Source organism: Styela clava, chromosome 12 (assembly GCF_964204865.1).
Source record: "Styela clava chromosome 12, kaStyClav1.hap1.2, whole genome shotgun sequence".
Taxonomy (NCBI): Eukaryota; Metazoa; Chordata; class Ascidiacea; order Stolidobranchia; family Styelidae; genus Styela; species Styela clava.
Genome location: NC_135261.1, coordinates 11245572 through 11360924, shown reverse-complemented (window position 1 = coordinate 11360924; position 115353 = coordinate 11245572). Strand labels below are relative to the sequence as shown.

Sequence of the window (115353 nt, the reverse complement as noted above, 5' to 3'; positions counted from 1 at the left end):
GTTAATGTTTCCAATAGATTGATTTATTGACGTTGTCATTCTGCGAGAATACTGAATCCCAAAAGATTATTTCAGCTACTTATCCAGCATCTAGCGGACAGTTTCATACTAGGCGCCTTTAAAAATATGGACTTTAAGATATTTTTTTGTAATTCGGAACAAATTTCTATATATCATCAATATTTTCCGGATTCTCCTCATGCCCAAATATATATTTCTATTTCTGGAAAAGTTCAACATGCTAATGTGCAGCTCGACTTTTGAATTGCGTCAAATATTGCTTGACAACGTCAATCAAACAAAACATGTCATTGTTTAGAATCTAAAAGCAAGAAGAGTACTCGCACATAAAAAGTTTGTCAAAGAGATGTTGCATGGCAGAAGTTAAAACACATGACATCTACCCGAAGTAAACACTGTCATAGGAAACAGATGTATTTACGTACGTAGTGTTACTTACACAGTGCAAAAGTGCTTTAAACTTAAAGTATTGCTTGTGGGTCATTCTAGCATTTCCTTTCCATGATCTACGGTATGAACCAGGTAATATGATTGAACCCTGTTTAAATCCTTTGCAGGAAACCAAAAATTCTGACATACAATGTAAAACCACCTTGAGAAACTCACTTCACAATGAGCCAACCAGCCTACCACCATACCCACTGCTTTAGATAACTCAATATTTTGTGAATTGCAGTCAACCTGGAGAGAGTTTTGTCACTCATCACATACTTGGGCAAGTGGGCTAACGTAAAGTTTTAATTCATTGAAGCAAATAAAAACCAATAGTCACCATGGAGTGATATTACAAGTTCTGCAACAATATCAAGATGCAATGATACAATAGAGTAGATTTATTGAAAAATCTTGACAAAGTTCAAAAAATTATGATTATGTTGTAAAATTTAAAAACTACTAATCAATCCAAACCACAATTTTAATATTTTCATCTAAATTCAAAGTAGACTGATCACACATCACTAAATTTTAAAGAATAAGGCAAGAATAACCTATTAAAATAAAATCACTATGAAGTTTATGTGATTGTATAATGCATTGGACACAATGTCATCAAAGCACCGTATTTTAAGGACCATAAATAAGGTGTGCTTCAAAATTCAATTTTATCTAAAATCGATTGTGCGTCTTCTAAGCCGGTGTGCCCAAAATCAGAGAACTTTTTCACCCCGAACTATGAAAAAATAAATTTACGGTACGTGCATATACACAAATGATTTGTTTAAACAAAAAACAGTTAATTTATGAATAGTTGATACTGTTTCATGAAGCTGATAATACGTTTTTAAGGCAGAAGCATTCATTTTACCAGCCAAATTGATGCTGTATTTTAGTCACGTATCTATACTATGAAAAATTATTTAATAACAGTTATACGAATTTCGAGAAACTCATTGCCAAAGCACAAAAATAATATCACTGACAAAAAAGTAAAATCAAAATATTTTGGTATAAAATTCTAGCAAACACAAACAATAGATTCATGAGAAAATCATGTTAAAATCATCTAATGGTGACGTTAGAAAGTAATAATAATATGAATAAATTTCAATTAAATTTTTAGAAAGATTTTTGATAAAATAAGATGTTACGCTTATATTTAGATGAGCAAAAAAGAAAATTCAGGTTGATACGTTTGAACATACACAGCTGAGCATGGTTACGCAATCAAATACCCTAAACTCATGCTTGACAGAAGGAATATAATTGAAAAGCTCATAGTTTTTCATGGTTAAATATCTTCATCTGAATCATGCTTAGTGAAAGTAGGTGCGACAACAGCGGAATGCTCTGACGATTTATCCGAGCTGTCAGAATATTTTCTTGATCTGTAAAAATGAGATAAAATTCAAATTGAAATGAATACACTTGCTATTTTATGCAAAGAGATGTTATTCCTTAAGTCAATTAACTAAACATTAAAAGGGCTGGGTTGTATACTTCTATTACTTGAAATGCGCTTTTGTAAAACAGGGTCCTAAAGCAAAGGTATGAAACACTCAACAAGAATATTTAACAACAATGGACCTCTACTAGGTCCTTGGCATAGCCAACTAAAAGTCAAGAGTTCTATCTAAAGTCTTAACGGTGAAAAAATACTCAATGCGTATCTAGATACTAAAATAAAAAAATAAATTCTATTCACCTTTTGTTAAATAAGAAGTTAGGAGATAGAAGATCATGATAGTAAACTGGAAATTTACATACAAAGGCTGCAGAAAGACAAAGAAAGAAAGAAAGTAATATGTACAACAGATAGAGATTTTGCTAAAAAGAAATGCACATCCATGTAAAGTGCCATCATGTTTTATATAGATATTTGCTGATGATGCTATCAATACTGATGTCACTATCATCAAGAGTTGTAGTGTCAGGTGCCGTGCGCTCTTGCATGCGAGTTCGAGTTCCAGACCTTGACGAACTTCTTGTTCTAACAGCAGCTGATTGTTGTGAGCGAGCATCTACTGACATGCCACGTTGTTGAAATGAAGCAGCTGATGCGGACCGAAAATTATCTCTGCCTGTGCGAGAAACTGAGCGACCTCGTTCGTGAGGGGATCCAACATCTTCATAATCAAATCGTTGACCAGATTTACTGTTTGGTCTGACATTTAGCATGCGTGGCATCATATTCATGCCATGGTTGCTTCTGGTACCAACTATCTTCTGTTGACTAAATGATCGTCTGCTAGTTTGTCGTGTAGGCTGGATATCTGAATGATCAAAATTGTTATCGTCAATACCATATTGTGACAAACTAACATCGTCGTCATCGAAACTATTATTTGAGCGATTGTCGCTTTCCCAAGATCCTGATGAGCGGCTACCTATGACAGACCCAAGGTATTTTGACACATCACGTGGAGAGATTCGTTTCGCAGATTGTGGATTTCTACCAGACATTCTTGAAGAGGTCCGAATCGGAGAACTTTTGCTATAATCTTCGTCTAAATCAGACCATGAATCAAAATCGAAGTTTCCTGTTTTTCGAGACAGCCTTAAATTTGAAATTGATCCAGAGAAATCGTTTTGATCGAATCCATGTGATGCCGAGGTTGTTCTTCGTCGATCAATGCGAGTAGGGATGGTATATTCCCCATCCGTATAGTAAGAATCTTCATCATTATTAAAATTCCTCGACTTCTGTCTTATTTTTGAATTTGCAGATCTCATATCTACTTGACTGCTTGTGCCAAAATTAAAATCTTTCAAAAATCTGCTTCTCCGAGGAACCTGAATTTCAGACAAATCGGCATCAGTTCTTGAGAAGTTTCTAGAGGATGGACGACCTCTTGTAAGTGTGTCAACGCTATTATAATCATCGAGTTGATTATCGCCAGCATAATCCATATATGAATTGCCCATTGAAACTCTGCCCATAGCTGCTTCTGACTGCACACTGAAATTCCGATTTCGGGTTGATAAGGATTCTGCAGAAATTTTAGACGATCCGCTTGAAGTGCTGAATAATGAACAAGCGTCATCTTGCTCGCCGCTGCTTCCAAATGACTCCCTCGATTCACGGCGTTTAGCGAAATCAATGCTTCTTCGGCCAGATATTTTTTCTAATGTGAGATCTTCTTTCATTGTTGAGATGTCACTGTTGACTTTATCAACAATCGCTAATTTCTTTTTCTGTTTTTCTGGAAGATTTTGTCTTGATTTCACCGCCATTATATTTTCATTCAGAGCTCGAAATGATCTTGTTTTTCCAAGGCCCAATTTGCCTGAAATATCTGCGGGGCTTGAATACAATAAGACAGATGGATCTTCATCAGCTAATGTTTTACTCATTCTATCCAACTCTAATTTAATTGCATTCCTGCCTCCGGCTTTACCAACTCTGGACAATATTCTGCTTTTCGTTCCTGATTCATATTTTCCTCCAGTTCCCATTGCAGAACTTGGTCTTGCAGACATATCAGGCATGCTGACAGAATCAAAGTCTATGTCGTCATTAGCTAAATCCCCACAGAGTGACATGGTGTCTTTTACACCAGCAGTGAAGCCGAAACTCATTTTGCTCATGACAGTGGAACGCCCGCTCATATCTGACTCTTTTGCGAAGTCTTCTGCAATACTGACAGCTCCGCCAACTACAGAAGCTGTTCGGTGTGATAAAATGTCTGAAAAATCTTTGGGCGATTCACCATTCGTTTTAACGTATTTCAACTCCTTCAAAAGCTTTTTCCTTGTCTTTCTAGCTCTTTCTTTTCTCTCCTTTTCTGTTTCTTTTTCGAAACTTCGAACGGTGGACGTGCTGCTGTCAGAAAACTTACTTTCATCTGGTGAAGGAGCTCGTTTTCTTCTTCTAGTTGAAGGTGAAATCCAGATGGAGAAAGGAGAGAGTCGAAGAGGTGGAAAAAGAAAGACATGAAAGAGAAGGAAAATGGTTTCAGGAAGATTAGTGCAAAGAAGCAAATATTATACAGATATAAAAAAGAAGAAGATCCCTACTTCAACCAAAGGCAGCTACCTGCATACAGCAATTCTATTTTATTCCACTTAGTATATCGTTATCTTGGAATTAGGGAGACGAGTATCTAAATACTTTGTATGATATCTCATTTTAAATTAAACACCAAGTTGAAGCATAAGTAGATGTTCCATCTTTTCATAAAAAGCTTTTTTCTTTAAGCAGTAATTTACAACAATGCCACTTCTGAACAAGGTCATATACTCTCAAATTAGAGCATATGAGCACTCAGTGCAAATATTTTAAAAATGTCAAAACAGCCATGGATAAAATTGTGCGAATATGAGAAAGAAAGGCATTGCCAAGAAAAAATTCTACCTAACTGTTGTAAATCTTGCTTGCATACCCTTGCAAGAGGCAATAATCCATATAGCTAAGAATATGTTGAAGTTATAGGATATTTACCTGTATGCAAAATCATCCTCTGAAGCGATGCTATGTTTACTGGATAATACGGATGATGTTGACACTGATCCTCCCGCGACTCTGGATCTTGGTACTCTATTTTTTTTCCAGGAAGAGGATATTCTACTTCCCCCACCATCATCTGAATCAGAGTCTGAATTGTCAGATCCCGAGAATCCCTCCATGTCAGAATCTTCTAAGTCTTCGAACGCAATCTGCAAAGTTGTAGAATATGTGTTGTCATGTGTGGCAAGTTACAGGTGTTTACTATGTTTGCAAGTTAAAGGTATCAAGTTCCAAGTTTATCCAAAGTGGTTACCCCACCCACCCAATCAGGTAGAACATATTGAATCAGAAAGATTGCAGTCATTTCAAACATTCGTACTGAGTACTGCCAGTACTAGGATTTACATAATTATCTCGGAAAAGTGAAAAAAGGATAAGAAGGCTCAATCAAATGGCGAACCACTGCCTATTGTCCGGTTACCAGTCCATGTCGGATATAGGATACGTATCTTTGAATTTTTACATTACTGTATTAAAGTAAAATCAATAGTATAACAATACTCTATACTCTTTTCTCACAAATAATGATATCCTGTACCTGTAAATCTGATATCCTCTTGAATGCAAGTTTCAAATCAGCTTGTAAACTTTCATTTTGATTCACGTATTCCATGACTTCAAGTTCCTAAAATTGAAATAAAACTAAAATTATCAACAAAATTTTAAATAAATTTTCTTGATTAAGATGAATCAGATTGATGAATTCAGAATTACAATAATATATTTTAATTAATTAGAGTTTACTTAGGATAGAATTGGATTAACAATTTTATCCCAGTGGAGAGGAAATAGATAAGATGGCTCAATCATATGGCAAACCACGGCCTCGAGTCTATGTCCCACGCAGGGTAACCAGAGGATGTGTTGACATGCGTACTCCTAACTCTTAGCATAATGCGTAAATCTTATGTTGTACAACGATTTTTTTAGCCCGCCAAAAGTGATCAAGTAATCAAGAGAGCGTAAAACGGAGAGATATAGAAAAGTTATGTTTTAACTAGAATCACTGAAAATTTGCCCTAATCGTTTGAGCCTAACTTTTCTAAATCATAATGAAAGTTTTGCATATTACCTACAAAATACAATTGAAATCATAAAGACGCAGTAACATATTTAGCGGTATTGATTGCCAATCTGTTTGTGTCTGTTTTAAATTTTCGTGAATAAAAATTGTCGAAAAATTTAAACAGTTTGTTGCAAGTAAAAGAAAAAAAGAGCAGAGGTTACAGTCTCTGATTCTAAGATTCAAAAATGACAAAAAAACGATTTTGACCCCACTCACCAATTCATGTTGTTTCTGCAAAGCCTCTTGCTCCCGTTTCAGAATATCAGATTGTTCATCTTTAGCATCTCGTAATTGTTTCTGAAGTCTTTTACATTGTTCTTTCTCTCTATGTTCACTTGCAGCCTGTGAATCCCTCTCACTCTGTAGTTTGTCTACTTGATCTTTAGATCTTTCAAGTTGCACCTTAGAGAAGGATAAGAATGATGATAAAAATGCATTAGGCCATTTTTCTGAATAATTAAGAGTTGCTTCCAGTCAACACTAATACGAAATTTGCTGATCATACTTAATCAAAAAAGATTATTATCAAAGTCCGTCAAGAGAAAAAAGGGTAGAATAGGAGTCGCATATTTATTATGGTGAGAGCAAAGCCAATAAGACAGATCAAAAATGTCATATTTTTAGATCTCAAAAACATCCAAATTATAATCTGACAACAAATTTTACACATTTCATTCGATAAATCTTCAAATAATATACACTAAAATATACACTTCATCAAAATCTAACAATAATTACTCCTACATTAAAAGTGTAGAACTGAGAATATTTTGGGAAAAACTTTAACCTACCTCTAATCTTCTTGATGACGTTTTCTCAAAATCTAATTTTGTGTCCAAATCTCGTACTTTAGATTCGAGTCTCATAACATTCGATTTATCTGTCGTATTATCTTGCAAGTATTCCAGCTGACTTTGAAGAGTTAAAATCTAAGAAAAAAAATATAAAAATTTACTTCGTAGAATATGATTTGCTGGAACTGTAAGACCCTTTTAGAAGTGTATTAAAAATATTCATTTCACTCCTGTTAACTAATCGGTATCCAATTTGGCAATCCTTGTAAAATTATCAATATGCTGTGGCAAAATTTTATTTTCTGTTTTTTATTTTGTTTGTATATTTTTTTTAAGTACCGTAATATATCATGTCTAATTTTATTTTGTCTTCGTGATTGATTGAATGTATGTGTGTGTGCATGTTCTAATTAACTTAATACTTTTGGGTGAGCGAACAAGTGCCAATACTTTTAACGTCACCTTTCAATCTAAATGCTGTATGTTTCAAATCTTACTTAAGGTTTTGTTTGCTTTCGTGATTCTGTACTCAGTTTTATTTATTTTGTTTTTATCAATTATTTTAACGTCTTTTATGCTGATTATGAAGTCAAAATAAATTTATTTTTACAGTGATAAATCCTAAAATACCAGAAAAAAAGGTAGACTTCTGTTTTCCATATTTCATTGAAAAAGATTATAATATACCTTTTCATTGAGCATTTCTTTTTCTCTTTTATGATCATCCATTTGTGAATTAAGTTCAACAATTTCTTTCCTATCTTCACATTGTTGGTTGACAAGATTTTTATATTTTCTTGCAAGTTCTTTTGCATCATCGTCATCTTCCTCTATTCGAGAATTAAGTTCGTTCTTTTCTCGTTGCAAAACGCTGATCTTTGCTTCGGCCTGAATAAAATTTGAGAATGAGTAAATATTATTTTATTTGTTTCATCATACTGAAAATATATGATGTACACAAAGAAATATAAAAAATGAAGCAGAAATGGTATTTCAGTTTGTAGTGAGATGCAAAAAAAAAACTCCGCCACATGAAAAATGCAAAACGTTCATACAGAGTTCAGAAATGAACTAAAAAACAGCACCTCAGGAAAAAGGAGATACAAAAATTCCAGTAATGGTTAGGGAGCGATGACACGCAGAATATTCTAACAGAAGTTATTAAATCGATAAAAGAAAAACTTTGAACTATACATCTAAGAAAAAAGATAAATGAAGGCGACCACAGATAATAGAAGAACATTCTTATGAAGGGAGTCAATTGTAAGTGGTACGGTATCTTAGAATTCTAGTTTGCTATTAACATTGATTCCTAATTATATTTAGCTGACTAATGATGTCATATGCCAAGTTTTGGAACTTTTTAGATCTCGGACACACTATTTTCATATTAAATTAAAACTTCTCTTGGACATTTCTAATCACGATACTATCTACAGTGCTTGTGGAACAAACAGGTATTTCATGGATTGTAGCTTGAATTGTAGGTGAATGAAAAGCAAAAGAATCCTATGTTATAAATATAAAAGAGAGTAGTTTTTACCTCTTGTTTTGCTTTTGATATTTCTTCCAATTGTGCCTGCACATCTTCAAGCTCAAGTTCAATTGCTTTTCTTGCTTTGACTGCATTTGAACAAGTATATTGCGACTCTTCCAACTAAACAGAAGGAAAAACAGAAAAATTTCGAATAAATAAAAGTAATAGCCTTTTGGAGAAAAATACGATCTTTAACCACTGAAAATTTCCTAGCAATTGGTACAGTTCTGTGTGCAGTGTAACAAAACGTAAAATCATAATATGGTTTCAGTCTAATTATCCCCAAAATAACTACACAGGGACTATAAAGACTATGTCAGTTTTGTCAAACTACATACCTGAGCTCTCATTTGTTTTAATTGTTGTTTATTGACGGCATCTGTCTTCAAATGATCGATCATTGTTTGTGCATCGTCCAGCAATGCTTTGTATCGTTTCAAATCTTTTCTCAACCTTCAGGAAGAAAAATTTGAAAATGAAACAACAAATTATTACATCGTAACACAGTTAAACACTACTCTTGGATTATTGGGGACAGCTCAGATGAGACATATTATTATGAGGTAATATTTAGGATTGTGAAAATCTTGAGTTGATTAAACCTTTTCTCAGCTTCTGCATCTCGTTTTGCAAAAGGTTGTTTGTTTTTAAACTCAGCGAGTTGTTGTTCCAATTCTCTTCTGCCTTTCATAGCAGCAGATCTTTCTTCTTCTTCCTCTTCTAATTGGTTTTCTAGATGCTTGATCTAGAAAATTAATTAGAACTTAATAATCTCCTTTCTATGCTTCATTGCACACATTTTTCGTTACCGGGTTCCGTGAGGTTCATAAAGGTTAGTCAAATAACTGGTTAACGCAATTGAACCATCAGAACAGCGGCTCCCAAAATCGAGCAGAGATGAAGAAGAAAAGTAGACATTGAGATCACAAAATTTAGTTTTATTTGAAGGCAGCAATTTTTTTTGTGTAGGTGCAGCGTGAGTTTTTCCCTGATGATTCGACACCACATGAACAAAAAGTTTGAGAACCACTGCATTAAAACCATGATCGTTACTCAGAAATTACAGGTTCAAAACCAGTGGTGGATGACAATGTAAAAACTCTTACAGCTGCGGGAGATAGTCAGTTGCGTACACTATGCTGTTGAGGTTCTCGGTCAGAAACCAAAGGAGAATGATTTGTACATACTAGCATTGTCACAGACAGATAGTTTATTACTTCCATCATACTGGTAAGCAAGCTTTTCATTACAAACTAATCAAATTAGGCTTATAAATATGTTTTTATAGTATTTCTCTCTTTACCAGGATGAAGTTTTATTATATTCTTGCTTGTCAAACTAAAAGGCCAAAACAAACAGTTTCAGCACACCCCTAATATGCTCACATCTTTTTTTTTTAAATAGTGCGTTAGCCCCAAAAATCTAAAAAAAAACACCAAAAAATTATTCACCTTTTTCTGGTATGAAACTCTCATTTCTTCTAATTCCTCTTCTTTTCCATCCATTTCTCGAGAATGTTGTTGACGAGTTCGTTCAGTGGTCATTTCCAATCTTTCTTTAGCTTGTTGTAACATTTGTATTTGACCTGCATATCAAACGATCTAAGTAACACAGAGCAGAATCCACAAACAAACTACAAATAAATTGCTTAACCATTGCACTACTACAGAGCAATCTATATGATCACCATCTAATTAGTATTAAGAACACACACCCCCACTTCCTTTGTATAATAGGATGACGTCATTTTGGAATCCACGTCCTTGCTTAAATAAATAATATACAAATAAAAATATTGGCAATTGTCGAAAATATTTCATGCTTGGTAGGGCTGTCTAAAATTGAATAATTTTTTTATTCGAATCGAATATTTTCGCCGAATCGAACCGAATAACTGAATATTATTGTGTAATCCTAAATCTGTCTCTATCATACAATAAACGCCTGTCCTTCGATGTTGTGGTAACGTATGTGCAGTTACATCTGACTTAATGATGGTATTTTGGAATACAATGTTTTCAGATTTATGAAAGGAGATCGCACTCTTATATGAACTGGTCAAAAAAATTGGAGGACTCCAAAATCAGGGTTTTGAAAACTGCTGAGTGTTGAGAGTGAAGATTGCACAATTCAAAAATTGCACTCTAACTCTCTTGCAATTCTAATGGATTCAGTCTTAATAGAGCATAATGTAAAGCCTGTAGATGCTATTTTAATTATTACTACTCTGTTTTTTGTGTAATTTTCAGCAAACTAGATAACAGCCATTAATATAGATAAAACTGTTGCTCAAATTCAAAATTACATTTAACAAATTCGAAGCTATTTTGATGACAATATTATTTGATGACTATAATATTGTTAGTGTACAACAGCCATTAAAATGCAAGAGTGCAATTATACGTCTTGGTAAATAGATGAATAATACAGTATTACCATCATAAGGATCCCACAATACCTGTTTCAGTCTCAATTTGCCTGTACCATGTTCCTATGATAACTAACTCAATAGCTTCAAATCGATTCTATTTATAGAACTATCGTTTTCTAAATTGCCCTTTTCTCCCTGTTCTCTCTTAAAAACGTCATTACCGATTATAACTTTTTAAGTTATGCTGACCATGCATGAAATTAGGGATGACATGTTTATCGCAAAATGAAGGCGAGAGAAATATCGGGAAACCAATTAAGCCAGGAGCAAGAGTGGTCGAAGCTCGAAGCGCCGCCGCTTGTCCATGAAAAACGTCCTGCAAAGGTGGTTTTTAGCCTTCTCTGCTTTATGTACCCAATTTTAGTGATTCGAAAATTAGCCGAAAAACGATTCGAATAATTTGGGATTCGATTCGATTTCAAATATTCGTCTGGACAGCCCTAATGCTTGGGTAATCCAATACAGAGAGACATGGCACTATGCAAAACGGATTGCGAGGGATTAATAATTTACACCTAAAATTAGTGTGGGGGTACAGTGGAGTGAATTTTTCGTTTAAATACAGACCTGCTTGTTCATCTAATTCCTCTTCTTGATCCTTCAATTTTGCTTCTAATTCTCTTCTCTGCTTTTTCAAGCTGTTCAACTGTGAAATAAAATATCACGCATGGTTGAATAGTTGAATTATAAATAAGTCTTGCATGGATAAATAAAATTATAATTTCGATTCTGACCAAATACCCAACTAAATATCTGATTGCCAGTTTTGCACTTAGAAACATTATGAAAAACTAAACCAAGTATTGTACCACAAGAACAACACAATTTTAAATATTCAAATCAAATAAAAATTATTTATTTAATTATGTGATAATTGAATTTTCAAATTCAGGATATAATTTAGAATAGTCCTTTAGTCCACTTTAGGTATGACCAAAATGGCCTATATTAAATTTTTGAAACCAAAGAGATTCCAGTCCTTTGAAAAAGCAGCACCTTACATATGCTTAATATTGACTGCTTATGGAGTGCCTTATTCTGAGCAAAGGCATGAATAACCTTCATATAATGTATTTCGAAAAGTACTTTATTCGCTTTTATCCTTCGCAAATATGACACAATCCAATTACAATTTTGTATGAAAAATGTCCCAAATTGTATTTTACTAAAAGTTGAACGCACCATTTGACCATCTTCTGAATCCTTAGCTGTTGTTTCTTCCAACTCTTGTTCAAGTCTTTCAATTTTGTGTTGCAATACTTCAATATCGCCAGTGTTTTCCTGAAAACAAAGAGGACTGTTCACAACCAAAATACTTTTGAGCTCTAAATTATTGATCTGTAATGAATGAAGACAAGATGAAAGAATTTGAGAATATCGGAAAATTTTGCTACACAAAAAGCGGTCAGCTTCAAAGAAGTGGAACTAATTCAGAATTTGCTCCTAGTATGGTGCATACATGATCATGTACAGGTAGCAATCCTGCTCCATGTATGCCCCATAATTGACTGCATATAAAAATCAAAATGTTTTTCAATAAGAAGTTTCAGAAAAAACTGTCTCGAGTTATCAACATAGAAAGTGATATTTGTAAACAATCTAAAATAAAATGTTATTGACAAAATTTCTTCTTGGAAATAGGTGGTAAAATAATTGAGGAGCATCGTTGGCCCGTATAAGGAAGGATATAAAATTATTACATCTAGCATATTTTTCTTTGTATAAACTTCGACTGAAAGTTGATCTTTTTCCCGTTGCAATCTATCTTTTGCTGTTTTCATTTCTGTTAATTCAGCTTGAACTGCGTATAATTCGCTGTCGAATCTAAAAAACATATAACAAAGTTAAAAAAGCACGTATTTGACTATACAATCTTAACTGATGATTCAAAAAAGCTAGCATAACTCAAAGTTTCTGTGGTCAAAATTTGATTTCCACAGACTTGGGAAGTGTTGTATTATTCAAAATTTCTTCAATCTAAAATTAGGAGCCGAGTCAAAGACAAAATTTCTGGTCAGAGCAGTGTATAGATTTTCACCGACGCATGATTGAATACTAAATTGTCTAGAGAAAAGTGTCACAACGTTTCACATACTTTCGTTGCTTTTTTTCCAATTCGTGATGTTTAGTGTTAGTTTCTTCAAGATGCATCCTTGCATCATTAAGTTCAGCCAATGTTCTCTGTGCTTTACGTTTATGTTGATTTACGAGTCTCTCTTGCTCTTCCAAGTCTTCTTGGATTTGATGAAGCTATAGGAATAATGTAATGGGTTAAGTTTAAGCTATGAGGCGTCTGGCAACTTCAATACAAAGAAGGCTTCATAAGTGTCAGCGTTAGGAATACGCTCGTCATCACACCCTGATTATCCTGCGTGTGTTCGCAGGTCTGAATATCGTAAGATAAAATTATATGGGATAGGATTGCTGGACTCATCACTGCCGCAGGGGTGGTTTACTCAAACGTTGATCGGTTACGGCATCCTCCACCATCAAGTCCATGCATCAGAAATAAATAACTGGCTAACTGATCCCATGCCTAACATGGACTGGTAACAGGACAAAAGGCGGTGGTTCGCCATATGATTGAGCCGTCTTATCTTTTCCTGTCCAAATAAGTCAATGCGAAAAGAATTGTACTAAATGTCACATGAACATGTGCCCATGAATTTTAAAAAACAGAAAAATCTGGGGTGAAATATCAGGAAAAAAGGGAAAAATAAAGTCTTCTAGAGACGTCTTCTACTTCAAAGTACTGGAAATTTCAAATTCATTTGTTCATTAGTTACAGAGAGCGGCAGTTTCTTCTTAACAACAATTAACAAAACGACCCACAAATTCACTTTGTCAATTATCTTTTTTTTAACATAACAAAAAAATTGAGTTGAAGTCAATTCACCTTCTTTTCTGCATGTTTCTTGTCAGCTTCAGCTTGTTCCACTTTTTCTTCATATTCCTGGACTTCTTTTTTATGCTTGAATTCCGCTTCCCTCCGCAATCTATCAAATCTCATCTTGTATTCTGCCACTAAGAAAAAATAAAATAATACACATTGGTTAGTACGACTCTCGAGTTTGAGACAGAGTTGACATTCATTATGATAACGGAGTCTAAGCTGTTTTTGGTTCGGCATTGCCTACTCATTTTATTACACTCTGGGTGAGATGGAGTCATGAACTTTGAAATAGAGATGTGTAAACTGCGACTGTGATTCAGACACATTTGGGTCTAATTTACTTGCTGATTTACTTCTGTACTGTTTGACTTAATCTTCTTCTATAATGGTGTCGCTGACATGATGACTTTTGATAGTCTTTCCGCGATCCCTCGTCTATTGCAGTTCAAATATTGTACGATTTTCTTTCAATGAATATATTTAGTTTTTACTATTTGTTTGAATGTACAATGTTTTTGCCCGTCGAAAAATAAATATCTGGATCTGAATCTTTATAAACAGAATTTATTAACTTACCATCTGCATCATCGTCGCTGTCAGATAATCGGTCATGGTCCGTTGCATGCAGTAGTCTCTGTTCGGCAAGCTCGACTTCAACGGACTCACATCTTTGCCTCAAAGTGTGGTTATGTTGTTGTAGTTCTTGAGAATTAAAAAAATGGATATTGTTATTTTCTTCTGTCTAGTGTAGTTCTGTGTAGTTCCTAGTTACTTTTGCCTGCCATATATGTTATAGATACCGCATCTTACAAAGAAAAGCAGCAATTCATATATTCGAAAATCATTGAACATCATTCATAAGTGAATTTAATATTGATGAAACTAAATACTTGGATTGAAATAAAAAGGACTTTTATAACGAACAATTTCATGATAAATACATTAAACTTTTACAGAATCAAATTTCATTATCATGACGCGATTTAAGCTAAGTCTACATGAAATGTTTTTGTTACTACCAAATTTTACAGACCATAAGATGCACTTTATATCCTTTTTTACTCAAAAATGGATCGATCTATTTATTGACAATGCGCTTATAATTTGTTGAAAATTTGGTAATTAGTTTTACTATACTATAATTTAAGTGAGACTAACTACTTAGTACTTATCCTCCCATTATGTATTTGCGCTGGAGATTCTTTATGCATATAATGCAATGATGTTATTGCAAGAATGAAGATGACTATTCTATGGCTTACAACAGTTTGCAACAGGACTTGAATCACAAAGAATAATCACTTTCACTTCCTATATTTCACTTCCTCATTAATGGGATAGTTCACTGACCTTTGACTTCTCTTTCGAGTTTTATTCTTTCTCTTGTTTCCTGTTCGAGCATTTCAGATGCATGAGTTGCAGTAGCTTGCTCTTCTGATAATTCACCAACAACATCGTTGAACTAAAGTTTGAATAAATGACAGGAAGTTATATTTGTAAGAAATAATGTAATATAATATGATGATTCAGAAATGAATTTTATTATTTAAATTGCTTTCAGAAATCATAAAAACGCAAAAAATCAGATGCTTCTGGCATAGTAAAACATTCCCTAAGGAAGTTGGTCTGTGTAGACATTCGTAACATTGGCTGTGCAAGGTTTTTAAAACCAGGCCCTCGACTTCCATGGGGGGGGGGAGGGGATGCATGGATCGATTCCCTAGGACCATGTACAAAGACATACACTAGGTACCATTCACAATGACTAGATTAATTTAAAATGAATTGTCTTTGTTTTGTTTAAATATTAGATATTATATTTTTTTTTATAGAATACAAGTGCTACAAGTGTCAAGTGTAAAGTAGCCGTGGATCAGGAAAAATTGAGAATCACTGAGCTATACTGTATTGATTCTTATAACTTGTGCATGTTTTACCATCATGAACTATTAAAAGTTGTTTAAATAATCAAATGGTAAGCAAGGTAACAAAAGATATGAATATCATCAAAATTCAGAAGTACAATTTAACAAAATAAATTAAATTTCTATTTTACAATTTACAACAATGAACCCACCTGGGCCTCATATTTTTCATTCTCTTTCTTCAATTCATCTCGTTCCGCAACAACTTTATCATACCTGCCCTTGATCAGTTCAAGTTCGGCCTGTGGAAAATATTTTTTAGTGTTAAAAAATAGCAAAAATAAATAAAAAAAAACTTTAATGTGACAGATATTTTTGTGTAATTTGAATTGATAGGCAACAATGTTTTAATTAAGTTTATTTCAGCTTAATGAAGTTAGCAAAGGCTACAGAAATGCTTACACAGCTGATACTGGGATCAAAATAATAGTAACAAAGTTGGCATCACATCAATGATCATTTTTCGCTTAAATCGAGATTTCGAGTTAAATCATTCAACGGCCATGAACTCCAAGATTGCGTAACACCTCAGCACCACAGACTCGTTCATTCAACTACTAGTTCCATGTTGAGCCATCAGCCTCTACATAATTCAATTAAAATCCATCACAATAGCATTCTAATACAAAATCTCTAAACATTTTTCAAAGACAATCTCTTATATAATTTTGAAAGTCAAATAATGACATAAAAAGGCAGTTCAAATGAATTTTCGCTGCGTTTTCGCATATGGCTATTAAAAAAAAGCTCTAATCTTCTATTCTATTCATTCCACAAATAAAGACATTTCTTTCATAAACTATACCTTCGATGTATCTTCGTTTTGAATAACTTTTGAACCATTACACATATTACATCTCTCACATTTGTTTTGTGTATTTTCCTTAATTACATCACCATTTAATAAGAAATTTTTATTTTGTGAGTTTATTGTAGATCCAATTGTACCGTTTTCAATTGTATGTAATGGAAAAACTCTTTTCGTAAAAGTAACTCCTTGCACGTAGTTTTTCTTACGAAAAGGCGTAGGAGCACCAGTGTATATTGATGACATTTTTGGTTTCTTCATTGTAGTATCTGGTGATTTTGAAGACGGTGATATTGTATCTCCGTTAGATATTGATAAATTAACACCAGATGTCCACATTGTTGGCATTGGATAATTTTTCTCTCCTAACTTTAATGATATTTTATCAAACTCTGAGGAATTACACAATATGCTGTAAGCCTGTAACCCACATTTGAAATCATAATAGCAATAAATTAACAGCTTGGTAAAATGTGAACTTTAACCTCTTCAAATTATATTCTGATGGAAAAGTTACTTAATAAAACTGACAAAACAATGAATAATATACACAATTAAACATAGAATATCAATAACTGATCCACCAAGAAGCTCCTATCTGACGGCCATAGCACAAAAGTATCATAAATTGTATATTTCCTTTACCCTTTTTTGATTCTTCATTAAGGTAGCCTATATATACTGAATCCGATATATTCGTAAACAACTCATTTCTCTTTTAACCATTAGTAAGTGAACTTCTAAACAAAATCTGTGGCTAACAAAGTTTTCCTATTAGATGCTTTTACACTACCAATACTCATTTTATTGTGAATTGACAGAATAGGATTGGACTCAAGATCTTTTAACCAGAAATGGTAGAGTTTCTGAATACCAAAAATCCGCTAAACTAATTGGATCTAAGTTTATATCTCTTACTATCAGGGTAAAAAACACAAACTAAAAAAAAAACTAAAAGTCGTATATATGCAGACATGACAACAACTATTTAAAACACTTCACAAATAAAATCTTATTTTATAACATAGATATCTTTCATTAACAAGTTTATGAAAAAAAATGTCATCAACAATATATATATATATAGATATATCAAATACATTCAATATATAATATACCATACATAGATTTTTTCGCACATTTGTGCTAACTATGACATCATAATCATACATCATATTTCACTATGCTTAGAATGTCAACAGCCTGATTTGAAATGTAATCAAATGATTATTAATATGTATATCATGCATAATAAAGATTATCAAGTGGGCAATTATCTAAAAGGGTAAATACTAAATATTATAGATTTTGAGTAGGCCTATAGAAGAAATACTAACACTAATTATGCAAATAAAAATTTAAAACTTAAATTTGGGTTTTCTGTAAGCCATCCTCAATTTTTTTTAAATAGTAATCACGTACCGGTACTTCGGTATCAATGGCTGCTTAAACAGAGACTTGTTGAGAGTGTAAACACCGATTCTGATTAGGGTTATGAATATATTTAATAAATAAGCGTCGATTTTGCATCGATTCTTCTACTATTTCTGCCTTGCGCTCTTTTCTTCAATACCAAATACCAGTAGAAACTTTCTAAATTTGTCCATATTGATCTCAGACTCTCAGTAACCTAAGATCTGCCATATAGCAATATTTCACACATACCGAGTAACCACCTTTTCCCGCAAATACCGATATCTCATATCCTAACTTAGCCTACAAATTTAACCAAGCAAATACACACAAGTAATGAAATGAAACATGTCATAAATACTTGTAATAAGTTGTAAATCACATCTACATGACACAGAGCAAATATATTCTATTTGTTTGCCCAGAGATGACAAATATGAAACACATAAAAACAAGAACGCTGCTAACACACTGCGGAAAAAGTGACCAAAAATAAGTTGTTTATACATGTATATGTTTAATTTGACGAAATTGGAATCTGTAGAAATAAAAACAAACGACTTGCAACTGGAATTTCAAGAAAGACTGGCTATTGAATAAACAGACAACTTATATGCAAAGTATGTTGACTATAGTAGATAACATGGGCATAGCACAATTCAGTTAGCATTCTAAAATGAACTCGACAAATTTTGAGGGCAGTGGGAAAATATTATCGGTAATAAGCCTATTGTCTATTTTATGACATTGCATAGTGAGAAAAAATACGAAGACACAGAATTTTGATCTTTATAATTATTTGGGGATATATGAACTCTTCTATCACCTTTCATTGTATTGAAATGGGATCACAAAATATATAATTATTTTACAATAGATGTGCTTATTATTAGGTAGCACTATTGTGTACCAGTAGCGTTCTTACTTTATATAACTGAATTTCTGGAAAAAAAAGATCTACAAGCAGGCCAATAAAATCTCATATAAAACATACCTGCAAGTGCAACCACATAAAAGCATCACATAAATAAAAATTAGGATAACAAGAAGATGATAGTAAAATTTTTAAACTTGTTTTCCTATTTGGTAAGCCTTTCCTGTACCAAATAAATACTGACAATATATTTCTTTTTTTGTTGAAAAGCTCATCATGGTTACTAATCTTACATTTTCAATTCTTATATATTCCAATTACGAATTTTTCACCTTATTACCCACTGAACGTTGGTTATTAGCAAGTTTATATTCCGAGCAAATCTTACCATGTTTCGAAATATTTATTGTAAAAACATGTCAATCAGATTTTATACCCTACTTCCATCCTTTCATGTCGGAACCTGAGACATTGACGTGCCACAAACTGACTATTGAACATATCGCTGTTGTGCCGTACCCTCTGTCGTGTGTATTGTACTAAAGGTTTATTTGAATTTAAACAAAATTATAAAGTTTGAAGATATCATATTCCTACTTCAGAATAAACCAGCTTTTCACATAAATAATGTAATATAAGAACTCTATAAATCGAATGGGAAAATAATAGATAAACACCATTAATACTGGAACTCCTTCCTCAATAATATCCCTGGCTCTCCCATTTCAAACTACATCAAAACTACGTATAATATACATACATTCATTTTCAAAATATGCTATTCCATACTAATGACCACAAGCACACAAACACAAATAATTACATTTGCAAACAGTATATATTAAATGATTAGATGTCTTCCTTACTGTGGCTAACAGTAATCTACTTGAGAAACCCCTATAATAAGGAAGATTAAAAGAATTAGAACGTTACTAATCTCCTTTCAAGTGTTGTTTTCAAATTGACCAACAAGATGTGACAACAAGATCAATACTACTAGCTGGTGATTACTGATATTTAGTAATATGGGGATGTGTGTTACAGATATGTAATGTTATTCTTACTTGATTTAATTCTACAGTATCTGTATACTTCAAAATATTGACTTATTGTGTATGAAAATTATGATATATGAAACAAGAGAGCTTATTAAATATATGACACAAAGACCAAAACGAAGAAGTACGGGTATCAATCTTTTACAGTAGACTACCGGAACCACAGTCTTCAGAACTTCCCCTAGCGAGTAACACGAACAAGGAACCGCCACAAGGTGTGCACTTTTTAATTTATTGTTATCACACTCAAAAAACAAATCCCACAGAAATTTTTGAAATGAATAAAAGTAATAGCCTTCTAGTGACAACAACAATCTTTAACCACTGAAAATTTCAAAACAATTGGTCTAGTAGTTGATGAAAAAGCGATTTTTTTCCCACCAAGGAGAAAAAAAATAAAAACACTAATAATACCAACAACACATAATAACAAAACCATCTATAGGTCCACTTTCTGTCGAAAAATTAAAAATGAAATTTAACAAGAGTCACATATTTATTGACTTTTTACAAACTAGTAAGTGCTGAACTAGTGCTCATGGCTCTTGTCCTAAAAAGAAAAGGATGTTGAACAAGACAGAGGCACACATTACTGTTGTCTGATCTCAATTATTTTAGTTAGGGTTAGAAACTGAATTCTTTAAATGTCCTTATGCGATTGAGATCATGTTAAGCAAGTGATAACACGCCTACCAAAGTGGCACAAAAATGTCTACAAAACTGCACTGCATGTCAAATATATCTCTCTCTCAGTTATCTGATGATCTTGTCTATAAACCACTCATTTAATAATAGCAAATTCTTTCATTCAAATCAGACACAGTTGGAGACTTTGGAAATGAAAATAGATCACAGCATGAATCTTTTATCAATTATAAAGATTATTGGCCATTCAAAAAGGACAATGTAACATTGAACAAAAAAAGGTCAGTTCATAAATCATTTTAAACTAAGCTATGATTCATCGTCTCTATTCTCTTCTCCAAAAACTATCTTTAATTAATGATAATTAAAATTAAAAAACCTAACAGCTTAAAAATAAATGGCATATCATGATAATAAAATAATAATCTAGCAATATATTGATGATTTTAAGTATCAGCAAATTGCATGATTAAAAATGATCAAAGTTATCAATACCAAAAGCAGTAATTTCAGTACAATTTTATTACCATATTTTAAGGATCATGATGCGCATCGTCAATAGTGTTTCCCGAAAATAAGACCTCGCTTGAAAATAAGACCAAGTCTGAATTTTAAAATTGATTTTAATATAAGCCCTCCCCTTACAATAAGACCCAGTCGGTAGCAAGGAGTGAATATCTGAATATCGGTTTTCATATTTTGTATATTTGAAAATTTCCTAATATTCTACTTTGTAATTTTGTTTTTGATAAATGAAAATGGAAGACATCCCCCCAAAATAAGCCCTAGTATTATTTTTTGGGAGAAAATTGGAACACGAAACACAAAAATTTTTCAGATAGGGGCATTGTCCATACAAAGGACGCATGGGGCTATAAGTCAAAGCGTTTTTTAAGGAGTATCGAGTTATCGTACGAAGCTCATTAAACAAAAAAACTCAATATTGTATTTTATTCTACAAAAACGTATAACGACAGTTTGTTCAAAAATAGTACTCGTACTGGTTTCGAGTGTAGGCAATGAAGCACTACATTACAAGGCGAAGAATCAATTTTTGAAAAAAAAAGTTTGAAGTGCGCCTCATGGTTAGTATGATACAAAAATTATTAAGGCATATTGGATAGCTTTTTAAGAAAATATCTGACTACAGTTATCCCTCGCTTTGTGGTTGCATAATTGACCTGTCATTTTTCAGTTCTATTTAAACTTCTTCATCAAAAAAACTCTGCTAAGAACTATACTCTGTTTCCATTCTTCTGAAATTCTTAAGTCCTTGTATTCAAGTTCTTGAGCAAGCTTGACAACAAAATTTTATACTTAAGCTATATTGAATGTGTCCTTTATTGAACATCTATCACACTGAAGGGCAATTCAAATGGCCATTGAATATTACAAATACAATTTATATAAGAGTCTTCAGTCATTACTACGAGTCCTCTTAATATTTTATGGCCTTTGTATGAATTATATATAAATAATTCTATTTTATGCTCACAAAGTTGCTTGTATCATTGTACCCGAATGAACAATAATTTTACAAAGAAAAAATTGTTCAATCAAGCATGAAACTGAGGTAATTCAGTGTTGAAAAAAGCTGTATTATTCTCCAACCATGCTTGACCAAGAATAATTTTAGAATGGCAAAATTGATCAAGATGATACGAATCATAACCAGCTGCTGCTTAATCCAAAAACAATCATTGAATATAAAAATCACTCCTAAATTTTCCTTTGCACCGTCCACGCTTCAAAGTACTCATGTTGTCCACTCCAAATACTTGGGATGGTGAGTGGCCAGATATACAATGGTCAATTGCTTTCACAAATATGCCAAACTCGTGAAAAAGGCAGAATTAGAAAAAGGAAAAAAAAGTGGTTGATCTCATTTTATGTTGATTTAATCGGCCTCGTAACTGGACAAGATTAACCGATTGTAATCCGGCATGAATTGTATGTATAAACAATTTAGCTAAATTGTTGTTATTGCTCTTATTGGTGCTGTTGTTGTTGGGGTTGAAAAAATCATTTTTCTTTCAAACAATATAACAATCAAATTCAAATTTTTAGTACTCAAGATGTCTCCTAGTATTTGTATTTCCAAAACAATTATTTTTTCTATTTTACAAGAACCTCATTTATGTCGTTTTGGAAATGATTAACATAAAGATTTATAGTGATTTATGTAATTTTCCACATGCCCATTTAAAATGTATTTGATATTCCATATTTGAAAATATTTTTTCGGAATGTAATTGGAATAGTGAAATATTCGTTTTTGGGCATCCCTAAGTTCATAGGTGCTAAATCCAACATCACTTGTGCGCTAATATTCTCAATCCCCCAAAATTCAACTCTGGACTTGAGCAAAAATAACAGCAATATAACATGAAATTATGAGTAAATTACTCTTCGCTTCAACTACCCAATTTAACTGCAAATAATTCAACCGTAAAATAATGTGATCAGGGTATTGACTAGGAAAATTATATTATACACCATGGAATTTATAATTATTCAAATTGATTCCATTTTCTGGATGCCCTTATGAATTATACAACGATACAGATTGCTACTGGAATACAATATCTTATTATGGTAGCGAAATATTGGATGAATTGTCAACACATAGGTAAACAAATCAATATTTATTATACATAAATAATGTATAGAAACATTGTTCTGGTGATATAACAATATTCATTGAGCTAATTTAACAGAATTGTTGTGTTCATAACTTGGTTATATTGTTATTTCACTTTGATGAAAAAATCTCAAATTTGTTTACTACCTCAAGGGTCATACACATTGGAATTACAATGCGTGGGTTTGCAGATTTGAAATATATATTAATTATGGGCAAGAGGATTGCTGGAGGCTGAACTATCATAGGATGGTAAAGATCGGGTAAAGACTTCCTGAACAATCCAAATTCATTATGCTTAGGGATAGGGAGCAATGTTTGGTTATAACCGTTTCCATACCAAATCTTGGACTAGTTGCATCTAGATAAACCACAATTTCCAACAAATCTTTGGAATAATAAATGCAATTATTCAAGTTAATTTGTCTATTCATCACTTTTCTACGAATTAGTGTTATATCGAAGGGAATAGTGTATAAATTCACTACCAACCACAGTACATAGAGGTTTTGAGACGTTTATAATCTAATTTTTTTTAAAGGATTGTCCTCTACGAGGCTCTTCAAATCAGACTCCCCAGTGTGCCATGATAAAAGAACTTTGAAGAACACTGGTCTAGTACAAAGATTTCTTTATTTTATTGTTATTAATTCTCATGTTTGTGACTAAGTGTATGATATTACTCACAATCTACACTTCAATATGATACTTCCTTCATCCACTGCCACATACTTTCCAAAATCGAAATCTTATTAACAAAGTCTATTTGCGAATGTGGGTTTCATGTTCGTTTATAATCCCTTCGATTCTTTCAAATATTACTACCCAATTTTCATTTTGTATTTGCTTTGCACATTCGTGAATACTTATCAAAAACCTTCCATAAATTACATAAAAACAACCAATTTACCTCTTTCTCTCTTAGGTCTTCTTCTGTTCGATGGACCTCCACCAAAGGTAGTACTTTAGTCAGTAATCTCCACCAAGGCCACTGACGAACAACCAGAAATTTCTTGACATTTCGTTGTATGCAACGGATCGCCACGACTTGAACCTGAGAATGAAAATACATACAATTACAGAAAATGAAAATAGAAATGATTGTACTGATTTTTTTATTAAACTTATTTTCAATTTTTGCTCCAAACAAGGCCCTGTACAAGCAGTCACTGATTACAAGCAAATATGATCGAAACTATTATTTTTGAAGGGACTGGGATATCTCCAGTTTGGCACCAATTCAATACAACTCGAGTATTATTATAATATTCATTTGGTGAAGGCTCAGAGCCAGGATTTTCAAAAGCGGGTGTTTTAGAATTAAAAATTGCCATTCCCTTCTGAAACAGTCGCCGCAACTACATGCTCGTTAGGAGTCAACTTTTTCAGTGGATAATGACTTTTCTGCCAGGTAAAATATTCAATCCATGACAACTACAAGTATCTAAAATGTCATTCTTCATTAAACTAATTACCGGTATGTTCAACGTAACTCATGGTTGCACCTTTTTACAACAAAATAAAAACGTTACTACTCTAAAATACCAAGGCAATCAGCGAAGTTTGGACATGAGGGTATACGATAACTGGCTCTAATTTAACCTGTGGTTGCGTCGATAAAGTAAAAACATCAAATTTTGATGTATTACAATTTCAATTCATTTCATAGCCTACTATTCCTATTATAAATTATTCCTCTCACTAGACAGGCAATCAATCGTAAAGCCACACTATAAAGTACTAATAAAAAATAAATTCAAAGTATTTATGCAAAGAAACTATATACGTTTTTGTGTCGTGATTTCCAATGAAAATAAGCAATATCCCAGTTTCCAGTTACTTTTGTAGTTGAAAACACGTCTCGACTTTTAAAATACCATGTCGGAGTTGCATCAAATATATTTTTTTCACAATAAATAGAACTTTTTTCCAAAACTCGTAAACAAATTTGAGTCGTATGTCTTTGTAAACATTTTTCAACATATACAGTGCTTTTGTAACTTTTACACCTGAATCTCTGAGATGATGATCGTTTGATCACTTTGATTGGGGCGTCAACGTAAAATTTTATCGAAGACGTAAACGTTCTACGCATTGGAGTCGGTGGTGTGAATTTTTCATTTTCTTTGCATATATCACTAAACCTGTTACATCTCATTGTTCCGTTGCATAAAGGATAATATTTCAAGTTCGTATATTCCAAGTTTTCAGTTACTCCATTTTTGGATTTACAACAAGTGCTGGATGAATCGAACTCTAAATCATCGGGAATCGACTCTATAACCTTCATAATATATTTTGTTGATCTGATAGAATTTAATTCAGTTCACTAAAGATCACTCTTGAAACATTATCAAAAACTGTTCTGAAGAAATTTCTAAAATTGACAACATTAAAAATAGCAAATTTTTAACCAGTTTGAGCAAAAATAATCTGAATTTGCTCTATAAGACAATAATAGGGCTGCCTAAAAAGAATCCAATATTCGAATACATTCAAATTTCATCAATTTCGATATAAAAAAGTTTTGAATTAAGAATATTTAGACGAGTAGATCAAGGGTACGCTATCTTAACTGATAACAAACAACATGGAAAAAACAATGACCTTTATATTTTTGTCGTTTTCAAATGTGATCAACATGAAGATATTATAATGGTTTATGTAATTTTCCATGTGAACTTGCCCCCAATTAAGAATGTATACAATATTCCATATTCAAAAATATTTCTCAGATGTATTCGAAATAGTGAAATATTCAGATTTGGCCATCCCTGAATATTCAATATCAGATATATATTCTCAAATAAAGTATGGTAAGAGGGATCACTTAGCCAATTGGATAAATAACTTTTGAAGATATTTGAAAAATCCAATTATATGATAATAAACACTAACGATTTTATCTATATTCTCAAGTTCGCTCGATTATAGTTATAATTGCAGCTAGTGCACTGCTCACAAAATTCGACACTGAATTCAAAAAGTCTATCAGTTTTGACCCTACATTTTGAAACTTTTGCTAAACCCACTTGCTATTGCTAAGGTATCTGATACAGATCGTTACGGTTACCCATACTAAATAAGCAATTTAGGTCCATTCATTTTATAATAACAAAATTCTAGGTACATATTAAACAACAGCAATGAAACGATGTTCCCAATTCGCATTTCAGTTATTCCATTCAGAAAATATTTCACTATTTCATTTTAACAAGTTTTAAAACTAAATTCAGAGCAATTAATGAAATTCCCAGAATTATTTAAATTCAATTCCCAATTCAGAAATAAATTTGAAAAATTACTTTTTATTAAATTATTTCAGTAGTGAACACTAGGAATTTGTAACATGGCTAATACAAATAATAGTATTATGTCCTACATAAATAACATAAGGTCACATTTTATTTCATCTGAAAGGTTAACAACCTCATAACTAGTTTTATTTGCTAACTTTGAGTAAATGCATGGCACACTAAGCATGTTTTCAATATTATAAAAATTGAAACCCAAAACTTTACCATTGTAGAATTTTTAATATTTAAATATCCCAGATGAATTCATTTTGTAGCAATATCAGATGCAAATTCAATTTTATTCATTTGGAGAAATAAGCACAAAATTATAGCGAAAATTTGGTGAAAGTCCTACAATGTATACAAAGGCTTTTTGACAATTCACTGTACCATAACTAGAAAATCCTCCTACAAATCCCATTGTTAATCTGCAATCTGCATACAATTTTTATATGTAAATATATATAAAATAACTTAATGATCCCAAAAAAACGCGTTCAAAGAACACATTCTTTCATTAGCTTATCAGAGCTATCATACACTACACTGATTACAATAAGCGTGTAATGAACATAATATAGCTTAATTATTAAGGCACAGGTGCTAAGGGCAGATTTTCAGTTTAAATATTATAAAAGCAAGGTTAATTTTTATCTGATAATCATTACCTACAATATACTATACTACTATTACTAATATGAAACCTTAAGCTAATATAAAATATTCAAGCATTGTCAAGTATGGATCATGGGTGATATTGAGATAAAAATGATATAACATTGATACATGTTGAAATAATTATCCATGTACCATACATGATTATATGTTTATTTAATGCAATGTTTAATCAATGCAACTACATGAAGTAATATTGGACACGAAGTAGACCCATGGACTGTTTTTATGTTGTTGTTAGTATTTATTCTTTTCTTTTTCTTGTTATGAAAAAACACTTTCATCCTAATTACTAATCCGAATGCTTAGAAATTTCTCGTGGTTAAAGATTGTATTTTTTATTCCGCAATAATTATTTTCCTTCATTTGTTAAATATTTCAGTGGGCTAATCTTGATAGTGTTTTGGACTCTGATGAGTATGAGTATAATGCCAGAGTTCAAACTAGCCAACGATACGATACATCTGTCAAGTGATAAAACGTGCATGTGCTTGCACAACGAAAATTGTTTACTGACAAATAAAAACATGTAGTACTAACTAGCCATAAATATCAGCGATTTATAATGTTGCAGCATTATGTAGAAACGTTTGACCAATGAAATAAGGTGACAATTAACTCAAAAATGTCAGGTTAATAATTATTTTTTTCTCAATTTTCAAATACATATACTGTATTTTATTAATGTTCAAACTAACATCATTTGATCAAGATTTTGACATTTTTCTATAAACCATCCCCTTGATACCATAAATTTTTCTATAAACTATCCCCTTGTTGAATCTGTGAAATGGTTTTCACAACTGTCGAAAGGGGTTGGTCTTAGTTATCTAATTTAACAATGTTTTACCTATTACTTTCTTATGCATTTCACCCTTATATCTACAAAATACAACTCCAACTATAATTATTTAGTTCAATACTATGAGGAATTGTTGCTTTTGGTTCCAATTCAAATGTAAAATTTAAAATATCCCTTGGCTAATAGGGTTTCCTTTTCGATTAAAGTTCTGAAAATCATTTTAATTTCTCGACTACAACCCTTAACTATTAGTTATCAGAGTTCTTCATTAAAACTTCTCTTAAAATTTCATTTGCAACAATCTTCTCTAGTCTGATATTATTTTAAATCGCACTCATTTTGTGCTTCCTCTTTAGTTATCCACAAACAAGCATTGTTTCTCACTATTACATTGCTTTTTATTAACACATACTTGGCCAATTATAATCTGACCGTAAATTCCCTCTCAATGCAGACATGGAACTCATGAAAAATTCAGATGGGATAAGTTTTCATGGTTCCAGACTGTTGTTTTCAGATTCAATTTGACGCTCCATTATCAAAACACTGTCAAGATTCATTAGTTCGCACTTTTATGGGGTAGAGTACCTAGTACAAACGTTAATAATAGAGACAGAGGTTAAGTTATGCGCTCAATCAGAGATATCCGAATTTAGTTAAAACTAAAGATTAAGGCAATTCGACAATTAAATATTCGACCGAATTCCACAACATTTCAAATATTTCTGTTATACACTAGCATAGTGAGATAGATTTCATTTTTTAATCCAATTTCTCTAATTGAAATGATTTCTGTTCGTAGAGATTTGCATTCATCTATTCTAGCGGCGGACACGAGTTAAACATCAACAGTTCAAACCCCATACTCCTCACTCCACCCAAGATGTAATAAACTCGTCAGGCAATGCCGAAATGAAAATAATCTATTCCAAAAACAGTAGCATTTTAAGTATCAGTGGATGCTTGATCACTGCCTTGTACAGAGAAGATCATCACAAAAAATATGTATGTTCAGAAATGTCTACCCCTGGCCTACCCTCTTACCTTTCTTTTTTCATACATTTTTCTTGCCAGATATCCTCTGCATTGTGATTGTATTGCGACAATCACTGACGTCAATTTTTCATTTCTTCTATCTTCCAATTGTGCAAGTACACCAGCACGGAATAGCACCTAGAAAACAGGATTTAAAATGAATTTTTCAGAAATAGGAACCAAATATAATCACTGTTAAACACAAGGCTGTGAAGTTGTTGAAAATATGTACCAGATTACTAAACCAATTTTGTCCTCAAGAAAACGACTTCCGCTTTCAAATCATGTTTGACATCAATTTGACTCTTAGATAGTTCCAAGACAATTTTTGACCACAAAACGAGTATTCAAGTCTTTTTTAATTTTAATTGTCTGTTAGGAATGCTTATTCATCAAATTTCTATACAAACACAAATGCTGAATTACGGCCAAATATTTGAATCTTAGACAGTTGGGACAGTTGCTTTCAATTTTCTTGCTGGAGAAGAACCCCCAATGGAATATTCCGGCGACTCTAGGAACCCCTATAAAAGGAAACCTAATACTAGCAAAACAAATTGAAGTGACGCAAGTTTCATGAAAGTGGCAAAATTATGTATTTTATTACATTCACACAATGTACATATAATATTATAGACTGTCGAACTTGAATGGAACTTGCGGAACCCCTGCACGGAATCCCTGATAAAAATCCCAGGATTATGATATTACCTGACTTATTCCAAGTCTGTATTGTGACCTTTCGATATCACATGTTTTCAGTATATGTTCTGTGGCTGCCTTGTCGTCCAATGATTCGAGAGGTCCATTTCCAGTTGGTAGAGGCAATATTCCACTCTTAGTACCACCAAGTTGTTTGCAAAGCACCTCGTAGCAACGACGAAATTCAGAGAATACAATGTGTTCAGGATAACCTAAAACAAAATAATATTTTTGATGCATACACAGTTGCATTATTGCATGGGGAGCCTATTAAGAAATTACAAAAAAAACGAGTTTTCAAAAACAAATTTACAAGAATAACAACTTAATAATGCTAGAGGGACTATACTACAATGACGAAATATACAGAAATATCGAATTTTGTTTTCAATTTTTAACCAAAATAGGATAGGATCTTTATATTTATCCAGAGGGAAGTCGATAAGGTGGCTTCATATGACTATCATATCATATGGCTAACCAGGACTTTTTGCCCAGTGACTGATCTATGTCGAGTATTGAAATAGTTAACGAGCTATTTTTCCTAGTTGAATGAACTTGACGGCAGTGGAGGTCATAACCAACCAGCGTGAACCACCCGTAGATTGTGAGGAGTTCATCAATCCTCTCGCACATGATTGTTAACCGAAGGATTCGAACCTGCAACCCAGTGTTTAAAATGTAGAAAATAAAAACACACCTTGCTTATGAACCCTGGTAGCAGGTAATAATTGAAATCCTCTGAGTTGATTGGTCAACAATTTGACATCAATAACATTCTCTTGACCTTTGACCGATGTGCGATGAGGCGTTAAGCAGAAGACGAAATGAACATTTGTTCTTTTCAGAGCATCGATCAGGCTATCCACTTGTAATTTTTTCATCATAGAAAGTGATTTTTTCTTAACAACTGCAGCGGCATTCAATGCGCTCGAAGATCCTGTCCAAACTTTCCGCATGCTTGGCCCTCGACGTAGAGTAAGACTACGTCCCATGTTGTCGAGTCCAACGACTGATCCTTGAAATGTTCCTCCACTACTGGACCGTCCCCCAATTGTTAAGCTTATATACTTCCTGAAAAAAAATAAAATGGTAATTTGTCTTTAAAGTTGACAATGGACAGTGAGAAGATGATTCTAAAAATGAGAGATAAACGAAAAAATTTGGCCCAATTGTTTGGGAAGTGTTTTTAGTCAATTAAGAAAACAGCAATTTACAGAAAATATGTAGGGAAATGATATATTCTCAAAATGAGGCCATCACCCTTCATTTTTCTTAACAATAGCAGAAATCACTGATAAAAGAAAAGTGTTGGAAACGAACTTGAGAACTAGCTATAGATATTCCTATAGTAGTAATGAAATCCCCTGAATAACAGTGCTTTGACATATAACATCACAGAAAAGAAATTGGAAATGCCATGATTAAACAGGTCAGGCTTGTAGCAAAAACCCCTCCAAATATATGAATTAGCTTTGACATTTGAGTAAGGAGTGACTCAAACTTTTAGACAGAACTCTGACTCGACTAAGTGACTTGGGTGACACTTTAAGTTGTGGGACTTACATACCAAAAACTGGGTGATTTCAATACGAAAATATTTTAAAAATTAAGCACTTACTTTTTTGAATCTTGCAAAACCTCCGCAGTCATTTTCGTCAGTGAATTTTCTCTACAAAATTTCAACCAGTTGGAAGAATCATACTCGACTGGACAATTCCCCATCATATGATTCAGAATGAAGTGATTTCTTTTGAGACCTTTCTTCATAACAGGTGATCCTGAAAAAATGGTTCAGATTTTAGCAATCATAATATTGAAAGAAAATACTGTAAAAGTCTGTATATTTAACAACAATTTTCAATTTGGATAAATATAAAATATACAAGACAGATTTAGTAATCCAGTAATTAGAGATATTGAAACAAATTTCTTGATGAACAAACTGAACTGAATACAATTCGAAAGATATATAATTAATTCCAGGCAGAAATTGGTTCTATGCAGTAATCAATAGCAGAAGATCCACAAGCAAAGAATCTCTCCAGCATGGCATAATCAAAAATAATTTAATTTTTCAACAAATTTCTCTCCAAACAAGGCTGTAAACAAGCAGTCGGTATCACGTACAAAGATACCACATTGAAAGCATTTTGTAAAGACCAGAATATTTCAGATTTGACATGGCATATATAATTTACTGGGCGTTTGACTTTAGGAAAAGTGGTATGGGGGTCTGGCGTTGTCAACCAGTAGTGAGACCCACCATCACCAAAATAAAGCCAAGACTCGATCTTATGTGTGAGAATATGCAAGCACATCGCCATCGGCCTCATTGAAGGTATAAAGTCAATTTTATTATATTTTTGATGTATTATTAAACTTGACTTCATTTGTATTTTAGTTCATGAGGGTTGCGAAAAAACTAAGCCAGGCCAAGTGGGTCGTGACGAACAAAGTTTAAGGAACACCGACTTAAAGAAAAGCACATGGCTCCGCGTATAAACTACCGTTGACAGTAAAAAGACATAACAAATGTGCAGGAGAAACCAAAATTTATATTATTAATACAAATTACTACAAATAATCATCAATTTCTCAACTTTCTTACCATTTTTAACAGGTTGACCAAAAAACATAGACAATCTTTCGATAAAGCTTTCTTCAGTTGCCCCAGGTATTAAAGCTTCCTCATCAAGCAACCATAGGAGTCCTTTAGAATCTGTGAGTAGATTGGATGCACCCACTCTAGATTGAGAAGGAGGTCGATCTATGGAATCAGCAACAGTGTGTACATCTCCTTCTAATGGTTCAAAATCACAGGTGACGTTTTCCTGTTGTAGTAATAAATAATATTATAAGTGTTTCAACTTTTAACAACTAATTCTAACAAAATACCGGTATGTCTTGCAACCTGATCAAAAACGTTTATTCTCACCTGTTCATAACGTTCTTGCAATCTTGTGAATGAATTATGATGAAAAAGTAGTTGAAGACGTTCTTGTACATAATTATACGCTAAATCTTCAAGAGATGCAAATGTTGTGCGATTGTCATTGTTCGATTCGAAACATTGCATACCGGGTGTATCGACCACAATAAGAGATGATTTTGCATTGAAGTTTGAGACAGACAAACACCTAGAAGAGTGTAAATATGGTAGATAGATATTTAAAATGGATAGATACATGACTAAAAATCATTGTTGTTAATACTACAAGATCAACTTGCTGTGGCAGACCCAAACTAGCATATGGTCACATTTAAACCGTTTGCTCCTCGCCATTTGCACATGAATAACCACGACCATGAATGAGCCACGCAATCATTAGATGTTAGTGTGTTAGTTTTTTTTGTGTGTATGCACATGTTTTATTACCTTTTCACTATTTTACAACAAATAAAAGATAGGAAGCATATGTGTATAATCAGCCTACCTATTCACAACAGATATAACAAGTCTGAACACTTCCGTATAAAGTCCAGTTACAAATGCTTCCAGGTTATCTTGTCCAGAACAACCAGTAGGCTCATCACCCTGATAGAGATAAAAAAAAAATATAAATACAAACTATAAAGTCATCATTATCTTAAAGTACTAGATAGAAGAATAGAAAAATAAAGAAATAGATAAATGTCAGCATTGTAAATTACATACAGAGTTTGCTGTAGTACTGCAAAGCATATCAGAGCGATGATTAAAACCGATTGATTATTCACTATTCTACTATTTCATATTAAATACAATCACTTTTGAATGAGTTATGAGATAAATATAATATTTTTGAACCTTTCTCGACTTGGTACTTTACAGTAATCGAATTACTGTTCATTTGCAGTAGGCAATAGGCTTTTTTCGTGTGAATGAAATAAAAATCAAAATTCATTTTAAGGCAGCATCAAAAAAATATATCGAAGATGTGAAGAAATGAATTGAGCATTTTGTTTACAACAAAAACAAAAATAGAAAACAAATCACAGACTCACAGATGCAGATGAAGAGCTCAAAGTTCTTTGCAAAGAAGCAGGATTCCTTCCAGACACAGACGGAGAAGAAGGTGTACGAGGAGTGGATGATGGCTGGAAGATAGCTCGAGCAAGATTCTCGATGGAAAAACCAAGAAGAGAAGATGCTTTTTGAGCAGCATCAGGCTTCAAGAATTGATATCTGGATCCTCCAACTGGAATGAAGATTTTTAAATCATAGAATTATAAAATAAAATAATGTTGAACCTATGAAGCGACGAAACATTCATAAATCACAATTCTAAAAATATTCCTAATATTTTGGAATATAGAATCGTATTTATACATAATTAATGTGAATTTATCGAAAATAAATGTGACAGTGCGGAAAAGTTGAGATAAAAGTTGTTTGGATTCATTTGATGTTTGAAATCCTCACTTTTTTGTGATCCTGCAGTTCCGAGATGCAAGCACGCTGCAAGAACATTAAAAATAGCCTTTGTTTCATCAGTTGTGAAACCGACAGTGTCCATTGCAGATTTCAATTTTTTAAATCCATTCATCATCTCTTCTTTCCATAATTCTGTTTTCGATGAAGCGTCAGAATCAAACAGAAAACTATTTTCACGTTGCTCATCTTCCACAATAAATAGTTCTCGGCTGAAAAAGTTTTTAGATTTCAGATAGATTTTACGTATTGAAAAATAAGAAATAAGGACTTGAGCAATTCACTGAATCTTCAGCTTTGATAGGATAGACTTTGACACCATTTGTAACTGTAAGTAATGAATACTTTTTTATTCATAAGATAAGTTTTGTTGTGTCTTCACTCTGAAGATGGCTCTGGAAAGGAAGCCAACTAATATATATATATATATATATATAAGGAGCTATAATTTTTGAAAGGACATGACCACCCAATTCATTAAATTTTCAGTAAACTCGATACTGAGCTTACTTACTCAGTAAGCTGCGATACCAATACAGTTCAATTCTGCTCCAATGATTTAAGCTAGTGATGTGAGCATTTAAAACACTATCGATGAAGATGTATTTCAAGCATTTAGATCAGGGTGTGCAACCTTTATTAATACAGGAGGGCCAGATACAAATAACTGGGTGAAACCGCAGGCCGCACCTTCAGTTAACATAGGCTTTCTAGTAGTTGCAAGCACAAAAGAGAATCACACGTTAAGCACCAGATTAAACTAAATTGAAAACTCAATTCGAAAGCCGCACAATATGTCTTTGTGGGCTGCATTTGGTCCCCGGCCGAAGGTTGCCCACCCCTGATTTAGATGATAAAAAATACGTTTTTCCCATATACTTACTATAATTATTTGTTGTGCAATTTTAAGAAACAAAAATGCTTTGCCAAAATAATTCATTCAAATTATTTGAAAATAATATTAATAACAAAACCAGTATTCTAGACTGGCATACTAATCAAAAATGAACATGAGAGCAGGATTCGGGTAAAATAAAATAAACTTAATAAATACCTTAACTGAGCATCAGCCCCTTCCACTAATTGATAAAAAACACTGAAATTTTCTTCATTCTTTTGTCTTCTAACAACTCTTGATACTTCCACAAGCATACACTGAAAATTGGATTGAATAAGAGTCATAAACAAATGCAATCAGAACGAGTCACTATCAGAACGAGTCACTATGCAATACCAATAGGCATAAGCAAATGCAAAGAAAACAGAGGAAGTTAGGCCGGCCTGGGTTGAAATGAACTGATCTTACTGATCATGATTTACAGAGGGCGTACCCGGAAAGGGAAGAAAATTTCTGGATTCGCCTCTGCTGTCACAGTAACATGATTTGCTAGTTTATAATCATACAAGCGTGATCTTGGGTTACATTGCAGGTGCCCCTGATTAGCAAGCTCGATCCTAGATGGAATCGAGTTCAAAATCTACATACCTGGACAGATGCACTTCCTACTTGACCAGACCGGTCAAAGTTCAAAGTATAAAGGTTAACAGCTCGTGAAGCATGATCACACTGAGAAGTTTTAGCACCGGAGAATGATTCGATTAGAGTTGTAACTGCTGATAACTTGTCACCTTAAAAAATTTACATGGACAATGTTAAAAAAAACAGCAAAAAATGGAGCATTTAACAGTAAATCAGATTTTATCTCTTACCTGTAACTTGGTTGTTAACTGTTCCAGCTATTGTTGTCAAATATTTCAGTACATGTCTGATGTTTTGAGATTTTCCGGAACCACTATGTCCTGTCATTAATAAGGATTGATCAGCACCAGTTGATGTCATCTCAGAATATGCTGTTTGTGCAGCTGCAAATATATGCGGAGGCATATCGCTTCGACGACATCCTTTGAACATTTGCATGGCCTGGTATGATACGAATATAAATATGATAATTAGATGATTATATAGATGAGTATCAGTATCAAGAAGTTGAAATTTAATGCTGAACTTTAGAAGAATATGATTGAAATTTTCCAAAATTTTGAAAAAAAAAAATTCTATTTTTAAAAATACCATGCACGGATAGAAGACAAAAAAGCCTAGAAACAAGAGCAATAATCTATGTTGGTATTGTAAGTTAGAGATCTTTACTCCGGTCCCAGAGACTTAATTAAGAAATGGGTCAATGCCAAATGGAACATTTTTCCACACTTTTTTTCTATGAGCCTTTTTGAGATTGTGTACTCAATTTATTACAATGAAGATGCGGTGCTGAAAATGGGATTTTAACCTGAGATCCTTTTTAATAATTAAATACATATAAACATATTTTTTGAACAATAGAGCGATGCCCAAATAAATTGACACTAAGGCCAAACGAAGTAGGCAGACATCTAAGGCAGTATTCACGACCAAAGCAAGAGCGAAACCGCCACAAGTGCAAAGTTTTTATGACGTCATGGCACACAAAAAACGAATCCCTTAGAGCTCACAAAACTGGTCAAAGCAATTGGTCAAGCAGTTGATGGAAAAAAAAAAAATTTTATATTACCACTAATAGGAAAGAAATATACTAACAAAAACAACGACGTAATAACAAAACGATCTATATGTACACTTTGTGGCCAAAAACCTTGTCGGATTTACCTTGTCGGATGTTACAGCGGATTGATTGTATGTAGGACATAACGATATGAGATGAGGTCCTGCATATGTGTGAACTAGATTGCCATTGTAGCGTTGTTGTAATGTATGAAGTACTCCACACTCGTTCAAGTAACGTAACGATGATATGTCCTCCGATCTATCACATTCATCTGAATTAGCCTGGAAGAAATGAACATTTTTGTCTTAGGATTGTAATATTTCAAAGGAATACAATAAATTACCCATTGCTTGAGAACTAAGCTAAAAACCGAATATTTCACTATTCCAGATACATTCTGAGAAAATATTTCCAAGTCAGAAATACTGAATAGTTGAATACATTCCAAATTGGTGGCAAGTTCATGTGGAAGGAACATTACATTACATAATAACTATACTTTCATGTTGATCACATCTAAAACGGTATAAATCTAAACATCATTGTGTTCTCTTAGTTGTTTGTTATCAGTTGAGATATTGTACGTTCAGATTCGATTATCTGGCGGCAAAATCCATAATTTTTTAATACAAATATTCTTAATTATTCCTGAATTCAAAAATTTACTATATAGAATATAATGAATTTAGAACGAGTTTGAATATCTTATTTGGTTTTGACATCCCTGATTAGAGCTCTGATATAACTAGCTAAACTTACAAAATAGTTTTATGAATTTGTGATCAATATACGCTGTATGATTGAAATAAGATTGCATATTTTCTACCTTTTCAACTTTATCTTCATCAACAGTAACTGTTTCACCAGATAAATGTAACCGGATTCTTGTTTTTCCATCTTTCAATCCACTTGCTGCTGGATCGCCGGCTAAATAAAGAATATAATTCAAGGCTTGTTGAAATAAAATTATGTATCGTATAATATATACCGGTACATATTATGTATTTACTCAAATACTGTCAAAAATAAGAATGTGTGCCCTACATTTAAAAACAGTCTATCCTCTTTTTCATCCTGAAAAACTTTTTACTTACTAAATTGTAATTGATGTGCAGCTGAGAAGCCATTGTCTCGCACAAACCATACTTTTTCAGTTTCCTTCCATTCGGTCTCATCAAACACAGGTTCAGGTGACAACGTAGTTTCAAGTTTTGGCGATGAAAAGTCAAGCTCAGTTATCTTTTCTGCTGTTAGTGTCTGAATTAAAAAAGAGAAGTTTATAGTGTGACAAAATACTGTCTTTGTTTTAAAATGTTGAGTGATGAAAAATAACTCAAATAAAACATATGAACAGATAGACTTTTTTTTAAGTAGGCTATTCTTGAAACCACAAAGAGAGATTACCAACTTTATTGCCTTGCTATAGAATTTAACGGGCTCAAATTGCTAGCCTAACTGTAAAAGGTAAATGCTGCAGAAATAGTCTTATGCCAACAAGAGCTTTCATATATTTTGTTTCATTAAATAAAGAATTGTACAGAATTTTTTTTTTTTTTCTGACATTTTCCTTCCAATCACAATCTTATCGAGTGACTTCCAATGCCAAAGTGTCTCTCTCCAAAAGGTTTATATATAAACCGCTTTATGTATGTTTATTCGAAAGAAAATGCTTGTATCTTTATAAATACAACTATACAATACAATTTTTATCAAACAACTCTCTCACCAAGGAGTACAAAAGTAAAAATATCAAATTGGACACTGCTAGAGATTGACATTCACAGACACATGTTCATCAAATTTCTGTGGATGTGTGGCAGTACTGTGAATATAATTCTTCAATCTTATCTCGAAATTAGATAATGATAGTAAAAGATGGATAAAGAAGCGTAAAGTAGAAAGATAGAGAAAAAACAGACCCCTTGAGAAGCAGAAACAGTTTCAGTAGCCGAATCACTAGCAGACAAAACAGCTCTTTTATCATCTGTGGATGACTCGATACAACTTTCTTCTTTCTGATTTGTTGTCAAGATAGAAGTAGATAAAGATTGAGAAGAAGCAGAAGTATCAGAAGTGGCAACACTATTTTTCAATTCAGGTTGTTGAGGATCAGATATTATTTTTGGTGTAGTGACGTCGCTGGGCTTTGAAGCTATATCAGTTGAATGTGAAGTTATCAAAGTGCTTGAAGTTACTTTAGATGTGTCTTTCTCAATAGGTTTTTCAACTTTCTTTTTCACTTTGACTACTTTTTTGACAACCTTCTTTTTTACTTTAGTTGGTGTTTCAATATTTGATGGCTTTTCTTTTTTATCACTTTTCTTTATACTTTTGTCATCTTTAGCGCATTCATTTTCATCCACAGGATTACTTAACTCTGGGCTCAAACTCCCTCCATTTTGAGAATCAGACGGAATTGAGCTTGCATGTAATTCATTTGCAGTAACAGGGCTTACAACAACCAAAGCAGAAACGTCATTTTCATTGCTTTCAATTCCATTTTGTGTTGCTTTTCCCATGACTATTTTCAAACTAGCAGTGGGTGGATCAATTGAAGAAAGTTTGGAATCTTTCTCCTTCTCAGAATTAGTTTCAGTAGAGGTTGAGGAAGATGCACCTTGTTCGCTAGCAGAAGACTTTCTTGAGTTGGTTTTTGATGATGATTTTCCATTCTCCTCATCTTGTTCTTTCTCCTGCTTTAATGGAATGCGAGTATGAGAAGAGTAAGCAAAGATGACATTTGAGAACTCACAGATTTGAGTGAAAAATGAGATAGAAAAAGTAGTGTTAAAAAATGTCTTACTCGTGAACCAACCGGTACTGGAATCTTTGGCTTGCGGTCATCACGTGCCTGTGGAAGTGAGCAAGTGAGTAAGTGCACAAAAGCTTGACAACTGATAAGCAGGCAATTGAAAAATATAACAGACACAAGATGCAAACAAGCAATACAAAGTGTCTAATAAGTAATGGAGACATAGTTTCATCAAAGTGTTTTCAACAGAATGAATCGTTCAGGTAAGGAATATATCAAATGACATTGAAGTATAAATGGTTGCAAGTCATCCTAATCACCTGGATAAAGACTTGAATAAGCAGAGACAGATAGATAAAACAAATGATTCTTAGAAAGTCTATAAATGCGATAAATTCTCAATGAGTAGTTCAAACAAGCAGAATTTGTAGTGATATATTTCACTTCTTATTATATACAGATATTATACGCTTGGCAGTGAACTGTAGTGAATTTTCACCAAAAACATCATTCATGCATTGTCCAAAAGGTGTAATTTTAGCAGAAAAATTATTTTCTCTATGCATGCGTCTGAAGAATATACTGTTGCAGTTCAGAAGCAGGCATCAAGAATACACACATGAGCAATACTTTCCTTTTTCTCCCAGAATGAAAAACGACTCCCAAACATTGTTCAAAAGAGAAAGACAGTAAAGAGAACAGAACCGATAGAATGTAAAATGACAGATTGAAGGTATAAAATCTGTGGAGAGAAAAACATGAGACGAGGTCAGCGAAGCCACTTCCAACAATAAAAGAATTATTCATAGTCTGCAACCATGATGGATACCCAAAGGCTATTCAGTATCAGGCAAGAAAATAGAGTTACGGAAGAATACCAAAAAGCCGAAAGTAACGATATACAGAAATGTATTTAATTTATAAAATATGTTACACGCTAAAACGGTGGTCGGAGACAAACAATTCGCGCGACATACTGAGTTAAATTAGGAGGACCGAATAATTAAAAAGTGCGAAACGGCTGTCGGGCAACGTAATAAATATCCCACCAATGTTAACGGCAAATGTTACAACACGGGGTAAAACTCCCTTTCCCACTAAAATGTATGAGTTGTTTAATTTAAAGAAACAACAATTACCATGCGTAAATTGCGCAAATCTATCGTCATTGGTTACCAATCGCTATACAATGAAAAAACTTGATATATTTAAATACAAAAATGGATTTATTTGGTATTACGGTTCTTTTATTCTCACATTACGATAACTCCAAATTTGTCGTAAACAATAATCGTTTTATCATTTTAAAATATTGCACAACCATTGACGCGCGAATCCCTTTCGGCCAATACCAAGACGACACGATCATTTATTTAAATCAACTAAAGCACACATGAAAGAATTCAGGCCATTACAAAATAAAAACATAACTGTGCTGAAACAGCGCCTATGCGATAAGCCAAAGACGATCGTTTCTAAATCAGAAATAACCCATTTTGATCCAACCACATTGAATGGATTCAGAATTACCTCGAAGCTAAAATGAGTAATCAGCGATCCGTATCCTGTCTTAATACCACATAACACACCTAAATAACGTAATATTATTTTTATCTCGCTACACTTGGAATATTGAGAAATTATAAATAAATGATTTCAATATTTCGGCGTTAGATATCAGAAATTCGTTCTAGAATGATATATTTGAAGCTACGTTAGAAGACAAATATCATAATAAGTTTCTCCGTCCGCTAATCCTCGATTTAAATCTATAACTGATCTGTAACTGACGGCCGCAAAGGAGTGTTTTCTTGTCGTGTGTCTGCGAGTGAGAAACAGCAGGCAGACCACAGAACGAAGCTGTCATTCAACGCACCCTATTTACCGATGACTGCGTTTCCCAATTAAGACCTTGTTATTTTTATTAACGCCTGCAAAAACCAAAAGGAGAAATGTGAACTCGGTAGAATCACCGCCGATAGAGCGAGCAAGGGAAAACATACATGGCATGCATATATGCCCGGGGACTGTGATGCGAGAACATGTCGGTCTAAAATTGCCATCGGCCGGGCATAAAGGCACTGATGTACGGGGACTCGAATACATTTTTCTTAAAGTTGGTCTTATCAAATATATTATATTGGGATCGGCTTGGATCCCTTATCCCCTTTTCATAGAACAAATCAGGTATCCGTTATTTTCTTCAAAAACGCTTAACCAGTCGTTTATATATCAGTATTATATACTAAATTTTAAATTCCAGTACAGGGCAAAAATCTTTGTCGTCTCGTTTATCGTTAAAGATATGAACTTGTCCCCGGAATGTGATTTGGAAAGTTTACAACGCTCTATTAGCTTCCATTTCTCATGGGAGTATGGCATTGAGCGATCTAACTTGATTATTAGCAAGTAAATAGCCTACATATTTAACAAGGTTGATTGGTTAATATGTCCGGATATAGCTTAACGAGAGCGTGTAATTTCATTTTACTACACGATAAGCAGCCACTCAGAAATGACAATATACTACTAGGTTTGGGCACAAATCCGTGAACGCGACTTCATGATGGAAAAGCAAAAAATCATATTTCCGACTATGTTGAAATGATCGCATCCCTCATTTTCTAGACCAGTGTTCAGCAAACTGCGGCCCGCGAACAACCCCACTTTGTATGCATAAAAACCAAAACTACTCATAAATTTATTATCTGCGCATGGATTTATGTCGTAACAATGATGATTGTACGGGATCTACTTTGCAGCAAGTTGGGGGAAAAGACGTGTCAGTTGTAATGTCGTTTACTTACCGAACGAGCGAGCCTGTTGTTAGTTGTAAATACCAGTTTTGCTCATTTTGATTTTCAAAATCTGGCATCAAAACGTCAATGTAACGTAGAAAAGTCGGCCAAATATGCTTCAGTTGTCAACTGTCGATTGTTAGCTTTTATAAAGAATGCATCGAGAAATCCACTAATCTTCATTGCTGTGAGCGGCTTTTTTCCAAAATAAATTATACTAAGAATTTACTTCGTACTCGCATGTCAGGTCGTCATATGAACGACGTAACGCAGATATCATCAAACACGATACGATTTGATTTTAACGCTTTGGCCATCACACAAAAACCACATCCTTCACATTGATAATAGTAAAAAAAAAACTTATATTTGATAATAAAAGAAAGGACGTAATGGAACAGGGCCGCGAGTGCGTCATAATTTGAAGTTTAATGTTGCAGTGGTTTACTGTAAATAGAATTTATTGTGATCCACAAGCTACCGGAAATTTGTATATTTTGCTCAGTACGACAAAGTTTGCTGACCACTGTTTTAGCCCATCGATGACCTACCGGACTGAAGAACTGTTGATAAGGATATCAGGCGATTTTTGTCTTGATTGTGAGCTTGGCTTTTCTATTTCGTGTTGTAAATATAAGATACGAAATGGCTTTTGCCGGGAATGAGCAGTTAGGCCACTAAAGGCTCCATTTCCCGGAGGAACCTAAACATCAGAGACCGAAACTCTCGTTGCCAATTGAAGCAATGTAAAAAACAGTCACTGCCGTGAGGTAAATGAAAACATTTTTCTTCCTTCCTTCAAATATTGACAGAATGTAATCAAAATATTTGGAGTCCTCCAAACACAATAGTGTTTCCGGAATTTCTCAAAAACGAAGTAGTGCACGATTATGATAATGTACTGTACTATTGTCATCCCCGGAGTCCATATTTTTAACATATGAAAACCAGGAGTGATGGTACTGTTTATTCCTGTTAGCATTTCCACATGATCTGTGTGTGCTGCTTTGGTACCATTTAAATTTAAAAACTTGAGTGTTTTGAGATTTTGCTTTTTGGAAGAGGAGCTCAAACGATTGAACGTGTATTAAGCAAATGCAGACCACATTGATGAGAGTTCCAATAGGAGTTTGCAAATTTCCCGTTTCTGTAGGGCAGTGGCAATAGAATGCCATTCCATTGAACAATTTAAATATGGTGCTATATCTTAGTTTGATCTCATAAAAGGCCAACAGCTAAGGCTTACTTAAACTGAAATCATCAAGGCGTAACCCCTATTATACCCAATATGAAAGACACCAAAAAAGAAGCTATTTCAATGAAAATTTTACATGTTCAAATTTGCCTATTAAGTTATTATAAAGTTTATCATCGATTACACCCGAAAACTCGGAAGCCAATATCTCAACCCATCTTGCATATTTGAATCCATACTGCTAATGCCTATTGCCAATAATAGCAACACAATAAGAACCCTGTTTATTTATTGAAGTATGTTGATTAGTACCAAACTAAGTATATTTTGATTACCTTTTCATGGTGGCTTTTTGCATCCGAATATTCCGATGAAGATCTGTTAGATGCATGATGAACTTGATCTGAATGTTCTTGTAATTTCATCGCCCTGTATGTTTCAAAGTCGGGAAATGTTTTTAAAATAGCAGTTTGGCCAAACTGTTTACCAGTTTTCAGTTTAATCTTCTCCATTGCGAGTTGTATGTGATATCAATAATAGATACACTACTAATAAGATAAAGAATTGAATTTAGTTCCCGAAAATGGTCAATACAATGGCATAGTAGGAAACCAGATATCACTGTACCTGATAATACAAACTCCGTCTCAATCAGTTACTAAATAATCTCCTTTTTACACTAAGACTCACATCTGGCTTATAGCTGATCTATTGCTATGCTGCCATTAATGCCATATTCACTAAAGTAAAAGTGAAAAATATATGAGTTAGTCTTGTTATATAGCAGTTGTGTCTTTTCATCCACAATTCAATTTTGCATAAAAATCTATTCATGAAATCATTTCCTTGTTGCTTTAATGAAGCGAGAACGTCAGAGCGCTTTTGCTTCTAATATTTAGAGAATCGATCAGACTCTTAGTCATGAACAGATAACTTCCTGTCATGCCACTGTCATTGTAAAGCAATCCTGAGCAATCTATGACAATACCATAGGAAGTAGTTGGGATAGCAAAAATCCGCGTCAGTGTTTAAAATAAAGCTCAATATCTCTCTATTAAAACTCATGTAACACAATATAACTAGGAAGTATGAAGCCTTGGAGTTATAGAAAATAAGGAGGAAAATAGGGCCTTACCATTTTTAAAAACATTTTCAAATTCCCTAGATAGATATATATTCTAAATATGTACATTTTAGATTCACTTAGAATATTTGAAATGAGTATCTATAATATAAGAATCATCAGCACAAGATATAAACAACATAAAAATGTTTTTACTGTTAATATCTGCCTTTTACTGGTATTTCGTGACATAGAAACGATGAAAATGAATATTTTTTATCTAGCTATTCTCATTTCACACTCTATTCTGAATTGGTTTTCATAACATTGAACATAATTCATAATTTAGAAGATGAAAAACTTGAAGCTGTCCCACTATAAACTTCCCAAAGTCTTAAAAACCACATCATAACAAATGAAACCAACCATTGCTCATTGCCAAAACAAATATTAGATCTCAAACGGCTTCAAAGAACAACAAGTTACCATTTCTACACTGTGTTGTGTGGCTATAACTAACAAAACATTATCTATTTAGAAATACCTGATCTAATTAAAGTATCAGACAACAAGCTGTGCTATTGAGTCCATAATAAAAGGTTTGCACCTGAGTAACATTGTGTAGTCGATGGCAAACAATAGATGTCAAATAGGTATTTTATGTAAATAAACAAATTTAATAGAATTGATTTGAACTAAAATAATATAGAGACAAAATAAACAGGATTAAAGTTCAAATTTTGACATATGACATACCACAACAAAGTGACTTGATGATCTAACAATTGAAAAATCAAAAAGCTTTCCTCAAAGTAAACAACAGGACAAAAATAATAAAATGTATATTAAATAATACTGTTATTTTAAAGGAAAAAAGGTTTTAATAATCAGAAAAACCATAATTATGATGAAGTATTTTCAATTTATGATACAGATATCATTATAGACTTCTACTTCATGGAATTTCTTTTTACTATCTAGTATTGCTGACTCAAACCTATTTCCACCTAAGCCCCCCTTCCAACCTGGTAGTTGCAAACTTAGCTTTTACAATAATGAATCCAGACCGATTTCTTACCATGTCAGCGGTCATTTATACCTTCTGGGTCATTTTTTGGTAAACCAAGATGGCGGACACCGGGACATAGTATGTGTACCAGTTAGGATTAGACCATAATTTCATGTACAAACACTACAGGAGTCACTTGGCTAGTCCCTGAACTCGTAACTCAAGTTTTCAGGTTAGACTATCAAATGTTCTTACCTTGCATCAGGTTCTGCAGCTTCAGGAATAGATTGTACAGTGATTGTGATGTGATCTTTTGCAGATTTAATCATTCCAACAATTTCTTCTCGAGATGCACCTTCAACATTCTGATCTCCAATAGCAATCAATCTATCACCGGGACACACAGGTGCAACTTCACCACTTTTCAACATACTGCTTCCTAAATCATACAAAAACAACATATGGAATGTTTGAAATTTCAGCCCATGTAATGAATCAGATTTATTTTTGTTCTGCAAGCGAGTGGCAGGTCATGTGCGTGTATTGAATAAGTTCAAAAAAAGTATAGTTTCACTACATCGGTAACTTCCCTTCTAGACAGTTTTGTTTAAACTAAGGTCACACCAACTCACTCAGAAAGAGCATATGAGACTATAAAGAATTATAGTGTAGAATTGCACGCTGGCAAATATCGATTAACACAGAACCATAAAGCAGTTCATATCAATACAATCTGAAAACAGCTACAAGGTAGTGAATACCGCACTACTGAAGACTCTAAAAAAAAGGCCTAGGCCTGAAATAATTTCTCTCTGACACACAACAACTGCAAAGGGGTGAGAGTTCACATCCAGCCAAGCACGGTGACTAAAACCTCCGATGGAGGAAAAGTTTTGACACTTCAGAAAAACACAGTACACCACAACATTAAATTCATGTATAACATAAACCTGGCTCAGCGTAATATACTGTTCGTTTTGTGCTGCTTCCAGAAGTAGAATGCTCAATCATAGAAGATCGACGAAGAGATATTCCGAAATCACCAGATTTTCTTTTATGAAGAACAACCTGTGAATTTTGGAAAAATATTTATTTATCTGATTAATTTTATATCAGCTTAAAAACTACACAGATACAAAGTCACCACATACTTGCTTCACTTTGTGGCTACTCGTTGGAGGACTGAACATAGGTGACTTCTTGACTGGTGATGGATAATCATAGGTAACAGTTTTGTTCTCTTCATTGTCAGCAAAATAAGAGTTGCTAGAAGTGGAGCTTGTCAACCAGGGAGATGGAATTTGATAGCCTTCTTCAGGAGCAGGAGGGGGACTCCTTACTGGAGACACCGCAGGTAAATATGACTCAGGATTAACATATGATTTTGAGGGGTGATGTCGACTACTGACTGGTGGGAGTTTATCATACCGAGGAGGAGCATCGTAACCTGGAGGAGGGTGATTTGACGATTTTCCTGATTTTCGGCGTGCAGGTGGAACAGGTTGTTGGAAATAACGATTTGATTGGTCATTTGCAGGTTTGACTCGACGTGCTGGAGCTGGCATTGGTGTGTTAGACTGAGATTGTGAATTTTTTAAAACAAGGTCTCCATACATTGCTGCTTTTTCTAACACACTTTTCTTTGTCTGAAATGAATAAAAAAAATAGTAATTTCAACCTTTCTCTCAAACAGTAACGGGGCAGTCAGTAAATTAAGTGCAAAGATCTGGCTCTAGCTAAATTGGTTATTCTACCATGTCTATTATACCCCAACAGTTGATACTTCAAATAGTTGAGTCTCTAATAATTCAAATTCTAATTTATTGCAGACAAATTATCATTAAGCCATTATTTCGTACATTGGACATAAACTGCGGCCAAAATGTTAAATATGAAATGCAGCTCTGATTATTTGAATTTTTAAGACTCCAATTTTTTCAGTAACACTAAAGCATATTTCTTGTTATGCCTACAAAACCAGACCTAACCTGAAGTGCAATATACCTATTAAGCTACTATTAGGCCAGAAAAATCATTAGAAACCTTTTCTTCATCATGTTTTCCATTTTGTCCATGCCCATCACCGGTACCATGACTTGAAGCACTCTTACTATGCATATGTGGAGAACCTTGACTACTTGCAATACTGGCCTGAGAAACGAGCATTAAGAACCAATAAGCATTACTATGTATACATAGAAAGCAAAAAAGCTGATCAACTGACAACTTTTCAGTACTGTATCATTACTAGGACTAAGCGTACATGCATATACATAGGAATGTATAAAACTATGTTTATTATGTTTGCTTGGAAATAAAATTACTATGCCACGCCCAATTACATGATATAACTGGTTCAACCAATATTTCTTTTTAATAAACCCAATATATAGTCATAATTCTTGTGAAAACATAATTGGGGTATGTATGTGTTAACACCATTTTCAACCACAAATTGACATTCACAAAAGTTATGGATTATTGTTGTGCATCAAAAATAACATCCAAAGACAACTCAGTAAATCGCATACACTGTTTACCAACATTTACAAGAGTCAGAAACATTTTGTTCAGTTTAATTCTTTAGAACAGGGCTCGACACTGGGGTCCAGACCCACAGTTGGTTGTGAAAGGGGTCAATAGGGTCGTGGTAAAATCTATTTCGACACTAACTCATGTTAGGACAAAATATTGATCAAATTTGAAAGATTTTAAACCAGTACTAAGACGAACCATCAGCGAAATAGAGCAAAGATTCGATCTTTTGTGCAAGAATACGAAAGCACATCGGTCTCATTATTAAAATTACCGTCAATTTCATTTTTATCTAATATTTCCTGTAGTATTAAATTTTACTTCATTTTGATTTTGAATTCTTGGGGCTCGCGAAAAAATGTGCTCGTGCAGAGTGGGTGAAAATAGTTTGAAGAACACTGCTTTAGACCAGGGCTACTCAACTGGCGGACCGTGGTCCGAATCCGGACCTTTCGGGTATTCGATTCGGACCGGTCCTAATGCTTTATTTTGGATCATTAGCCCCACTTTTGAAAAAATCACTGTTATAGATTTAAATATATATGAAAAGAACTATAACGCCATAATAAACAATCTTGATTAGCTAATAATCATTAGTGGGCTGAGGAATTGCATGTTTAAGGATGCCGAAATATAATTTCTGGAAAGTCCGGACCCAAATCTTTTTGAAGTTTAGTATGCGGACCTTAGGTAAAAATAGTTGAGTAGCCCTGCTTTAGATCTTACTGCAAGACCAAAAAACAATCCACCTGATCACCATCTTTTGTTGTATTTTTGTGTTTTGAACTAGACCAATCGGATTTTTTTGCATTATCATGCTTCTTCAATCCACTAAAAAATCCACGACGAGCTGCAACTTCATCCAGCTTATGAAGCTCATCCTCTGTCATACCAGCCTTGTGTTGTTTTTTATCTTTCTTTTTCCTTTTGAACATGATGGCTTATAATGGAGGTAGATCCAGCAAATAGAAAAATAATATACTCTGTACTATATATAATATGCTGTACTATACATCTCACTGGTATCCTAAAATGAAAAAAAGGCAAAATGCAAAGTACAGATTCAGATAAGAGATAACTAAAATCAGTCCAGTTCAATGTAATGTCCCACAGAAGTTATAAGATATTATTATTATTAACATAATCACTCAGACAAAAATTATGTGTATCAAGCATTATTGCAACCATTTACACGACTTTAAATTCCATCGCTCTTTCATTCAAGAAGTTATTTGTTATTAATCAAATTAGAATTGAAAAAATCATAAATTAATTATAGTTGGGATTCGCAAATGCATCAGAATCAATTTTTTATCACTTTTAATTCATTCCAAATATCATCTTGAAACAAATTTAATAAGGTTTTGATTTTTCATGGACAATGACTTGTAACACACCTAAGTAAGTTACCAACTTGTAACCTAAGAAGTAATGATATTCAGCCTTTTCTGAGTTCATGGGACCTAATTTTAGGCAAACGCTTGGAATTTTTGTTTTAATTTTTCTAGACTTGTTACAACATGATGAAAAGCCATTCAAGCAAACTTCGGCAGTGACAGTGGAATAGCATAATTTATTGTTGGCCAGTATAGTTCATATAATAAAAATTCAAAACACAGAATATTCAAGCACGCAAATATTGATACTGACAAAATTCTCACCCTCTTAGTCTATATTATATATATTACCAAAATAGATAGGCAGTGTCCGACAATATAGCCTATACACCATCAATAATCCACACTTTATTATACAACATTTCCACTTCAAATATATTCCAAGTACTTTCTAAATACTGACCAGAATTAATAAATGGATATACACTCTGTTTCATTTACACAACAAGCATTTTACTGAACAGAAAGATATGATTTTTCTAATTGACTATTTCACATTCTTCGATCTACTATTACAATTTATTGTGATTATAGTAATTACTTGAATTAATAAGACTTCAAGATTTTCTGCCACTTGAATTTGGGCAATCTTCAAAGTGACTCAGGAATTTTAATGCTTCAAAAACTGCCAAGTAAATTTGAATGGGCAGAGTGAACTGCAGAGTAAGCATATCATATCAGTTACATGCCTCAGGCAGAATAGTAAACAGTAGAAGTCTGATGTAATAATTAACATTAGAGAAAGTTAACTCAATGATAAGATAGCATGTGTATTTGTAATGTAACAAATTAGGGATTTTTCAAAAAACATCAATTCTGATTGTGTAGTTCTGAAATAAAGATACAGAAAAAGCATTACATGATCTACTTTTAGTCAACTACCTTCTTTGTTCGTAAACCGAATTATAATACAGCAAAATGGACAGATTTATTTATGAGTCTCAATTATAAACAACAATATACAGGAAATTTCTCATTATTAAAGACATCAATTTGAAACACTTGCCTCTATTCAAACAGAAAAAATCTATAATGAACTCAAAAAGTCAAGAATTAAACCAAAACGCTGACTGTGTCATTCCTAACCATTCTTAACAAATGAAATTGTACCATGATTGCTAAAACCTCCATTGGAAAAAGCAGCTCATTCAACTCTAACATTAATCTATAGTACTGGTCGAGAGATTGTGGACTCAGACAAAGCCAGGTAAATAAATTATGTCATAAATGATAAATCAGGTGACGAATCATTAAACTATTTGAGTTGAGCAAATAAGAAAACTTCAAACTCAGACTTTATCAAACTGTCAGCTCACATTTCAAATAAACAAAGCTGTTAAATATTACAGCACCAGACACACAATATGATTTAAAAAATGAAAAGGTGGAAATGGGGCAGATACAGACCGTATGAAAAATTTTAAACATCAGCTCCAATTCGAAGAAATAATAAATTCATGTATATCAAATATGGCAATGGGTCCCGGATGAAACACACAGTTAGTAAAAATAAAAACCATACTAAGGATAAAATCCACCAAACACCAAGATATATTTGGTCCCAAACTAAAGCACATTTGCTCTCAAGTCCCAAGAAAATCAAGATAATAAAACAAAGGTTTAACCAAGAAATACTACCCTTCAGTAAAAAAGGTTTCTAAGTTCAAAAATTAACCCCAGGCAGACTCATGGACACTGTGACAAAAATGTAAGAATTTCATATCATGGGATTATAATTCATATAATCAATATGTTATGAGTAATTGACAATTGTGAAAATTAGACATTATTACAGATTAGATCAATTCATCAAATTGAGCATTATTTTTTTTAACTGTTCAAAAAAAACTTAATGAACCACCATATATAGCCTCCACTTTAAGTGATGTATAGGATACATACATGAACCGTTCATAATTTTTTTGTAACAATCCTGACTCATATCTGATATTGTTCAATGCATACATGATCACCTAAACTTTATTTCGATTTTATGGTCCCTTTTTTTTTATTGTTTGTGGTTTTCTTTGACTTTATTTCCAGTTTTTTCTTTTTCGCTGGAGTAACAGATACTACTTTAGAAGATTGATCGTCACTAGAAGAATCATCAGAAGAAGAATCTTCACTACTGCTACTGCTTGACGAAGCTGACTTCTTCCTCTTCGTTCCAGCTGCTATAGGAGTAGATTTTGCAACAGGCGTTCTTTTTAAAATGCTTGTATTAGCGCTAGGTTTTGCAACCAAATTTGCTTTCTTTTTATCATCTTCATCACTAGAAGAATCATCATCAGATGAAGATGATTCTTTTGTTTCAGTTTTATTTATCGTAACCTTTTTTTCATCTTCAGATGTATCATCTTCATCTGAGGAGGAAGATTCTTCTTTCTTAATAACTTGTGGCGTATTTTTTACCTCCGGTTTCTTTGCAGATTTTGCATCCTCCTCTTCACTGGAATCATCACTATCAGTATCCTCTTCTGATGATGAAGAATCTTCCTTCTTTTTGATCTGAGCCTGAACAGGTGCTGCCTTAGGCTTCTCATCTTCTGAATCTGAATCACTGCTTGAATCAGAGGTTCCGGAATCTTTTGTTTTTGTTACTGAAGTATTTGTTTGCTTTGGTTTCTTCTTGTCATCATCTTCAGAAGAATCTTCTGAACTATCTGATGAGGATTCTTTCTTAGTATTTGTGGGTTTTGTTACTTTAGCATCTGCCTTTTTCACATCCTCATCTTCACTGGATGAATCCTCATCCTCACTTGAAGATTCTTTTTTAGAAGTTTTCAAATTGGTTTTCTCACTTATTTTTTTTTCTTCTTCCTCATCACTAGAGGATTCATCTGAACTTGACGATTCTTTTTTATTAGCAACTGGTTTGACAACTGCTTTCAATTTTGTTTCCTTTGGTTTTTCCTCGTCTGATGACTCTTCTGAGCTGCTAGATGAGGATTCTTTTTTCGAGTTAATAGCAGGTGCAGTTTTCTTTATAACAGGCTTGGTTTCTTCTTTTTCATCATCACTAGATGTGTCTTCAGAACTTGAAGAATCTTCCTTTTTAGCTACAGCTGAAACATTTTTAGCATTTTTTGTTTCAACGTCTTTTTCTGATTCAGAAGATGATGAGTCAGAACTTGATGAATCTTTAGCTTTTATTGTCTTTGACACACTCATCGAGTTTTTAGAAACCTTCTCCTCTTCTTCACTGTCGCTGTCTTCTTCCGATGAAGATTCTTCCTTTTTCTGGTTCACTTTTGCTGGAGAAGTTTTTTTCTTTACTAAAAGTTTCTTTTTCGGTTCATCCTCAGAATCAGAAGATTCATCATCAGAGTCTTCACTGGAATCTGATGATTCTTTCTTTTTCACAGGTTGCTTTTTCACTACTGCAACGCTTTTTGAAGTGTTCTCCTCATCTGATGAATCTTCAGATGAGCTGGAAGATGATTCTTGTTCCCTTGTTTTCTCTAATTTACTCTTCTTTGGATCTTTCTTTCCATTCAACTCTGAAACTGTAGTTTTTACTAGATTCCCAGATGCGGATTTCTTATTTTTTTCATCGCTACTTGAATCTTCCTCTGAGCTATCCTCTTCAGAGCTAGATTCTTTTTTCTTATTATTTACAGTCGCTTTTACTTCTTTCTTTTTATCACTGTCTGATTCAGAATCATCAGAGGATGTATCCTCACTGGATTCAGAAGAATCCTCTTTCTTGGGGATAATTTTAGCCTTTTTAGCTGGAACTTTCTTCTCTTCATCGGATGATGACATATCACTTTCAGAGCTAGATGGTGGATCGGCTTTCCTTGGTCTTTTTGTAGTTTTTCCATTTGTTGTACTTGTTCCATTCGGTGTTTTTTGGTCTACTTGAGTTTCCTTCCATAATTGATATGCCTCTTTCAAAGTTGGTTGATCCGACTCTGGTAATTTAGTGTCCGTGATTTTCCGAAACTTTTTTGCCAATTTGGTCATTTTACGATCTATAAAATATTTATAAATCAATCGTTCAACGTCGCATGATTGCGCGGCCATCTTGGCAACAACTGAGCTCTTTTCAGTAGGTATATTTTTCATTGGAAAATTTTATTCTGAATTTTATTAATAAGCTGAAAAAAAAAAACAATATGCTAAGATTGTGAACAAAGCTGAAGCTAACAAAATATGATTGAGATAACTTTTTCAGAAGTGGGCAATGAAAGCATGTCTAAAACAATGTGTACAAAAACCTTATAAAAAGAGTCAATGTAATGGCAGTGAGGCAATCAAAAAGTTTGGCAAAGCACATAATAGGTTGACAACGAGATAAGCAAATGTTATGCAAGTACAGTAGAATTGAATGCTATATAAATATCAATAATGAATGATCTTTTCGAAATTCCAGTCCAACTGATAAACATTCTGAACAAAAATCTAATTTTTATTAATCTTGAGCACCATCTAGCGGAGAGAATGTATAATATGTATATTAAGTCAGCATCTGGCAATATATTTGAAAACCTTATTTTAAAAAGACCACTGAAGAAGATTTGTTGATATTATTTTTTACAGCATTCAATACAAAAATAATAAGGGTTTAAACTTCGAAGTTTAAACTTTTCATTGATCTCGAGCCAGGATATGCATATTTATTTAAAATGGAATTCTTGACAATGTATCACAAATACTACACAAACAAAAATGGATATGCTAAATTGCTAATAACAAATTATATCATTCAATGATTGTTTTGAAAGAAGATAAATGTTCATCCTGGGGTAGAGAGAACAAAAGACACAAGGCCGCTTATTTACATAAAGGCTGTGATTTGAAAAAAATCTAACTTTACGAGGAACAAGGTATGAAAAATAGTACAAAAAGAACAGTCTATTCAATAATGTGTAACAAATGAGTTGAAATGAGATTAAAACTTCAATTACATGAAGTTATAAGCAAGTTCTTTATTCAATAATATACCACTGATTTTAAATCTCATATTTCCTTATGAATGCAGCCCTAAAATGAGCATATATTCAAATTAAATGTGGCATATACCGCAAAGTTATACACAAATTAGGTGCCGAAGAGATAAGAGGTGTAGATTATTTATTCACCTGGGTATCCTGGCTTCCACAGAAATATTTTTGGAGTCCATAAGGTGGGAAAAAAATAGCAAAATAGCCGTTATTACAAAATAGGAACAAGTCTACTAACCAACAAGGTTACAAGGTAACACAAGACATTGTTCCCATAAATGAACATGTTCACTCGCTCTGTTATCTAATCAGACTCAATAAAAGTATTGATATTGATTATTCTTGAGTATCTTATGCATACACAAAAATGTTTTTGATATTGATTATTTTCTAGAAGATCATTTTCCTCGTTTGAATTCCTTTTTCACTTTCTTTGCAGGTGTATTCTTGCCCTTGGGATCAGATTTTCTTTTCACAGCTGGTGATGCTGATACTTTGACTTTGAAAAAGTCATCCAGACGGCCTTGTGTACTTTGCTTCTTACTATTCATTAACTTCTTGATTCCATTTCGAATTCTATCTTCACTGAAACCTTTTTCTTTGCACATAAACTCGATGAGTTTTTCTTCATCTGGTTCTTTCCATTTAAGTTCAATGTCATCACATGGAGAAACATCAGGTTCAATAAACAATGATCTTGCTTGAGCAAATGCCCAATCTTCTGGTACTGTGTACTTTTTCTTGTCAATATTCCCCAAAATATCTTCAATTGTTTTATGTTGTTTGATGAGGTCATAGGCACGTTTAGGTCCAATACCTCTAATGGACCCGCAATAGTCGCAACCAAGTAAAATACACAAATCAATGAATTGTTCCTGTGTAATTTCCATTTCTTGAAGCACTTTTTCTAGAGTGAATTCCTGTATTGGCATTTTTCTTGCTTCGCTGAATGTCATATGTCGTAGAAGTCTATTGGATGCAAATGTAAGAGCATCCATATCTTCTGTGGCCGTTGCATAAACTTTTCCAGCTTTTACCAAAGTAGCACATTGTGCTTCTGCTTCAGTTGGTGCAGAGACGACAGGGACTCCCATAAAAGTAAGTAACTTTTTACAATCATCCATATGCTGTTTAGTGACTTTCACGAGTCGTCTTTGAAATTTGTCAACTTCTTCTTGCTCTCCTGCCTCTGTTGCTTCCGCAAGTTTCTTCTCAGCTTCCTCTCGTCTTTCCTTTCGCTTTTCGAGCTCACCAGACTTCATCTGAGGAGGTTTACCATCGAAGACGTAAACAGGCTTTATACCATTGTCTAACATTCGAATTGTACGATAAAACAATCCTGCAAGATGGCTAGTTACTTCTCCTTCATCATTTGTTAATTGATTTCCATCTTGTCTAATTGCAATCAGAAATTGATAAATGGCCATTGAGGCGTCAATCGCAACTTTTCGACCGAAGTAATTTTTAATGCTATTTTCTCTGACAGCAGATGGGGCTTTGTCGAATATCAACTTTGAGAGACCGAGAATTCCCATTATTCTGTTGTTATAAGACAACTGGGTAAGCTAAAATCTATAAAAAAAGACATTGAAAATGCTTTAAAATGGAAGCAGATTTTTTTCAGTAATTAAAATTGCAAGAGGTCCAAATGAAATGAGGTTCATGGAAAAGTCAGAAGTTTGATTTGACCATGCTGAGAGTTGAAAGCAGTGAATAACCATCGTCAGATAGTCTGCCCCCATTGCCCCAAATTTTTTAGATTAATTGAAAACAAGATTTGCACTAAAAAGTATGTTAGTTTTTCTCTAGTCAAATAGGCATTCAAACCAGAGGTTTAAACTAATCTTTTTTGAACCTGGCTAGTAAGCCCCAGTTCTGCAGTTGCTTATCTTTGTTAAATGTCACCCATGGCAAAGAAAATGCACTAGAAATGATTGAGTTTTAATTGTATTCAATTTTAAAATTATACTATTGAAACATGTTACAATTTAATTCCCCCCTCTCCCTGTCCAAACGAGGGTAGTTATGAAGATGCTAGGTCCCATATGTCGAATAAGCCATATACCTACCCTCCAAACGATGTCCATGGCACGAGCTAAAGCTGCCGTACCAAAAATCGACAACAAAATGGTCAATGTTATGGCTACTGTCACAAGCTAAGACAGTAAGATGTCGTTTAGTAGATTATATCATATTTATTTGTTGCATAAAACAGCTCCGCATGAAGCCTGATCACTCACATAGTGCAGGAGTTATTTTTTACCTAATTTACCCAATGTTGATGAAATCTATCTTGCAAGTACAGAAGTAGCAAGTAGGTATGTTTTTAAGTCATATGCCAGGTTACATTACATGGTGAAATTGCCTTGGCTGGTAGATATCTTTATTTGACATGTCTGCATGTTCAGATGTCAAAATGTTTATTTAAACCTCAATTTTTTAGCAACTTCTTGGAAGTTACTTCCCCAAATTTCGAGCAAATTTCAGTAAGTGTGTTGTCATTTTCAACCCACCATACTGCCATAAAATGCTGAAATGACAGAATGTGAAAATTGTCAAAAAAAATAATAATTTTGATGTATTTTGCTGTGATTGATAATATCACGACTGGCATATTAATAAATGTTACGACGCCGAATTTCTAAAATAAATGGGCAAATCGAATTTTGCCGTTTACTGGTCTACTAAGCTACAGGAGTGGCAGAGTGGTGACTCCACTACGGTCCATGGGCCGGCCCCATCAGGAAAAATTCAATTATCTTACCAAAATTTTCAATTTTCACAAAATTGTCAATATTCGAACCAAAAAAATATACTCCTGTAGTATGTGTACCAGGTTAGGGTTAGGACAAAAAAAATCCGATTTTTTACATTATAGCCTAGTTCTATCATGAGTTCGGGGACTGTCTGTGTTAGCCAAGTGAGTCGCGGCCCATAGCCTGATGGGCCGAGACCCAATTCTATGGGCCATGGCCCTGGCCCATGGGCCGCAGAGGAGTCACCACTTCCACTCCTACCAAGAGTCTGAAAGTCAGTGGTTCCATATCGGTACCGGTAACGTCTAACGATATCGGCACCTATCCATCCGAAGTGAATTGTAATTACTTATTAATCCACCAAGAGTCTGGAGGTCAGTGGTTACAGAACGTCTTCTGATATCGGCACCTATCTATTGGACGTGAATTCTACTCAATAAATCTGTGCAGGACAGGTCGTTTCAAACGTCTGCGAAATTGGAATAACCTCGTGCTTGAAGCTCATTTTCTGCATTTGGTAGAACTTGCACGTAACTATGAAAAACGCAGAGCGGCATCATGTGGAAAAGCTTTTGCGACCGTGGAACATTCGCGCGAACATGAGTACGTTGGCAAGAACGTAGAGACTGTAGAACGTGGCTGGTAGAATGAAGCAAGACGCAGTCAAATCGGAGCAGTGTCGACTGTAAAAACCTCGTTTCGATTCTGAGGTAAAACTTCTACAATACCATTTCGAGTAGATACGGTACCGGACATCAAAATTAGCTGTGAAACTTAGAAAAGTAGGATAGGATTTACATATTTATTCCGGGTGATAGAAATATAGTAAATTTTTTCGGGGTTATTTAGCCTTGTCGTGGGCTGTCAAGCGTGGAGTCGGTAACTAAGTAAGATTCTGATCCACTCGATCTTCATCAGAAGCGGTGGCGCAGGGGAAGCGTAGCAACATAGTCAAACATTGAGGACAAGTCTTCGAACCAGACCGGGTAGATTGAGTCACAGGCGGTCGAGGGAAGAAAAGGCACAACGACCAATCGAGAGCGGCAGCCAAGGAGAGCAAAAGGGGGAGGTAAATGGGAACTAGTGGCAGGCAGCCATACGAGACGCAAGCCGTGAAAGAAATGTAGCAAGTTGACGATGCCAGCAGCAGACCACTAAACCGAATTAAGTATAGAGTGAGTGAAAATCGCTCCAAAGATCGAGTGGGTAAAAATATACTCAGCGATATGCAAGTGGGAGTAAAAATACAAAATAATGGAAATCAGGGAAGATCGCTGTGACGCAGCAATCGAAATCAATCAATGACGATGAGCATTACATACAAATCAATACCTAACAACACCCTGTTCAAGGAAACGGGGCAAGGCGCTCGATCAGTCGGGTAAAAACGGAGCGATAACAGCAAGATTGGAAGAGTAAATTACAACATACATATATGAGCCCGCGCAATCACAAAACTAACTAAAAAAGAAAGTTATGAGAGAAATTAGATGAATAAAAAACAAAGGCTCGGCGGTGTGGCGCATCGTGCTAAGCGTTAGGAATACGCTCGCCACCGCATCTCTGATTACCCTTCGTGGGTTCGCAGATGATCATCTGCGAGAGGATTGCTGGACTCCTCGCCGCCGTATGGTGGTTCACGTAACCGCTGGTCGGTTATGGCTTCCTCCACCATCAAGTCCATGCTTCCGAAAACAGATAACTGGCTAACTAATCCCCATACCCGACCTGGACTGGAAACCGGACGAGAGACCGTGGTTCGTCATATAATTAAGCCGCCTCGTCGGCTTTCCTTTCCCCCGGGATAAATATGTAACTCCTATACTATCCTAAAGTTCCAAAAAAGAAACCTGGATATCAAAATTAGAAAAAAATTAAAAAAGCAGCCATCCGTCAGCAGACAATAAATAAATAAAGGCTGAGAGTGAAAATGGAAATCAGGGAGGCCCAAAGAAAAAAACTTGAGATGGGAAATGAAAGAAACTAGACTGGCTGAAGCAGCAAAGATTTAAAATATAGCTGCCGAGACAAAGGAGATTAAAAATAATTGAATCACCAAAAGCAGTGAAGGAAAAATATAATCAAGCAAGCAAGTTGTGAATTGAATGAAGCAGCGGTATACCTAACCGAAAGCAGTCCAGTGAGTGGAAAATAAATAAACAGCTAAACAGAGATAATAAAAGTCAGTAAGTACCAAGCAGTCTAGCTAGGGGAAATAAATAAGGAAAACAGCAACCAATCCGCAGTCAGTCAAATAAATAAAATGGAGACAAAGTGAAAATATAAATCAGCGAGAAAATTAGGCTTGGAATCAGCGAAAATGAAATTAGGAACAAGTGAAATTTAATAAAAATCAGCGAGACCCTCAAAGCAGTCGAGGAAAAAAAGATATTTAAGATAGCAAAGGTAAAGTGAAATCAGTAGCGGGAGAAGCAAATTAGGATGGAAATGGGAGATCAGCGATAGACCCCAGGCAAAAGGAGATAAAATAAAACAGCAAATTCATTCAGGCTGGCGACCCGCTCGCGCCCGCAAGCAGTTAAAGAAAAAAAATTTGAAGTATTATCATTCATTTATGATTTTCATAACAATTCCTTGTCCAACTGCTTCGACGACATAATAACTAAAATTACTTCCAATCGAAGAAGTAGTTCCAATTTGTTCATACCTTTTATCAGTACATCTGTGAGCCAGCATGCCCTATGGCCTATGTTATACTGGGCCCAAGCTGTGGAATTCTTTCCCCTTAAATTTCCCCGCTTCATAGGACTGTCTGACAGGTTTATCGTATTAGGCGCAGTCTTTTTTATAGCTAGACGGATTTCAACATCAGGACGGTTTATAAATTTTGTTTTTGTGGTAATAAAGATTGGCTTTTGCTCCGACAGAAACCCGAACTTAGTCAATGTGCGTCCCTGTCAAATCTAACTCGCTTGCAGTTGGCAGCAAAGAAACCGATGCCAACGTCTTTCACCGGGAGTAATTTTTGTCGCGGTATTTTGGAGTTCAGATGGACGTAATGATTTATTGCTCATTACATGCGAGCAATGCCAGCATTAATCACATTCTCTGGCATCTTAATTTACTTTGGTAAAATCAACGGAACTGTTGTTGTTAGTACATCTTTCTGTGCTTGAAGGCCCAGGAACGCAGCTATTCATGTGTTCATCTAAAACGGATCTGCAGTTCCATTTTCGTAATTGCGTCTTTAACACGCTAGCGAAGGTTATCTCGCAGTCGAGTGGAACTGCCATTCTGTAGGTTAGACCAGACGGCCTACCGGCGAACTATTTTCATTGGTAGACTTCAAATTCCATTATGATCAAACATTCACAATCCTATTCAGGTAATGAAACTGCCGTGGAAAGTATGCAAACGAAGTCGCTATATAATAAATTATTAGTCTTGTGTCGTGGCCCCCTTCGAACTGCTTCGTGGCCCCTATAGGGAACCCCCGGATGAGAACCACTGCACTAGTACAATCAAGTGATTTTACATTTAAAAATGACGCTACAGCGCTGGACGCCCTGCAGTGGTTTGCAAATATCGTTTATGTGAATCAACACCTTATTTATTCATGAGTCTCAAGTTTTACCTCACTGTTGCCGTTTATTTCACAAGCTGCGAATAACGAAGTCAAAACCTAAGTTGATAAAGTTTTATTTGAGATCGACTATGAGAGAAAGCAGACTGTTTGTGCCAGCAATACTGCCCATTGAAAGTGATTTAGTCGAGACATTATCTTTTGACGATATAATTTCTGAATTTGCTTCAATGAAAACTAGACATTGAATTTGGAACTTTCGACAAAATTTACTATTCACTGCTCTAAATCTTCTGTTGTGTGGAATTTTATTCAGCGTTTACCAAGGTGTTGAGGGGGCGTCATTTCGTGCAAAGATACAGGGGCGCGACATTGCGTTGTTACGCCACTGGGCCTTCTTGCTTGTCTACTCGCAGACTTGACGACTTATGTAAGAAATCATTTGTATTATTTCCCTAGTTAGCAGGTAATAGTCTACATTAATAAGTGTGAAAAGTTGAATAGATAACTAAAGTTTAACGCCAGTGCTCATGCAAAGAATAATCAATAATTCGCCATCCAGGAATACGCTCGCCACCGCATCTCTGATCACCGTAGGATTTATCTGGGGGAGGATTGCAGGTGCAACATCGTACGATTACCATTCTATGTCGGGATTAGATAGCCAGTTATTTGTTTTCAGAAGCACGGACTTGATGGTGGGGGATGTCGTAACCGGCCCGCGGTTGTGTGAACCACCCTCGGTGGGAGGAGAGCTGCAATCCTCTTGCACATAACTATCTCCGCATGGGATTGGAACCTGTGAAACTACCAGGCTATCCTAAAAACTACCGTTATTTGTAGGCATATTTGCGTTTTAAATTGAAAGAAATCTTCATCGATGGTCAGAAGGTGTTGTCTGATTGTTTCTTGTTCCTTTTCGTATCTGAGCACGGTGGATTCATGTGAAACACGTAATATGCATTTATAAGCAAAATGTCCCATCCTGAGCAGTACCGATCCACAACCTCCTGCCTATGGAATCAAAACATTAGACAAATTGGTGTACTGTGCGCATTCACAAATCTTTGCGAATCAAGTGTGCCTTTTGACTAAGGAAAATTTAGCATTGGAATGGTCAACCTAATATAAACCTGGTATCTGCAGATAAAACCAATTGTTTTCTTAAAAATACATTTTTGATGTGCTTTATTTTTCTAATATAATTTATAATTACTGTAAAGTGTGGTACGTTTGGTACTATGAATACTATTTGCAAATTAGCTTGGGTAACACGAACACTCCTCTCAAATAAAATTTTAGACCCTCAAGTCATATCTTATAATATTCTTTGAACAAATGGTTGCGACTAGCCGGCTACCCATCAGAATTTTCTTTCAGATCACAAAGTCGCAATATTACGGCACGCTAATTTTCATTTGCAACTGTAATTTGTTGTAGTATCGGTGTCCAACTTTAGACTGAAACCTTTACAACCAGACCCACCGAAACAAAAAAAATTTCTTGATAGGTCCGTATTGAAGTGGCTTTCGAAGCACAATGGTTAATTTATCTCCACCAATCCACAGTAATCACAAGTTACTTTGTCATTACGATAAGCATCAATAAATGGATACTGAGGATGTATTATCAAGTCACGCAAGCTGAGATCTTGTACCACTGTGGTCTTGTTGCAACTTATACTTTGCCATCCATCTATTCCATGGTCGCATCCATACCTGTAAGATAATGGATACAGATTCATTCGATATCATGATCCTGCATTAGATTTGTAATAATTGTAGTTTTCATTAAATCTAATTTCATTAAGATATGTTTTTTGTTTGCCAGAACTCCTTGATGATCAATTTGAAAGCTAGCTAATTCAACATACAACGTGTATACATCAACAAAACTTGCAGACTGATGAATCATCAGTGATGAATTTGAACTGACCGCATTGATCAACAACCTCAATAAAATTTGCTTGAGAATTTGCTTATGGTTGATATAACTATGCTATAACAATATAGCCGTTCTCTCTCTCTCTCTCTTAACTAGTGAAATGTGAGTCACAAATCAGTAGTAAATCGGCTGCCATCGTTCAAAATAATTATTGTATCCATGTTGGATAAAAAAAATCATTTAACTGTATGCCATACCAGCATATTGCAAGGCCGGAACATTCGGGTCTAACGGACTGGCTTTGAAAAATCAGGACTGTTCCGGCCAAAGCGTGTATATAACCGGGACGTACGGTATGTACCTATACCACATATAAATACGCAAAGTGACTACCCAGAGTTTATAGTCACTTTGTAAATACCCGACCTCGCGTGGCCATGTTTAAATTTTGGAGTCGAAATTGTCGCGAAGCATAAGTGCCGAATTGCTTCCACAGTGTTAGTACTTTCAGACTGTAGTGCCTTCATTATTTTTCTATGCAAATGTTTATTTCTGGGAATGGGATCAGATCAAATTTGGATGGGAACTAATCAACTATTAATTCAATCAATTGGCAAAAAAAAGACTGTAGTACCGTAGTTAGTTTACCTTTGTTTCGAATTGAATGCACTGTCCTGCTGACTTTCAAACTTTTTGTAGAAAACACAACAAATCAACAGTAGTACAAAAGAAGTTGACAGATATGTACCGGTACCGTACCCGTACAAATCGAGTCACGCCGGTACCGTAACTGTCAGGATTTAGTGATTGTTTTAATTTGACCTTAACCTATTTTCAGCTCTTGCGAAGTAAATGGGGTACCGGTATCCCTAAAAGCTGAAAAGGCTAAAACCAGGCACTCGCGATTTCAGGCGTTTCGATTTTTTTTAGTTTCGATAGTCGTTTATTGAGGTTTCCAGGTTTCTGTCTGTATCTTGAATGAACTTTTGCATTTCTATGCATGGCTGCCTGCATGGAACAATACCTAATATAGGTACTGAGGTACCGTATGTTTGCATAAGTAAATCAAACTATACAATTTTAAAGGGTAAGTATAATTAATCTTTCATTGGTAGAATACGGGTATGGTGAGCAGAAAATCAGGCACTGATAAAATTTCAGGCACTTCGTAAAAATCTGTTTCCCCTTGTTTCTTTGTTTCTGCTTTTTTTTTTTAATCATAAACATTAAGAAATAGTTTTTACATAGGCCTAGTGCCTGAAAATTTGCAAGTGCTATTGAGTACCGGTAGACTACCGGTATCTTATTGAATTAGAAAAAATATTGCGATATCGAAATGCACAATTTTCTTAACTTATTTTTCAAGTCTGTCTCATGCGGAGCACTATATTTTATTTGGCATGTGACATAGTCACTCTTCTTAGTTGAAAATTGATTAGTGAAGTAGGTCTGATTACATGTCTTTCAAAAATTTCGTTGCATGCGGGACTCGAAGACTTTTTTTGAAAACTCAATTGAATATTGGGTATAGAAGCAGGTTTGATATTACAGTATTACCTAAAGGGTATGCCAAGAATTTCATTTTTTGCCAGAAATTTTTTTTCAAAAAAAACAACTTCACATCAGATTTTTGTTTGCCGTTTTTTTACGCAGTGTTAGCATTTGCTAGACCCCTATTTTACCATCATCAAATTGCAGCCTCAAACAATTTTATTGCAAGCCCCTTCTTCATGGGACCATCTGGCTTTTCGCACCTCCATATTGCACAAACCAGTTTTGCGCAATAAACTAAAACCAAGTGCAATCTAAAACATTACTGTTACAGTATTAAATTTCTCAGAGAAAAAGAATGTGGTGTACGTACCGATAGAAAAAAAGTTATTGTATTGTACCATTCAGCTACTGTACCATTGTACCATTCAGTTACTGTACCAACTCTGACATAAATTAGTGAAGCTTCGTATCCGGAGCTGGATCCACAGTTTGAATATAGCCCCCGTGGTTTTTATCAAGTCCTGCAGCCTGGTCAAAAGTATCATTATGTGTGCTCAGTAATTACAGAATTATTAATTAACCAAAAGCAAAGATTTTCAACATTAAATCCATATGCTTGACTGTAGAGTGCCCAATAAAATGGTATTTAAACTAACCATATTTTTATTTGTATCGTAGATTAAATATTGTAAAAAGTAATCAAGGTTTTTTATTTATTTGTGTAAGAGAATTACGGATAAATATGATCAGTTCAGATACTGACCTAAACTCCCCGGAACCAAAACTTCCTCGCACCGAGAGTGAATCTGAGATGGATTCAGAGCAAGAGTTGGAATTATGTATGGATGAAATGTATGTTCGACAGCATTTTGGAACAACGTCTGATGAACTTGTCGACATTATTTTCAACTTGAGTTTGAAACACGTAACAAGTTTGATTCCGACATTAAAAAAGCCTTTAATGCAACTCGCAATGGCAGGAAAATCTGAAGATGAAAAATCAGAAATGAATACAAAGATAGAGAAAGGACTGAGGCACTTTTTGGAGACTTTTTATTCCCGATTGGAGCATAATTCCGACGGCTTGCTGATTTACCTACGTGATTATATTGTGAGTGTACCGGATGGTTTCGTTCTCCCATCAGACAAGGCCCAACTGCAATATAAAGATCTAGTGAAATCATTACAAGAAAAAGAGATCGCTTCGGGAGAGTCAGAAATATGTATTTATACTGAGCAGAACACGGCGGACGTTATGAAAGAAAAAGTAATTGAGTTACGAGAGAAATTACATCAAAAGAAACTTGAAAAATTGGATCTAGAAAATCGAATAAAACAAGCAGATTCCGTTATTCGTAGGGCTAATGAATTTGAAGAAAAAGTGAACTCTGTATTAAACAGTTTTCAAGGATCTCTCTCTGATTTTGTTCAAAAAAACATTGCTGCTGCTATGAATTTACCTGTTGATTATATTGGTACTAATAGGTCTGCGAGTACATAAAATCAGCAGGATGGGCAATATAGCGCTTAATTTACCATTCTAGAATAGTCAAATCGAATCCAGAATACCGAATCCTATTATATTTTCATTGTTATTCGAATGTGGGATTTCTCCCAACATATTGATGGATTACAATTTGGAAAAAAACAGAATTGTGAATGTATAACTAACTACCTTTGTATTTAATTGAAAATTCCCTGCGCATTGGATTTTATGTTGTTGCAAACAGGACAATAGAATTATTGGAATATAAGAATTTTTTATTAAAATAATAAGAAAGAATTGTTACAAACTCCTCACTACTGGTGGCATGTGGTATTACAGAATCAGAGATGGTAGCATTTCGATAAATATGTAACTTTACCATGATAGGTAATTTTTTTTTTTTTTAAGAATTAGTTTGGGATTACTATTCGAACAGTCCCGGAACATTGTTGATTTAGTTCAATTTTTTTTTCTTATGTAAAAATATCCATGTATCTTACTTTTTAGGCAATGGACATGACCTTAATACAGTGTTTTTCAACCGTGGTCCGTGGCACCCTAGGGTTTCCCATGCAATGTCCAGTGGGTTGTGTGAGTCCCATTCTAATGCGAGATTCTATATTATTAATGTATTTATATTGTTTAAATATAATGAAATACATTTGAGTTTGCCAATGTTATTAAACCCGATACACTTGTTCAACCCGATCTTTTGTTTGGCCGGATTAGTTTTCCTTCTATATATAACTTTAGTTTATACAATTCAGACAATGAAAGACAATTGAACTATTGTGCACAGGTTCCTGTTTCAGTGGGGGTTCAGCTTCACAGAAGAGGTTGAATGGCACTCCTTTAATAATTGCTCATCTTATAGTCTGTCTAGTCCTAGTTTTGTACAATTTTGTTTGTTTACCATAATATTGTTTTTTGTTTATATGTTGTGTCATTTATTGGTAAATTCATGTTTGAGTATGGCATTTTGATTTAGTCATATTCGATAGGCATAGTATGTACATATAATATATCTGTATCAGGTCAGGTCTAAGCCCTGATTTTTTGTAAACTTTTTTGTTTTATTTTCATGCTCTGAACTTAAAAACTTCCATGCAGCGAAATGATATCGAAATTTTAAATCAATACTCTGAAAATCTTATACAGCATTTTGAGTCCTAATACCAGATATATTGCTGCCTTCCCAAAGATTAACACTGATGTAGTTTATTCTCAATCATTTCTACACAATACTGCCATGTTAAATATGAAATTTGTTTATCAATAAACATAAATAAAACAATATGTCTTATTATTGTTCTCATCTTTGATTGTTAACAAGTGTGAGCCATTGATGGGCCATATTTTTAAGATAGGGCCCAATTATTGCAAGCATACTTGTCAAGATAGTTTTTTCTGATCTAAAGAGGGCCTAATAGTATTTTTGTTGATTACTTATTTTCGTTACTTTTTTTTTAGTTGAAATAAAACAGTATTGTTGTATAATAATGCTCGTATCTATGTTCTAAGTAGCCAATGAAGTTATAAAGCAGCGATGGGCAATATAGCTTGTGATATTTATAATATGGATCTTAAAATTGGAACAATCTGATTTGGAAATTGTATAATGAGACAAAAGATTTTATGGATTTGGGATCGTGGAGGTGGGAAACCAAAACCAGGTGACTTATATTTTTAATATCTGATGAATATGAAGCATTATTGATTACCTATGTATAATTGTATGTCATCATTTTCATAAAAATCTAGAAAAAGAGGATTTAAGAAAAACTCCCAAGTTCTAAATAGCCTATTCAATTAGTATAAAATATAAAATTCCTAAAAAATGAAAATTAGTTTTAGACAGATTTGTAAAATTTTACAACATGCTAATATCTATAAATCATTGCTGTTAAACATTTTTCAATAAAAAAATTAAACCATGTCTGATTTTGAAATCAAAATTGGCATCTGGCAAGATTATTTTAGATGAATGAATGTCTAGCAAGGAATTTAAATAGATAGTATTTCGGGAAAATTTAGGTGTCAAACGATTTGTGATTAAAACTTACCATTGATACTTAATTGACACCAATTTTCCTCATCGATGAGGGATAGAAAAAATTTTAAATTGGGATGAAGTCAAAAAGTAAAATAAAAAACTGATTACAATATCACAGACACGGAACAGTATTTTAATTACCGTGCAGGAAAATAAAATCCTTTAAATATAAAACTCAATAAATATTATTTATATCTTTAAGATGAAAATTCTGCTGGAGTTTCTCGGACTTCTGTACTTCAACTCGAAGAACTAGCTGTCCAGCAATTTGCTATTGGAAAAAGCTGTGGTGTAATTATATCTGAAGATGAAAAATGCTACCAAGTTGGGCGACCAGGCTCGGCGAAGTTGACCTTGCAAGGGTAAAATGATATTAATTTTGTTTTTGAAGAAATCTTCTTATAGTAAGGTCGCGTGTGCTCACTCAGAAATTATTGAGACTGAGCGGTGGTACTTTGGTATGTAAACGCATACCTAAGTGTCACCACAATTGGGACCACTCCGGTATGAGATTGAGAATATGTCAAGCCAAGTGAGAGCAGATACCAAAGTGACAATGCAACGACTGATCTCTAGGTGTAGCATTGGTAATCACTAAACTGCCAATAGCTACAAGACTGTAATGAATTATAGTGTAGAATTGAATGTTAGTAAATACCAGTTAACGTGAGATTTAATAAAGCAGCTCATGTCAATATAATCAGGAAAACATCTATGAGCATCTGAATTCCACATTTCTGGGTAAAAAACTTACAATATCACCCAATATCAAACTCATTTTCAATTGTACATTTACAAGTACTGATGTATTTAAAGTCATTTGGTGGCTCATAATACAAAGTAATCCACAACAAATTAAAATTCCTTTTCATTCAATTCAGGGATGGGAACCCTTTCACAAATCTACTCAATTACACGTGACTGCATTAATTAAGTACCTGTATGAATTCGCAACTCCAAACACCTGTTATATGTCATTGTTATGTTTTTTAGTAGAAACTGCCTTTTTATCAATTTAGGGCTGGGCATTTTCGAATACCTGATGATTTCAGAATCGAATCGAATATTTTTTTCGAGTCGAATCGAATATAGATTACTTGGGAGATATATAATTGTATGTAACTTTCTTCTTGTATTGGGTTTTCCAGACATATAAATTACTGGAAACGTTAAATACATCACTCTGACAGATTGCTGAGTGTTCACGCATAATAAAAAACTTGTTTTCATCAAAACTAACTACAGAAAAAAGTCATATGTCAGAATTGCGTTGAAAAAAATATGGCCTCAATAAAAGGAATAGAGAAATTTAGCTCGACAATTGGCAGAAAGGACAAAAAACAAGATGGCTGCGATTCGAAATTTCGCTCTGAACCGATTCGAATAATTTACTATTCGATTCGAATATTCGATTCGAAATGCCCAGCCCTATTTATCATGTGATATCTGTCACTGAGTTTCCATGCAGTAAACGTAGAAATTGAATGATCTAACGGTTAGAAGAGTGTGTTGGGATCGCATATTACACATCTCTGGTTCAAATCTCATTCCCCTTACCTCACCCTAGTAAACTAAATTTCTTACACAATTCTGAACCTGAAAACTTCATGTCGCTCCAAATAATGGTACGGTAGTTCCCCACATATTGTCAGTTATCACTGGCTGCTTTCATGGAGCATTGTTCGGAGCAGAGCATGTGAATAAGCGCCGTATAAAAAACTAAACACTCTTCTATTTTTGTATAGTATGATTTAGAATTATTATTCTTAATTACCAGTTGCCATTATCTTTTCTGCCTCTGGAGCCATTTACAAAAGTATCGTTACACTAACATTCTAATGCATGTAATAACATATAATATTTTAGAATCGAATCTACGTTACATGAAATAACCATTCTTAAAACTCATCAAATAACTAAAGTTGCTTGTGGTTACCATCATGTTGCTGCAGTGGATAGATCTGGTTCTACTTTTTGTTGGGGAGCTTCACAGTATGGACAATGTGGAACTGTCAAAGGTATTTTTTAGGAGTAATACCTATAACAAGGGATGGCCAAAAACGAATAATTTACCATATTTCCTCGCATATAATCCAAGTTTAAAACTCGAAAAAAAGTTGCCAAACTAAGGGGTCAGCTTTTGGCTATGCCATTTTTTTTTTATGTAAATTTACCATTTTATGTTGTCGGCTTATATGCGAGGATGTGTGGTAGTATTCTGAATACATTCTAAAATCATTTTTCGAATCTGAAATATCAAATATATTCTAAAAATGGGTCTGTTCCACAAGAGAAATTTACCAAGACAATTGTAAATTCGTAGAAATTAAATTTGTATTATGCAGAATAATTGAGATAAAGGTTGTTCTAATTAGTGTTTTTTATTATATTCTCCCAGAAGTTAACTAATTTTTTGTCAGTCATAAAATAATTAATGGTTGAACAGACGTTTTCAAATTTGAATATTCTAAATTCTTCCTAGAATCAGGAATTTACAAAAGCGAATATAACCAATTTTAGATTTATACAAATGGAGTATTTTTTGAATTGTTTGAGGATTGTTCTGATACACATTGGTTTTCAAATTTCTGAAACGTTTGGGTTTAATCATTCACTTTCAAAAGTTCAAGCGCAAACATAATTGAATAAATGTTTTATGTTTTCGTACAAGTAATAAAAAAAATTTATTAGTTTTGTTTTTTTGGGTCACCCTGTATATTTGATTTTCCATATGTAAAAATATTATTTCATATTTATTCCGACTAGTAATTTTTTCGATTTTCGTTATCCCTGATTGACACATTCGACACCTCGTATGAAACTGGAATCAATTATTTTGCAGACTTAGTTGCAGAACCCAATCGCATTGCATTGAATGGTATTGGCAAACAACTATGCATCATTGATGTTGCTTGTGGTAAAAAGCATACAATGGCTATTACTGAAGATCATGAACTGTGGGGATGGGGTGCAAGTAACATGATCGGAGGTGTGAACGCCACAAGAAGAAATGTTGCTTGCTCAAAACCTCAAATTGTGGAACATTTATCTGGAAGAAGAGTATTTCAGGTCAGAATTCTTCAGAATCCATTTAGTGAAATAATGGACGATTGATCAATTAGTGATATCGAAAATGATTTAAAACTTTCGATTCTAAGAATACCTCAGAATATATTCTTTTAAATAGATGTGATTCTGCACAATTGACATCTGATGTTAAACCCCCTTTTGGCTTACTTCTGGTAAATGTAAAAAATTCAACTTTTGTGCCTTCAGTCTCAAACTATTTGTGAAACTGTTTCTGTTAAATTTTACCCAAACAGAATAGCTTTGATGATTCTTATTTAAAAATTTTTGTAAGATCTCATTTGGTTTTGCCCACCCATATAATAACAATCTTTTACAACTTCAATTATCTAAATTTATTCATACATATCACAAAACAACCAGTCAAGTATGGATATGACCAAAGTGCCAATTTACCAATCAAACAAAATTTATTGGAATCCAGTAAAATGTCAAAATTTGATTTTCATGCAGTTGAATTAGTCCACAGTAAACACATGGCATAGGTACCGGTATTCGAATTTGCTCACAACAAGGTCAAACCAACTCACTCTGAGTAAAGCTACGAGTGACCACCGAAATGCGACAGGCTGGAGAATCTATGTAGTTTTAGGGTAGAGGGTTAATCGATAGTTAATGCAGATTTACACAAGGCTTAAATCAAGTCAATGTCACAGGAAAAAGCTACAAGATAGTAAATTTGACATGAATGAGGTTCTTGAAAAAAAACTTTTAGAATGAAAATTTCTTTGTGTTTTTGAGGGTACTCTAACAATAAATGAATGAGAGCTGACAGCAAACCAAGTATGACAGCTGAAAACAGTTTGAAAAAAAATTTAAAGGTGTCTGATATCTCATGATTTTGTCACCACAATTGAATAATTTCTAATTTTTAGGTCAGTTGTGGAAAGTTTCATACTTCTGCACTTACTGAAAAGATAACAAAACAATCAACAATTGCACAACCTGATGCTTCTCCTACTTGTAACTTATGCAACCAAGAATTATACAAGTACGTATTGCTATTTGAACTTGAAATAATATAATTTCAATGCAAGGGTTTATGCAACAAGACCATTGGAAACCGGTAATGTCCAAATGATTTGAATATTTCAATAAATTTTAAATTTACATATATTCAATATTTGAATTTTTCAGTTTTGAAAAAAAAAATTTTTGGAACAATGAATGTGTCACATTATGACTAAATGTTTTTTATGTTTGTTTATATTTGCTCTGCTTTTTCATAAAAAAACTCATAAATATCCCAGTGGATCCCGACTTCCATTGTTAAATTCCTCTCTTCGACTATTTTGGAACTCTTTGTCCTCCCTCAAATGAAAAAAAAATCTTTCAACTTTATCTATAATGAAAATTAACCTAGTGTTATGCACAAGTCGCATCCCGGCTTGACCAATTTAGCATATATTCGATATCCCATATTTGGAATGTATTATATTATAAATATTATATTATTCGATTTTGATTTGAACGCCTGTTTGAAACCGTTTTTACCAAATTGTCCCACTAATTACAGGATGCAAGACAGTGATGATCAAGTGATCATAACAGATGCTCATATTTGTTCTCATAATTCTTTCATATCTGAAATGAGTGATGACTGCACTTCTAGAGCACTTAAGGTATTTTTAGTTTTATATTACAACTACAGGGAGTTGTTTGTTTAAAGAAGTGTTCATCAGTTTAGTGTTATTCCTTCTTTTTCCATCACAAACTTGGCATAGCTAAATTTTTTCGCAACCCTCAGAAATGAAAATAAAAATGAAGTTAAATCTAATAATGCAGAAAATATTGAAAAAAAAAATCTTTTAAAATAGTTGCTTATGTGCACAAAAACTCATATAGGCTATTACATTAATAAATGTTCAGATATTAAAAAACTTTTCATAATTTAAATTTAATAATAAAGGTGACACTTATTACTGATCTCCCTTCTCCCTGAAATATATTTTTACTTTTATTTTTTTTCATTTTGTATGTGCACTCTGTATTTTCGGTATGTGAAAAAAGAAATTACTGACTGAATTTTTCACAGTGCATCATAGTTCCTGTTACCGATTGTAAATGCGATGTGAGCTAAACATCTGGGTAACTTGTGACGGGCAACCCATGCGTGAATAATTCTGCATCCTTACCGGTTATTTATCCATTTCCATTTTATTTTTCAGCTTCCACTGAAGCGACAAACTCATGGTCGATCTGCTTCTCTTCCATTTTTTCAAAAAAATAGTCCATTGTCTGTAAAAAAGGAAAGACTGAGCAAAACTCCACCATCAATCTCATTAATATCACTATCTTCAAAAAATAATTCTTCAATTGAAAATTTATCCAAAGTTAAACCAGAAGACCCAACAAATAATCCAGCTGCAAGTTTTGAAATGGAAAATCTAAATTCAACGTCAAGTACGGAAATCTTGGGTACAAGAAACTATATAAAACTCAATAACCCTTCTGAACGAGAGAAAAGTGAAGTTACAGATGCTGTTAAAAATTTACAGTCAATTTCTAATTTACCAAAAAGTTCATCTGTACCGAGTAATCTCTGTAAGGAAAACGGTGATGAAATACCACATTTCCCTTGTAAGATTTTGTTAGAAGAAACATCCTCAATATCTTCAAACCTTCCAGAAAGTAACTCATCATCAATCAATTCACTAGATGAATGTAAATCTAGGATGAAATTGGAATTGCATTCTTCTACTTCAGGTATAAATATTGATGCGCATCATGCTAGGCGTTAGAATGTGCTCACCACCTCACCTCTGATCACCCCGCAGGTACGAATCCCATTTGGGGTTAGTTACGAAAGAGAGGATAGCTGGACTCCTTGCGGATTGCTGGTCGGTTATGGCCATAAAGTCTATGCTTACGAAACAAAAAAATAACTGGCTAACTAATCCCATACTTGACATGGACTGGTAACTGGACGGGAGGCCGTGGTTCGCCATATGATTAAGTCGTCTTATTGGCTTTCCTCTTCCCCGGGATAAATATGTACATCCTATCCTGTCCTAACAGAAGTGTTAAATAAATTTTTTTGGACCACCTCTTATAATCAAATAGTGATATTGTCTTAATGTTGTAACTTGTAACTGCTAAATTCAGGCTATTCATATGGAAATCTCAAATTTAGAAATATAAAGAGCGTAGTTAACTTCCACTTGAGATTTTAATTTTACTTTTTTTTAGATTTAAAGTTGGATCCTGAAGCTGCTTTATCTTATTTAAAACATTTGTCACCAGAACCAAGCAAAGGGAATTCGGTGTTTTTTCCTGATGCAGGTTACCTTGTTATTTTTTTCATTGCTGTTGTTAGGTTATGGCACCGTCTTCTCTTTAATTCTGTTCTTTAGGTTTTTATTTTTACTTTTTTATGCAGTGTTTTTCATGCATTTCGCACGAAACAAGGCCCAGTTCTCAGTATTAATAGGCTATAAATTCATTTTCATTTATAATATTTTAATAATCTGAATTATTCTACTATGTTGATTCAAAAAGTTGTTCCCAAAGTTTGTTGAATAACCTTGGTATATAGCATTTATTCACCGGAATTCCAAGTTTTTTAAAATTGCATTATTAATAAAACATTATTACCGGTACTTGTTTCGTCAATAAATCATTCTTTGTAATATTGATCTGTAATTTTGTTGACTTGTTGTTCCAGAAATTTTGAATACTGTCGACAATGAAGAATCAGCAACAAAATTTGAACTTGATGATAAAAATATTATTGGGCCAGCAAGACAGACTATTTCTGAAAGAGTAGGTATTATTGTTTGCATTATTAATTAGGCATTGTTTTTCTGAAATACCTCACCATTTAACAGATGTTTTTTTGACTCTTGACTGATCCCAAGGAAAATTCTTTCCAAACGTCAGCATTGCGATGTAAAAGTTTTTTCAGCAGGATGGTGTATGCAAACTGATTCAAATGTTCAAAATCAAGTATTTGACATTAATAAGTGCTGGCAGTTAATTTTAAAAGCTTCGAGGGCCATTTTTGATTATGGCAACTAAACTGACACACTTATGAGGACAGAATGTCTGCATATTTATTAGATTTATGCTTTGTAAAGTAACAAATAACAACGAAAACTATGAAAACGAGTTAGCGTTTACAATCATGATTGAAATACTGTCTGTGAGGCTGCTTAATAAATCGATATGCCACCCTTGGCTTCTTGCTGTGTGGACATTTTTATGTAAATAAATATGGAATTTGATACTTGGATAACATCCATGTCACCTGTAATATTTCACTAAGCTATTTCTTTTTATCTTAGATAACTCAATCGATTACTGATAATCAACTTTTATCACCACTGACATCATATTCAAAAAATATGCTGACTGGAGTTATAGATGGTTTTGAATGGATAAAAACCTCAACTTATGATAAAGGCGTCGCTCCAATTCGTGATTTATTGACGAAGGGTATCATTGTGTTAATAACTTGTTATTGTAGATATTTTCCGAAAGGAATCTTTTCTATCTTTTCCTGTATTTTACAAACTTCTATCTGAGCAAGACTCCTTGAGCAGTAATCTTGGAATACACTATTTATTATATTATAATGGAATGATGAGCAATGGAAAATTATGCCAATGTACCACAATCTTGCTTTGAGCAAATTCTTTTGGGAAAAAATATTTGCTTATTTGTATGCCTAGTCATACGGTAAATATATTTAGGTTGCTAATATTTGGTATGCATGTTTCGTATTTATACTAGCAGGACCTATATTTTGTTTTTATCAAAAATATAATGTTACATAGGCATATCTATCTTTTCTTTTTTTTTCATATATTTTCAAATTTGTGATCATTGGAACACACGACTATGACAAGATATCGCATTAATTCTTTTTCTGTATCCTTTTCCCAGATAAAATACAGCCAACAGAAGATGTCAAAGAAAAAGCTGGTGAGTTTGATAATTAAATAGAAGATTGCTGCTGATCCCCATTGTCATCAACCATCCCATTCCTGAGGTTATTGACTCTCGGGTCAATCAGAATTTACTACGCAACCATAATTTTTCTGTGTTTTACCATGAGATTTTTGAGCAGGGTTGTACAACAGGCGGCCCGCGGGCCACGATCCAGTCCGCCAAGCTTTTATTGTGGCCCTTGTCAACACTCATATTTTCCCCTGTCAATCATAAAATCTTACTCTGTCAGTTTATGTTCAAAAAAGCGCTTACGTGGGTAAAAATATGTGTTTTTTCTCTTATCGCTGTGGTAAATCATTCACGGTTTTGCTTGGTGTTTTTATTACTGTAAGGCTAAGCGATAGCCACATTCTCTCCAAAGCCGATGTTAACAATTTATGCAAGAACTCAAAATTTCAAGTGTCTCACTAAAATGGTAAATAAATAATATTGTATTTCTCGACGAATAAGTCGCTTTTCTAGACCCAAATTTTTGGCCTGATTTTGAGGGGGTCGTCTTATTAGGCGAGTATGGTAATTTTCATTTTTTTGGTGTTGCCTTATTATGTATTAGGTAATGTTCTTTTGGACGCAATCGCGAATTCAACACAATTACATTAAAATTTGAAGACAGTTGTTTGAATTCCCATAGCTATTATGGATTGAATATTACACTACAAGAAAACGTCATTATAGTCTATTTTAACCAATGCGAAAACGCGGCGACCGCTCAAAGGCATTGCATGGTAATTTGCGATTTCGATGTTGATGCGATTTTACTACCCCGACTTATTGGCAGGGGTTATATGCAAAAATCCATTTTTTTTCAGGCTTAAAAACGGGCCTCGTATATTTCGCCGGGAAATACGGAATTGGTTATAGTGAAATTTTTTTATTTCGTCGTGTACATGGAAAAACTAATTTTTTAATGTGGCCCAGCACGATGTCTGATGTTGGTTATATGGCCCACCGACAAAAAATGTTATACATTCTTGGTTTAGAGCTTTTTATTGACTTTATATTGGGAAGTCACATGAGTAGTTACTTTGGAGATTACCCAACTTGTGATTCACCCTGTGAATCACCCTATGAGTCCGTGGATGGAGCTTTTTAATCTAAATATGATTCAGTTCTATTTAGTGACAAGAATATTAATAAACCATTCGAAAATAGCAAGATATTATTATGCACAATTATTAAGATAGTATGCACACTTTAGCATAAAACCAATATTATTAAAGTGTGGCTTCCGAAAGAATCTAATGCTAAGTCTATCGATTAAACCAGGGGTGCGCAATCTTTTCTACAAAAGGGCTGGATACAAATAACTGGGTGAAGCCACGGCCCGCACTTTTTTTAAGATGGCCCTTCTAGTAGTTGCAAGTGCAAAAATTGGTTTCTTTTTTCTATGGATCTTACGGCATTATTAGGGGTTCTTGCAGAAATGATGAGGTAAAACAAAAAATTTCTAAAAAAAACTGCTATTCAAATTTATTGTCACACCGACTTTAGTGAAACAAAATGAGGGGCTCCCGAAGTATCCGAACCAAGATGGCGGACATCGGAATGTAATATGTGTACTAGGTTAGGGTTAGGCCATAATTTTAGCTATAAATACTACGGGAGGCTCTTGGCTGGTCTTCGAACTGATAATAGGACTAAAATAAGGAAAATCATCGCCTAACCCTAACCTGTTACCCATGTTACGTTCCGATGTCCGCCATCTTGGTTCGCATACTTCGGGAGCACCCAAAATTAGTATGAAACATGTATTTTGCTAGCTAGTTTTGCTAATATGACATTGGTACTATGGTACCAGTTTTTGCTTTTTGATGCTAAAGGATTGGAACTGCTTGCGCGTACTAGATCAACTCAACTAAAAACTTGGCACTTAAAATTGGCACTTCTTCGCGTGCCGCACAAATTTTTTTTTGTTGCTGGCCACAGTTTGCACACACCTGGCTTAAATCGTTAGGCCTCCGTGCTGCCCACGTGAATATGCTAACTAATTTACTAATGATGTTCATCACCTAAGTATTAATTTATTTTTACAGAAGAAAAGTTTGCATTCACTAGTGACCATGTATCAGATCCATTGCGCTCTGTGGAAAATAATTTTGTTGGAACTAGAAATGAAAAAAATGAATTTAATACTACTGATCATGAAAATAACCTGACACTTCATACAGAAGTATGGACGTGGGGTGAAAATAGCAATGGAGAATTAGGAATGGCAGATTTGTTGGATAGGTAAGGTAGCTGTATATATTTTGAACCATGCTAGGATTAGGAATTGCCATCGCACCTCTGATTACCCCGCTTGGGTTCGCAGGTTCGAATTCTTTATATGTGAGAGGATTGCTCAACTCCTCACTGCTGTAGGGTGGTTCACGCATCCGGTGGTGGGTCACGATTTCCCTCCATCGTCAAGTCCATGCATCTGAAACGAATAACTTGCCAACTGATCCCTTACCTGACACGGTCTGGTAACCAAATGAGAGGCAGTGGTGTGCCTGTGTTAGGTTGTTTTATCGGGTTTCCTTTCCCCCGGAATTCATACGAAAATCCTATCCTATTCTTTCAAAAAATATTAGTCACATTAATTTCAAATTTGAAATATGTGTTTTTTTATATTAGGGTGTTAAGAATTGCAAAATATCAGGGAAATGTTTTTGATTTTCCTTTAAAATTTTACAGTTTTTATTGGTTTTGTTGCATGATTTTGACTAAGTAATCAAAATAGATATGAATTATAGAGAATACCTCAGCGAGTATCCATCTACTGAAATAGCAGCATACATACAAGAGTAATATTTTTTCTTATATTTTCTTTTTCTTAGATTTCATCCAGTTTGTGTCAAAACTTTGAGTCAGCGAGGTGTTGTGAAAATCAAATGTGGTTCACATCATACCCTTGCATTAACAAGTAATTCAGAAGTATATTCATGGGGGAATAACAAGTATGGTCAACTGGGACACAATAATCCCAATACGAGCAGTCCTATGAAGGTTCGATTATTGAATGTCTAATACTAATCGAATGTATTTGGGATAAATTATGTCTAATATAGTACAGTGGAAACTCTTATTTACGAAATTAATTTGTCAGGAAGTCGTTTCGTAAGCAGAAAATTAGGAAGTAAAGGAACACATTTTACCTCATAAATGCCCTAATCTGTTTTAAGCCCTCACAAAACCCTGACATAATATTTGTATAAATTATAAATATTGGTTAAAACATGAAACAAATACATGTTAGAATTAGATTACTGCATAAGAAATAGAAAAAGTACACATAGAAAGAAGAAAGAACAGAGAAATAACAAATAAAAACTAAGAACGTTTTGTTTGTTTACCTTTGGTGTTGGCGTTGGGATTTGAGTCCGGGATGTAATCTGTGAAGTCTACTGGTTTAACTGCTAGACCAGCGGTGACCAGGAGATTGTTTCAGCTTGTGAGATTTCTCTCAAATTATGATTATTTTTCATTCAATTTATGGTTTTTGCCGGCCGTACAAAAATTCGTTACAGGCCGCATGTGGCCCGTGGGTCTTAGTTTGCCTACATCTGCGACAACCATAATTTAAAATCTAATCATCTGAAAATTTGTCATTTTGAACGTATAACATTTGATGGTCTTATATTTGTTCATAGATTGAATACAAGGACAGAATATGGGATATTAGTGCAGGAAGACATCATACATTATTACTAGTAGACGAAATATCTGATGAACCAAATATAATTGTTTGTGGATTTGATGAGGAATCAAACACGGGTCCTATTCATCCTCTTAAACTTAATGGTATTTAATTGTAAAATTCTAATATTAAAAATTATGTACTGAAGCGTGGACTAGGGTGCCTATATCGAATAGAATATTAAAATTGATTTGATTTAAAATGAAATTACAACTTTATGATCTTAGTTTAAAAATAGTTTTATTCGAAAAATATCATTTAATATACCTCAGAGCAGGGGTGTGCAACATTTTTTGTCGGTGGGCCATATAACTAACTTCAGACATCTAGCCGGGCCACACAAAAAAATTAGTTTTTCCATGTATACAACGAATTGGAAAATTCTCACAATGCAAAATTTTATTGCTTAACATTTTAGCAGGACGGTTGAAATTTAGAGTTATTGAATAGTTTGGTAACATCAGCTTTGACAGAAGTTGTAGCAACCCTTAACTGACTTTACAAATGTTTATCAGGCAGCTGACAAGAGAAGATAATACGGCTATCGCTTAGCCTTACAGTAATAAAGGCATCGGGCAAAATATCAAGAGCAAAAAAGCATTATGTATTTTCATCCATGTGACCGCCTTTTTAAACATACGCCTTTTTAAACATAATTGTCAAATTAGAATTTTATGTTGAGAGTTGACAAGGGCCACACTGAATAACTTGGCAGGACGGTTTGTAGCTTTGGGTCTCCTGTTGCACAATCCTGCTTTAGAGACTTCTATGTGTATGCCTTCGCATCTATTAAACCAGTTGTTTTGAAATTTCAATCCCCAAAAAAGGTGCTAGAAGCTATTACTTTTTTGTTTATTGAAAATTTTCTGATATTTTGCTCCAATTTTTTTTTTGATTTTTTCAATTCACAAGCACACTTTCATCTTTGTGTACAATTTTTTAACATTCAAATCATGCTGAAATTGTGTCTACCATATTTATAAGGGATTTGACCTTCGTCCCTTATATTCGAGCATTGTTTTCTTGTTGTGTTATGGACAGTTACATGAATATCACCACCGCTACATCTTTAATTGTTTACATTCTATTACTTTTTTATTTTAAATTGATTCAGAGAAAAAGAACCCGAACAGATGGAAATTACGTCCAGTTGAATGTTCTCACAAAATGGGATTTCAATGTACTGTTGTTGCTGGATTTTCAACTTTGTCTTCTTGCCTAGCGGAAAAAAATTGTTCGAGTAAGTAATATCAATGATTAACAGGTTTATTACACTGAGTAGGTCTGAGATTTTGTGATCCGGGTATCTTTTCTTTAAGCACAGTCAGCGCTCCAGAAGTGTGTGTACCAATGAGGTAACTAATTTTGTTCGCCTACTTTACATCTGGTTGTGTGCAGGGACGGAAGCCTATAGGCAGGATAACACAAACAGTCCCGAACTTGTAATAGAACTAAAATGAGAAAAATCGGAATAAAAAATATGACCTAACCCTAACCTGGTCCACATACGACGGGAGTACCGTACAGTCTACCAACTTCTTGGTAATGGTGGACTTAGATTAAGCTGCATTACTAATTCCAACTTGTCCCTAATAGATAATTCCTACACCGTGCATCTATACTGCTGTTTAAATAACAAGATCTATTGAAAAAAAATATTTTGCAAACATGTTGGCTATTCGAAATGTTTATCTATGAGTAAGATATATGTAGGCTACCTGTCTTCTAATTGTTACCCATTTTTCTGTTACACAGATAATTCTTTTCTGTTGCTTTAATAACATGTGTATTTTCGACTCAAAGTTGCACATATGTCATTCGTCTATTTGGTTTTCAGGTTTAATTCAAGCACTGCACAGCTTTTCCAAATCTGAGAGAGAATTTTATCAACAGATAATGCTGATAAAAACAGACATATTGCACCCGTTAAAATTTACTGGTAAGTGATGCCATATTCTTTTGACCAGTAATGTCCGAAACGAATCAAATATTAAAATATTCTAATTTTTATAATTGGTTATATTGATATAATAATATATGGTTTCAGGAACAATTATAATATTTTTATTTGAAAATTTTATTATTTTCATAGTAACTAACTTTATTTCGAAATTGTGAGAGATAAAAAATTATATAAAATATGGTCATTTTAACTGTTCTGTACTAACGAATACAATGTCCTTGAATTTATAATTATATCTGGAAATTTCTTTGTGGAACATGACTAAATTTAGAATATCATTGATATTTATTCTATATCTGGAAAAAAAAATTTATAATTCGATTTTGGCAGATTTTTCCAACCTTTTTTTTTCAACATATTTTTAAAAACAAAAAATTCTCAAATTTTTCTATACCCATCTTTTTGTACTTTGCTACCTAAATATTTATTTGACTTGATTTCCAGTCATCACTCATAATAAAATTTTACTTTTCCATTACTGGTGTAAATTTATTTATTTTTCAGAATTATACAAACACCTTGAAAACTCAACATACAGTGATATCATTTCAAAAATTTTCGAATTGTTTGGAACTTTAGCTTACAACTTAGGACTGAATACTGTTCATCTCACTCGAGCTATAACCTCTGGAAATGATTGTCAAAAGAATACCTTTAATTATGTTGGGAATGATTCGATGCAATCATATGAAAAGTGAGTTTCTTTGTAGAGTTATTTCAAAACATTTTTTTACAATGCTTTCAAGCTATCCAAATTATAAAGACTTTTAAAAACTTCAAATATCGTTTCTGAGGATGTGTCTTCGTGTATAAGATAAATTTTGTTCAGAAAGTTTATATATCAAAGTTTATAAGTTAATTCGAAAGTACTACACATTACTACTTACTACTCATTGGTTTAATATTTATATGTTTTCTGCAGTTAAAATTTCACTTCCTATTTCAGATACTTCAATTCTCTCAATGATGCAATTGCATTTGGATTTTTTGAAAAATGTGAACAACTAAATGTAAAGCAAATCAAATCAAAGTTTTTATCTTTGCCGAAAATTGTAAAAATATTTAAGGTGGTTTATATTTGCCATATTTTTAATCTGTCATTTTTATCAAGATTTTTACTTCAAAAATCTGTTTATACATCCATTTTGTTTTAGGAACTTCTTGGTGACAAACGTTTTTCAAAATTGCCTTCAGAAAATTTTCTTCAAATTTTGCAGTTGCCTGCTTTCAGAATACATGAATATGCAAAGTTATTAAATAAAGTGTCTATAGCTTCAGATGAGGTAGGTAAAACATGTGTCCATTTTGAAATACAGTGTTACCTTTGTAGTCGAACATAATTCGTTCAGGAATGGTGTTTGAGTTCCGAAACTTTTTCGCCATTAGAAACAATGGTAATTATTTTAATTTATTCTTACACATCTCAAAATACCTAAAATATTAGCAAAACGTGTACCTAAACAACAATAATCATTTAAATGTGTACATTTTAAGGTTAAACATAAAGAATAAACATCACAATTTGTGCGCTTTGTGGCAGTTCCGCTTTAGCATTAGTCGTATCGGTACGATAATGGTAGTCTGCTGTGACAGATTGCATACCAATACTATTTTGTATTGGCCTTCGTGTCCAAATGTTTGAGCATTGCCTTCTTGTTGAATGATCGAGATTTGCGGTTTGAGTGATGTCATCTCACTCCGCGACACGCTCGGGTGTGCGAGCACCAAATTGAATTTCTGTTTGTGTAGCATTTTTGACTAGAATATTTTGATCAAATACTGAAGGGTTCGAATATCGAGTCGTTCGGCTACCGAGGTATCACAGTAAATCAAATTCTTGTTTAAAATTCTAACAAACTAAGCTTTTTAAGGTTTGAATGAATATCCTAATGTATAAAAACATCTTTTCATCTTATTAATTGGTCTCTTTTATTATTAATCCTTTGTAAAGCACTCAATGAGATCGAAATCTTTTCACGTTAATTGAAGTCACCCTTTATATAGTTTGTGTGGTTAAGGTGTTTGAAGTTTGACAAGAGAAAAATTGGAAAATTTTTAATTGAAAAATTTACTTCGCAATGTCAATGTAATATTGAATAATTTACTATTTTGAAAAGATTTTCTAAAATAATATTTTTTCTAATATAGAGTATCTGCTAAATTGGCTCATGTTCAACAAAAAATCAGCTTAAATGATTGTGAATTTATGAAAATTGAATTTAGTAATGCAGAATTTATATCCTGTGTCCGCTTATATGTCTATATATGTGAATGCAATAGTTGAGATAAACTAACACTTAGTTATACCTACATAAATATTTTTAAAAAACATGAGAACATTACTACAATTCTTCATTTTGTCCAGGATCATGATCTTTCATCATTTCTTCAAAGTCTTTCCAACAGATGGGAAGAATTATGGACAAAAATTAATAATCAACTGCAATCTGCTAATAATACAAGGTAATGTGTCAAAAAATTTTATTTTATTTTGCAGACTTCAATATGTCATACACAAGGATAAAAAATATCAAATATTGGTGTTGTTGTTGTTTTGGAAAGTTTAATTATCTCAGTAGCTATATATATTGTTGTAAATATTGTTTGAACTGAACTCGGCGGTGTGGCGCTTTATGCTAAGCGCTAGGAATATGCACACCACCGCACCTCTGGGTGGATTTGGTTCGCAGGTTTGAATCACATGCTGAAACAGTTATGTGCGAGAGGATAGCTCGCCGCTGTATGCGTGTTCACGTAACTGCTAGTCGGTTACGGCTTCCTCCACCATCGGGTCCATGCATCTGAAAACAAATAACTGGCTAACTAATCCCATACCCGACATGGACTAGTAACCGGACGACAGACATAGGTTATCCATATAATTAAACCGTCTTATCGGCTTTTCTTTCCATCGGGATAAATATGCAAGTAATTTCCTATTCTAACTTCAAAACCATCCTGAATCACTTGGCCAAGTTCGATATATCACTCAAATCCATTAATTTTAAATTATTAACTGATAGCTAATCCCTTACCCAACCCGGATCGGGGGCTTATCGAGAGACTATTCGACTATTCACTATATTAATAAGTTGTCATATTCTATTTTTTCTCCTCAGCTTAAATATGAAAAATTCTATTACCTAACCTCAAATTTTTTATACTTCAATGGTGGCTTTGATAGTCGTGGTTAGTTATGCAATTTAGCCGGAAGGAATTCCGTTTCTCTTGATAAATATGAAAACATGTATTTCTTGCTTTCATGCAATCCTTCCTATTTTTGTTTATTTCTGCTACTGATGTTTATCGTATATCTCGTATAAAAACGACCCTGGAACAGTGAATTCATAAAAATTCGTATATATGAGCCGACCCTACAAATCATAACACGCTGTACATACCTATCACAGCGAATGATTGCAGAAGAGAATTCATAAAAATGAGCCATGTAAGCCAAATTTTCAGTGTGATTTGAGTTATATGCATATAACCTTTTTATAAAAAAAATTTTTTTTTTGAGATTCAAACTCGACTTAGATACAAGGATATACAGTACATCTTATTTCATATTTACTAGTACTGGTAATCAAGTTTTATAATTATGATGTTGTTACGATGCATATTAAATTATATCAAGCGGTACTTTTCTACCTTATAGAGGATTTTGGAAAAACGATTTCAAATTTGGTGCTGGTGGAAAGTTAGCAGAATCTTTGAAGAAAGTTGGTCGATATTTGGTTATTCACAGTAAGAAGATACCTCTCGATATAGCTCATACTGGTAAATGACTAGCTCAAATTTGTACTTTGTATTTGTCAATTTTATTATGTGGAAGCCAGCAAAGGTACACACAGCCACATAAGTTTGTAATCCTGAATGTAATCATTCCATTAAATATCCATCATTTTAAGGCTTGTATTAACTGAAGTATTTGGCAAGTTAGAAATCTCTGGTTCAAGCCCTGGTCAGACCAGGCGTTTAAATTGCCTGTAGGGGTGTGCAACAGGCGGCCTGTGAGCCACAACCTGGTCCTCCGAACCGTGCAGTGTGGCCCTTGACAATACTCGGATTTTTCCCAACTGGCATGAAATCGTAATCCGGCAGTTTACATATTTTTCAAGCGATAGCCGCATTCTCCTCACTTACCTTTCATTTCAGAATATATTCGCTAACCCATATTCAAAAATTTTGGAGTATATTTGAAACAGTAAATTATTCGCTCATACCATCTTTAGTTAAATATTTTGGTTGAAGCCCCGATACAATCCTCTTGTTTTATATCTCAGGTAGATTCAGTATGAATTGGTTCATATTATTCAACGATTGTTTGGTACTTGTGCATTATGGTACACATTTTATACATCCATTAAATCTCTTATGGTGTTCATCGATTACAGACCCAAAGCAAAAAGGGTGAGCATATATTTATATATAAATTTATGTTTGAGTCAAAAACAAGGTATTGGAATATGTACTGCTCTTTGTATAAGCAAGTGGTATTTTGGAGTGAAACTAAACACAAGATATTCAGGAGAATATGAGCGTTTGTCTATTTGCGTCAGCTTACCATTGCGTGCAAGCTGTCTGGAGAGCATTTTTTGTTTATTATGACGTGTTGAAGATTGATCACTTGCTCGTTTAAAATATTTCTCTTATCAAGTAAACACAAATTCTTTGTATATTTTTGGACTTCGACACACTTAGACACATCATTTTAGAATATTCAAAATGCATTGCAACATGTATATGCACACCCATAGTTTGAATCATTTATTGGGTTTTAGGTTGCAGAATTCATTTTTTGGTGCAAGAGGTAATACAACAATAATCTACAACAATCAATATGATATATAATATCCCCTTTTTCAGTCATTTAATCAAAATTGTCACTCCTGAAGAAGAAATTATAGCCATTGCTGGAAACGAAGAAGCCAAATCGACTTGGGTGAATTCGTTCAATCGCACAATAAATCACGCAATTTCAAGAAATGATGGTGATAGAGATGCTTCTCAACATTATTTGTATGTTTACTTTAAATTTCATATTGTCTCCCTACCCTGAGCGGGGTTGCAGCTTGCAGGTTTGAATTATGAAGGGATGGTTAAGTTAGAGTAACCATAGGGCCATTCAGACTTGATTCAAGGATTTCTACCTGGCCAATAGCGTTAAAAATGAAAATATATCTTTATTCTTTGGTTAAAAAAACTTATAAACAAAGCTAGCCAGACATGATTATGATATGTGTTGGGGACATTAGAATCTTCCATCATCGACTGTGATATCAGCTAATGGCCCCCGTATCCATGCCATGCAGTCTTCACTGCTGTGACTTCTATTATGGATGGAATGTTATCACAGGCAACAAATTTGTGTGCCCTACAAAATTCAATTTGCTGCCACCCATGGGAACATATCGATATTGGGGACTGTAGAATTGGGATTATCGACCTCAAATAGTCCCTTGTGTTTGGGTTCTCGATGCGATGCCAAATTTTGGCATTGGTAATAGTGAATTGAAGGCTTCCGATATAAGCCTTTTTTAAACATTGTTTTCGAATTCTCCCTTTCTTGTTGATATAAGAACAAGATCACGAATCGTATCGCGACCGAGGGTCTCAGAATGAGACTGCTTTGCCAGTCTTCCATAAGCAAGCAGCCCACGCTCTACAGTTACCATTCTGAACGGATGTCAGCTTTTGATATTTCATAGTTTGACAAACGCACGTCGGGATCAGTTCAGCCAGATCAACTCGTCTTTTCACGAGAGCCCTTTGCGAACCATTCTTGCGTGTTATTTGCCTCTGAACCGAATGGAATGGTAACCTATGTTCATGAAATAATTGAGACGTATTTTTGAGTTTTCTCTCCTATAAGACACATATGAAAATTCTATATTCTTACGCAATCCTATTTATCCTATTATTGTTGCTTCAGGGCACCATCATCTGCAAGGCATGCCTCCCATACTTTCACTAAAAACAACGAATTAAAAGGTGTAACATTCACTGGTGCTTGGTATAATGGGAAACCTCATGGTAAAGGGGAGATGTGTTGGCCAGATGGTAGAACTTACAAAGGACAATATAAAAATGGCAAAGAAAATGGGTGAGGCTTGTCTTTGTAATTTCAATCCATATCTAAATAGGGGACTTAACAGCCACTACTGATAGCTGATACTTAACTACTAATGCATATAGCTTTACTGTGCTTATAAAATGTTTGCAGTTATCATATTTCCATTCAATTCATTGGGGGTTGTGGGGGGCATGAGATATACCTGCGAATCCATGAGGGGTGATCAGATGTGCGGTGGCAAACGTATTCCTAATGCTTTGCACGGTGTGCCACACCGCCGAACCAAGCTACAATGCCAATTGCCAACACAGTTAAGTCTAACGTTTTAACTTCTTGGACATCGCCCTAATACATCTTTGGCAGTACTATGTGAATGTGCCTTCAGAGTAACTTTACTGTAATATAACTGGGATTGTATTCTTTCTTAGATATGGTGAATGGAGGAACGCTCCTGGTGCTATATCAAAATTAAAATATCAAGGTTATTGGAAGGAAGGGAAGATGGAAGGATATGGAAAATTATGGTATAATAAATACCAGACTTACGAAGGTATGAGGGAAGACTGGGCTTGTGACATAGAATTACCTCTTTGTCATCTGCTAGGCTTTGGAAATTTAGTTGGACTACATTCAATAAATTGATAATGATGGAAAAAGAGTTAGAACTGTTGATAATGGATAAATATAATAGATGTATATGTGAACTCAGTGGCTGATGAGTCAATTTTATTGAAATAACTTGTAATGATTTTTCTTGGTGAATGAAAATCTGCTCATTTTTAATTAGCAGAAGTCAGTTTTAAGAATCTGTATTTTTGTATTTTTCAAATTTTGAATAAATCCTATTTTTTTTGTCTATTTATTAGATTGGAGATTGTTAACTATCAAAATTATTTTGATTTGAATCATTAGAAAGTCATCAAAACTTTTCTAATTTTTATAGTATTGAAAGTTGTATGAATTGAGGGTATATTATTTCACATGGCTAATTGCTTCACGTGTCTTCCTATATTCTCAGTATTACATGATAGGGATTTAACTTATGTTTAGTTCCTTGTCCGACCAGTAATTAACCGAAAAATTATAAGTACACTATACCAAGCTTTTAAGTTACTTTTTATAAGCAGCTGCAACATTTTTGAAGCTGATACACAAAAGTGAGCAAAAGCAAAAGTGTTACTCAATTACAAAAATTTCCTAATCAGGCTCATTTATTGCTGGTATGAGAGATGGGCACGGTGTGTTGCGTACTGGGTCTGTGACTGAAGGTTCTGTCTATGTTGGTGCCTGGAAGAAAGATCATCGTTGTGGATTTGGCGTTGAGGACAATATCACAAAGTATAATTTGGAGATTTTTAAAAATAAAGCTATGATAACTTGAAGTTTTAGTAATCTAGGACGCTTGGCATAAAAGTTCTCTCTAGAATATATTACGAATGACCTGGGTTCCGTTTTATCGTATCCATAATTTTGCATATGTGTGAAAATTGCAAAATTTCGGAGGAAATATGCACCTTATGGCTAGGATTCAAAGGAAATTATAAAAAACACTCTTTTTTTTAGTAGCTTTCTCTTTTATTTTTAGTTAACACATATCTTAGTTTGTGTCACCAATATTTAGGTCTGAAGTAACCAGATAATTCGGTACTTTCGTAGCATGTGTACCAGGTTAGGCCATGATTTCAGGTACAAATACTACAGGAGTCACTTGGATAATCCCCGAACTCGTAATAGAATTAAAATAAGGAAAATGAAATTAAAATTATGGCTTAACCCTAACCTGGTACACATACTACGTTCTGGTATCCGCCATCTTGGTTCACATACTACGGGAGCACGGATAATTCACACCGAATGTGCTCTTAGGTATATGAGATTTTCTGGCAATGCTGCACTAAAAAATTATGTAAAATAGAGATGCATTTTATGATCTTTTTTATTGAAAACCAGCTTAGAACTGTACAGATCTGAAATAATTTTTTCCTGTTCAGAGGTGAAAAATATCTTGGTATGTGGATGAATGATGAAAGACATGGAATTGGTATTCTGGTAACACTGGACGGACTTTACGGACAAAGTAAAAATTGTTAATCGCAAATTATTCGTTACTAATATAATAACTGAAAATCTATAGAGTTGCAACCACATATTGTCGTAATATAGTAAAAGTATAACTGATGTATCTACACTACATAACCTACTGAAATAATTAGTTTATTATATTTTTATGGTGCTCATGTCATTTTTGTGCCAGGAATATTGATGAATATTTTTTAATGCCTATGGCAATATTTGAAAAGAATAAATCCAGTTCTATGAATGATTCTAAATATTCGGGGAGGATTATTTTAGCGACAATGAATTGAAGTGATTGATCATTTGGTTTTCTGAGCGAACAAATTTGAGTATTGTTTGTTTTTATTAAAATTGAGATGGTATTAAAATATTTAGGTCGATTTTCGCATGGTGTTATGGCTGGAGATACTTTACTGATTGAAGGTCGTTATACATTCGAAGGTCATCTTACTGCAGGACTAATTTTGAATGGAAAAGGTACTTGAGTTTTTTGTACTTGAAATTTTGAGTCCTTAGATTTTTTCCTATTCCTCTTTCCTCAAAATCTTTCCATCCTAAGTAGAGATTTATTCTGAATTTCTTTGCGTTTTAGGTCGCCTCACTCTTCCTACTGGAGACAAGTTAGAAGGATCATTTTCTGGTCCATGGGGTGATAATATCAGAGTTTCAGGCAATTTGATTCGTCTTGATTTATCACATAGCAATTCAACCAGGCCAACTAGTCCAGGAACGCCGATTGACATCACGCCAAGTTTCAATAATTTTGCCCATAAAGATCATACGAAGAGTATACTAAGGTCAGTACAATAGTATTTGCATCAGATGCATAAACTCGATGGTGTAGGTAGCCGTCACCGATGTGTGGTTACAGCAATTCTATTAAACGAAGATAGTATCGACGGCCTACGCAACGTGATGAGCATTAGGGACAAGCTTGCAATCGCGCATTACTGATTACCGTGCGAGGGCCTAAGTTCCATGTCAGCCATGTCTGTTACAATACACTTTGTTATACACTTGTGTATAGCAAATATTTTGACAATAAATTTGCATAAAATAATGATGATTATGAACAGATGTTATGGCTAAAGGCTCAACTTGTAGGTGTTAAATTGAATATAATACAATAACATTTTACCTTTTTTTATTAGGCGATACAATCGTCATATCATGAGAAAGCATGTGGAAAACAAACATATCAGATCGTTTCCTCTTTCACTCCATCCTGACCTCAAGTGGACAGAGATATTTTCTCAGTGCCAAACTGCCCTCGGTTGTTTAATAAAGGTGTGTGTATCTTGGTATTGATTTAAGCATGTGATTTTTTAACAATAATCTATATTGTCTCCTCATACAGGTAGGGTTCTAGAAATTTTGAAGTGACAAGAAAACTTATAGCCCAAGAAAAGTGGCTTTTTTTAAAGTCTTGTTTTAGTTTTGGTCATTTATGGAGTTTAAGTCAAATGACTAATATGGTCACTGAGTTGTCTGCAAAATTAGGGCCGAATGGTAAATGAATCATTTATAACTGATTATAACATTTAATTAGAAATTGCACCATAATGTTTGTTGAAGATGTGCCAATGAATTATAAAAACCATCAAAATTTGGGTGAAATATCAGGCCCCGTCGGACTTAGTTTATGTTTAAGTGACTTCTTCCATTTTTAAGTGCTAAATATTGGAACTATATTTTTTCTATCAATTGCAAAGAAACAAAATTTTTTGCAATCCCAAGATCAACAATTTAACAAAATAATACACCAACATTCTTTGTATCCAATAAACTGAAGTCATGATTTAATGAGTAATTTTCCAGATTGGAAATCAGCATTATGTCATAATCATCTGTACCATATATTCATTTCAATTAATTAAAATAAAGTTTATTCGCGAAATGAAATTCTGGAATTTATTGCCCAGTATAACCAAATTATCACATTTCGAGGTTTTCATAAAATCGCATGTTTTAATAGTTTTTTTAATAGTACCACCTAAAATGGGAACTAAGGATAGGTTCTCATCCGATCACCATTCCACGTCGCGGATGGGATTAGTTAGCCAGTTATTTGTTTTCAGATGCATGAACTTGATGGTCGAGGAACCCGTAGACTACCAGCGGTGACGTGAACCACCCTACGGCGGCAAGGAGTCCAGCAATCCTCTTGCACCTAATTTACCCCGCATGGGTTCGAACCTGCGAACACACGCATGGTAATTAGAGGCGCGTTAGCGAGCGTATTTCCAGCGCTTAACATGATGTGTCACACCACTGAAGTACAGCTTTGAAACCCTGACCAAAAGATGTCTCCTGGCCTGAGAGATAAGATCAAAAAGTACATTGGTTTTGCTGTAGTGATATGACTATTTAGACATTCTATTCGCAAAACAGTGAATAACTTGTGTAGATACAAGTTTGAAGTTCTAGGTTCAAGTTTATCGACAGTTTTTCACTAAATAATAAATAAATACTCTTTCATAAGGATGACGAAAAAGTGCCAGAAACAAGAAAAGTATGGGATTCAGTTTCAATAGCTATGGCTAATTCTAAAAGAAAACGAAAGGAATTTAATCAACCACGTCTGTCACCACAAAAGTAAGTTCTTCTGAAATTTTGGAATTATTACTCTGGTTCACAAAAATTCAGTAAAGTTAAATATATTTTGCTGTAATTCAACCTAATCTTCTTGAATTGTTGCTCTTGTTTTGATGTTCATAATTAGAAAAGCAGACGAGACAAAATTACATTGGTTGGAAAAGGTTCCTTCTGTCGTCACTGAAGGAAACTCCAATTTGACCAAAGATGATGTAAATTGTATTCGAGAATACCTAGCACAGGTAACGAAGAATTTTGTTGGTCCTTTTATGAAGATTTTATATGATTTTATATTAACTGCAGTACAATTTTAGCTTATTATTTATAGATGTTGAATATTCAATCCAGATTGCTTTAGGATAAGATTTTCATATTTTCCTTGTGTGAGAGGAAATCTGATGAGACGGCTTAATTGTACCATGACCTCTCGTCTTTGTTTGGTATAAGATTAGTTTGCCGGTCGATGGTTGAGGAAGCCTTATCTGACTAGCTACCCTATGGCGGTGAGGAGTCATCAATTCTCTCACAATTATGGTCGCAGGTAGTCTTTTAGTACCGCTCAGCCTGATGACCCATCCGCCAAGTCTTTCTGAAATATTATCACAAACTAAATTATTTTTGCTACAGTTTTAACGAACAAATTGTCCTTCCTATTCTGACAACGGATAATAATTTTCAAGCTTTTTTGTATTCAGGCATTTAGTACCACATTACATCCATTGGGAGAGTTGGTTGAATCATTGGGGAACGTCTTTCGTGATTCGTACTCTGGCACCGGTGCCCACAAATGGTTGCTCACTCAAGCAGTAGCAGATGTGCGATCATTTGTACGAAGATCATATGATATTCTACAGTAAGAATATTATATTTGCAAATAACTATCAAATTTTTGGGAACCAAATCGGTTTGAAGAAAGAGTCAAATTGTTAATATGGGATTCAATCTGTGCTGAATTCGGTAGCTGAGTCTATTATCAAACTTATGGTGTTGTGTTCTGTAGTCCCTATGTCGAATCTCAAGTCTTCAGGTTTATCAAAAACTTAGTAGACCACTAACTATAATTTCCTAGAGATCAGGGTGAGGTTGTGCAAGTCTGTCAAGTTCATCAACTTTAATATGCATATAATTATTCACACTCAGAGAGCAATGCTCAAATATATGGGCACCGAGACCAAAGAAAGTAGTTCACAGTATCTAGTCTGCAATGTGTTAGCGGTATCAAATAATCTTCCAACTTTCGCATAGCACGAGTTCACAAAATAAACACGGTAGACAGTCGCCATGCTTGGCGGATTAGAAACCATGTCTTCATGATGCGAAATAATACAGAGAAATTTTGAATAAAATGTCAGCTCTCATATGAAATTTGGGAATAAATAAAAATTATTAGTCTTCTAGCGTCATCAACAATCTTTAATCCCAGAAAATTTTGAAGATACTAATTGGTCCAGTAGTAAAGAGAAAAGGGATTTTTTTTCTAACAAGAAGAAGATAAATATTAACAAGAAGTGGAAGAACAACAACAACATAACGAGATAGCGATCAAAGACCACCGACTTATCAATCTAGCGGCGTGTATCCTTCGCTCTGACTCAATAGCTACACCTCATGTCTCATCACTAAATAATCAATAACTCGCTAATTATACGACATAATACATCCAAAATCAATAGGACTTCTGGTCCGAGATATGATGAATGCAGGTACAAAATTTTGAGCAGATTCAACCTCGCTTTCGTGAGATATTGCGTAACGTACGAAAGTGTCTAACAGACAAATACAGAGATCCTATCAAGATCAATGAGCAATAAGAATACGATCCATAGATCCACCCCGTGTCCAACAAGATAATATTTTATAATGTATTCACATTTACTCAAGACAATGTATGAGCTAGTTTTTGTTCACAGAATGAAGGGATGAGATCGTCGTAAATAATCAAAGAAATAACCCAAAAGATATATTTCTATAATAAACAATGTTTTATTAATAAGTTTAATATTGGATTCTTCTTCTTAGATACATGTTCCCAATGCTTGATAAAGATCATGGAATATCACACATGAAAATTGTCGACATTCACGATGGAGAAAGTAATTCCGAGGACTTGACAAATAATATTGATTATGTGAGTGTATTGCATCTATTTATTTACATTTAGTTCAGTTAATACCATATTTCCCATTTACCGTGATAACCTAAAAACAAAAACCTTTATACTATTCAAGTAGATCTTGGATAGGGATGGATTAAATCAAATTGTCCTCACTTTTCTTCCAGTTGGAGGTTTCGGATTTATACAGATCTGAACAGAGCAATATCTGCCAAATTCAATGCCATTAGTCAAATACAATGAAAGATAAAATCAGCAAGAAAAGAATCGAAACGCTTGAGATTGCACATTCTATACTCTCTATGCATCTAAACAAATAACTGGTTAACTATTCCCATAACCGACATGAACCGGTAACAGAACGAGTGGCCATGACTGGTCCTATGATTAAGCTGTTCTATCGACTATTGGAATGAATATGAAAAACCGATCCTATTATATCACAGTTGTCTTCATTCTTGCCCGTATGTTTAGAGAGATTTCCATGTTATAAAAATTTTTTAGGTAACTGCCGGCGATTTACTATTGCCTGTACTTCTACCCAGAGTATATCCAACGTTATTCACTTTGTACGCACTTAAAAATGAAAACGAGGATAAATCATACTGGGAACGAGTTACTAGATTGAACAGACATCCCGATGTCGCATTATTATCATTTCTTGGAGTTAAACCGTGAGTTGTGTATTATCAATCAATCAAGTTTTTTATTTTTTTTTCCAACCAGTAAAAAAAGGGTACTCCTGAAGTATGCGCACCAAGATGTCGCACAATCTGAACCCTAACCTTGTACAAAACCTGCGTTCAGGTTGTAAGCCAACTTGGTGCGCATACTTCAGGAGGTCCAAAAAAAGGGTATCGAATACAGATTTGTAGATTAATACTTGCACATAATTAACATGGCATTGGTTATCATCACATCCAATTCATTCTCAAGTACATCGACTTATTATCCCAACAACTCTTTGTATGCACAGCCAATTAGATAGATAGGCTGTATTATACAGCTAATATCTTTCTGAAGTGCTCGATTATGAGGTTGTCAATTTACAATTTCGAAATAACAAGTTCATTTTTAATAGGTCTGCTATCCAAATTTTCCTTGAGATTTTCCTACTAGCTCATCATTATGTTTCTATAACAATATGCAAAGTATTAGCTGGTTGCAAGACACTAATTCATGATGCATCATTTATCCCAATCGTCGCTCAAAGTGAAATTGATAAAATGTTTACTATCTAATACTTCCTGAATATAAGGAGTTACTGACAGTGCAGTAGCAGGTCTGTTTCATGAACTAGGGTTGTGCATTTAAAATGATCTGAAAATCTCGTTTTTGCAGGAAATTTTGGCTTCTCGATGAGAAGGAAATTCCTCCTCTGGAATTGTCCCCCGAAGATGGTCAGCTATATGATACAGTTGGTAGGTATAACCGTATAAGCACCTTCGAACCACTCTTGACCCCCTAACTGTTAATGAAACCCTTTTACTTTTTACAGAGCAGGCAGAATCAAGTAAATGGAGGCATTTGTTAGTTGCACAAGCGCAAGATTGTAGTTTTTTGAGTGCAGTTGAAACATTACAACTTATCAGTACGACTTTTATACCTGCTGAAAAATTGAATGTCATTTACAGCACTTTCAAGGTATGTAGATATTCATCTTATTCAAAAAAATATTTTACTTCATGATTGACATTAAGCTCAGTTAAGGTTTAATTTAATAAATTCTGCACAATGTAATGCAACTACATATATATGTGCAATTTGAAGTGTGAATACGCAGGTTGTAGCACAGGGCACCAACCTTAGACCAATAATTTTCTAGTTTTATTTGAATTTGATACTATTTTACTAATTCCAGGTGTAAAACGACTTTATCGAATATGTTTTGCAGGCAATCAACGCGACTGTGCTCACTCATCACAAGCAAACCCATACTTGGTCAATGGATGATTTGTTTCCGGTGTTTCAATACGTCGTTATTCGTTCGAGGTTGATAGAAATTTTGAAATTTTAACTTTTTAAAGATAATTATGCGGACTAATATACTTTACTATTTTTAAGAATAAGCCACCTGGGTTGTGAAATTCAGCTGATTGAAGATTTCTTAGAGCCTGATATGTGCAAAGGGGAGAAAGGAATAATGTTTACGACTTTAAAAGCTTGCTACTTTCAAATCAGAGTCGAAAAAGATTTGTAGTAGTATTATTTTGTTCTCTGCAAAACTTTATTTCTTTAGAATTCATTTTTTCGTAGCACTTATAAAGTTAACCTTAGAAAGTTTAAATAGAAACCATACTTTGTAGGATAAATCTTTGTAATTGCGAAACATTAAATTCTTTGTGATCCATTGGATAAGTGATGATCTAGGTGTATTGGAATACACTCTGAATTCGCTATATTTGATCCAGTTCATTTTTGATTTTGAGAATAATTTAGAATGTCTTCATTTCAAGATTTGTCATTTTGAGACTTTGGTATAGGATCGTTAGATAAAAAAGAAACTTAGTTTCACTTCTAGCTCTTGAAAAAAGTAGAAAATCAATCTTATCTAACGAGCCATTGTGCATTACCGTATTTCATTACTTTGAATCAACAAGGTTTTCGTAAATTTATTCGCTGAACATTACTTATTATTTTAGAAAAGATATTTCAAATTCAGTTACTTCCCAGTCGCTCTATATGCATTGGCGATTACTGCAGTGGTTAACAAATAAGGTTATAGATTGGTAATTGTACAATAGGCTTTAACCTCTTTGGTTCTATCCCCTTAAAACTTAGAAATATCAGTTCAGATCAGTTATCTGGAATTCCCATTTCTTTTAAACTAGTTTTCTTACACTGTAGTACTATCTTGGGTTACTGAGAAATTCATTTTGTTTCATAAATTGGTTCTCACTGCTTATTTCTATGTATTTGTACAGAAATAATTATTTTCCAGTACAGAACTATGCAATCGTGCCATGTTTTTATAATAAGTTGTGTATGGCTGCATCTTGGAAAAGTTTTTTTTATCTTGGGAATTGGTAGAAAACATATTACCCAATAAAGTTTGTTCCAATTTTCACATACCCCCAGTGTTATACTCAGATACAGATGCATCTTGGCAAAATTGAAGGGACATTGTGTGAATCTTCGGTAACAAAAGGATATATATATATACTTGAGAAAATAATTGTCGGCAAAGTTTTGAGGCTTGTATATATAAAAGTGATATCTTTCTTGGTGACACCTGCATGGTCAACTACTGAAAATTCTTAAGTCATTTTATTCGTTGCTAGAAAGCTTATCTATTCCCAGCGTAATTACAAATTGACAACAACTGATCTTTACACGAAAATCGTTGGATTCCGTAACAGTGACTAATCGGTAAGAAATCAATTGCAGGGTAACAATTGAAATTCAGGCAGTTGACAATTTAACCACTGGTGTGTTGCAACGCTATTCAGGGTGCGTCGCGAAGTATTTCCAAATGTTACATACGTCGACTTGATCGGAAAATTGTGGCATTATCATTACGTAACAATTCAAATTATGCGCCGTATGCCGTTAGTATTTCAGTACGCCCTTACATGTTGGAAACTGCAGGTAGGCTACTAGGCAGATTAGTAATTTGTGTTGGCAGTAGCAAAGACGCCGGTTTATGTAATTGGTAATTTTAAGTCTAATGAGTAGGGCTGGGAATTTCAGGGAAAACACTTTAACCGTTAACCGGGTAATATTTATAATTTCAGCTTGTTACGTCACAATGGTTATAAAGTAATTTTGCGTGTTCTTATCCCGGTATCGCTCAAAATTATTCACGAATCGAGATAGTTTCATGATTCCTCTGCTGCAAAAGATAGGCAGCGTGGTTCGGGCATGTGGAAATATTTTAGAAAACCCGATTCCGTTGTTAAACGTCATTTATGTGACAAATTTTTAGTGTTCGATGTGCAAATTCTACTTCGAGATATATATCATAAAGAAAAACGGCATCAACTGCACACTTGTTGTATGGCATTGAATATCCGATTTTGCAATGAAATCGTGAACAATATATTTCGAAATCGACCGAAAACTGATTCTGAATTTATTATTGTAAATTTTCATTATCAGCAACCTTGGTACTTTCATTATTCTTCACATTTATTGATTCCTTACCCACACAGTTAGTAATATTTTTTTGAATTAAACGCCGCAAGAGATAAATTTGCGATGACATATTTGACAATATTGTACGGTATGAAGATGATTTGTACCTGAGATGTCAGTTAACGGTTAAAATAAATCATAACCGTTAATCATCTGGAATCGGTTAACCATTCCCAGCCCTACTAATGAGCCGTATTCCAAATACTGACTAAACAGGGTTAATATACTTTATTTTAAGATCCTAACTCCCTTTGATTCTTGAAAGCCAAAAATGGATAATTTTTTTAGAAGAAAAGGTAACGAAGTTAAAGCCAAAAAGGGAGGCTCAAAATTGTAGTGAGAAAATATGACTTTGATGTAGTTTCATTAAGGCAGGAAATGGCTTTGAGCCAGAACTAGCCTCGACTTGATCTGATAATATTATATGCATGCTCAAGTTTTGCATTAATAGTAAATTGCATGGGGATGCATTGTTTCTTTTCTCATATTTAGCATCTCATTGTGTGTCGCGCAAAAATGAATGTCAGTAAAAGTGGTTCGCGAACTGAAAAAGATTGGAACAACTACAGTAGAACATGCATATAAAATTAGCTATCGGTACCTTTTGATGGGAACTGTTTTAAATTTTTTGGACTAAATGATTATTTTGAATAAGTGGACCAATGGAATACGTGACAGCGCAAAGTCAAATTTAATGTTTACTGAGGAATCGTCAGAATTAAAGTAACGACTTAATGTTTGCAGATGTTGGAAGCTGTTAAGAGAATCTAAAATGCACACATTTGTTGTGAGATGCTTTGTTATATTTTATGTTATCTACAGTCCACAAAAATTACAGTATAACCCAGGGTTTCCCAAACTGTGGTGCGGGGGTCCGTGACAACTGCAGAGGGGGTCCACAACGATATGTAAAGTCTGTTCGGTATTTAATGATTGATTTCAATTAAAGAGAAATTGCATATTTTTGGTTGAGCTTCGCGGACGAATATGCATTGCTGTCAGAAAAGTCAAATAAAAATTCTTTTGCAACGGCCAACATTTGTGATGCAGCATTTTCACTCTTATAAATATGATGACAAAATACAGGTAGAGACTTGCAGCCCGGTCTATAGGTTTGCTTGTCACAAATTGCTCCGAGAATCGAAAAATTGTGCAGTGAGAAGCAAGCTAATTCATCACATTAATGTCATCTGTGTTGTGGATTGAAACATTATCTTTACTTGTTGGTAAGGCACTGGAATTGATAGGCAAAGCGTGGGGGTCCGTCAAAATTAGGATTCTCAAATAGGGGTCAGCGGCCCAAAAAGTTTGGGAAACTCTGGATTATAACCCATTCTCTTTATTTCACATTGTCTGGTTCAGGGCTAATCACAAACTATTACTTCTGCCCTCAGTGAAATATGATTTTTCCATGATAATGGAATCAAACGAAGGTATCTGGCAGCGAATCTAGGATAAAAATTGTTGGTCACTCTTCCGTCGGCGTCCGTGTTTCCTTCGAATGTCTGAAACCAATACATATAGTGTAGAAACACCCAGTGATATGAAATCAGGGAAATCAACGCTTTATCTGCCAAAAATCTTTTTTTGGGTTCTATAATATATATCTATAAAACGACGACAAGCGAGCAACATTCATTTTTTCTGAAGTTGATGTTACGGTAGGGGACGTAAGAAATACGCCCAAATTTTAGTGAGATATGTAATAATAGTCCCACCGTTTCCTAACTTTGAGGTCGTAGAGATAGTATTAAATGAGCAGGTTACAATTGAATGAATTGAAACTTTACCTTAGGTAATCCAGTCTCATTCAATGCATATAGCCACTCGAAACGATCAGAAATTTTGTTCTGAATGTTAAACGACTTAATGTACTGTTCTTCTCCTAATCTTTTAGATCCCTGGGTTACTATTCCTCTTACTTCGTAAATTTCTCCCAGATCGACCTGTATTTATGTGAAAAAATCAACGTTAGAAAAAAATTAGATCTAAACCTAAATAAATCAATTGATATTTTTTGTAAAAAGGTGACTGTGAACTGACTGAACAATTTAGAAAAATTGAACTTTCGATAAATAAAGGGTACTCTCGAAGTATGTGAACCAAGATGGCGGACACCGGAACGTAGTATGTGTACTCCAGGTTGGGGTTAGGCCATAATTTTTTTCCAATTTTCCTTATTTTAGTTCAGGTACTAGCCAAGCGACTCCTGTAGTATTTGTACATGAAATTATGGCCCCAAATCCAACCTGGTACACATAGTACGTTCCGGTGTCCACCATCTTGGTTCTCATACTTCGCGAGTACCAAATAAATTACTATTCTTTGTCGCACCTGCCACCATTGTGCTTTATCATCAACTGCTGGTCTCCATGCATTAACCAATGATCCCTTATCAAGACGGGCTTTGTAAGAATGCCAGTCGCCCATCCACGTAAGAAAAACTCCTGAAGATCTGAAATTTCTGTCCGCAAATGTGTGTGAGCGCAGTCCCAGTGGTCGTTCACACTTGGTTGACTCTAAATTTAATTATGGAATTTCATTTTAAAATCGAAGCAATATATGACAGATTTCATAAGAATTTGCAATAAGATTGATCCTTGTACCCAAACCTTACGCACGACAATCTCAGGGTGGTGACAAATACGTGTTTAACCTACTTGCTTAAATGGTTAATACTTTATTTTCCGTTAAGGACACATGCGATATTCAGGTACTTTACAGGTAAAGTTCTAACTAACAATATAGTAGCAAAAATACCGAATTTGAAAGAAAAACTGTGCGTCCAATGGTCAGCGTGAGTTGATTTAATGCCATTATGTACAGTTGATGAATAATATCTGCGTCCAGGAAGGCGGCGAACCTGTTAAATGACAACATAATGATAATATATTTCATCTCGCATTCGTTTTCTAAGAATTATAGTTGATTTTATTTTTCATTGATATTTGTTGAGTGAATTATGTTTCAAAGTCACAGACCTGACCGGATTTAAATGATTAGATGCGGCTAGGCCGTTTGTGAGAATCCTCTTAAACCTTTGAGGCCCTAACTAATATATTATGACGTCATAATACGACTTCACAGACTATAATAAACGACTTTTAGCGTCAAAATTCATCAATAATTTGTTAATTTGATTGAGCGGGGAATAAATATATATATTGGAACTTGCTTTTCAGATAAAGTAGATATCGGTTCTGAAATTCATCTAGTGGAGGCAGTCACTAAATGAGAAGTTGGCATTTTTCTGATCCGAGTCCAAGAGCCATGCATTTGATAAACTGATACTCAACAGTAAACACAATCTCGACCGGGAAATTCATTCGAAATTAGATTTTAACAGCAAAGGCAGTCACCTGCACTGATCCTCCATCATTATTGATTACTCCCGCGTGTATAGCTGCCTTGCATATGCTTGAGTCATCAGTGTATACAATTGATCCCTTAACTGGCACAGAACTTGTTAGGCAGCCTTTGACACATTTTGCATTGAGAAGTCTAGAACACCAAAATTTATAAATCGGCATTTGTAGTATCAATTCGAAGTCTTAATTTCATGGTCGTTGGTAAACTCGGTCAAGACTTAAAATGTTATTACTGCATGTCTTTATCAATTTGGAATATCGCTTTCACACAAGTTTTTGAATTATAAATGTATATGTATATGATTCGCACAGAAGTGAATCGAGATGATTTAAAATAATTTAATTCGTTTGTCCCGCCATTCCAAAAAGCTTATAATAGCATAATATAAGATTTGAAAATATCTGAACCTGCTTAAAGGTAAAATATGATGCCGGCAATATTTAAACATATCATACCCATTGTGGAATTCCGTAAACCGTCGCGCCTCGTCCGAACACCTCAATGTCCTGATATCCGCAATTATTACTGAAAAAATTTCGCAAATGTGATGATAATGCTGTCCTTACCACCAGAACAGCCGGAAAACGACAACGAGAAATGTGTGTATATATTCATATTTATGCGCCGATGGCACAAAAAAAAACGCTTACTTACGAGCACAAATAATGAAATATAAAAAAGTCTTCTGTGGAATAGGCTATAGCATACTTTTATTCATTCAATTTTGTAGTCCTTTGCGACTAAATATTTTACCCAATAGTTTGATAGCTATTTTTGAGCATAATGCGCACCACGTGACATTTACTCAGCTGAATGCTTACCGATACACATATAAATTTTCAACGCGATAGTCCTGGATTTGCAATTTTGATTAGTCATAAAAACTAAATGCCCAAGTGTTTGAGCATTGTTCTGTTTAGATAAATTTTCGACCAACAATCAAGTTTTCTAGTTTTTTTCGTTCGATTTACCAAGAGAATGTGTATAAAAATGATTAAATAAATGTATTGTTAAAGGCTTTATGTATAGCTAGGAATATATATTCAGATTGTTTTCAGCAAAATAGCTGTTTTAGAAATAATCCAATTGCTGAAGAACGTTGAAATTGACTACACATTTGTTGTTTTATTTGTTTGGGGATAAATTGGCTACATTCAAATACTTCAAGTAGTCATATTGTTGATTCTATATCTTAACAAAAAATTGAAGTAGGCTAACAAGTGATCGACCTGAATTTCGTTCAGCATTTCAATTTTTATCTCTATTCACATCTAATAATACTACATTTTTTTTACAATTTAAACAATATACGGTATATATATTTTTTTTGTTAATTGCCAAAATCATTCGCCTAACATTTGGATTTGCATAGTCGGAGTAATGCTTATTTTGAAATAAACAACTTATTACTCTCTCTAAATCTAAACTATCTAGTTAGTCTGCCTCATGGCGAGTCAACACCTGACTGAAGTAATTGCATTTTTTGCATTACATGAGTAACTTTTAATTTCACTCTGGAACTTCATCAATATGACTAGTAGCTTGTTAAAAAAAACAAGAGAATAAATGATTACCAGAAAATAAACAGGTAGAAACAAAAGTCAATAACATCTTCTCCCGTAGAATCCAAGCCAATTTCATAGTCGATCTTGTTTCAAAAACCTTGAATCAACTAAATGCTATCTAGAAATGCCAGAAGCTCGAAATGCGCGGCCTATCACAGCATTATCGGTTATGCACTTCAGGAAACAATCGGAGAGATTTTTTTCGTCAAACAATCAAACATTTTGGCTTGCAGCTACGTTTATTTTTCAAGCATCGAATTTTGATATCGGACAATTTCCGACTAAAATGGCATGACCAGAAAAAACAGGTACGTTCCTAGAAACGTCCTGTCTCTAGCGTGGGAACCGCTTGAAAGAACCTTTACAGCATAATCGCCATAACAAGCAACAAGCTTTGCAATATGGAGAAGATTTGAAAAAGCATTAAAAAAAAACTATAAAACCGATTGGCCGTATGGAATATTTGTCATTGATGGATTTGACAAAATTAGACATATTTACTATGAACAGGGCTGTGTAGTCAGGGAAAATTTACACTCGACTCCAAACTAGAGATGTACCGATACCACTTTTTTCACCGATACCGATACCGATCCGATACCAACGAAAATGACCCGATACCGATACCGATACGCCGATATTCAAAATTGCCGATATTACCGATATTCCGATACCGATATTCTAATAATATGTAACAACATCAATGTGTATATATGTACATAATGCTCTCTGGCTTACGAGACGATTGGGATAAAATACCTGTATGCATGCAGTATTTACAGTGAATAATATTTCAACTTGAAAGTCGGATATCTCAGAACACGGGAACGTGTCAAAACTGCTAACGGTTTATTAAAATACTTGAATTAATTGCATCATAATTTGCATTCCAAAAGTGTACGTATACAGAGATAGGGGTCAATCCGGCTAATTATAGTAAAATGTAATAAACGACGTAAAAATACCATCATAGATAAATTTGATAATAATTTGAATTTAAAAAGCTCAAAGCGGCAATAAAACGTCATGATACTAGACGACATAATATCCGTTTATGCTTCCTGGTCGCAAGGATAGGGGACCCCGTCCTCGTTAGGTTCGTGGCACCGCCCGTAATGTGCTAATTTGGGCACCGTGATGGGTACACCCGAAGTATGTGAACCAAGATGGCGGACACCGGAACGTGGTATGTGTACCATAGGACCATAATTTTATTCCAATTTTAGTTCTATCACGATTTCGGGGACTAGCCAAGTAACTCCCGTAGTATTTGTACTTAAAATTATGGCCCAACCCTAGCCTGGTACACATACTACGTACCGGTGTCCGTCATCTTGGTTCACATACTTTGGGAGTATCCCGTGATGCGCTGCGTTCGCTCTGACTCCCTAATCTCTAAACCACACTGACAATCATCAAATTCTGACTACAACAAAAACTACACTGCCTTTCAAAAAAGGCCATTTTTATTTATTTTATCACAACAACGAATTGACATCTGTCATTCAAGATACTTTAATACTGAAATTCAAAATATCTCAGATTATGATTTAAAAACATTAGCTCCTCAGCAGTATCAGGTGATAGTCTGTTTCGATGAGGCGTATAAATATTTCCGCCAATGCTAAATAGTCTTTCACTTTCGACAGAAGATGGTGGGCAGGAAAGATATTTGTTTGCCAGAGAACTCAAGCAAGGAAATATCGATTTATTTTGTTTCCACCAGTATATGGGATTCTCGTCTTTTTCGATTCGGCGACATGAAACATATCTCTCAATCTCTGAGAATAATGTCAAAGATTCGCTTCTAGACGATTTCTTATTAGTGGCATGATCCTCAGTTTCCATCACAAGACGATCATAACATTTTTCGAAATCCAAATCACTAAAGTCGTCTTCACGCGGAGGCAAGTTACCGTTATCACTTCCCGACTCCGTCCCACTTGAGCATGATGTTTCACTTTCGCCTGTATGAATTGCAGCGTCTAATTTGCGTTTCTCGAGCGTCTCCAACAATCTTTGGCGGATGGTACCTCGATGAAACTTCGAAGTTTCGATAAGGCGTTCCGCCCCAAAAAGGACGTCTTTATGCCTTGGGTCGAGGAATGTTGCGAGAATACAATTGTAGCTATCCATGTACTTTTGAAATCTTAGTTTTGCCGAAGTTTTGAATGAAGTCAGTGTCCCACCAAGACCATGAAATCTCGGTCCAGAAATTGCTACATCCAACAAGTGCATGATATATTTAACCTGTGGAATTATTTCTGATATCGTACTTGAACGAGCACTCAGTCGAACAGTAACTTTGTGGAATATTTCAAGGAGTTTCACTAATTTACCCATTAGATTCCACTTATTAGCATCGATTGTTGGTAAGTTAGGAGTATCGAGTACATAATTTGCAATAGCGACCTTTTGCTCAAACATTCGCTCCAACATGAGGTAGATACTATTCCACCTTGTCGGAACGCTGTTGAGGAGCTTATGCTGCGGCAAGCCATGCTGCTTTTGAAGTTTGGTGAGTTTGTTATTAGCCAGCGCTGAATGACTGAAGTGACTAACGATTCTTTTGCATTGTTCAAGCAATTCTTTAATTACATCTTGCTCCAAAATAGAATCCTTAAGGACTAGTTGGAGCGTATGCAGGAAACAAGGCAGAGCATCATAGCCCGTGTCCGCTATACCTCTCACCATATTTGATCCGTTGTCTCGCGCAAACACGTGAACTTTATAGCTGGGAATGTGGAATTCATGTAATACCTGATAGATAATATTTGTGATATTTGCAGAAGTGTGAGAATCCGGAAAATGAATTGTGCGTAGCACAATGACGTTATCTTGAAAATGTTCATCGATCGTATGGGCAGTAATGCTTAGAAACGGCGTGTTGTTTATACTTGTCCATATATCGCTGGTAAAACTTATATTTTCTGAATGCTGGACGATCATTTGAACTTTCTCTCGAACAGATTTATAGATTGACGGAATCACAGTTTCAGAAAAATATTTGCGACTAGGGATATTGTATCTGGGTTTTGTATGGCCCATTAAACGTTTAAAGCCCACGTCTTCAACTATTGAGAACGGCTGACAGTCCGTTGCTATCATTTCTCCAATTAGTCGGTGTAAAACCTTGGCTTCAGAGCTGTTTATGTCCCACAATTTCGATCTTGAAAAAGCTTCTTCTACGCTGAGCTGTGATTTACGATCGCGGTTTGTTTCTCCAGATTCCGACTGAAATCGTTTAAAGTACGTCTCAACACTCGTACCTGTGTGCCTTTTGGCCTCTTCCTCTCGAATTCTTCTCTTTTCTGCCTCGAAATCTTTTGGGTGGTAAATTTCAAGGTGCTTTTTCAAATTTGAGGTGGTAAACGATTTTGAGGATTTCCCGCCTCTGGACACAATGCCACCACACAGCTCGCATTTAACCTTACATTCATCTTCTTTTACAACTTCAAAGAATTTCCATACCACACTACGCGATGGACCAGCCATTTTCGCCAATCACTCAGGACAAATGCCGTTGAACCAGGAGAGCGGCGAGTAGACAGGTTTTAGCAGGCACGGGCAGATTCGTTTTACTGATTCAAACATCACATTATGACGTAACAAAACAAATCGACCAAGCGTCAAAACATTCAAGGTGCACAGATACACAGGCCATAAATACTATTTCGATGATGTTTCAATTACCCATGTTAATAAATCATTACTGGCGAAGTTCATATTTGGGTTATGCTTGAAGTGACCCCTTGCGGCGAGCCGCCTGTAAGTGGGTTTGCAGAAGCCGAAAATATTATATATATGATTTCAGCTCCCAAGAACCGTAAACTAACTTGTACCTCAAAACATTCTACATGAGATCTGAGAGCTGAATATATCGGTAATATCGGTATATTTTTAACCGATACCGATACATCACCGATACCAAAAAAATGGCCGATATTGCCGATACCGATACCCGATACCGATACATCGGTACATCTCTACTCCAAACACGGAGCCTTTCAAAAAGCCAGTCTGGGTCAACAAGGCGTCAGGAAGCGCTTGGCACAGCACCTCTGATTACCCTGCGTGGGTTCATAGGTTCGAATTCCGCTATGTGTGAGAGGATGTCATATGATTGAGCCGTCTTATCGGCTTTCCTCTGTTCCGGGATTATTATGTAAATCATATATATATCGACATTGAAATTCTGAAAGTTCGACACGGACTCCGGAGTAAATAAAATATCGGTACTGAATCCGACTCTCGGATGTTTGAAAGTATGAATCTTATTCATAATGTCAATAAAACACGCCGAACTTGGATTCCGCAGCCCTTTTTAGTGGTGCTTTGCGTACTTTTAATTCTTGAGTACCGGTAATAAAGTTATATAGATTCGAGAGTTTAACTTCTGAAAGAAAACTTAAGCATACTTTTGTAATGAATTCTTCTTTTTTAGTCTTCATTTTTATTTTTTTTGTAGCTTATAGCAGACCAAGACATAAAATTCACATAAAGGAAACGTACGATACACAAGCGGTTGGGGAATGATAAACAGATGTGACGACCCGTATTCGTAAATGTAGAACACCATTATTTGATCTACTGTTAAATTTTGTATTATATTGTTGGGGACACTGATGTCGATGTAGTACTGTCAATTCAGAGACAATGCATAGCATGTCATATCAACGGTTACGGTCAATCTGTAACCTGGCGTCCAGTTTGGATAAGCTACCGATACTAGGGATGGGACGAGTCCGGCATTACAGATTTTCGACGAATCCGAGTAATAGTAGGGTGACCATACGTCCTCCTTTTGGAGGATTTGTCCTCCTTTTTCGTTAAAAAATTTGCGTCCTCCAAGGACGCTCTAAAATGTCAACATGTCCTCCTTTTTTCACGGGATTAAATATTTAAAATTCTCTTACAATATCAAAAGTTTTTGATATGTCAAGAAAATTCCAAAGTCAGTAGAGACTTGTAATTATCACTATATACATGACAAGCAATGCATTGCGATAGCATGTAGCAATTGGGTTTCACAATTAGGTTTTACGCCATTTCACCTTGTATTTCGCAATTTATGAAAATTTGAATTTGGACAGAAAATTACGCCAATATACCCAGTTTTACGATATTGAAAAAAATAACCCTGCAATGTTGACGACGATTAAAGGAACTGCCAAATACTCATGGTCTAAGAGCAAATCAATCGATTGTCCTGCATATTTTTTAGTACAACAAAAATGCGTTATTTCATTGTCGTCACTTCGTCTATTGTCACTTCTATATTTAATTCTAGGGAATTTAGTAGATATATTATAATTTATATCTCATACACAGATGAAATGTGGTTCTACCAAACAATGTGTTCTCCTTTTAGGGTTTAGAAATATGGTCACCCTAAGTAATAGGTCAAGGACTCGAATTAGGGTTGAATTATCCGGATAGCGGTTAACCGGATATCCGGTTAACCAAGAGTTATTTTGCTATCTGATATCCGGATATTATTGTGACGGTTAACCGGATAATAGAGCGGTTAAAATAATGCATATGCGCATTAGCGATTTTTATGTTTTGTTGAGTGGCGACTGACATCTCCCAGAGCATATAATAACAACTTTTTCCACTCTTAATCTGTCTATATTTTAGCCATCCGTAGACTGGTGGAGTGAACTTCACTATTACATCACAAAACACGCAGAACAAATGTGATTATTGCGCTTATTAGAAGAGCTCATTCGCTTTATAAAGTTAGAATTGAGGTGGAGGTACAGTTTAAGCAAGACTAACTTAAACGAATTCAGTTGAATAGCATTGGTTGGGTGGGTGTGGGTTTGTTGCTTTTTCGTCGGGTGTGGCTTTTAGTTGTTGCGTGTATCGAAAGAACGCATTTCATCATGAAGTAAATCAGTTTGAATTTCGAGGACTTATTTCACAACACTTCCGATTCCATGTAATCTGTGTAGCATTTCAAAATTTTGGGTACACGACCAAATGTTATGTGCTTGCTTTTAACTTTGGTGTTTTTTTCAAATTTCCATGTATCAATCAAATCAATAAATATACCAGCCGAAATAAATCTATTCTATCTAAGTCAGGTGTATGTTAAACTAATTGAACTTAAAAGCTTAAAAAAATAGTCATCGTGAGTCTGCGACACCGAAATTTAGTATGAGTCAAAATTTAAAGAAACTATGCTCTGGAGTCTAGACACAAAAGAAACTTCCAAAAAATTTAACATAAAAAAAAGAATAAGATAAATTTTTACATAGGATTTGAATATGAGAAAATAACGTAGCAGTCGAAGGAAAGAAAATAAGGACACAGTATTTAAAAAAAAATTCATTATATTATCCAGCTGTACTTCTGTACGATTACAGAGCTTAAATTTTTATTTATTGACACATGCAACATAGAACTGTGTGGTGGTTTCTAGTCAAAAAATCTTGTGAAATCGGTTCTCTGAAATTATCAGTAACTATCCGGTTAACCGGATAGTTAAAATACGAAATACCCGGATATATCCGTTATCCGGATAGTATAAATTATAGGTATCCGAACTAACCCTAACTCGAATCGAATCTGCCGAGTCCGTGACGTCATAATGGAAAAGCAGAAAAACGTGTTTTTGACCATGCTACAGCATGGTGCGCTCACAATTTTACTATGTCATGTGCGCATATATATGGTAGAGAAATGCCACTCGTCGTCAATACAATGTGGTACATCTGCTTGCAATTTAGTAGTTCATGTAAACGTTTTAAAACTCTCCATGCTTTCCATTGCCTTTTTAGCGATTGGATTGCACGCAATAAACTCGATTTAAAAGAGGTATTTATGAGATTCCACATTTGGTTGATCCAGAGCATGTTTCATTTTTACGCGAATTAAAAATATTGCAATAACACATATTTTATTGTGTACCACGCGTGTATACCAAAAAGGATAGATAGTTTGAAAGCGACTGGCGCAACATCATTCAATTCAATTCGTTTATTACTCCAGACCGCTGTGGTCCATATAAAAACAACACAACAAATAAACATAAGCAAAACAAAAATAACACAATAAATACATAAAATAGCTGATATGACAATCAGATTCACAGTAAGTCTCAAAAAGAGTTAAGAGTTCATTGCTATAAACCAGGGGTCTCAAACCCGCGGGCCAATTGCGGCCCGCAGGACGATAGTTTGCGGCCCCCACCTTGGTATAAAAGTTTAATGTTAGTGCGGCCCCTAGCCTAAGTCACTCAGCTTAGTTAGAATGATTGATGCATTTAATATATGATCAGGACAAGTAGAGCAAAACAAAATATTTTATAATCTAACCCCCGAAAGGCATATGCGGAACGGTAACCTACTAGTACCGTACCTGTAGGCATGATATTCGATGGACCTTTGATCCCGAAGAAAATTTTCTTATACTTTACCATTACAAATTCTTGGTGTTTATTGTAGAGGTGGCTTCGCAAGTCTATAAACTTGTCTATATGAAGCATATAAACTGGGGTCTATGTTTCACGTCATCGTTTTGATTTAAAACATTCAACAACCTGATTTTCAACAGTACCGGTAGAGAAGTTTAGCCTAGTCTATCACAGCTATTTCTAGACTAATTTTTGATTACTGCAATTGAGCTACGACGCCCAAGCAATCAGTATGATCATTGAGTTCTTTGATTCATACTTGAATTTCTGAAACACAACCCAAAACTGACAAATAGCATGCAAAAACGAGGTAATGTTTACAAACATGCCTAAAAATCTTTCTGAGTGACGTGACAAGTGTCTGGGCGTTTCCGAAAAAGTCTATTGTTACGTCACTTTTTGCGTCATGCTGATTAGCCAATGTTATGGAATAAACAAGGAAGTAGATGCTCGGGGAAAGGTCCATCGAGGAATTACTTACATATACGTTTCTGACATGTTTTGCGTATAGAAAAATAGAGAAAAAGGATTTAACTTTTTAAGTTTAATGCTCTTATTGTGAAAAACCTGATGCGGCCCGGACTCGCGGCCCCCAGTTAAATTGAGTTTGAGACCCGATCAATAGTGTTTAACTTGCGTTATATTATCTGGATATCTGTCGTCGTTTTATTTAGGAGTGTTTATAATGAACACGAGGGATATTGTTACAGATCTAACCTTGAATTTTAACTACTGGTAGTTGTAGTCCATTCTTGAATTTTAACTAGTTGAAGGTATGTAGTGGGATTTATAGAGGCAAAAGTACAAACATAGGCGTAAATTAGTAAAAAACAGAATTGATTATGGACTCGGTAAAAATGACGTAGACTCGAAATAAAATCCGAGTTAGAAAAATGCCTGGATTCGATTCGAATCCGAGTCCCGGCCCATCCCTAACCGGTAACATCCGCAGCATCGACACCTTTATACTGGTTGAAAATGAGCATTGTCTCGCTATTGTTACGCTGCAGATAGTGAACGTCACAGTGATCTTCTGTTCCGACGTTTTGGAGGTGTCGAATGCACGTTTTAGGCCTTGAGTACGGTAGTCGGATATTTGAAATTAATATATTTCTTGCAACTTATCTCAATGAACTACCTCAGGTTGCTCCAAACCAGGCCCGTGGGCCATATGTGGCCCGCCGCTTCATTATCTGTGGCCCGCGGCGCATTCAGAGAGGAATCAAAAAATATCATGACATATTGTTGCATCACTAATGTCACTGAATTGACTAGTGTTATCTTGCTGAGGCAACTAGCTAAGTCAAACGAGCGAAGTTTTTGGCCCTATTGTGGCCCGCGAACAAAGCAAAAGTAACTTTGTGGCCCACGGAGCTGCCAATTTTGGACCACCTAGCTAGTTACTAGCTAATGTAAGTTCCTAAAATTGCCCACATTATAGGAACCGCTTGATCGTTGAAGGTTAAATTTATTTATATTCTCCGTGTCCAAGCGCTAGTGAATGACTAGCCTTTGAACTTTGAAAAAGGTACTCCCATAGCATGTGTACCAAGTTAAGGTTAGGCCATAATTTTATTCCTATTTTAGTTCTACTACGAGTTCGGGGACTTGGCTACATAATCCCTACCCATGGATGGGCAATATAGAATACCGAATCCGGAGGATTCGAATCCCAAAGTTTCCGCCTCTCCGGCGCCAAGCGTCAATTTTTGTATTTCGAGTTTCTAATTTATCAATTAAAGACGAGCGTTTTTTCTCGCGTCGAAATCTCACGAGCGTTTTTTCTCGAGTGGAAATCTCTCTCGCTTAACATAACTTGCGTCTGCTCGTAAAATCGGTAAACATAAAACACTGTAATCTCAATCTGCATATTCAGAACAAGAAGTCGGCGAAGTACACCTCACGACGAAGACTCGTTATTGCACCGTTTTTGCGTTCTACTGATTTGCTATATAGCTAACGTATAATAATAATAATTATTTGTGTCGACTTACTAGCAATATTCCGATAATCTGATTGCAACAATCTTCAATTGATTACAGACGTGCCTTGCTTCATTTTACATCAAGATATCTCGAGACCTGCGAGTTTTACCAAAAAAAGATGCATGTAAACCAAAAGCCAGGCGTTAAATGTTATAGCATTGCTTGCGATTGATTTAGATCAAATATTATTTACGAATAATTTATTACACCATTTTCAGAAATACAAAGTTATATCGCAATACGCGAAAATCTGTTACATTCAAACTCCACTCTCAAAACATTACATTTGTTTCGGTCCGTTTCTATCGTTCAAGATAGACGCACGTTTTGATCGAGTGTCTGCAGTAATTTTGTCGCTGGTAAATTTAAAAAAAAGTTGCCGCATCTGGCGAAGATAGTGACGTATTGAGTTTAATTAGGGCCAAGTCTGTGTAGATATTGATATGTAACGATAATCATAGAAAATGAATTAGTCTTTAGATGTTATTACCTAATAACTAAGTACACCGTTTTCCGAAATACAATGTTATTGCAATACGTGAAAATCTGTCACATTTGAATTTCACTCTCAAAAGATTACCTATTTTTCGGTCCTTCCCTATCGTTCAAGATAGACGCACGTCTGATCAAGTGTCTGTAGTATTTTAGTCGCCGATAAATTTAAAAAAAGTTGCCGCATCTGGCGAAGATAGTGACGTATTGAGTTTATGCACGGCCAAGTCTGGGTAGATAAAGTATGTAATGATAATCATAGAAAAGGAATTAGTCTTTAAATGTTATTACCTAATAACCAAGTACGAAATCGCGTTTACGCGAACTTGGTTTTACGAGTCTTGCTCGCACAGAATAAAAAGTTGATTTTAATTGATAGTGGTTACATTTAATATTTTACAACGGCCGCATAGGTTGCAGTGGCCACACGCTGGTCCTGCATCTAATTCTCAGGGGGTATGTTTTAGTTAGTACACTCGGCAGACTAACATTAAAAATGATTTAACGCCGTTTCATATATGTTTTTGTATTTAACCGCTTACTATTATAGTGTGTAAAGCGTGTCTTAATTTACCATTTCAGTATTTAGGGATTACATACATTTGGAACAAATTGAAGGCAAAAAAAAATAATAATCCTATAATAAGTTTTATTGTCATGGGAAATGCCTGTTTAGTATCAAATGAAATCCAATGCTCAGGACATTTCCAAATAAATAATACATTTGTAGTTATACATTTAAAACTTTTTAACATCTAAATCAGAGATGACGAACCTGCGGCCCGCCAAGGACTTTCGTGCGGCCCACGAAGCATTCAGACAATTCAGTGTATGTTTGGCGTAAAGTCACAAACCTCCAAGAACTGTACAGAGAGAACGAAGTGCAAGTGTTACCGTATTCATATTACTGGCAACAACACTATTTCCAACACATCTATTTTTTTGGATCATCGATACCTCTAACAATGGATCAAAATGACCATTGTCGTAGCATGGTTACGCTCTCTTATCGGCAAACGCATACGGTTTAATTAACAGAGAAGGAGTAATCTCACTTTATGAAAATGTGATATTTTTGTGCACGATACACGTGATATTTGAAAGTAATAAAAAGTTTTTAACTTCTGCTCAATGATTAAAACAATCGTAGATCTCAAAAAAATGCCTACGTTTTAAAAATCAGTTAATCGTAATTAGAGGGATTCGTTTACAATTTTTGTATTCGAAGGCCTGCGAAATACGGATCTTTTTTACAAAGCCTCCATCACTAATGCAAAAATGTGAAATTAAAAAAAAAACACTACATTCTGAAATAACAAGTTAGTAACTATCCAGTTGCGGTTCGGTTAGGAAAGATTTGAGGTTTTGAATTTCCGACGCAATCTGGATTCTTAGCCCCCACCCACGCTAAAAATGTAATTGAATTATTTATAATTTACATTCAATTTTGAGCGGAGGCGGTGATTTTTTATAAGGAATCATTGTACAAAGGATCCCGAAATACTTTTCTGAGGCATTATCAACTGGAATTTTGCATATTAACGCGACACAAAATGTCATGAATAAAGATTCTATTATGCGTAGGTTGATATTATCATTGAGAGGGAGGGTAAATCGTAACGAATCCTTAAATTTTTTGGCAACTGTCGACGCAATTAGGCAGGTCACTCGTGGAAAGAGCCCACTTGCGGCTGCGTCTACAAATTAAGAACATTACTATAATGAAATATCACATCAATCCACGGCCATAAAAAGTGTTTCCAACTGCCAGATTATATTTAGTTTTGATTCATATTTTTGCGATGTTACGAATTAGTTATACAAATATGATGTTCTTGGATCACTGACTGTCTCTATCACTAAATATTTATATCAACGTCCGAGAAATCCCTAGATCTGCTATAAAATATCAAAGACTACAATTTATTCCAATCAGTACATTAAAAATTGATTTTGCATCAACACGCAGGTAGTAGACTCAAACTTTCGTGTTAAAAATGCTGTGGTATTCGAATAGAAATTCGGATCTCGAACATCCGAGCCGAGCGTTTATATTGCATTATATAATTGAATAATATCAGCTGTATGGATGCCTTTTTTCGTTTTGTAGATGGAAATCAACAGGTATCCTACGGTAGTACGACTAAAAATTGTGCGGCCCGCTCACTCACGGTGACTGATAAAGTGGCCCGCGACAGCAAATGGGTTCGTCACCCCTGATCTAAATCCAGCATTGTGGAAATTCCCACTTTTTGAATAAGTATGAAAATGGAATAGGATTCGGTATTCTGGATTCGATTTAACTATTCTAGAATAGTAAATTATTCTACATTGCCCATCCCTACCCATGGGCTTCAGCCCCGTAGCACATTGATTCAAAGTGGGAGAACAAAATTAGTTGCACTTACTTCTGGAGTGC

At 34.5% G+C, this 115353-nt stretch overlaps 7 protein-coding genes across 12 annotated transcripts; 2 read left to right on the top strand and 5 right to left on the bottom strand.

Annotated features, from left to right (window-relative positions):
* Nucleotides 1-839: 839 nt before the first annotated feature.
* On the bottom strand, nucleotides 840-48948 carry LOC120329435 (unconventional myosin-XVIIIa-like). Of its 4 annotated transcripts, XM_039396058.2 has the most exons (41): nucleotides 48620-48948; nucleotides 47379-47486; nucleotides 46487-46981; nucleotides 46286-46403; nucleotides 45591-45774; nucleotides 43599-43692; nucleotides 37613-37775; nucleotides 37345-37445; nucleotides 36620-36799; nucleotides 35686-35896; nucleotides 35462-35604; nucleotides 35030-35130; nucleotides 33967-34187; nucleotides 33549-33742; nucleotides 32999-33099; nucleotides 32500-32701; nucleotides 32173-32395; nucleotides 31183-31342; nucleotides 30262-30635; nucleotides 29571-29773; nucleotides 28869-28997; nucleotides 23962-24105; nucleotides 15765-15854; nucleotides 15038-15149; nucleotides 14264-14389; nucleotides 13691-13818; nucleotides 12890-13044; nucleotides 12495-12618; nucleotides 11977-12075; nucleotides 11362-11440; nucleotides 9815-9948; nucleotides 8966-9108; nucleotides 8702-8816; nucleotides 8370-8483; nucleotides 7514-7714; nucleotides 6824-6961; nucleotides 6249-6434; nucleotides 5505-5591; nucleotides 4901-5115; nucleotides 2165-4330; nucleotides 840-1847 (listed from the first exon to the last, which is right to left on the bottom strand). In XM_039396058.2, the coding sequence occupies exons 1-40, from the start codon at nucleotides 48803-48805 to the stop codon at nucleotides 2320-2322; spliced, it is 8292 nt and encodes a 2763-aa protein (XP_039251992.2). In that variant the 5' UTR covers nucleotides 48806-48948; the 3' UTR covers nucleotides 840-1847; nucleotides 2165-2319. The 4 variants fall into 4 exon arrangements, with proteins under 4 accessions (XP_039251992.2, XP_039251995.2, XP_039251994.2 ...); XM_039396061.2 differs by lacking the exon at nucleotides 2165-4330; XM_039396060.2 differs by lacking the exons at nucleotides 43599-43692; nucleotides 45591-45774; nucleotides 46286-46403; ... (1 more) ...; nucleotides 47379-47486; nucleotides 48620-48948 and adding exons at nucleotides 38438-39214; nucleotides 39322-39371; nucleotides 39907-40007.
* LOC120330391 (uncharacterized) lies at nucleotides 48898-53335 on the bottom strand. The gene has a single exon (XM_039397356.2). It carries the CDS (start codon nucleotides 53333-53335, stop codon nucleotides 51248-51250), a length of 2088 nt encoding a protein of 695 aa, XP_039253290.2. The 3' UTR covers nucleotides 48898-51247.
* Nucleotides 53336-53369: 34 nt separating this feature from the next.
* Nucleotides 53370-55808, bottom strand: LOC120329436 (flap endonuclease 1-like). The gene has a single exon (XM_039396062.2). It carries the CDS (start codon nucleotides 55746-55748, stop codon nucleotides 54612-54614), a length of 1137 nt encoding a protein of 378 aa, XP_039251996.2. The 5' UTR covers nucleotides 55749-55808; the 3' UTR covers nucleotides 53370-54611.
* Nucleotides 55809-64390: 8582 nt separating this feature from the next.
* Nucleotides 64391-66510, top strand: LOC120329517 (uncharacterized). Its single transcript, XM_039396162.2, has one exon. The coding sequence runs from the start codon at nucleotides 64634-64636 to the stop codon at nucleotides 65390-65392; it is 759 nt and encodes a 252-aa protein (XP_039252096.2). The 5' UTR covers nucleotides 64391-64633; the 3' UTR covers nucleotides 65393-66510.
* A 401-nt stretch (nucleotides 66511-66911) lies between these two features.
* Nucleotides 66912-96963, top strand: LOC120330076 (alsin-like). Of its 3 annotated transcripts, none has more exons than XM_078118273.1 (39): nucleotides 66912-67050; nucleotides 67633-67792; nucleotides 69297-69448; nucleotides 70273-70499; nucleotides 71393-71508; nucleotides 72034-72139; nucleotides 72686-72935; nucleotides 73707-73799; nucleotides 74182-74279; nucleotides 74801-74951; nucleotides 75402-75440; nucleotides 77501-77696; nucleotides 78287-78455; nucleotides 79100-79250; nucleotides 80261-80386; nucleotides 80984-81085; nucleotides 81614-81803; nucleotides 82056-82176; nucleotides 82264-82392; nucleotides 83475-83572; nucleotides 84768-84889; nucleotides 85396-85522; nucleotides 85979-86131; nucleotides 87045-87215; nucleotides 87614-87735; nucleotides 88391-88523; nucleotides 89177-89262; nucleotides 89637-89738; nucleotides 89854-90058; nucleotides 90413-90548; nucleotides 91744-91856; nucleotides 91984-92098; nucleotides 92552-92709; nucleotides 93876-93984; nucleotides 94474-94643; nucleotides 95311-95390; nucleotides 95468-95613; nucleotides 95864-95961; nucleotides 96034-96963. In XM_078118273.1, exons 1-39 carry the CDS (start codon nucleotides 66996-66998, stop codon nucleotides 96167-96169), a joined length of 5211 nt encoding a protein of 1736 aa, XP_077974399.1. In that variant the 5' UTR covers nucleotides 66912-66995; the 3' UTR covers nucleotides 96170-96963. The 3 variants fall into 3 exon arrangements, 2 of the variants coding, with proteins under 2 accessions (XP_077974399.1, XP_039252833.2); XM_039396899.2 differs by having other exon boundaries at nucleotides 72686-73223; XR_013479487.1 differs by lacking the exons at nucleotides 95468-95613; nucleotides 95864-95961; nucleotides 96034-96963 and having other exon boundaries at nucleotides 72686-73223; nucleotides 94515-94643.
* Nucleotides 96964-98884: 1921 nt separating this feature from the next.
* On the bottom strand, nucleotides 98885-103254 carry LOC120329819 (retinoschisin-like). The gene is made up of 7 exons (XM_039396604.2): nucleotides 103047-103254; nucleotides 101928-101997; nucleotides 101463-101604; nucleotides 100864-100966; nucleotides 100438-100622; nucleotides 99894-100049; nucleotides 98885-99608 (listed from the first exon to the last, which is right to left on the bottom strand). The coding sequence occupies exons 1-7, from the start codon at nucleotides 103111-103113 to the stop codon at nucleotides 99468-99470; spliced, it is 864 nt and encodes a 287-aa protein (XP_039252538.2). The 5' UTR covers nucleotides 103114-103254; the 3' UTR covers nucleotides 98885-99467.
* Nucleotides 103255-103981: 727 nt separating this feature from the next.
* On the bottom strand, nucleotides 103982-106900 carry LOC144430781 (zinc finger BED domain-containing protein 4-like). The gene has a single exon (XM_078118867.1). It carries the CDS (start codon nucleotides 106530-106532, stop codon nucleotides 104553-104555), a length of 1980 nt encoding a protein of 659 aa, XP_077974993.1. The 5' UTR covers nucleotides 106533-106900; the 3' UTR covers nucleotides 103982-104552.
* Nucleotides 106901-115353: the final 8453 nt, after the last annotated feature.

Coding starts and splice junctions, on each gene's coding strand:
- LOC120330391 (XM_039397356.2), bottom strand. CDS start 53,335: ATGAAAAATATACCTACTGAAAAGAGCTCAGTTGTTGCCAAGATGGCC.
- LOC144430781 (XM_078118867.1), bottom strand. CDS start 106,532: ATGGCTGGTCCATCGCGTAGTGTGGTATGGAAATTCTTTGAAGTTGTA.
- LOC120329435 (XM_039396058.2), bottom strand. CDS start 48,805: ATGTTCAAAAGGAAAAAGAAAGATAAAAAACAACACAAGGCTGGTATG. Junction 37,446..37,612: donor TGCACATCAATTACAATTTA/GTAAGTAAAAAG, acceptor TTCTTTATTTAG/CCGGCGATCCAGCAGCAAGT. Junction 31,343..32,172: donor TGGTCAACCTGTTAAAAATG/GTAAGAAAGTTG, acceptor CCATTTTTTCAG/GATCACCTGTTATGAAGAAA.
- LOC120329517 (XM_039396162.2), top strand. CDS start 64,634: ATGATCAGTTCAGATACTGACCTAAACTCCCCGGAACCAAAACTTCCT.
- LOC120329436 (XM_039396062.2), bottom strand. CDS start 55,748: ATGGGAATTCTCGGTCTCTCAAAGTTGATATTCGACAAAGCCCCATCT.
- LOC120329819 (XM_039396604.2), bottom strand. CDS start 103,113: ATGAAATTGGCTTGGATTCTACGGGAGAAGATGTTATTGACTTTTGTT. Junction 101,998..103,046: donor TTCTACCTGTTTATTTTCTG/GTAATCATTTAT, acceptor AAATTTTTTCAG/TAATAATTGCGGATATCAGG. Junction 100,050..100,437: donor ATAAAGCACAATGGTGGCAG/GTGCGACAAAGA, acceptor ACATAAATACAG/GTCGATCTGGGAGAAATTTA.
- LOC120330076 (XM_039396899.2), top strand. CDS start 66,996: ATGAGACAAAAGATTTTATGGATTTGGGATCGTGGAGGTGGGAAACCA. Junction 77,697..78,286: donor ATGGCAGATTTGTTGGATAG/GTAAGGTAGCTG, acceptor TCTTTTTCTTAG/ATTTCATCCAGTTTGTGTCA. Junction 92,099..92,551: donor TTCGAGAATACCTAGCACAG/GTAACGAAGAAT, acceptor TTTTGTATTCAG/GCATTTAGTACCACATTACA.